Genomic DNA, 144179 nt, shown 5'->3' with positions numbered 1-144179 from the left:
CATAATCGAAAATACGAACTTTTTTTTTCTGCCTCTTCAAAGGAAATTCTATCTCTATATCTAGATCGGTTGGTAATGTTGTATCATCGTTAATATACTTATTGAAAGCTGCATCACACCTAGATGAATTTAAGAAGTCAATAATTTTGTTGAGTGATTTCACAGATTCATTAATTGTTGTTGTGGACGATTGTAGTAGCTTACTGGCAATATGATGAAAGAATATCATCCCATATTAAAATTGAGCAAATAAATTAAAAAGTAGATATATTGTTTAATAAAGCATTTGCTGCAACTTTCGTTTTTACGTCTCTGGAGTCATCCTCTAGCAGCATATTTAAACTTTTTATGACGTCTTTTAATTGTAATTTTAGAGGTCTTATGGCTTTTACTCTGCTCTCCCATCTAGTTTCGCACACTGGTTGTAATGTTAGTTTAGTAATATTTGTTTTTAAAATATTCCATGTATAAGGAGACGCAGAAAAAAACGTATACAATTCGTGTACGATATTAAAAAAGCCAACAATTTCAAAAGTTTGCTTAGCTGCATCATTTACCACTAAATTTAACGAGTGGGATGCACAAGGTGTATACATAGCCTTTGGGTTTACATTCTTAAGTCTACATTGCAGACCACTCTTTTTCCCCTTCATGTTGGAACCGTTATCATAATCCTTGGCCACGTATGTTTTGTACATCTAAATCATAAGTACTTAATAATTCATTGGTAAAGAAATTAAACAATCCTTCTCCAGTTGCATCCAATACTGGATAGAACCCAAGAAATAGTTCTTTAATTTCAATAGGCGATGTACTCATATCCACTATTCTGGCTACAAAAGAAATTTGTTCAACATGCGTTACATCTGGCGTACAATCTAAAATAACAGAAAAATATTTCGATTTTTTTATTAACTCTTGAATTTTTGTCTTTATCGAATTAGCCAGTTCCGTAATAATTTCATTTTGGAGGAATTGGAGGAATAATTTCATTCCTAGGTAATGAGGCATGTAACTGTACTTCTTACTTTTTTGAATATTATTGATATGATTTGAAATAATTGGATCAAATTTCGCCAGCATTTCTGTACCTTTTAGAAAATTTCCGTTATTTAGTTCATATAATACATCAGAATCACCTCTAAAAGCTAAACATTGTCCTGCTAAATACTGTACAATTGCAACAATTCTGGTGATACTATCACGCCATCTTCTTTTCTCCGACTCAAAATATCGTTGTTGTTCACAGTTTATAGTACAATTCTTACTAAGTCTTTTTTTCAATTCATTCCACATTTGATAATTGAACATATGATCAATACTTGATTCATGTCGGGATAATTGTGTAGCCAAATTCCTGTTAATTTCATTGATTTAATGGAAAATAATTTGCAACAATAACAAAATGTGCTGTTTGCCTTGAGTGAGTACACCAACCATTTTCTTTCAATCTTTTCACCATTTGGTAATATTCGAAAGTATTGTGACGGTGAGAACGATCTTCCATCGCTGTTTGTGTTTGTAGGAAATTTTATGTTTTGTTGAATCGATGGAGGTCCTTTTTCAACGAGAATTTCCAATAATCGGTTATTGATTATTGCTGGCCAAGTAGAGGGGTCGTGTAGATTTATCGTTGATGAGGTCGAAGATACATTATCAATTTCTATTTCAGTATTTTTTTTTCATACGCGGAACTTGCAGGAATAGTGGTAATACTGGTAATGTCATCAGTTAGGATAGTAATGTTACTAATATTATCAGATGTTGCTTCGTCGATAGAAAAATTCCTCGCTGAAGTCGAAACTGGATTATTATCTTCATCTAACTTAACAAACTTAAGCATAGAATTTCGTAATTTTTCTTCTTGCTTATCTTTTTCCGCTTTACGCTTTCTATACAAAGCACCAGATTAACGCTTTGTCTTCCTTTCTGACATCTTCGATCTTTATGCTTATGTTAAGAAATAATATCCACCTTAGTTAACTTAGTGTCTAAGTAAATAGGAATTTTATTTACCTTCGAAACGGCAGGTTTTTCACAATAAACTAAGTTAATAAACCAAATATTAATACATTGAACATTTGGGAAACAATGGTGGGTTTGGGATGCCAACTTAATCACAGCCGTAACCGATTTAGAGGTTAGCGCTGACCGGTTGGGAAACATTTTTAACGATTTTAAATTTTACTTAAAAGAGGTAAGTGTTGCCAACAAAAAAATCAGAACCAATTTTTTTTATTTATGGTTGGTAGCACGGTGTAGTTTTACTTTCGGCGACTAGATACCGCTGAAGGCATTCGAAGTTTGAGTAATTTCCGTCGCATCGTATGATGGCGCAAACTGAATATTTCAATATGGTTTTTTTTTAATATTTCGTCTGTGCATATGACGGCCGGCCGCCCTGTATGTTCGGCCGCCTTCGTGCATCCACGCTTCGCACGCTCAGTAGAACCGAGCATGTGTACAAACAACCTATGCTCCGATCACCTAGGTATCATTCTGAACTTGGAATATGGCGTTTCTACAAGTACTTCAATTGAAAGTGAATTAAAAAATGGCAATTTATGCAATGTCAGAGAAGTTAACAGGACAGTCGCTGAATTTATAAATTGATAATGAAGGCACAATTTCCAGTTTCTGCGATTGTTTATCCAATGCCATAAATACAGAAAGCCCAATATACTCGGGCGCATAGAATCTAGAGAAATTGTCACTATACCGCTTAAAATTCTAATCATAGGCAGAAATGATCTTTTTAGAACACCAACGGAATCTGTGCCGGAAAGGAAACGATGATTATCTTCGTATACCTCAACAAAATTGACGTCTTCCTGTGTGAAGCTTCACATATATCATATTTACCAGCCTATGAATCCTGAAATATCTGGATAAAAATTACTTTCTTGGAGAGGATTTTAGCGCAAAATATGTACGTCGAGTGGGGTCCTAGATTAAACAACATAGAGTCACGAACTGAAAGCTGCAATTACAAAACCTAACTATACACTATATTCGACCGGAAAGTTAACGAATCACATGTTGGCTAACGAATCCGCAAAAAAATCCCGATTTGCATGACCTCTTTCTTTTCTTTTCTTCGTGTGATAAAAATATGACCTGATTTTTCCGCTGTATTAGTTAACATAACTACGAACTGGGAAAGTTTCAAGGACGCTGTCAAGGATTCATTGGAGTTAATTACCCAATAGAAGCCAGTACTTGCGTGATTCTGCAGACAAAACTGCTCTTCACAATAAGTGCCAACAACCTAAGCGGGAAATACAAAAATTACCCTTTACGAATTAACAGTTGACAAAGACTGACTACTTGCTGTGGAATGCGAGATATGAAACAAAAATAACAATCTCACAAATCCCGCTCATTAAAACTGATGATGAGCGAGGATCAGAAATTTGTGAAAAAGCAAAATATCTGCCAATCATCTTGCAGATATCTTCAGATCATATGATGGAGTCAACACCCAGGATGTAATTTCATCAAAGCGAAGTGTAAAAAGAACTTCCTTAAAAAGTCGTCATGTTAACGTACCTATCCAATGCTGAATTAGACTGCTAGATTACTAGAAAGTACCAGAATTCATGTTGCCAAAACCGAGTAAGCCACATAATGATATAAATTCGTACATGCCAATAACATTATATTATACTACATTAAAGGTATTCGAAGAGCTTCTGATAAAGAGATTAAAGCCATTTAAAAAAGACAATTGATTACGGGACTACCAGTTTAGAATTCGCAGCCAATTAAATCGAATTAGAGATGAAATCGCTTGTTGCTACTGTATTAACAGTACAAGAAGCAACTGGTAAGTTACAGAAAACATTATTTGTACCTAAATGATTTAGAATATCTTGAAAATGGAAAAAGTCTCCCATAGATAATTGTTAACTTAATCATAGAAATATCAATAAAAACTGGGTAAATATTATATGTATATTAATTACAAAGAAACATTAATTGTAATGTAAGAATTACAATAAAACATGAAAAAAAGTTAAAAGTTAGAATAAAGTATATCAGTAGATAAAGTATTTGATGGCTACAATAAATAAAACGAACTTCGTCTGATTAATCGCCTTCTAATTAATACAATTAGATAATCACTCTTTTTCTGTTTTTACTTACACTTATTTAATCGTTACAAGTATAGCAACAAAAGCTTATACGCGGTTGTATTGTAAGGAATAATTGCTTAACGACCTGTAGCAATTTGCGTTATTGTCGGCAGCAGCTATGCGTTTAGACTCCACACGTATGACATCGTAATCATTCATCACGATTGATTGAAATACTTTTGCAATAATACATAAGTTAATTTGTTATTAAGCAACGTATATTTTCTCATGGTTTTCAAGTATTGAAACAATTTTAGCTTTTCATAAAAAGTGACTATGTATTAATTAACTTTAGAAATATGTTGTGTTTGAAAATGGTAATGTTTTTCTTGCTTTCACTTAAATAACTTCTCCTCTAAACCATATGCGTTTTACTTTAAATGACGCAATATAAACTTTAATAAAAATTTAACTTAATAATATTTAACTACTATTTTAATTTTTAATTAATTTTTTCCAATTCCAATTCTATATTATTTAATTCAGTTTAAAATCACCTCTTACTTATTGTACGGATTGAATTGTAATTTTAGATCAAACTCCCTTTCTAAATCTCGGAATTATTTTTCTTCATTTTTTTAATCGATCAAATAAGAAATACCTCAATAACAATTGCTTATTAACAGTTACATCATGAATTAAAAGTCTTATCTAATTCTCGTTTTAATCCATTCCGGGAGAATTTTCTTGTCAAACTTAAATAGATTCACAATGATTTGGAAAAAATTAAATTATCACGTTCCAATGACTTTAATGCAATGTTAGATAAAATACTTTATTTTATGATAATGTTAAGTAATACGAAGATTTGATAATAAAAGTATCTAAAAGTCTTGATAACCAATTAAACAATCATTATCTTCATCTCGTGCGGAGCACCCATGTGCGGAGATGTGTATCGAAGACACTCATTGTACTCTGAACGTTACTTCACACTGCGACTGAACTGGACTGAACTAGATGGGAGAGTCTTTGCCTTCGAGGAAGGGGCTGATCCCACTGAAATAGTTCTTTATGCTGGAGATCCCTATTGGAAAGTAGAATTTTTTTATTCATCTACAGAGGTGTGCAAAACATGCTTATTGAAGGATTGCGTTGCGTGTGCGATAAATTCCACATTACAGTGATAACGATCTAGACAATATCTTAAAAAGAAAATGTGAGAAACAATGCTGCCGACTAAACCGATTTATTGAGACATCTATTGATCTATATCGAGTTGTGATGTCCATTGATTCTAAAGAATTTATTTTCTATTTTATTTATTTAATATTTGAAACTAATATCGACGTTATAGAATTCTGCCATATTTAGAAATGCTTTAATAACAATTTTTCCAGAAATGTAGCAGCAATAGTATTATTAGTAAATAATTTAAGGCTTTTTTATTTAAAACAAACGATCCATCCAGCTTACACACTGGTTTCCTTTAAAGGTTACTTACACTTTAAAATTATGATTTAAGCTATGCGTTGAAAAGTTTTACGATGAAATTACTCTTGCTATAACTGTGGTTAAGTGGGCATTAACATATACTGGCGTAATAGGTCGATGTGTAGTTATTATATCTTTAAATACGACACTGTTTAGGCGACTTATTACATTGTAGTACAAGCTTCAAAGGTATCGAAGACGAAGAGAGAGCGTGTTGTTAGGTAGGTTACGATTATTGAACTGAATCATAAAGCTTGGGAAAAGAAGAGAGTACTGGATAGAATAGGGTAGACTTTGAAAAATGGTTTGGAAGAGTTTATAGTAGAGTTCATAGTACTGGTGATGTTGTCAGTTTCGTTATTTTGTACAGAAAAATGATTTGAACCTGTTTTACCACCATCTTCCATGTTCTGCTAAGCACGCAGCCATCTTCTCTGTTAACGTTATTTCTGTGTCGATGGATCTCTATAGCTTCTCTTGTCAGTCTTTGGTAATATCTGTTGTCCCTAGCCAGCACCTTTGTCTATTCGGTGTCTAGATTGGTCACAACATAGAGTCACGAACTGAAAGCTGCAATTACAAAACCTAACTATACACTATATTCGCCCGGAAAGCTAACGAATCACATATTGGCTAACGAATCCGCAAAAAAATTCCGATTTGCATGACCTCTTTCTTTTCTTTTCTTCGTGTGATAAAAATACTACCTGATTTTTCCACTGTATTAGTTAACATAACTACGAACTGGGAAAGTTTCAAGGATGCTGTCAAGGATTCATTGGAGTTAAATTCATTGAATCATAAAGCTTGGGAAAAGAAGAGAGTACTGGATAGAATAGGGTAGACTTTGAAAAATGGTTTGGAAGAGTTTATAGTAGAGTTCATAGTACTGGTGATGTTGTCAGTTTCGTTATTTTGTACAGAAAAATGATTTGAACCTGTTTTACCACCATCTTCCATGTTCTGCTAAGCACCCAGCCATCTTCTCTGTTAACGTTATTTCTGTGTCGATGGATCTCTATAGCTTCTCTTGTCAGTCTTTGGTAATATCTGTTGTCCCTAGCCAGCACCTTTGTCTATTCGGTGTCCCTCTGCATGGTAATGTCCCGCAACCGCCGACTGCTCGATTTTCTTCCCAACCTTACATCCCTTTCATGCTAACTGATGCGGCACTCGACGTTGCGTCCAGTTTGGCCAACGTAAACCTTCCCACAACTACACGATAGTCGGTAGACTCCCGCACCTTTTAATGGAGTTAGTTTGTCCTTCGATGGCAAGGGTGATATCCCTCGAAGTGTATCCGTTCTTCTGCAGCACGCCTCGTAGAAAGTGTTGCTCCTTCTTCAAGGTATTTTCTTCACATATTCTCGCTGCTTGCTGAAATAAAGTACAGATCACGGATCTCTTCTGTTGGGGATGATGATGTGATAATGCCTGCAGATACCTGTTGGTATGGGTCTTCTTCCGATATACACCAAGTTCCATATCTCCATTTGTCGTCCTGGTGACCAACACATCCAGGAAAGGTAGTTCTTCGGCAGTTTCTGTTTCCATAGTAAATTTAATCATCGCATGTTGCCATATTACAAACGTGTCATCCACATATCGGAGCCATAGTTTTGGCTTCCACTCGCTTTTCTTCAAAGCGTCTTCTTCGAATAATTCCATGTAGAAATTAACTATAACTGGCGATAATGGAGATCCCATGCCTGCCCCTTCGAACTGTTCGTAAAATTGTCCTTTCCAGCTAAAATACGTCGATGATAAACAGTATTCCACTAGATCTGCTACGTATTATGGTAATCCCTTGGGAATGAGCTTCTGGCGGAGACCATCCACAGCAAGATATCCTCAGCATCTAGCTTTATACCTTTTACCGATTCCACAAAATGTGTAGAATCCCTGACATATGATTCCGTGTTCCCTGTAAAAGGAGACAGAATCTTTGCAAGATATTTGACCAACTGGTATGTTGGGGAGTTGATGGCACTCACGATAGGGCGGAGGGGGGCGTCTGGTTTATGAATCTTCGGTGGTCCATAAATTCTTGGTGGTACCGGCGCCTGCACAAACAAACCTTTCTGCTGTTCTGCTGGAATTCTTTTGGATTTTATCAGGTCCTTCATTTTCCTTACGATTTTGTCTATGGAGTCCTTCTTCATGTTGCTGTAGGTGGCTGGGTCCAGTAGGTTCATCATTTTGTCGTCATATTCTTTCTTGTCTATAACAAGAAGGTGGCGTTCCCCTTGTCTACTGGTAACACGACGACTTCTGACTTTTCTTTAATAGATCGGAGTGACTTCTTTTCACCAATCGTCAAGTTGGATTTCGGTGGTTTTGCTGACTTCAGTACTGTTGCAACTTCTTGTCGGATCTCTTCGGCTTTTAGTTCGGGCATCCCTCGAACAGCCGCTTCCACTTCGCAGATGATTTCCTCTTTTGGGACCTTCTTCGGGGCGATTGCGTAGTTCAATCCTTTGGCGAGCACCAAGAGAGATCTGTTGATGATGATTGTTTCTACTGGTAAACTGATACTTTTGCGTGTCACGGGTCTTCTTGAATTCACGATCAGCCTTCTCCATTGTTAGTCTGTCCACTTTATCCCAGTCTTCTCCGGACATACAATTGGAAAGTGAGAGGTGGAGTCATAGTAACCTCTCACTTATTTTCTGTAGATCACTTAGAAGGTGTTGTGGATTCTTTCTCGTGGTAGTGCTTGTTGTGTCCTAATCAAGATTCACCTTCAAGAGGTTGGTGTTACATTCTTCTCTCTGCATCTTCTTTTCTTCTTAAAAGACGCATGGCAAAACCGGAAAGTTTCTAGTGTTAGTTCTAGTTTTAGTTCTAATTTTAGTTCAATTCACACCGGTCGTGAAAGCCTTCGTACTTATAGGAACGTGATTATTGAAAAAAAGAAAATGTTCAAAATTGTTTGATAGAAATGTCAAATAGTCTGTTAAAGGATATAGTAGAAGCTAACCAAGGAAAGATGAAAGAGCGTCAGAGGATACGTTTGGATATTCAATACCAAACGTTTTAATACAGCACCATGGTGGGACAAGAACATATTAAGAGGAGTCAGTCTTGAGCTATGGTAGTGAGGCTTCAGGCGGTCGAGATGGACTATTTGAGAAGAAACGCCAGGGTGTCAAGAATATAACGAATAACTAATGACGAAATTTGAAATCGCATGAAAACAACGTCAACAGTGATAGACAGAATCAAAGTAAAAAGTTTACGATGGGTTGGACACCTGATGAGGATGCCAGGGAGGAAGAAACGTGGAAAACCAAGAAGATCCTGGAATAAAGACATAGATGGTCGATACGTAGGATAGAGAGATTTAGCGAAAATTATTGAATAGACAACACTTAGTTGTAATTTGATATGTAACATTTATTGATGTGTACTATGTAGCTCAATATGAATCATATGAATCATACATATCATATATACATGTGAAATCCTATCTACTTGGGGCTAACTTCGCATAGATGTTTGTGGTTGGAACTTAATATTTATAATAATCCATAACTGTTCCCAAATTGTCATAAAACTTGTTGCTTGCGCTACACGAAGTGATAGATTAGAGTTTCTTTTAATAAAAGATCGAAACTATTCTTGCTAGTCATCAAATTTCTGTCCCATGTTGGAGATCGTAGCAAGTTATACTTAAGTACTAAACTTTTAATACTATTTTCGACTAAACGCATTTATTTATGGACTTAATATTATAGCGATTTATCAATACTCATTTTAGTCTCAAATCGATTACATTTTTTTTTAAAATGGAGATATAGTCGTAATAAAATAAATAAGTCTACCCGTGAAATTGAAAATTTCAAATAGTAAATTTCATATAAATTATAACTTTTCCATCACCAATTATTTGGATGAACATCGTACAAAATGACCGTAGCTAATTTCTCCGTTGATGATTACTTGACTATAAAATTTACCGTTATTATTTTACACTTAGGAATAGTCTACACTTTCTTGCGAACATTGAAGTATAGAACTTGTTTAATAGAGTGAAAATAAATTGCATAATTAGATTAACCAGTAAATTTCGCGTTTCTTACTTCTTTTAGTTAAAATTATACATCGAATCAAAATGCATTAAGGACATTGTATGCGTTTCTTGTGCCAAGCTGGATTGTTGGAATTGAAAAAAATGCGTTAGTTGTCGGAACTAAAAAACGAAATTTATTGCGTAACTTTACAAATTGTGTAAGAATGACAAGAAAACTGTAGAATTACGGTAACGGATTTTTTTTGAAATTTGGAAATGTTCCAATAGAAAATACATTGCCTTGAGAGAAAGTTTGAAAGGATCTTGTTTTATTGATTTTAAATTACCAATAAAAATAACAATAAAAAGCCTAAGTCATCAAGATTTTTCACGTTATTCCAATAAAACGCATGTCATTGCATGTTATATCAATTATTATAGCGGATATCAAATAAAAAACTTGTAGAAAAAACTTAACACACGTCAGGATATTTCACAACCCCGCCTTTTATTATTGTATACTTTAATCGAAGGTCATATAAAGTTTATGAAGTTAACAAATACAGTTAGAGATTTTTCTTTGTAATTTAAAGATTTAATTTTGTTGGTTTACATCCGTACCCGCAATCAATATCGAAAATTCTCAACGTGAATAATAAAATCCTTGAAAGTACCTATTACATTTTCTCCGAACAAACTGATCAACCTTGCTAGTGACCGTACATTTTACTAAATACCTACGTCTATAGGTATCTATCGATCTATTTTATTACACTAGCAAACGTTACGTTCAGGCGAAATTCATATTGGGCAAGAAATACTCGCGTATCAATTGCATTATGTCAGCACGAATTGCTTAAGTAAAATTCCTTATACAGCCCAATTCGTCCAGATGATAATTAAATCGACAATTCTATTGTGTTCCAGGTCGATGTAACAATTTTAAATTTAATCATTATTCATTTTCAACGTAATACATAGAGGTCAAAAAATTGCTGAAGAATATAATCTTGTTTTTGTTTTAAATTGCTTTTTATTTTTCTGATGTGACCTGAAATATTTTTCGCCGTTTCCTTTCTAATTAATTACTCTTTTAAAACTCCACAGTAAATAACCAACCTGCTTGGTTTCAGATTAAAGTCAATTATTAAGGAAGTTATTGAAGAAATTATTGATGCAATTACAGGGAAGATATTTATGGGATTTATGGAAGTAATTTATGAGTACCTTTTTCCTTAGTGATTTATGTTTCCGCTTTCTTTCATTCTCCATTTTAATTTCCTATTGAACATATTTATTTAGTTATAAATTCTTAAGAGAAAGTTAAAATTTAATGAAAATAATGTATATTACAAAAATTAATTTATCTCATAAATGACACTTAATAAGCTTTTATGTAGTGCAAAATGTAAATTTCAGGTCTTCAATTTAACGCTACGTTTTATTGTATTTTAATCCAAAATGATGATGAGGTCCCAACTGAAATTAGTAATTGTGTTTTGGTGGACCTTAATACCACTGAAATCATATCTAAAGATATCCCTGAAGATCATACATCCTAGAATCTTTAGGAAGATTGTATAAGATCTTAGTAAAACCCCACTTGGTTTCAGAAACGCAATGGAAACTAGACTCACTCAAAAATGAATGGATCTATCAACCAATATATGTGTATCTACTGGGTGTACTAAATGTGTGCTTATCTACTTAGTCCATACAGACGACATAGGATTACTGGGAACGATACTAATAAAATATTTAACTATTATCGACAATCAAACGGAAGACGAGTAATAGAAAATGCCTCTGGAATTCTTAGTGCTAGATGGAGAGTGTTGTACATATTGATTATAAAGTAGTTTGTATTGGCAATCTTTTTCTATGAACAATTTTAACTATTCCGTTGCTTAAAACGATAATTTTAATTATAAAACTGTTTCTAATTTGCAAATTAAACTTGACATAAAACTAAATCAAGCTCTTGATGAAATCGACAAGAACCTTTCAAAGCTGACGAGTGATCTACAAGCGGTGCCTTAAGATTTTTCTTTTAAGCTAGTTTAACACCCACACGACTCAACAATTGAATTGCAAATGAGATTTTCTGCTGCCATTGTTATGTTGGTTAGAAGCAATGTAGTAAAGTTGAGTTTAAATTGAAAAGAAATCCAACTTATAAAGCAAATATTAAGCAAAATCTATCATAATTAATGTAGTAAATTAAATATTTATTGGGGATAAGATTAATTTAAAAAGAAATGAATAAAAAAATATGAAAGAGAATCTTTCCGAAAGATTATGTTTGAGTGATTGAGAAAAGTTTAAGCTCAGCTTGAAATTTAGAATTTTATTCATTGTGAATTGTGATGTCGGGTCACCGTTTGATTCTTTTCTACGTGCACTGTAAATTTTGATCTTTGACCGATTGTGTCTCCAGGTCGTTTATTGAAAGATCACGATTTACCAAAGCGAGTGGGATTATTGTTAATGCAATCACAATATAAATTGACTGCATCTAACTTATGAAGTATGTTATGAAATTTTATTTTCACCGACTCGATTAATATTCTACGTATTAAGTAATCAGTTTTACTACTGTTTTCTTGAAATCGAAACTAACTTTTCACATTTATACACCAATTCTATTTGTATTTGTTAATCTAAGTAAATCAATTTAGGTTTTTATACAATTATCTTGGTTTAGTTGTCATCGAATTTCAAAACGATTTATTAATATAAACCGCGATTTACACCTCAAGCGTGAAATAATTAATTATTATATTTTTATATTTCTTTTGTTTATAAAAGAAATAGTTCTCATAGCTGATATGTGATATTGCAATTTAACATGGTGCGTAATGTTTATTGATAGATAAACCGTGGAAGATTCAGTTTCAACATACTAAAGATGTCTTCACACTGTTTCAAGGTTCTTCTTACACATTTTTTTAGTTCTAATTTAATCACTTCATAATTTTTAATAAAAACGTATTACTCACAATAAATTTACTCATCAAAAACTGTTATTATTAGTTAATAATTCTTATAGTTTGAATGACCGATGAAAGTTTAAAATAATTAAGCAATTAAGAACAATAAAAAGAAACGCTAAATTGTAATTTTCTCCATTGCGTAGAATAATTTGCTGTTTTTGAATTTCATTTCTTCAAGATTCTTAGTTCGTCGCAATCCAATTATCTAATTAAGTCAATTAACGCGTATTTCGAAAGCAAAAGCGTGTGAGAAACTTGTGTTCGAAATATGTTCGAAACTTCTAGTACAAAAAAACCTTTCTTCCGTTCTAAAAAATATTAACCTACATTTTTTAATGAACACAAATTCAATTTTATTGGTGATTAATGGTGAGAGTTTATTGCAATGTATAAGACAAAAAAAGGGTTTACTTTTTTTTGAATTTTTTATTATCACTTGGAAAGGAGAAGAATTTCGTAAGAGTTAAAGTTAGAGAAAGGGACTAATCCGTGCCATTTGTAAGAAAGGCGGAAAGTATACATTGTAAGAAATGTAGAAATAAATAGGGATAACATCAAAGGAAATAAAATAACATAAGTAACAAAATGTAAAAACGAGAATGTAAAGCGATTTCTGGCGTGTAAAGATTTACAACTTGTTCTATTCACAGTAGCGATGTCATGATTTAGTATCATATGAGTTCTATTTATAGATATTTCCGCTATTAATGTTGTCCAAAATAAATTATTGCGCATATTTAGTAGTCAAAAACCGTTAGAAAATAGTGAATAGTGAACAATAAGGATTATGTATATTTTATGGTCAACGTGGTGAAACTATGCAAATTATTTAAAATATAAAAAAGTTCTAACATAAAAATAACAGATTATAAACAATTACATTAACATATAACATATAAAATTACCATATAAACATTAAGCGGTGACTTATGAAGGTTGATTTGCATCACATTAACTTAACCGAATATGATACGTTCTAATTCTCATTCTGGTTCCTTCTAACATCGTTGTTTAGTTAATAATAATGGAACAAAGAGTAGTAAGAAAAAGAGTAGTAATGATAGAGTAAAATAAAATACATTTTCGAGTAGTTGAAAATCATGAAAATCATATTAATGGCAAATACAAAGATAATCAAGTTGCTTACCCAATGGTGAAACACACAAATATCTGACTTAATTTTTGATGTAAATCTAGATAAGTTTCTCGGGAAGCATGGTCTCAAGTTTTTAGTCATGAACTTGGTTGAAATGGAACAGATATTACTAATGAGAATTTCTCCGTCGAGTTTAGCTGCGCATTCATCAATACTCAGTGTAGTGATAGAAGAAACAGTGCAGAAATGCTAGTCAATTACAAATATCCTAAAGTTACTGGGAAGTAAGCAGAGGTAATAATGTTGATAGTGGCAACATCCAATCACGTATTTTTATTGCAGATGATTCCAAAACGTATTATAGTGCTTACAGTCTCTGAGAGGAATGTATCAAGGCTTTTTTCTAGTAGTGTTCCAAACATGTTGGATGAGTGACACATTGGCAGATGGGGAATTGGCCAGATATTAACATTAACCTTTACGAATTGGTCCATAGAACGTCTTACAACATGGGGGTGAGCATTATCCTGCAGGAAAAGTGAGTCTTCCAACAGCTGAGGAAATAGAAAAGTATGGGATTCTACCACTTCGTCTACATAGGCTGGGGTTCATATTGCGGAGGAATACCAAAACGGGATATATTCCTATAGGTTATAATACCATAAGTTATATCATAATCCCTACGGTTGCTCATTGATATTCCCAAGTCTTCGGCTGATAATCAAAATTGAATACTAACATAACACAATCCTATGCTAACCTTAGGTTCAGCGCAGTCACAATCTATACCACTCCAAACGTTGCTGCCGACGTTGATCTATAAATGCTAACACAAAATGTGATTGGAAGCAGAAATTTTTGATTCTGCAGTAAACTATCCGAAACCTTCGTCACCTATTCATTAATTACCAGGGGAATTGCAACTGATACTGAACTGAGGGGAGTTAAACAGTATACCCATCTGCATATATGTGGTCTACAACCTACTATCACAGAAGACGTACTGGTTAGATACGTAAAAAATAAAAAAATGAAAATGCAAAATGTGAAAAGCTTTGCTCTAGAAGACCTGATCTGCCTTAATTTTTGCAAAAAGTTTATTGAGAAGCTGGATCTAAGCATCTTATCAATAGAGAAACATATTGAAATATCTGCCATCGAATCACAAAAAAAATCATTATTATTGGTATATATCGCTCTCCAAGCGGCGATTCTAGAGTATTCTTCGAAAGATTTCAGGATTTACTACGCAATATAGAAGAAGGAACGCTAATTAAGAATGTATTCATTCTGGGTGAACTACGAAAGAAAAAGAGTAGTAATGATAGAGTAAAATAAAATACATTTTCGAGTAGTTGAAAATCATGAAAATCATATTAATGGCAAATACAAAGATAATCAAGTTGCTTACCCAATGGTGGAACACACAAATATCTGACTTAATTTTTGATGTAAATCCAGATAAGTTTCTCGGGAAGCATGATCTCAAGTTGGTAGTCATGAACTTGGTTGAAATGGAACAGATATTGCTAATGGGAATGTCTCCGTGGAGTTTAGCTACGTATTCATCAATACTCAGTGTAGTGATAGAAGAAACAGTGCAGAAATGTTAGTCAATTATAAATATCCTAAAGTTACTGTGAAGTAAGCAGAGGTAATAATGTTGATAGTGGCAACATCTAATCACGTATTTTTATTGCAGATGATTCCAAAACGTATTATAGTGCTTACAGTCTCTGAGAGGAATGTATCAAGGTTTTTTCCTAGTAGTGTTGAAAACATGTTCGATGAGTGACAGATTGGCAGATGGGGAGTTGGCCAGATATTAACATTAACCTTTACGAATTGGTCCATAAAACGTCTTACAACATGGGGGTGAGTATTATTCTGTAGGAAAGGTGGGTCTTCCAACAGCTGAGAAAATAGAAAACTATGGAATTCTACCACCTCGTCTACATAGGCTGAGGTTCATATTGCGGATTAATACCTAAACGGGATATATTCCTATAGGTTATAATACCATAAGTTATATCATAATCCCTACGGTTGCTCATTGATATTCCCAAGTCTTCGGCTGATAATCAAAATTGAATACTAACGTAACACAATCCTATGCTAACCTTAGGTTCTAGCGCAGCCGCAACCTACATAACTCCAAACGTTGCTGCCGCTGTTGTTCCATAAATGCTAACACAAAATGTGCTTGGAAGCAGACATTTTTGATTCTGCAGTAAACTATCCGAAACCTTCGTCACCTATTCATTAATTACCAGGGGAATTGCAACTGATACTGAACTGAGAGGAGTTAAACAGTATACCCATCTGCATATATGTGGTTTACAACCTACTATCACAGAAGACGTACTGGTTAGATACGTAAAAAGTAAAAAAAAATGAAAATGCAAAATGTGAAAAGCTTTGCTCTAGAAGACCTAATCTACCTTAATTTTTGCAAAAAGTTTATTGAGAAGCTGGATCTAAGCGTCTTATCAATAGAGAAACATATTGAGATATCTGCCATTGAATCACAAAAAAAATCATTATTATTGGTATATATCGCTCTCCAAGCGGCGATTCTACGCAATATAGAAGAAGAAACGCTAATTAAGAAGGTATTCATTCTGGGTGAACTACGAAATGATTTTATTACAAGATTTATTACAAAGTCACAAGTTACATTGTGTCTTTCATGAGACATCAAGAGAAACTGCAACAACTAAGTCATGTATAGACAACATCATTACCAATTGGAACGAAGGACAATACGACAGAGAAACGTTGAATCTTCACGTGTCCGATCATTATGCCCAATTATTAAAATTGCGTAACAAGAACAATAAAGCTGAAACGAAAAAAGAAGTTACTAAAAGACGGGACGTAAGTGATTCAAACCATTTTGCTGCGGATATGTCACAGTATTTCTTTTCTGAAAAAAGTAGCTCAGTGCTTCTTTTCTAATTGGATATGACGACTGAACAGATGGTGTAAATATCTGGAAGAAGATATGACACGGTTGAGGATTTGATCTTAGCAAAGAAAAATGTTGTGCTATTTGAACGCATGCTTAAGGAGAAGAAGTAACAAGATTATTACCGAGTTCTTGAGCTACAAAAACGATCTCATTTATATTTCCATAGTTGAAAAACACTGAAACCACAGACGAAGTAATCACTAAAAAAAGCATAACAACCAGTTATAAACACTAAAATAGTTTTTAAGAAGTTATTTTTTGTTGATCTGTGTAATTCATGTTTAAAATTGAATTTATAATAGAACAATTTGTGTAGAAATTCCAACAAGTATAAAATTTTAAAATTATTTTATTAAAATAAATAGATTAGAAAATTAAACATCGTTATACTTTCGAATATTATTCATCCCCGATTAATGTTAAATCAGTGTGACTTACAAAAAAGCCAGATGTTTGAATTTATTATTACTCGGTATAAATAATTAAATAAAAAAACCAAGTTATTGCCGAAATTTAAAATCGCCGTGAATAATTGGAAATTCATTGACCAGAACATCGGCCTATATTTTGCTTATAAAGAAAGCTTTTTAAAATCGATTTTCAAGAAATTAATACTCCAATTTGATTAATTTGACTTTAATTATTATTGCTAATAAATTTATTAAAATATATTTGAACTTATTAGATATTTTTTTTAGTCTAAAACACTGACCTAGTAATAACTTTAGTTCACTTTTAATTTACATTTTTTTTGCACTTGCTCCTTCAGTCAAAATCATCAGACCGAGATACGTTTCGCTTTTTTCCAACTAGAGAAAGTCTTAAAAGGAACCGTTTTTGGGCCCTCCTTACATAATTATTGTTGGCGCTCGCCGAGTCACGGTTCTTTTTATTCGTTTATGCAGATTTACTCACCGAACCTTAACTTGTAATAAAACCAGGCGTAAATTATTAATATGTCTTTATTAAATACAGGAAATCCATAAAATTAATTCTTAATGTGATCAAAACATAATTAAATCTCCATTTAAAAGATGATCTAATATAGCGTGATAGTAGGTGGACATTTGGAAAGTTTTCTTAAGATCTGGTTCATTTCTAACAGCTTTTTTTGTTCTTATTTTGTTGAGGCCACCGTAAAAGCCGATCGACCGTGACGCGAGATGACAAAATGAACCGAAAGCAAAACGGGCAAGGTGTGTTACATGGTCCAGAATGCGTCTACTAACTACATATATAAGAACTTAAATATATTAAAATCCTTTCAGTATATTTACATTTTTTATTTTTGAAGTGTTTGAAGCGGAACTTGTTTAAAAAAAATAAAACCAACATAAATACGTGTATAGTAAATTCCGTAATACGGTTTTCCTTCTGGATTTTCGGTTGTGTCACGTTAGTTCCGCATACCTGGAAACACTGTAACCGTAAAATGTGAATCATTTAACTTTTTCTTTAATCTCTTCATGTATTAACAAGTTTTTTTATTTAATTATTCTTATTTCATAAAATATTAGTCATCGTACTTGACCGTGAAGAATAACTGTACCTTTTAAGTTTCATAAATCCTGTTAATTTTTTTATTATTATTTCTTGTCATTTTCATTGGGTGCAAAATGGTTATCAAGAGAAAGTTTAAGTCTTACTGCAATCATTTTGTTACTTATGGCGTCTGACGTTACTACATGACAGCATCTTTTAAAGATGTTAAAAAGCAATAACCAACAATTGGCTTATGTAATTTATTTTGCGATATAAATCATATTACAATAAAACGAAAGCGTGAACTTTTATATGGTAAATAAAATGATACAAATTTACATGAATGTAAGAAATTAATAAATGTTAAAAAATTAATAAATAGAAAAACAAAAGTCTTTTTGAGTCATTCATTTTTGCGACATATATGAAATACAACACCACTCACCTGGACAATCAAGCAAAGTGTGCAATCGTTTTAGAATAACAGATCAACTGTTTCCAAGAATACTATCTACAAAAAGGGACATCCAACTAACACTAATCAGAATTAAGTCATAAAACAAAACAAAAGTTGGGCGTCGATGCAGATTACTGCTCACCGAGACATAAAAAAAGTAAAAAATGAATATCCACAACGTAGATTTTGGCTCCTAGAAAATCTCCAACTTATTAGTCTTCTCTATCTGCAGGAAAGTATCTTCTCGATAATAACATGCGAGCCAGACCTACATTTATTAACAACACTACTGACTGGGAAAGTTTCCAGATTGATCACCAGAATAAAATCAACCTAACTATTAGTCTTAGAATGAGTGAACAACTAGAAAAAGAGAGTAAATATTTCACCTGTCCTACTCAATCAGCGGCGTACAATAACATTAAAGAGATAACACACTAGCCAAAGGTGTGAATCATCCTGTTGAGACCAAAGAACTTGTAAAAGAAAGATCAAGAGACAAAACCCATCAGATAAAACTATACTTAACAACCAGACCCAGAAATTCGTATGTAGAAGAACTGCATGTATATGAACTGTTTGAAAGACCTGTAACTTTTGTTCCTCTTATTAGAAACAACATTGAGCCAAACGAAAAGTACAAAAAGTAATGCTGTTTGCTGAACATTTGCATGAGATCTTTATTCCCCACCCAGCGCAAAATAATCAAGAAATGACTAATATTGTAAACCAAAGAACAGAAAATATCACACCAGTTACTCCTACAGAGTTAACAGATAAGATAAAAAGTAACCTTAATTCAATGAGAGCCCCAGGAGAAATCGAATTTTCATCAAAGGAGAGATCTTAAAGCACTTGTCTAGAAAGGTCTAGTCATGCTGACCTACCTATTCAACACAGCTCCTAGATTAAAACATATACCGGCATGCTGGAAAGTTGCGGATGTTATCATTTCGCCGAAGCCAGGAAAACAACTTAACGTAGTTAAATCTTCCTTTAATTTTCCTTTTTTTAAGATTTTTATTAATTCTCCCTCTCCAACTTATTCTCGTTCTCTTCCTTCTTGTTCCTTTTAGCGTCCATTGCCATATTTTGGAACGAAAATTGTTTGACATTCTTTGGTTATGTCCATACCATTTCAGCTGGGTCACTCTTCTTTCATCTATAATGGTGTGTGTTACTCTCATAATGTCGCAGATTCTGTCTTTGATGATGCTCTTCATTTTCGATTTACCTGTCATTCTTCGCTAGTAATTTATATCTGTTGCCTTCACGATTTTTTCCGTTATTTCTTTAAATGATCATACTTCGCTAGTGTTTGTTATTATACTATTTTCTTTGCTTTCGCGTTATAGGTTCATCGCGTATTCATCATAGCTATTAATCTTCTGTCTTGTATGTTTGTATCCTTTATGGTGCACTCTAGTGTTCTGTCGCTGGTTATTTGTACTTCCATGTATTCGAACTTCCTGATATATTTTATGCACATCCCATCGTTTAGGTTAACATCCTTCTGCTGTTCTCCTACACATATACACATTGTTTTTTTTTCAGATCATCCAGGTCTTCTTTGGCGACCATTGCATCGTTGTTTATAGAATATATTCCTAGTATACTCACATGTCTTTGGATTTTTCTACGCCACAGTAGAAATATTTGTGGAGATTTTTTGAGCCCTCACCTTTGTTCCTCATTTACGTCCATGTATACTTTTTGTTGAATTAGTTCTGAGAATACCTTATTCAGTTTTGTTGGGAGTCATCAATGTATAGACTCTAGTCAATGTCAATTAATAAATGTTTTATAGTTCGTGGTGCATTTTCTTTTCGTGCAAAAAATCTGACTTTATTACATGACACAATCTTTTAAAGATATTAAAACAGCAACCAACAATTAATATATGGATAAGAGAAAAGTGTGAACTTTTATGTGATAAATAAAACGATACAACATTATAAGAATGTAATAAATTAATTAAATATTAAAAAATTCAATAAATAGCTTCAATAGATGCATTGAATGTTAATTCTGTGTTTTATCGGTTATTATAGAATTTTTCTTTGAATTTATTAGAATTATCATACGAATGTTATTCAAAAATTGTTTTCTAATATTCATAACAAAATGAAATGGGCATAAATAACCTCATTTATCGACTTTTTATCTTTATGTCAACTTTAATAATTTAATGTTTGGATTTGCGTAAAAACATTTCTTAGATCCTTTAAAAAAAAATATGTTTATATTGCGGCATTATAGAAGAATACCGTTGTTAAAAAATGTTGAAACAGTCGAAAAATTATTCTACTTATTTATCGTAATTTTTCTTGTTACGACATATCATTCCAATTTTCCAGAAAATACTTGTTACGCAGAAGCATGTTATTGAAAGATTTTTAAAATTTTTACATTACATGAAACTGAGTAATTCTAAATATAAATTCAAAAACGTTTTAAAGTTTAAAAAAATTGTTGTAATTTTTCGTTTGTAACTTTAAAAGTAAAATAAGTAACAAATGGAAACAATGCCTTTGTGAATATACCGAAAATACCTCCTAAAAGGAAAAACATATACATTTTTTAAAGGTTTGGTGAATTTACCTGTGTAAAGTTTTCTGTAAAAATTTAGCAACATTAACAATAACAATGTTTTTATACACAAACGAAAAAGCTCTACAACGATTATGTCAACCATAATCGTTGTCGACCCCACATAATCATTGTTTAAAATTGCATAATGTCGCCCGAGTTACTAAAATACATTCTAAACGTGAACTCATCCAAGGTAAAACACAATGGTACATTGAAAGTTTACGTCTGTATATTCTAATTTCTACACCTCATTCTTTACTCTGATTCTATTCGTAATAAATAACATTCCACTTTCTATTTTAATTTATTGCTTATTCAGTTTTTTCTATTTACGATTCTAATCGATTGTAAATTACGTTAATTAATTGATCATTGTTATTTCTTAAGAAATTTTAATCTGTTCCTTTTAACATTTTTTCTAAAACAGTTTTGAAATATTTTTCTTCAAGTACGCCTTGAAATGTTGTTGATGTACGTTTAGAGCTTATTCTGCGGTAAGTGAACGGTTTGAGTATGTTGTTATTCAACAAGTTTGTTTAGCTCGCGAGGGTAAACTATAACGGTGTATGGAAAATGCTTAAAAATTAAAAACCGTGGCGGACCTTGAACAATTGTCTTGCGTATACAATTCCTGCGTGTTCGAAACGACTGTTTCAAGGCTGTCCCGTAATAACTCCCAAGAAGTTTACTTCAAGCAATAAAGATCAATATCTATTTCGTATTGAGTTATTAATTAATTGTCCAAATCCGGTATAAGTTATACAAACCATTACGTATTCGAAATTCTTAACGATAATTTTTAAGCGATACCACATAAATAAACGATTTTGTCTTTTTGTAAATACATTTCGCACAACCCTTTCAGAGAAATTTATGACTATGAATGAGTTTTTTACTGCCATAAAACTTAAATGAATTATTATAACGTTACATTGCAATAACCACACGGACTGTTTTGAATAATTTCGTGTAAAATACACCTACTCCTTTCCTTTTTAATTTGCAAAAGTAATCGATGTTTCACGTGGAACATTGATGTAATAAAATATGAATTAATTACAAAAATTTGTTACTTAATATAATTTACAAGGAGTAGAATAATGTGAGCACAAATCGAGTGTAAACTAAACCTGCAATTAAAATTTAAAACATTACGTATACGTGTGTAGAATAAGTTGCTTTTAATTGAATTAATAAGTGTTTATATTATAAAAAGAGAAAGAAATATTTGTTCTTACCTTATTAATGTATTATACGTTACAGCAAAAACTTAAACATTTAAACACTTTAGCCTGTTAATAAATTCATACTGCAAACTAAACTAAATTGGCTTTATCCCTTTTAACACATTGAGCGCCGCTTTGTCATTGACTTACAGGGCCAAATTGGATTTTGCTCAGATAATAAGTAGCATAAGAAATCATAAGTATACATTGCATTGACTAATAAAAAACAATTTATTAACTACACATTGATGCGAAGTTATAAATACCTAGGTTTGCACCAAATTAATCCAGACTAACATATAAACTAGCATAAAAGTTCTACGAAAAAATCTTAACCTATAAAAAGCTAATAAAAGAAGTTGCGACATTTGGTTTCCATAATAGTGTGCTTTTAACAGCATCACAATCTCAGTAGCTACCTTGGCTTGAAACAGCCGTGCAATATTTATGAAGACATATTCAAAACAGCGAAGAGCAACGTTATAATCACCTTAAGGTAAATGTGGATTACCCATTTGGAACTAACACCATGTCTTCAATAATGTTCCCAAATTAATAATAAAAATCATGTATGAATATGACACTAAGAATCAATATTCGTCTTGACAAAGTCTATGTTCTATCCAATGCTAATCATATAGTATTAGGTCAAAACAACCTGTCTTTCCATTTGGGGTATATAATGCAGTATTCCCATTTTGCAACAAAAGCTACATCATAGCACACGTGAAAATATATAATAATATAGATATAGGTATCATTGTATAGTAAGGTTGATAATTGACACTGTCCCTGGAGTTCTCTAAATTATCTGCCTCTTCCCAGTCAGTCATTACTTGATCAATTTCATTTTTCAATTCTGTCAGTCAACAGTTTTTCCGTGATCCCATTTTCTAACAAATGTCATCTATCAATTTATAAAAAGAAGAATATGAACATGGAGCTTCCCTACCAAACATGTATCACTACTTTGAAAAGTTTACCCAATACAAATTACGCGTAAATTTTAGGATGATTACATCAAAAGTTGTGTAAGTAAAGAGCTACAACGATGTGCACAGAGATAGGTCAATCTAAGAATAATTAGGTATTTTGACATGGAGCCCATTTAAGCAAAAGTATCAAGAACATATCGACCAAAGAAAACCTATCATCATAAAAAACTACGAGATATTAGTATGCTAGGGTCAAGCAAATCTGTAATTTAGGTTACATGATTTGTAAAATTTATATCAATAATGGATTTGTTTATATGACAAAAACTAAGTATGTTTTCACACATTTACTTTCCCGATTTGATTAAAAGTTTATTTGAATCTACTAAAATCTTGCAGACGAATTTTTAAGAGAATAATAAATGTTTCTATCTAACTGTGCCTGGCCAGATGGGTGGATGGAGTAGCCTTTCAGATGTGACTCATGATGTAGCATCGCAAAATGGATAGATTAAAAAGACCTATACTATGAAAAGGATAGACGAATAATGAAACAAAATAGCATACAATATCATAAAATGTTAGACCAGGAAATTATTATTATAATTCAAAAAAAAACAATATTGATATGTGTGACATATCTTTCACCTGTAAGGAACAGTACAAGAAACTTGTACACAACAATCTGCCTGCGAAACTATAGGAAAACGTAAAATTAACATAAATGCAATAAACCATACCAAATCGTGGTTGTGTATAGAAGTAAGAGTAGTCGAGGCATAAAAAGGAAAAACTATCTAACTTATAAGAGTAAAGCCAGTAGTCCAGGATCAGTACGGAGCACAGAAGAAAATATGAAAAAATACTGAGAAACAAGAAAAAGCCCGTAAACGAATATGTACAAACAAAAGAGATCCCGCCAAAACAGGAATTTTATTTCCACCAGTAATATACGAGATTTTAGAATATGGAAGAAAAGAACTCAAAGATTTCATCACAAATATCATAAGATAGACACAGAATCTTCGTAATACCTATTTTCAAAAAGGGATAAAAAGCCTGTCCAGAAAACCATAGAGGAACAAGTACGAAGTACAACAATGAAATAATCTACAAGCGTTCTGAAAGAGAAATTAGAAGCGCATATTGACAATAGAAAAGAGCACCAAGGATTTAGAAAAAAATAGGTCAACAATAGACGTCCTATTTATTATCAAACAATTAAAAGGCGGATTACACAAGTGGGCAGCTTAAGTCTATTTCTGTTTAACCTAATAATGGACAAAATCATGGAGGAGGTGTCATCGTTGAATTTGGATTACAAAATAAGCAAAGATAAAGTTAGTATGATATACTATATAGATGATTCAGCAATCATGGCAGGTCTTTAAATTTGATCAAATAAGCCAACAACTGAATATGACTATATCCGTCGATGAAACAAAAGTCATGACAACCGCCACAGATCCAATGAGATACAAAGTTGTAATAGAAGAGCCCATTGCGCAAATCAGTCAGTTAAAACATCTTGGACTAAACAAAAACATTTTGTAGCAAAAAAATTAACTTTAAATTTTTAGGAGTTGTGTGTTGGGCATGTCTCTTGGTTACAATTAGCATACCATTATTATGTACTTTTGTTTCTTGCTCAACCACACATATGGCAATGCCCAATGTCGAATTTTTTCCAAACCTTTCTTTTGGCAGTTCATCATTTATTTTAGTAAACTCTTTTCAGAAACTTTCTTAAGAAATGAGGTGGGCTGTATGGCTTTTCAAGACGTTAGATCATAAATACCTATATCAATGGAAAGTTAATCTCCTCAATATACCGGCGTAAGTTTAGCCGAAATGTTTGTTGATTTATAGCAATAACCTTTTATGGCAGAAATATTGACCAGGTCAAACAACACCATGAGTGGAAAACGGCAAAAATTTCTGACAACAACATATTGAGTGTATAACTGGTCACCTAAATCCGATCGAAATTTAGTTTGTGATAATTTCTAGGCTACCACGACCATATTATTTTTGAGTACATATAAAGATAATTAAGATACATTTTTTATCATAGAACCCAAATATTGAACTGTTTGTTGTCCCATTTCTGAGAGTTCCTACTTTAGTAAGTATTTTTTGTAAAAAGTCCACGGAATAGCCATCTGCCTCATAATGTCACCCACTGCTCATTTATTATAAGACATTCTAATGGCATAAAATATTTTTGAACATTTTTTATTATTGTTTCAAAAATATCTCTCATAGCTGCTAACTTATTGTGTTCTCTTCGTTGCTTTTTGGTATCAATATCATCAAAACGCATACACCTCACAAAAAAAAAACGGAAACGCAATCGTATCTAGAAGTGCCACTATTAGGTAACTTCATCTTGCTTAAACTCTGATTGCTCTGATAGCGAATAATTGAAATCCGCGTTTTCAATAGCTATAACTTCATCTTCACAATCCTCGATCAGGTCGAAGTTCTTCCTGGTCCTCTAAATTGTACCACTCTATCAAAACTCTTTCATAATGCCGGTTTCCGTATTTTACTTTTTTCTTGCGGCCGTTATAAACGGAAAGTATGGTGTACTGGAGCGTTAAGAGAGATCATATAATATGCACGAAGATATAAACAGAACTAAGAGTTGCTAAAATAAAAACGTTGTGAATTATCATGGGTGAGGCTAGAAGATGCTAGGAAAAGAAATATAGGCGATGTGGTATACTAGATATGTTAAGACTGGGAAGACAAAGAAGAGGATGGTTTGATCATGTGAAGAAGATGAATGAAAGCAAATTACAAGACACAAGTCTAAACCAAGTGGAAGCACAAATTTTTCTCATATACATTTCGCATATTTGAGATGTTTGAACGAAAGGCTATTTGAAATTGTAACCACAGCATAAATTTAAAAAACTTTAAGAAATAAAAATGTAACGATTGTTGATCGAATAACTTTCGTTTATAAACCACGAGTTTCTACTACGTGTTATAAACCACGTGGGCGGCACGATTTATAGATCATTAACGCATTGAGTTTAGATCATAACGTAATTTACGACACGCCATGGCGGTTTAGTTATGTTTTAGTTTAGGCTTGCTGTTTGGTGAAGGGGTGTTTTAGAAATCAATAGGCTCGAGAACGTCAAGGACAACCCCTGCTCTTTTTTATACATAACATTACTCAACTAATAAACGTAACAAATTTCAATTAAAACATAAATCAATCCAAAGGTTTCATTTTACACAAATATTTTCTAATTGTACATATAAAGACAACAAGATCATGATTTTAAATTTTAAGTTTTAATATTTTCTAAGTGGATTTAAATCCATTAATATACATTAAGATACGTATTTTTCCTTTTATTATTTTTTTGCTTAATTGTTCATTAAGTAAATGTACAACGGTGTTAATTAACTCGCATGTGAGCGTTTAGAAACGAAGGAAACTCCACCTACATAGGGGGGCAGTGCTATTAAAACGTATTTAGATTGGAGTATTCGCTTCGACCTGATCACTTTCATATCGGAAACAAAGCGTAGCGGTCGCTGTATCAAGGTTCCTCATTAAAATTCGAACCGTTTCATTTAAATATTGTTCAGAAATCTCCCGTCGACTGTGGCATACAGGATAAAACCGTATATGTGTGTAATTTTAATTACTATTAATTGACTAATTGTGCATTTATAATAATAACGATAATAAAACCTTATAGTTTAAAGCCATGTTTAGATTAATCGATGGAATTTTGTGCTTAATTAATTTGAATATATTGTTAAGCAAATGTCAGAGTTGTTTAAAAAGAAATTTTTTTAATTTATTTTTTGAGTTATGGGATTATTAACAAGTAAACTATTTCAGAAATCGAAATAGTAATAATATCTAAACCGTGGTTTAATGAAGTTTTTGAAAGTAAGGACAAATAATGTAGGTTTATTAACTCTTAATTTTACAAGTTTTGTTCGTAAAGTGTCGATTATTTACAAAACCATTTCATTTTCCAATAAATCAAAATCAAACAAAGCATATGGGTACTACAATAATTACTTCATTAGAAATAGGATATAGAAGAAGCAATTATCATACATTGTATTAAAGCGATTTTGTTAATAACACTAATAACAATAAAAAACAAAGATAAATATTGACGTTTCATAATCGAAATTTTCGTAACTTGATTAATTTAGTTGATTTGATTTGATGACAAACCTAAATTCCGATTAATTATATCGAGTAAATAGATTCTTTGGCGTTGAATATTTTATAACCGTAATTATATAAAATGGGAACATTTACTTTGGTTAATGTTAAGAATGATTCAATAACCTGGAATGATAAATAGTTAATCGTTTCAATTGGATTTGATTGTTGTCAATAAAACATTTATCTGAGTCATATTATTGTTTACAAGAATTTTATTTGCGTCTTTAGCAATACACTTTTTAGATTTATATCAACTTAATAAATAAATTAAGGAAAAAATGTAATAATAAATTGAATTGTTGATGTTATAAACTAGTAGTGGTCCAATTCTTAAAAAGTAATAGTTTCAAATATCTGTTACAACTGATTTCTGTTCCTAGTGATATAGCATAAAAATCCAAAATGTTATCAATAAAAAATATTCCTCATGCATCAATAAGTCATAATCCAGAATTATTTCATACTTATCTATCACTAGTTTGCAATGATATAGCAGAAACCCCCAAAATATTAAAATTGGACGATTTTCTTAATAAAATCAACTATAACGTAAGTACTAACTGATGGGGAAAGACGTTATGAATAAAAATAATCCTAATGCATCAAGAAATCATAATTCAGAATTATTTCATACTTATCTATCACCAGTTTCTAGTGATATAGCAGAAATCCCCGAAATGTTAAAATTGGACGATTTTTCTTAATAAAATCAACTATAACGTAAGTACTAAAACTGATGGAGAAAGACGTTAGAAATACAAAATATTCTTAATGCATCAATAAATTATAATCCAGAATTATTTCACACTTATCTATCACCAATTTCTAGTGATATAGCATGAATCACAAAATATTGACATTGGACGATTTTCCTTAATGAAATCAACCATAACGTAAGTACTAAAACTGACGGAAAAAGACGTTATGAATAAAAAATATTCCTAATGCATCAATAAATCATAATCCAGAATTATTTTATACTTATCTATCACCAATTTCTAGTGATATAGCAGAAATCCCCGAAATGTTAAAATTGGACGATTTTTCTTAATAAAATCAACTATAACGTAAGTACTAAAACTGATGGAGAAAGACGTTAAGAATAAAAAATATTCCTAATGCATCAATAAATCATAATATAGAATTATTTCATATTTGTCTATCACCAGTTTCTAGTGATATAGCATAAATCACAAAATGTTTATATTGGTCGATTTTCCTTAATAAAATCAACTGTAACGTAAGTACTAAAACTGACGGAAAAAGACGTTATGATTAAAAAATATTCCTAATGAATCAATAAATCATAATCCAGAATTATTTTATACTTATCTATCACCAGTTTCTAGTGATATAGCAGAAATCCCCGAAATGTTAAAATTGGACGATTTTTCTTAATAAAATCAACTATAACGTAAGTACTAAAACTAATGGAGAAAGACGTTATGAATAAAAATTATTCCTAATGCATCAATAAATCATAATCCAAAATTATTTTATACTTATCTATCACCAGTTTCTAGTGATATAGCAGAAATCCCCGAAATGTTAAAATTGGACGATTTTTCTTAATAAAATCAACTATAACGTAAGTACTAAAACTGATGGAGAAAGACGTTATGAATAAAAAATATTCCTAATGCATCAAGAAATCATAATCCAGAATTATTTCATACTTGTCTATCACCAGTTTCTAGTGATATAGCATAAATCACAAAATGTTAATATTGGACGATTTTTCTTAATAAAATCAACTGTAAGTACTAAAACTGATGGGGAAAGATGTTATGAATAGAAAATATTCTTAATGCATCAATAAATTACAATCCAGAATTATTTTATGCTTATCTATCACCAGTAATATAGCACAAATCACAAAATGTTAATATTCAACGATTTTGCTTAATGATATCAGCGATAACGTATGTACTAAAACTGCTAGATAAAGACCTTGTGAATATACAATATTCCTAATGCAACGATAAATCATAATCCAGAATTATTTTATACTTATCTATCACCAGTTTCTAGTGATATAGCATAAATCACAAAATGTCAAAATTGGACGATTTTTCGTAATAGAATCAATTATAAAGTAAGTACTAAAACTGATGGAGAAAGACATTATGAATAAAAAATATTCTTAATGCACCAATAAACCATAATCCAGAATTATTTTATACTTATCTATCACCAGTTTCTAGTGATATAGCATAAATCACAAAATGTTAATATTGGACGATTTTCCTTAATGAAATCAACCATAACGTAAGTACTAAAAGTGATGGAGAAACAAGTTATGAATAAAAGATATTCCTAATGCATCAATGAATCATAATCCAGCACTATTTTATATTTATCTATTACCGGTTTCTAACGATAAACCATAAATCCCTATAATGACAAAATTGGACGATTTTTCTTAATAAAGTCAACTATAACGTAAATACTAAAACTGATGGAAAAAAACGTTACGAATAAAATATATTCCTAATGCATCAATAAATCTTAATCCAGTATTATTACATATTTATCTAGTACTAGCTTCTAATGATACAGCATAAATCCCAAATATATCGGTTAATACCTCTAGTTTAAGGCGTTTTCAATTTATGGAAAATATAATAAAATTAATCAATAACTCCAACGATTTTATTGTGTTTATGCTCCACCTCCTTATTAATATTTATAAAATCAATTTTCTTTAAACGTTTAAAATGCCACTTAAAGTAAACGCGGGTAACTTCCTTACTAGGAAAAAGCCTTAGGAAATCGTGAATATTCGCCATATAATCGATAATAACAATAATTATTTTAAAGTTATCCACACTACTTGTGTTTTATCGAATCTTAAATGTAATAATAATTTTATTGTAAAGGACGGAGAATGGATTTTCGATACTAAACGTGAAAGGTGTACTTTACCGTTCCGCTTGTTGTTTTTTATACCACATTTTTTATTATTACCTTAAGACTTAAAGAACTATATCTGAAGACATAAAAAATGCATTAAGCGAAACATTTACATAGCGATGGTTTTATAAAACGTTTTATGCTAATTCGAATCTATTAAAATCTATTTCTTTTATTTTCGTAATATTATCCTGCGAGAAGTTGTTGACAACTAATCGGATTAAAAAATCGAGATTAACGATTAATTGTTAACCAGGGGAACCTCATTCCGGATATTTTCTCATTATTGTTACCGACATCTACTACTTTGGCATCGCAGGAAAGAATAGTACATTTTCAACATCTTTTATAACCTTGGTTTAAAGCGCAATCAGTAATATATCTCACGTTATTTTTTTTTATTATGAAAGTTTTAAAAATCCAGTATTAACCTTCATTCGATAAAATCTAAATTAAAAGGAACACTAAAATTTATCAAATTAATTTGAAGAATAGATTTAGTGGATTTTCGTATGGTTTGTAAAAGTAAAAGAGAATTTATTACATGAAAGAGCATTTCCGCAAATTGTTTTCGCGAAAAGACGTTTTCAACTCGAATACAATTAAAACATCCTATCGTCAATTAATCTTCCAACATCGTCTCTTTGGACCATGACCAACACAATGCAACTCTTCTTCCAGGTTTGTTCTGATTTACGTCCACTTCCTGTTGAAATGTAAAAAAAGAGGAAATGAAAAAATGTTAAATTTGTCGTCACGCCTTCTTTTCCTGAAATGTGCGGAGATAGTTCGAAGAGTTACAAAGGGGCGTTTCTTAAAATGATTTCCTTCTTTGACTTTACAAAACCTCTAATAGGAAATACATCTGAGTCTTTGGACTGAGGAATTTTTATCACAACAATCCCATCGCTAATCGAGTTAGTCGTGCATATAAATAGCATCGTGTAGTAAGACTACGAAATAAATTTTACCTTTTACGTAACCAACTGCCCGACAAACTTCGATTCGCCGTCTAAAAGCGATTGGCAAAAAGGAAATGTTAGTACTCGTAACAATATATTTTTATTATTTGATAATTAACCAAAACACAATGAAAACATTTTATTCCCCGGATCTTGTTACGTGAACACCTCTAAACGAAAATTTGTAAAATTATTTAACTCATTTATAGAGTTTAAATTATATTGATGATGTGTTAAAAACGTTTCCATTTTATTTTCGATATCAATTCCTTTGATGAAATTAATATTCGATAAATTGTAGATTGAAATGTAGATATGTTGCGTAATCTGAAATGAAGAGAGCAAATTATTGTTAGTGATGATCGTGAGGAGAATGGATTACTACAAAAATGCTTGCACGAATTAGAATGTGTCGTATGCTTTATGTTGGATGAAGTAGAACAAAACTGTGTTTTATGATGAAGTAGAACAAAAGAATTGCTGTGCTGCTTTAGTTACTTGTACACATTTTTGAAATTTGCGTTTCGTGAAGAAACAATATGTTGCTGTTCAGCCCATCCATTTAGCCTGAATAACGTGATGCAATCAAGCTCATTAATTCGAATGATTTTGTATTTTTAAATGTGAAAAAGACAAAGTTCCACATCATCTTTAATTAAGCTGAAACTTGATTATGAAACAACAAATTGAACGTTTAGTTATGTGACACTAACCACATATTAGGGATTTTAAGTACGCCAAAATGGTTCTGTAATTGGAGTAGGTTTTGACGTCATCAATGCTTGTGTATGTTGATTATTGAGTTTGATTTTAACCACTTTTTATTTTTGTTTTCAAGCTTAATTCGGAATTCCGGTCTACCATGGCGCATCTTACAACTAAGCTACCTGGCTTAAAATGCACTAGATAGTGCGATGGTTTTCATCATTATTCTTGCGCGAAGACAATTTCTAAGACGAATACCTCCCCGTATTACGAAAGTCTTCCTGCTATAAGTACACTAATCAAAACAATCCAGGTAACTATAGCATGGACATCCAGAAACAGACTTAATTATTTTGCTACTTTGCCAAAATATTTCTACTCGTGCCTAAACTCTAATCCATCTAATATATTGCTGGTGTAGGAATTAAATGAAAATTCGCCTTAGTCTTACTTATGCGAACAGCTAGAATTAACACTATCATACTCAACCACACTCTCCTTTTCCCTTTCCTTCGTCTGCGTTTATAACAAATCTTTCGATATCAAACTACGATAAGCTATTGAAAACTACAGCCTATTATATGGATAAAAAAAGTGATTTTGAGAAAATGTTTGGTTTAAATGATGAATTAAACGACGAAAAAAAATTAAATAAGTGTTGAAAATATACGTTTGGCGATTTCCTGTATTAAAGCTTACTACAGATAGATTATTGCTTGCCCAGTTAGCGAGTTTGATATTGATTCGGTTCATCCATTTTCTTCTCGCACTACCTCTGATGATGTTATGGGAATGATGCTGGAGGCAGAAAGAGAAGTATTTCTGTAAAGTTTAAATCACAGAGTTTATGGAATCAATTCCTTATCGCATCTAAGATGTATCCGGCAAACTACAAAATTGCTACAGTTCAAGAAATACACCGTCAAGATTTTGCAAGATTAGCTTTTTTTGCAAGAACAGTGTTAAGGCGCATGAATGAAGATCTTGAAATGGTTGTGGTGACGTCCGATGAAATTCAGTTTTAACGATTCCGTTATTTTATAAACACCTTATTACTTGTCCCGTGTGATTTTTATCTGTATGGTTATCTCATGGGAAGAGTGTATGTTGATAGACCACACGTAGACTGAACAACACCTAAGCTTGGTTTCTTAAACAAAAACCAATGTGTATGTTCTATACAGGGTGATTCACATAACAACCGACACAGAGCAGGGACATGTAGAGGACAATAAATTAAGATGATTTAACGCAACTCATCTCTATACTAAGTTGTAGCCCTGAGGAGTTATAGGCCTTCAAAGTTGGGTCTTAAATTTTTAAAACATTGAATATCTTCGTAATACATTAAGCTAGAAAAACCAAATTTGGTATACGTTATGAGTATACCGAAGGTATTAATTGGTAGCAAGTTGAGACCAATTGAGGCATTTCAAAGGGTTGATTAAGGGTGATGGTCCCTTCAATTTTGACAGATTTTATTAACCTTTCGGGGTATTTAATGCATTATTACCTCATTTCATGTGGAATTTAATTCTAAAACTTTTTTTACTCTAATTATTTTTTAAAAAACATTGTCGTTTTCATAAAAAACTCAAATAACTAAAGACACGTATTTCGTTAATGCTACCTAAAATCATCGAAAATTCAGTAGTCGTCTGTGAAATTGTACGTCAAACTTGACAAATAGGTTATAAAACCTTGTTGTCAAATAACTTTATAACTTGTTTGTCAAGTTTGACGTACAATTTCATAGCCGACTACTGAATTTTCGCTTATTTTAAGTAACATTACGAAATAAGTGTCTTTAGTTGTTTAAGTTTTTTATGAAAACGACAAAGTTTTTTAAAAAATAATAAGAGTAAGAAAAGTTTTAGAATTAAATTTCACATGAAATGAAGTAGTAATGTATTAAATCCGCCGAAAGGTTAAAAAAATCTGTCAAAATTTAGGGTACCATCACCCTTAATCAACCCTTTGAAATGCCTCAATTGAGTTCAATTTGCTATCAATTAATACCCTTGGGACACTCATAACGTATACCAAATTTAGTTTTTCTAGCTTAATTTATTACGAAGATATTAAACTTTTTTAAAATTTAAGAGCCAACTTTGAAGGCTTATAACTCCTCAGGAGTACAACTTAGTATAGAGGTGAGTTACTTTAAATCATCTTAATTTATTGTCTTCTACATGTCCCTGCTCTGTGTCGGTTCTTATGTGAATCACCCTGTATAAGCGATAGATTTTCCACAGCAACTGCTTACTCATGTTTCTTGTTTTTGTTCAGATACCGCGGACCTATGGTTAAGTGTTTCTGCTTGAACGTATACCATGTAACTTATTCCTATGTTCACTCTGCTAGGTACACGATCGTTCTCTAAACATGCCTGTATTGTTGTTGAACGACTTCAACGTTCCTAACTTTATGAGACTACATCATATGGGAGGGACATCATTGCGGTTAGTGTCGTTCACCCTCGCACCACTAATTTACCAATTCTTCATAATTTATGATTGTATATTCTGATTGTAACATAATTTTGTATGGTCAAAGGGAGTTCATTCAGAACACTCCTAGAACAATCGGTTAGACACCACCCCGCTGTAGAATACTCCTTTACTTTTAACAAGTTCAGCAATGGTATCATCTAGCCATGAATTTCTTATATTTAAAAAAAAATATATGATTTGTACTTCACTAGTAAAGCCATGAAAGAAAGATATAAAACAGCAGAAACTGTGAACAAGATTGGGTAATCAGTTAATCTGTTTTATGCGCCCAGCGTAAGCGTTAAGCATAAAATGTTTTTCATAGTCAATCACAATCTTGGTTTCTGAAGGTGTTTCTCGTGGTTACAGTCAGGTTAACCATAAGTTGGGTTTTGGCAAAGATGATTCACTCAGTTATTTGAATGGTCGTTGTGAGGCGGAGTTGGTGACAACTTTATCAGTTTTAGTTTTAGCAGTTTTAAAAGACCACTTATCACGTGAACTTTTATTTGGTGATTCATACTATGAGTAGAACAAGAATTGTCTTTTTACTAAATGCCCTAAGATTTTATGCAACATATTTGTATATTCTTATAAGCCGTTGAAAACAAATATGTTGTTAATGCTTGGAAAATCATCCAAAATCATTGAGACTCCTTTGGCCATCTTTTTGTAGAGCTACTGTCTGGGCCAGTTTGGGGAACTAATAGAAACATTACCTCGGATAATTATTGGACACCAAGTTTCCTCCGAGTAATAAATTGCTTGACATATTAAAAAAAATCAAGGCACAAATACCTCCATAACTACAATATGAAGTCTAGATAGTGTTGAACAGCTATAAAACAGGAGCCACAAATAATACGGCTGTATAAATCTACGAAAGATGGTAAAGGTTGGTGCTGCAATGAAAAGACAAGACGATGGTAGCTTTATATCTTTTGTAATATGCTGAGTATTGCCACAATCGAATCCTACGTTTTCTATAATCACAATTTTAGGTATCTAACGTACGGGGAAAAAGCTCATCAAGACCCATTGATATGGAACAAAAAAGAAAATGTTTATGTTACAGTATCTGTCCATTTGGTAAAATATAATGACAATGACGTTCAACCTGTCCATGAGCACATTACGTAGAACATCGGATAAATATATGCTACAAATACATTTAATGTGGAAAAAAAAATTTTGCTATACTATTTGCCTTTTTTTTATACAGTTGCATGTTATACGTATTGCTCTTTGTAGATTTTTCACATTTGTGTATATTCCCACCATAAACAACAATCTTTCAAATACGTAAAGTTTACATATAATTGGCATTACATTAGTGTTTTAAAACGTTGATGTTTTAAAGTTAATATTTCTGAATATTTTTATACTGTATTACAATGTAGGGATATTAGTCGTAGGTCGTTTAATAAATTTTCATGAGTGTGTATTAATTTCTTTTATTACGTCAATCTTTTATCCATCTGAGCAGTTATCTCTTCTTCGACAGCTAATACAATGATCACACCCATAGCTTTATCATCACATAACATGTTGTCTAAAAAATTCTAAATGTCAGCTAAATATCGATGTGCTATATTGAACAATAATATTGCATCGTCAAGGAGAACCAGTAATAATGTTGTACTATTACTACAATATTATTGACTGTATAGAGGCTGCATTAGGTCAGATTATACATGCAAACAAGTGAAAGGTTTCAAAGATACTTATTTCAGATAATAAACATACACATATAAGTTAAAGATGGCTTACAAGACAACATTAACATAAATTTTGCTGATAATTTATTTGTACATGCAAGAGTATGTTGTTACGGCATATGTTCCAACAGATTTAATTAGTATATCTTTAGGAAATCAACTATAACACTAACATTAACACTTTTATTTTTCTAATTATCGTAAAAGTTTACAATTGCAGCAACGCGGCCGCAAGTGACCTTGACTAACATCCCGCTCTCGGCCATCATACGTCACGGCCTTGGAATACAAATACATATTACGTATTTAGGCAATAAAGATATATTTGTGGTGGTTATGAGAGAATGTAAACGAGGCCGCTTACATTCGAGAGCATTAAACGTAAAGTTGATCAAGGTATACACTTCATTTAGGTAATCTGTGGTAAAACTAATAAAACAATTATTACATTCTTTTTTATATAATATTAGATGAAAAGGTTGCAAATATCGCATTTCTACCACAATCTCTCTCTCTCTCTCGCTAGCTATTTTTTAAATACAAATAACTATTTTATGTTAAAGCCGAGAAGCTGCATTCGAGGTTATTAGATATAGAATTAGAAGATAAAATATAATCAAGGTACATTTTTTATTTTGTATTATTACAATGTTCATACTGTATATATGTTTTTCTGTGGATGGTATACCATAAAAGAAGAAACAGCGTATAACCCTTTGTGAGACTCGGGCTTGTGCGTTAAGAGGTTAAACTAGCTCTCTCTGTAGTAACAATAAAATTGTTGAATGCGACATTTAAATGCTGCTAGATTTAAATTTTCAGTTGTTCGACAAATTTTTATTCGAGTATTTTTTTTAATTTCAGTTTTATTGTGTGCTAAAAAACGTAAAGTTTTAATATAAAATTTTTTTTCATATGAAACTCGATTATTTTCTAAATAATTTCAATAGCATGTTGTTTTAAATACATTCTCCACGTGAACTTCAGACGATACCGCTTATTTCAAAATCGCATACTTTAAATATACACGTTGTTATATTATTCTGTTATTTGTTATGAGTTAACGATAATAAATAAGTATTTTATAAAAATATGTTAAGTAAACAATTTTTTTTTGTCCGCATTTTAACGATAAATATTTCTTATAATTCTGATAATAATTATATAATCTCTTCTAAATCCTTCCTTGCACACTTATTAGGTTTTATATTCCTTTCTAAGACAATTAACAGACAACCTTTTAATTTTATGGATGTGGTTTAGCATTTTACTAATTACTCAATTATTCAAACCAAATAAGTTCGATCGATGAAATTTAAAAAAAAATCTAATTGCCAAGATCAACAGTCCCATTTACGATTACGAACGTTTTATTAACTAAAACTGATTCGTTTGGCGAAAGGTGGGCGAAGAACCAATTAAAATAACCTCCTATTTCTTGTTTCTGCTTCGCTTTTCCGCGTCCTTCAAACAAGGAGAAATTAAAATTTTTTTAATTAAAACTAACTCGCAATCTAAATGTCGACGAAACCACTTCATTTGGTAAATGACCAAGTATTTAACAAATTTTCACTTTTACAACTTCCTGTATAAAACGAAGAATTAAGGTTTCAAAATCCAATTTTTCTTCAGGAAATTTGTAAAAGTGACAGAAATTTATTACATCAGAAAGTGTAATATAATACTATACTATTGTAGAAACTGTAGCGTTCTTCGACTAAAATTTGCAAAAAGCTGACGTGGGCGACCACAGGTATTGTGTTTGTTACCCAAGTTCTTGTAGAAAGGAGTTTCTTTGTGTGTATGTGTGTTAGACACTTGCTTTTACTCGATCGATTTTTTTTTCTTTTGAAGTGTTCTAAATGTTGTATTATATAAGAAGTTTTAGAACAATTTGGGTTTCTAAACTATCAACTTTCTTTCCTTTAATTTAAAGGCATTATTAATTTAATTTGCTTTGAAATGGCACTAAGAGTATCGTAAGTTTTATCATAAATTCCTTATTAAGAATAAACTTTCCCAACCTTAGATATACTTGCAATGTTAATATCTTATTTAGTATTGAGTTTATCCAGTTAATAAAAATTTCAAAACATGTTTTGAACCGAATTCCGTAGTTCAACAAAAATCGTGTTATTAAATCGTAAAGTTTTACATTTTAAGTAAAGTTACTGAATTTATTATAATCACGTGAAACCGAAAATTAATCACCGCGTTCCAGTTACGACACTTATACGAGTTGCGTATTATTACATTTGTTCGAAGTATGATTTTTTATGAATTTCAATTAGCGACTGTACGGTCACGGTTTATCGTTTCCAAATAGTTAAATACACAAATTCGAAATCAACCGGAAAGTAGCCTATTTTATTTTTATTTTATTAAGTTAACACACGTGATCTATCCGTTACTATTAAAAAGATTATTGAGCAGAATTTTTGTATCACCTTATATTATATCATTGAATCAGGTGATTGTAACCAGGAAAGCATTATTGCGATATCTGTTATCGAAAGGAACCCCACATAAACATATTTTTTTAAATTTAGTCTCCGCGAAATAGGTTAAAACACTTTCATAGTGGATTGTTGGTGTAATTAAGAGATAATTGCTGTAGATAACGTTCCTTTCTTTTCCGTTTTATTAAACATTTTTGTATGAAAAATTCTTAATCAGTTTAGGATTTTAATCTTGATTATATAGCTTGTGTATGTTAATTAATCTAAAGGTTTTCTTAAATCCGGTACAAAAGTTATCCCGTACAACACATTTCACCGTAATACATACATCTACAATCTACAATGAACTAGTGATTGTACATTCAATTATGTAATATTATATAATATAATATATAGATTATAATGTACAGTGTTCATAAATATTAGTCACTATAAGTTTAGCTTTCTGTATCTTAGCTTGGAATCAATGCAATACACAAAACAATGAAAGCTGATTAAGATTTATGCCTTTTAAGATAAAACGGTTTCTATCTTGGGGGCTGATGCATTTATGAATTTTTTGTTGAGGGACTTTTGTGCAAAATACTTAGAGGATTTCAAATATAAACTTAGAACCAAAATTAACCCAACTTTGTGGAAGTTACAAGCCAAGACGTAAGAATAAACTCAATTTTAATGTGTAAAATGATCAATTTTTATTAAAACCCTTCTAAATTTCATTCTACAGCTTCCTCGCTCGCAAACTTTTCACAATAATATTCCAAGAGAAGATTCATAAATATCATACGTAAGATTCAAGATACCGAAAACTTTCTCAACCTTACCCTTCCTTTGCCTATACATAAATTGCAAGCCATAAATTAAGCTAATATTAAGGTCATTAATACCTGAATAAGCAATAGATTTGTACGTGCTTTTATGCATTTTACAGCCACTTGTTGATGTCATCCTCTCTCCGCATCTGTAACAGTATATATCACTAGAAACTGATGATAGATAAACATGAAATATCTGGATTCTGATTTCTTGGTGCATTAGGAATATTTTTTATTCATAACGTCTTTCTGTATCAGTTTTAGATCTTACGTTATAGTTAATTTTATTAAGAAAAATCGTCCAATTTTAACATTTTGTGATTTATGCTATATCACTAGAAACTGGTGATAGATAAATATGAAATAAGCCTGGATTATTATTTCTAGATGCATTACGAATATTCTATATTCATAACGTCTTTCTTCATCAACTGAGGTTGTTGATAGAAAAATCGTCCAATTTTGACATTTTGTAATTTATGCCATATCACTAAAAACCGGTGATAGGAAAATATGATATAATTATGGATTATGATTTCTTCATGCATTAGGAAAATTTTTATCCATAACGTCTTTCTCCGTCAGTTTTAGTACTTACGTTATAATTGATTTTATTACGAAAAATCGTCAAATTTCGACATTTGGTGATTTATGCTAGATCGCTAGAAACCGGTGATAGATAAATAAAAAATAATTATGGATTATGATTTCTTGATGCATTAGGAACATTTTTTATCCATAATATCTTTCTCCATCAGTTTTAGTACTTCCGTCATAGTTGATTTTATTAAGAAAAATCGTTCAATCTTGATATTTTATGAATTATGGTACATCACTAGAAACCGGTGATAGATAAATAAGAAATAATTATGGTCTATGATTTATTGATGCATTAGGAACATTTTTTATCCATACATCTTTCTACATCAGTTTTAGTACTTGCATTATAGATTATTTTATTAAGAAAAATCGTTCAATTTTGATATTTTGTGATTTATGCTACATCACTAGAAACCGGTGATAGATAAATAAGAAATAATAATGGATTATGAATTGTTGATGCATTAGAAACATTTTTTATCCATAACATCTTTCTTCATCAGTTAGAAACTACAACTTAGGTTGTAGTTGATTTTATTAAGAAAAATCGTCCAATTTTGACATTTTCTGATTTATGCTATATCACTAGAAACTGGTGATAGATAAATATGAAACAAGTCTAGATTATGATTTATTGACAGTTTTAGGACCATAAATAGGTCATACTTTTACTGCAAGAAAATTTGATGTTGCGAAACAAATCAAAAAAGTGTTTTCTAGATATTAGATTATATTGATTTTAAACATTAATTTTTAATACTTAGGATGCACGTATATAGCAGATACTTTCCATATTTTTTAACGGTTTTATTCCATTATTAGTAAAAGTTTGTAATGTAGCCAAATGGTTTTAAAGAAGCGTTGGTTTCTTGAGCGATCAGCTTCGAAAACAACAAACGAATGCAGGAAATCCAGAAGGAAGAGTACTTAATATCAAAATAAGGTGAACATTTTGTGGAATTGGCACTTATGATAAGCAATATAGTATTTGAAAACGTCAATGCTCCGGAGATAATTATTTCAAACCAAATTAACCCTAAAAGGCGCATTTAAAATTCTGCAACCTCTGGGGTGACTAACAAAAGGTTAATGTAGCGTAAAAGTTGTAAGTGTTAGTAAAATAATTTCAAGCTGCACAAATGAAAAGCAGAAAGTTGAATTATAGTTATGGAACTGGACAACCAATGGAAGAAACTATTTAATTTTTTGGTGGAGCTTACAAAAAAATTTTATAACATTGAAAAAAAATTTGTTTTAGCAGCTGCCATTATTCTGGATCGTAGGTTTTTAAAAATTATCATTTTATATACGCAATGGTAAACAAGAACTGATTTGATCTTTGGACTAATCACAAAACGGTAACGCATGCAAAGATGAAGATAGATAAAGAGAAAAGATATATAAATATCTCCACAGTTGTAAATGGCTTGCTAAAAATATGCTTATAGTATTGGAAAATATTAGAACAGTTTAACCCAACCTATATAAACTATGCTAAAACTCACATTAGTTCCAAATGAAAGACATTTCTCATAGGCTGGAGTCAATGCATCTAAAGTTTGAAACAGACTCATTTCCTAACTACTTTCCAAATAGCTATTTTTAAATTCTCCACCTACATTTAAATTTTAATTCTTGTTCAGAAAATAAGTATACACAAAATAGTTTTCTATCTATTTGTAAATGTTAGCAAAGAAGCTTTTTTGTGTTTTATTGTGATATTTATAAATATATTATATAGCACATATTAATGTTTTGTTTAACGCCTTATGTAGCAACTAATTAAAACCACTAACTTTACACGTGTATTTTACTATGTCTGCGGTGGATGGAATTAATAGTCTAGATCAAAAGCACTCCACTTTTCTATGTAATAGAAATTGCGGTGTAGTTTTATGGTACTCTAGCTGTGATAGTATTTTTATCAAATGAAAATGGGACTACCATTCAGTTCAGTAGTTTTGTAGTTCTGAACTGTTCTGTGCATACGTATTCTATACAATATGTATGCGCCAAAATACAAATTCTTGAACCAAAACTGGCCTAATGATTAATTCGATACAGATCACATGTACCGTTTTAAGTATGGTATAGTTTTAATCACATAGATATTTTTCACATAACACATTGAGTACATCGATGTATACTTACGATGTATCATGTGATTCGTTCAGAATTTCGTATTTTGTCCGGCAAAAGTAGTCTTTCAACTCCGTTTGAATTGAATGATGTCCAACGATTAAGCCGAAATGCATTTTATAAGTTTAATTTGCGTTCGACCTATCCCATAAATACTTAATACTAAATTTCGGGTGGAGTGATAATACGAAACTAGCTAACTTTAGCTGCTTTAAAATAACGAATACATAAATTCATATTATTAAATTTTTATATTAACATATTTCGTCTGATTTCCCAGAAAATCGTCATTTAACTCAAGAATTTCATCAGACCGACAGTACTTGTAATACACACATATAAAAATATAGGTGTGTTTAAAAAGAAATTAACAGTATTTCTAGTTAGTGCCATAGGAAGTTAAATAATAACATTTCAATCCAACTTCTAAATTGAATTGCAACAATTTGAAAGTATAACTAAACGCAGACAGAGTACAAGTTGATTGCACAATTTTTTTCGCTGTGAAAATTCTTAAAGTTTCTCAAACAAAGCCAAATTTGGCATTGTAACAGCATTTCCTATCAATCAAATGCCTGCCTGGTAATAATAATCATAGTAACACACCATAACATATTAAGCACGGAACTCGAACACTTGTACCACTTTTTTGTTAGTTTTTTTTTCGTTCTCCAAGTGCATTGTTGCGGTCATTTTACAATCACCTATGTAAGTACCCGGCACCGCCTTGACATGATTTCTTGTCGTTTACTTTTTACAAAATATCCTGTTCGGGTATGTGTCGCCGATAAATGCTTTTACCGTTTTAATATTTTAATTGGAATTTAATTAATTAGTTATATAAAACATATAGTTTAATTTTTATTCATAATTATAAAATAAATACCCACTTTTAACCAAATTTACAACATACCTTTATATTTCTTAACTCTTAATATTAATACACTTTTTGTTTACTTTATGATTTATTAGTAACGCGTAATGTTTAAAAGTAAAAGCGTGTAAGTCATATATCATGTTGTGTCTGATTTTAGAGAAAGAACTGTGGGGTAACGAAATGAAATTTAATGACTGCGAAGAAATATATTTTTAGTCTTATCGTGTAATTACGTCATTCAAACCGTATTAAAAACGTTTTTAAAATAATAAACAATGCATAGTTCTTTATTTTTGTTACATAAAAAGATTCATAACCGTAGATAAATTACCCTAAAATTATATGTCCACGACCGACGTGAAAGTCAAATAAATCGTTCTTGATGCACTTCAATCGAATCTCATGAAACCATCTCATTTTATAGAGTTAAAAGTAAAAGCATTAAAAAATTATAAATATGTAGCAGTTTTATACACGCACCTATAAATAGATAGAATAGCAAAACATTTTTGTGAAATTTAATAGAAACTTACGTATATCGATTATAACTTATGCATTACCAGCGTATTAATTAACTAAATAGGATTGTTTAAAATAATGAATATTTCATAATATTTCTTTATAATTAATTAATAATTAACGTATTTTATTTTTAAAAAAATATATCAAGAACCTTGATTTTCTCACTGATAATCAAAATGAATAGTTGATTAGAACTTTTCAATATAAAATTTTTAAATCGTTTCTGATTGAATGAATTTTTCTTATAATCTAAACAAACATTTTATATTATTTTTTGACGGTTCAATTTAAAAACAATATTCACCTTGGACAACTTAAATACCTCAACTTCAAGCTAAACGTAAAGAAAAAAAAGATAATTACTATATTATATAACATGGTCGTAACATTGGCTTTGCATTGCTTTATAAAATATTTTGTAAATTGTAAATTGTCGAGTGCGGACAGAAATTGCACGCCGCATCAATCACTCTTAATCTCTGCGAAGTTTCTTTTTTACCTTGCCCGTTTTGTTTCATTTCTTGTTAGTCTCAAGTTTCAAAAGAGAGAGCCGCATTAAAACCAAAAAAACGATAAATAAACGAGAAGGAAAAATGAAAGGAAGGAAAACAGAAAGAAAGGAAAAGGTTAAAAAAGGTCAGATGAAAACAGATGTAATTAATTTGCGTAATGGAGATGGTACCTACTTATTATTTTCTTTTGAACGGATTTTTATCGATGTCGTGTCGAAGATCGATTTTCGTGTAATGGATTGTTCGTATTGACGGACATTAATCTTTACGATGGATTCCATTATGAATCATTAAGAATCAATTTAAATCACGCACTAAAAATATATGTGTGGAGAAAGTAAACCGAGAATTTCACACGATTTTTAATAAGATATAAGAAAATAAAATATTTTTTCTATGAAATTTTTTTTAAATTTCGAAATTATGGTTAAATAATCTATAAAATGGAATGTTGACGTAATATATTAGTCAACAAAAAGCTTTAGTATTTAATTAAAAATGTGGTTCACAAAAATTTCTACGGTCACTGTAAATTAATTCGGCGAGAGTTTTAAATATAAAAATTTCAAAAACTTTTCAAGCGAAACAGATTAAAAGAAATATTCGATTCGACACGACAGTTTATGGTCTCGCTATTTTTGGCGATATCTCCGTTTAAATAGATTACACCGTTTACAATCCAAAAAAACGATTGGTTTAGATAAGAAAGTCTAGAACCAATAAAAGTGGACGTTATTGGTTGCGCTACGTGAATGTTCAATTGTGCAGAACGTTTTGGGTCTATAAGCCGTTCGATACTTTTCATAAAACAACTTAGTTCGTAGATCTTAACCGATTTTACTTTCACTGTTTAAGAAATTATAAAAAAAATTAACTTTTTTGTACCTACTTAGAAAACTTTTTTTTTTAATTTTTCCAATAACGAAAATTACACGTTCCCAACATAGAACTTTCAGCTTCAATTGCATTTGTAATTCATCCGATTTTTTACTCATTTTATACAAGTTCATAATTATAAACCACAAGAAGCTTTCTTCGCGTCAAATCCGACTTCTCATTTATTCTTGTCCGTGAATTGAGGAAACATTTAAAATCAATGGTACGTTATTATTGGTGATAACTAACAAGATGATGGCACGCGGTTTGTTTTTGTGAAATAGAAAGTTTTACAATAAAAATATTCAGAATCTGGATTTCTTAGATAATTAGTAATTATTGAATATGCTTCGTGAGAATCGTTTAATAACTCTAATAATAAGTGTGTTTTAATTTATATTATAATGTTCTTGATAAGTAAGAGATAATGAAAATAATAATGGTTTGATTTTAACCACAAATTGAAATCGATCTAAATTATTTATAATTACATATTTTTAAATTTTCAAGTGGTTTTATTAAATTTAAACTATGTGATTGCCAATGTAATTGGCATAGAAGATGTTATCTATGTGGCGACACCACAGCAAACCATAGTTTAAAAATATGTAACTATGTAATATTATTGATAATATTTGCTTTTGAAAATACTAAAAAAAGCTTTTTACAATAAAAAATATAAAAAACCTTCCATAATCTACTACACTCGCTTATTGTTAGAAATGATTTTAAAAAGAATTTTAATTAACATGGACTAGACTAGTAAGACTATTATTACGAGGTAATAAACTTTGAAAAATAATTAACTTCTTTTTGTGAGAGCTTGTTGTTAAAAATTACTGGTTCATTTACTTTTATTAAATTTTTAATTATATGGTTTTACTACACACTAACACAAATATATGCAACTTTTTTTATAACATGTAAAGTTGATATACAACGATTTTTATTTCAAATCACAATCTGTGAAATATCTGTCTGATCTTTCTATCATAAGTACGAGAATCATTAATACTCTTTGGGTAGTAAGTTGGGTAGAGTTTAGACCCCTTGAAAATCTGGGATTTGAACTTCTTTTTCTTTGATGCTTTTCGATTAATCGAAGACCAAGCTTTTTGAGAAAAAGGATTCTTCTTCGTCTTCTACACGAAGATTGCAATAAACAAGAACATCTGAATAAAAACATTAAAAAAATTTGCCCTTTTTTGATAACAAAAGACCAAAATTCTACTTTCTAAATAAAATCCTATTAAACCGAGAAAGGCATCATGTAAAAAACTAAGAAACTTTTTGGAAAACCTACCATAACTTCTGATAATAACTATTCTATTTGGAAATTATATAAATCCATTAACATATTACAAAATATCCGACCAAAATGCAAAATGGTCAATAGGCAAGAAACGATGAAGACAAGGTCCTCATGTTTGCAAATCATTTAACTACAATCCTTCAACTTCATACAAGACAAATCTCCGGAGGTGAAGAGAAACACATCATGGATATCATTGAGATTCCTCATCAAATGTGGTTGCCGTTAAGTGATTTTAAAAGAAACCTTAGTTGTGTGATCTCAAGTCTGAAATCTAGGATAGCTTCTGGATTCGACCTAAAATATTTATCTGAAAGTAAAACTACGATCATTACATACATTTTTAACGCTATGGTTCGTCTTGAAGATTTCCCAATTTAAAGGCACTGCGGTAAAAATGTTATCAAAACCCGATAAAGACCCTAGCGACATGTCATAGTATTTTTCAATGAATACTGATCGTACTTCAGCCATATCTTAAACGTATAATATCAAACTACCAATTTATCTTCAGAAAATCACATGGCACAATTGAATAGTTTCAAGGAATTATGAGAGACCTTTGATGCAAAGTGTTATTGTACTACACCGTTTTTGGATATCGCAGTGGTTTTTGATGGGGTCTGATACGATGCTTATTGTTGGATGCAGATTTAAAAATCCTATTCAACAGTGTAGGTAAGTAAAAAGTGAGTTGGAGCATTCCTACCTAAATGAGAGGTTCTTCTTTATAGAGATCTGGAGTTACACAGGGTATGCCGCAGATACTCATTCGCCACACACATAGGCATATTGCTTCTTTGCGTCTCCAAAAGCACTTACACGAAATAAGCAAATGAACAAAACGTTGGCGAATTAAAGTAAACTGCATAACATCTTCACAAGTCACCTTTACATTATATAGGGGTACCAATTAAAACAAATAAAATATTTGGGATCCATTTTGAAAAGGGAAACTTATGGTTATGAAATGGCATGATAAAAAAGTCTACTTAAGTGTGTCTACTATTGACCATTAATAATAATAATAATAAACCCAAAGTAGTCGTTGATTATAATGACACTATGGGAAGAGTTGATCGTTTAAATTAGATCATCAACTTCACAACTTCAGCAGCAAAGAAACGATGAAATAAATGTTGTTTCATTTGTTAGATATCTCCGATTTCAATTCATTTATACTTTATAATATAAAAGGTAACGCATCAAAAGTAACAACTTTTCTGATTAATTTGAATTTGAAACATCGATTTTTATTTTTGTTAACATAAATTGAAGACCCAACGTCATAGTCGAGAGACTGATAAATGTTGTAAACAGAGGATAGAAAATAACACAAATATTTTAGCATAAAGATTGCTAAAATCACTAAAGATCTCCTTCTTCAGCCCTCTCATCCGCATCTCTCCTTCAATACCTTCTCCAACTCCTCAGTAGTCATTCACACCTTCTTCCTCCTTGTAGTGTCCAATGCAGTTGTTCTTCCCTTGCTAGTCGGTCAACACCAAAGCCCGTCTTGTACATGTCCGTATCATGTAAGATGGTCAATTCTTATGTGGTGTACAATGCCATGTTTTACTTTCATTATATCCCTTATAGCTTCGTTTCTAATTGTATCCGATCTAGATTTTCCAACAACTTTTCTGAAGTAATCCATTTCTGTAGCTTTTAGTATTCTTTTTGTTTTATTCTTTTTAGATTTATTTCGCCTATTAACGTCAAGTATTGCTTCCTTCGATTTTTAAGCCCAGATATTTGTATGAGCTGTAATGTTTGATGTTTTATTTGTCCGAGAAAAGGAGATTTTGTTGTTTTAATCCAATATACATGTACTGGTTTTCTGTAAAAATATTGCAATAACACAAAGTAAAAAGAAAAATAACCTTATTGGACCAATTTAGAAGATTTTTAGAGATATTTTTACTCAATGTTTTTTTTTCCTGTGTTATTAAAGATTCAATCAACAATAAAAGAAAATACCTCGTCAACATCAACTCCTCCGCATTTGCTAAGACTGCTGTAAAAAGGTATCACTTCAGGTAGTTTCTTCTCCAATTCATTAAAGACAAACCTTTCATTTCTTGGACAATATGAGTCCAAATTATAACCTTTTGGGAATCCAAATATGGTAAAATAAATTCCTGGATTTTTACATTTAGAAAAGTCAATTCATGGCAACTATAATACTATACATAGAAAGAAATAACGGTCATTACAATGCAGGAACTATAGAAAATTCTTGGAAAAATCGACCACTGCAAAGGGAATTAAATCAACGTTGTCCTTGTTTTTTAATGATTCTCAGAAATAACTATTCCTTCTTCAGGGTAAACTATTCAGTTTAAAAAACAAAGTTAAGACTTAAAATTACAAAAAAGACATTTATTCACAAATTGCTGTTCATCACATAGTGTTTGTTTGAATCATTTTACTGTTGATCAAAAGAATTATACCTCTTAGTCCCATTTTGGCTATTATGGTGATGAACCATCTCTTGGGTGAGTGTGTATCATCTGTGCTATTCCTTCTGACCAGGTTGTCGATATTCTTGATCTTTTCAATGGTTTGATTTTCAATTGCAATTTACTGTGGAGATCGAGATTAACTCAAATGTACCTTTTTTGGACACCAAAGTTATTGCGAATAATGAGCAACGTTGTTTTCATTCCCTTGCAGTGGTCGATGTTCCCAAGAAGTTTCTACATTTCCTATAATACTATAATTCTTGACTCTGATAATATCATGTATTTGATTTGCACCATTTATATTGAAACCTTCAGACTCTATGTAGCTCTCAAAATAGCAGAGAATGCGTTGATATGATAAATGTTTCAAGAGCTTGTTATGATAACACCGATTGATCACAAAGCAATTCAAGAAGTAAAAACATGTGCTATGAAGAAGGTAATCCAAAACCATACTTTGTGCGTCAACATCGAAAACTTGCATGGTAAGGGGAAGAACATTTAGAGTATTTTTTCCACATGAGCATTACACGAAATTCACCACACAATCGATAATGTTTTGTTTAACACAACTATCACTATTGGCATTAAGAGGATCTTCATAATTGATTAGATTTGAAGGCTCGCTTAACTCCAACAGAATTTTGATTGTGGAATACATAAGAGAAGCAATATACTTTGCTATGTCTGTGGGAATAGGTTTCGTTATTGCTTGGAATCACCAAACAATAGCAGAAATGATGATAATTTCAAGTCTATTACAAAGACCGTTGTAGGTTGCAAACTTGTAATAATGAAAATGGTAATAATTTGCAAGTTTGTTAAATAAATAGATGTTTTGTTATCATTTCTCTCGACTGAGGAAATCCTTATTTCTTTGTAATTAGTGTTGTTTTCAAACATTTGAAGTTATTAAATAACAATCAATTTTAAAAAGAAATCAATTTTCTCGTGATTTCTTGAAGCTCAATATCATAACCAATTTGTATTTACAGTGATTTTCTAATCGCCTTAATCTATCGATAAAATTTCCACGATTTATCAAACATCCAAGTCTGGTGTGTTGCCTTAAGTGACTTGTACATAGTAAAATTATACGCTTTACGAGGATATTTGCATGTGTAACACGTGCAATTGTAATAAACGTTTCCTCCTTTACGGTTTCATTTCTACCAATGTGTGTAATGCACCGTGCAACTTTCACTGTGTGCTGGGACATTGACATTGACCGAGTGGATCTTGAGTGCATGGGAGCAACATTTAAGCTTATTAAAATTTCGAAAGAAAAAAAAACGAAACTTGGCTACCACGTTGAACCAATAAGTTAGGATTTTATGTGAAGGTTGATGTTAAGATGAGATAAAGAAAGAAAAGTTATTAAAGCGAGTTGGTTTTTGGGAACAACCAAACTTTTTTACAAGAAAAGAAAGTTATTTTTTTTTAATATTAAAAACCTCATTTTAGCAATAAATCAAAAAATTATCGTTATATTTGTTGAGTTTACATTTAAAATTTTAACATGTTATTGTCATGTGGCCTGCGTACACTTTTATACTTCATAAGAAACCGTTAACACGCTTTTAAATCGACCACGTTTAGCACATTGCGTTTTTTTATGGATCAACGACTTGCGAGATCGAATCAATTTGGCTCCACTTTGGTCCTTTTTTTGGGGCAATTTTATTGGATGATTGATTTTAATTGTTATTGCGTACAGCTGTTTGCAAAAATTATTGTGGCGAAATATTTTTATATCACTTTAAATGTGTAAATGAAAATTTATAAAGCTATTTTAAATAATGTTATATAGAATATAAATAATTAGATTCATCCATAAAGACTTCGATACATGAATACATTTTATACATATTTTATTTAGTTCTTCTTCACATCTTACGAAATTTTGATGACTTCATCTTCCCATATTTTCTAAAATCACCCACGTTCTTGTTTAATGCTTTTAAAGAGGGAAGAGTTAATCACATTGTAGGTGGTAGTTATTATAGTCAATATCACCAAATTAATTCTATTCGTAAAAAAATCTAATATATACTTTCGATAAGAAAGTACGTAATGAATGGTCAAAAAAAAAAATAATGATGTAAAAGATTAACTTTTAATTGACATGTGTGTTATTTTTTTTTTTTAATTTCGAAAGTTAATGAGACAATTTTAAAACGTGTCGACTTGTTTTCCAACAATTTACGTCAAATAACTTTTTGTTCACCATATTTTACTCATTATTCTTTAAACATTGATTTTCTTGCACTATTTTTTTGAAACTAATTAAAATCAATTTAAATTTTTAAAATATTTGTTATTTCTTGCACTTGCAATAAAGAGAAAATAGAAATGGAAAGGAAGTGTTTTGATAACCCATCGTAATTTTATTTTACGACCGTGATTCTTATTTGATTCGAAACCGATAATTGGTCATATAAGTGCGCAAATCATCGCGAACACCTGTTGTTTGGCGTTAAAATGAGGTACAAACAAATAGCTTAGGTACGTATGAAAGTGAAGTTGAACGTTTCTTGATTGTGCATTAGATTTTCCGGACGTAAAAGAGATGCCAATGATACTCCGAGGTCGGATACAACATACAAAACAGCGACGTGTGAAATCTTCGTTGCATTTTAAATAAGGTAAACTGAAAGCAAGTGAAGTAGGTACTTCGCGGGCACTTCAATGAAACGGGCAAAAGAAAGAATACAACGACGGATCGTGCGAGCTGCGTAATCGAATGGTGAAATCGACCACTATCCGTAACGCATATTTACGCATAGATTGGGCGAGCGAGAAAAAAATTGTAGGGAAATGATTTTACTTTCTATGGGGTATTCAAAGTGTAGACATTTTTAATTGGGATTCATCATACACAGGTGTTCCACTAGCTTGTTTGTTCACGCAATGTTTGATGAAACTTTTATGAGATTTTGCTAATGTTACTTTTTGAAGGTAATAAGTCGAAATAGAAAACACTATATTTTTATATGCCATCTGACGTTTTGTTAATTCAATTTCATATTTGTATTGAAGTTGTGGTATATAAGTCTATAAGAGCAAGATAACTACTTATACTTTATTTTCTACTTTGTTAAAAGAAGTTTAAAACAATAAATTTTATTGATATTTCTGAAAAAGAGAAGATTTCATACCTTCAGTTCGAAAGAAATAGTAATTCCGGAGACAAAAAATCAAATTTTTAATCTATTTATGTCTCGATACGTTTTGAATCAAAAAATGATTTATGCAGTTTGCAAAAGAAAGGTTCAAAGTTTGTGAAAGTCATCATCGTAAGGGTTGGCTCTTACATCTTCTTTGATTGAAAACATGAGTGCCAATTAAATTAGGGGGAAGTTCTTACTCCACTGTGTGATATTGTACTGGCTGTGTCTTATAATGTCTTGCTTGGTCATGAGCAATGGTATTATAAATGTAATGTTTTTGTAATTTTATAAGAATCACTCAAATCACTCTTTAGATCAGAGATGCACAGTATTCGACCGCGGCCCGCCGGTCGAATACTGGTGGCCCGCCGACAGCAAAAATAATATTCTCGTACATTCGAAAAATAATAAATATTAAAGTACTTTGTTTCTTTTGATATTGTGAGCGACGTCCATAAACCTTATGAAAATCATACAAATACCGCGCCAAGGATGGGTAATTTAAGTAGGTACTGTAATTGTTTTTAGGTGCTGTGTTAATCCTAGCCAGGATTAGAACACAACATGGACAAGCCAGGACCTAGTAAAAAACGTAAGGTTAAAGATGAAAATCGGCAGTTTCAAGAAATTTGGACTGAGAAATACTTTTTCGTATGGTCGCATAACAACGCCGTTTGTTTAATTTGCAAGAATTCTGTTGCGATTGCAAAGGAATATAATGTAAAAAGGCACTATGAAACGCAGCATCCTACTTTTACCAAGTTTACAGGCGAATTAAGAAAGCAAAATATGTTGTCTTTAAAACGGGAGCTTATTGGTCAGCAAGCTATGTTTATAAAACCCATTCAAGATTCAGAAACAGCTACAGAAGTTAGTTATGAAATTTCTCGAATGGTAGCAAAACGAAGTCGCCCCGCAAAAGAATGCATAGAAATTGCCGCTAAGAAAATGTGTCCAGAAGCAGCAAAAAAGTTTGAGAAAATTCAACTGAATCGTATGACTATCCAAAGACGAATTATGTCTTTGTCAGGTAATATTGCGGAACAATTAACTGAAAAACTAAGATCATTGAATTTTTTTCATTAGCACTTACGAATCCACTGATATTAGTTCCACAGCTCAACTTCTCATATTCATACGAGGTGTTACTCAAGATTTTGAAGTCTTAGAAGAGTTATTAGGAATGTGTTCATTGAAAGGTCAAAGCAAAGGAGTTGATATACTCAATGTACTTTTGGATGAGTGTTCAAAAACTGATTTGGACTTATCAAAATTATCGGGAGTTGCGACTGACGGTGCTCCTTCGATGATTGGTGTCAATTCCGGGCTAGTTACTTTGCTGAAAAAGCATCTGCAAGAAAAAAACATAAACGCTGAAGATCTCATGCAGTTTCACTGCATTATACAATAAGAAGCCCTCTGTTCTAAAAAAATTGAATTTCAAAATGTCATGAAAGTGGTAGTTTCGACTGTAAATTTCATAACATCACGAGGACTCAATCACAGGCAATTCAAACAATTCCTTGATGACATCGAAAGCGAATATGGAGATTTACTGTATTATACAGAAGTAAGGTGGCTAAGTCGTGGATTGACACTGGAACGATTTCTAAATTTAATAGAAGAAATTGGAATATTTCTGGCGGAAAAGCAAAAGGATGTCCCGGAACTTAACAATTCTGATTGGTTGTGTGATTTGGCTTTTTTAGTTGACATTACAAATCATTTGAATGTCTTGAACACACGGCTTCAAGGCAAAAATCAACTGATATCAGATAGAGCTAGATATTTTGATTCAATCTTTTCAAGACAGATTTTCGGAGTTTAAAAAAGTGAAACCTCTGTTGGACATATTCAGCAATCCTTTCACGATTCCAGTTGAAAATGCGCCAGAGTCAATGCAGTTAGAAATTATCGACATTCAAAACGACCAAGATTTACGCAACAAATTCAACGAAGGAGACTTGCAGAACTTTTACCGCTGCAATGATAAAAATATGTACAAAGAGTTGCGCATAAACGTTCTGAAATGTGCCAGCTTATTTGGTTCTACCTATATATTTGAACAAACTTTTTCAATACTAAATAACAATAAAACAAAAAATCAAAACCGCCTTGCAAATGATAGTTTGGAAGCAGTTTTACGTGTTGCTACAAGTAAATTTGAGCCAAATATAAAAAAGATTGTAAGTACTATGCAGTGCCACGCTTCAAATTAATAAATTCTTTTTCAATTTTAATACATTATTATCAATTCTTTATTGTCTTTAATTACCTATACTTCTGGCGGCCCGCCATCAGTTCATGATTTGCCCGAGTGGCCCCTAGTCTTAATAAGTCAGTAGAATAGTAATATATATAAGTAAGAATGGATTTTTTGTGGAAATGGTTTATATGTTTGTGTTTGTATGTTTACTGATATCTTTATTCATATGAAGCTAGTGGAAATGAGCTGCAGTAATTATTGTAAAGAATAATTTCCGGGATGCAACATATTATGGAATTTCTGAAAATTCGTGCGCTTGAGTTTTGTGGAATATGATTTTGAATTGTATCCATACATATCCATATGGCAGCCATATCTGCTCCTTTACCAGCCAATGAGGTAGGATTCAGTGCTTGAAGACTTTTAGAAGGAGTTTATGGATTCACAACTAATTTTGGTTTGCACAAGGGAAGATAAAGAAGTGGTTCTTAAATGTCCACAAAAGGCGCTATGATAATTTGTACCAGTCTCCAAAACTGCTCTCTTTAAAAAATTATGTTGCAAATATTATTCAATTCAATTAATTAGAAGAGGATATAGTTTTTTGTCTACTAATCTGAATCCATAACTCATAATTTTATAGAAATATGAATAACTAATACATTTATTGATCCTTACAAGGGAAGTGTCACAACTGTGTCTCACCGATTTCGATGCAATTTGGTACAGTCATAGAATGGGCCAAAATAAGGTTCGCACATTTTTTTATACGTGCGGTAAAAGCCCCTGGGGCGAGTTATAGGGGTTGAAAGTTTGGAGAAAAAGTACGTTTTCACTTATATTTTGAAAACGAAAAGTGCTATCAAAATTTGGTAAATTGTAACTGATATTCATTTTAAAAGAGCTTTCTTTTGATGTGTCACACATATAGCAGAGGGTTAAAAAGGGCGAACTACCCCTATTTTTTTGGAATTATTTAAAAACCACAATATCGATTTTGGCGGCATTAAGTATACTTCTAGTGCGTTCAAAAATATTAGTTAAGGGTTTTTTCCCATTCGCCCTAGATCAACCCCAGCGAAGTTACGGGGGTTAACATGTAAGCACTTTTCGTAAGAATGATGTGATAAAATTGTCAGGTATTTTGAAAATACTTTAAACAAAACCGTAAATTAGTCGCACAATAAAATGTTTAGTGTAAAATAAGGCATAATACACCATATAGGGGTTGTTGGGGTTATCCACCCCCTTAAAAATTAATTCTATCCCGGGCGTTATTTGTCGATTACGGCGAAATTTGGTACTGTGTTTGTTTTATATTTGAAGTAAAAATTTTTGAAAATGGTTATAAGGGTTACAAATTAGGGGTAGTTTTTTGTTTATACCTCGAAGATGAAAACTGCCATCGTAACTGTGGTATTGTTTTTTAAAAATCTATCTATCGATGTTCCACGAGGTAAACTACCCTCATTTTCTTTAAATAATAAATATAAAACTACTAGATAAATAAGATATTTTATTTATTTATGAGTTAAAAAGCAACTGACAAAAAAAATAGTTCAATATACCAAAGAAGTTTATTCTACATTACTAATTGACGTTTTTTATGTATTATATTAATTTTCAATATTAAATTTATTTTTATTCTACGTAGTGTTGGCAAAAATGAAAGTCGTGGAAAAAATGTTTTAAACATAAGGATTTTTTACACCATGCACATGTTATGACCGCTATATCCCCACAGATATCACACGTTGGCTTCTCACTCGAAAAGCAAACTTCCACGGGATTTTCAAAATGGTCTGGTCTCTCCTCTATATAGCCACTTGCAAACCATGCGTATTTAAAAACATTTATAAACCGAGGGGAAGCCAACTGGTTATGCGTCAACGATTGCAATTTTAATATGTTATCCCTCTGATGTAAATTGACATCATACTGGTAAAGAATAATCTGATCAGAGAATCTTCTAATAAAATTTTTCCATATTCTGAAACCAAATACATCTAGGGGCTGTATTTGACCTGTTGTCCCTGCAGGTATAGATAAATGTTTAAAATTAGTACCTGATGGAGTTATTTCACTAATAACTTCAGGACAATGGCCACTCCAAGAATCTAATAATAATAATGATTTAGAACCAGTATTTGGAAAATATACATTTTGGAGCCAATTTTTCATGTGTTCTGAAGTTAACTTTCCAGATTTTGATGCCAAAACGTATATATTGTCTGCTTTAAACATTGTATTTGCTACCCTCGGTCCAAAGCTGCCAGAGGGTTCTTTTAAAACAATAAAAAGTGGAGAAAGAAGTTTCCCATCAGCAGATATTACGGGTTGAATTGTGTAACTGTGCGTTGTAGATGACACCGACTGGACCACACTTTCTACGGTTTTAACTCCTAAATCGCTTAATGTTCTTCCCGAATGGAATTCCAAGTTAAAACCGCTCTGATCCGAATTGTAGGTGTTTTCAGGTCCATATATTTGGATTTGTAGCTTTGCCTCTTTAACGAAATCTTTTGCTAAAGTTTTTACTCGATCAACATTTCCAATTTGTTTTTGGGATAGAAATTTTGTTATTTTTCGGCTTACTAACCGATTTGCTTTCTTAAAACGTTGCACCCAGCTATGAGATGCTTTGAACAGTTGAGGAGATAAATTCTTTTCATTTCTAGCTTGTATAGCCCATCTGCGTATATCAATATCATGTAGTGGCAATTTATTATCTACGGCGGCTCTCGCTTGATTAATTACAAATTCGGTAATTTCTGCTAATTTTTCTTTGTATGTCCCTCTTTCTTCAATATATTTAGACCATCTGTGCAATTGGGTCTTTGACGTTACTTTTCGGTATTTGTTTTTTACGGTTTCTAGTTTCAAATAACCTTTCTTTCCACTTGTCCAGTAATTTACCGCCTCTAATTTGTACTCGTAGTCGATGTCATCCTTCAATGGACAATGAGCATCAGTATCTTCTACAAACCTGTCAGTTGTATCCTGGTCTTCAATAATTTGCTGACCGTCATTGATGCCATTGGATGAATCGAAAATTAATACAGTTTCGTCTTCAATTTGCATATTGTAGTCTTCCATACTTTCCATTAAAATACGCTGTATATTTTCTTTTAAACTAACTTCTGCTTCATTTACAGGAGTCTGGGGAATATTCATAACAGTAAAAACTGTCATTAGCAAATTTAAAACGTTTATTGGGTTTATTGTAACCATTGCTTCTGTCAGTTGCTCTGAAACTAAAATCTACCCACTGGGCACACGTTCTTTTATACTAGAAAAAACTATTTTGAGAAATGACCTTTAGCAAGCGGCACTAAAAAAACAAATATTGTGCCAAAATTTTTTTGGTAGGTGTATTTTTGGCAACATTATGTAGAATAAAAATAAACTAATAAACTATATAAAACAAACACAGTACCAAATTTCGCCGTAATCAACAAGTAATGCCCGGGATAGAATTAATTTTTAAGGGGGTGGTTAACCCCAACCACCCCTAAATGGTGTATTATGCCTTATTTTACATTAAACATTTTATTGTGCGACTAATTTACGGTTTTGTTAAAGTATTTTCAAAATACCTGACAATTTTATCACATCATTCTTACGAAAAGTGGTTACATGTTAACCCCCGTAACTTCGCTGGGGATGATCTAGAGCGAATGGGAAAAAACCCTTAACTAATATTTTTGAACGTGCTGGAAGTATACTTAATGCCGCCAAAATCGATAGGGTGGTTTTTAAATAATTCCAAAAAAATAGGGGTAGTTCGCCCTTCTTAACCCTCTGGTATATGTGTGATACATCAAAAGAAAGCTCTTTTAAAATGAATATCAGTTACAATTTACCAAATTTTGATAGCACTTTTCATTTTTAAAATATAAGTGAAAACGTACTTTTTCTCCAAACTTTCAACCCCTATAACTCGCCCCAGGGGCTTTTACCGCACGTATAAAAAAATGTACGAACCTTATTTTGGCCCATTCTATGACTGTACCAAATTGCATCGAAATCGGTGAGACACAGTTGTGACACTTCCCTTGTTAGTTTTAAAAATAATATAAACGTGAGTATATCGTCCTCGATAAAAACTATAAATTCTCATTAAAATCAAATAACCTACAAAATTACATAAGCTACATATCGTTATAAAATGTAATATGCGTTAGACCGATTTCGTTTCCTGAATTCTGGACATTCGACTAACTCGTGCACAACCTATAATTTAATATTTATGTACCTCTTTATTATTGTCGTATTATTATACATGATTACAAAAGAGATTATTACGTAACTATTGTTACGAATTTCCAGAAGTTTTTATCGGAACCAAAATTTTATTTTAGAAATCTTCGAAATCCCACAAACAGTTTAACATTTTTATTTCAATTTTGGTCAAGGCGATTTAAAACTAGGATAACTTCGCTAATGAGAAATTACTTAAGTGCTTTTGTAACATTTTTCATTGTGGTTAGTGATGTTTCATCAATTTTCATTTACAAAATGTAATTATTATGAGAAAAGAATGCATTTTTATTCTCTCTACGAACTTGTTAATGTTAAAGAAATATATATGTAAAACAAACCGTTCAACAGTATTTTACAACCTATTCTTTACAAAGGCCTCTAAACCATTTAGTAATTAATTCCTTTATATCGGGTCATGCAAAACATACAAGAACATGCTCGCTATTGTATAAGAAGTAAACAAATACTAATAACTCTATGGCAATGGTCCCAGCACAGTACAAATTTCATAATCGCGCTATACCATACTAGTGAAAGTACAGCAACCGACCAGTTTAAAATTGGCACTGCACAACTATATCACTTATTATTTTGTTTAAATTGTACGGCACACGTTAATTATGACAGAATTTGCATAGTGGAGCACCGAGAGTAAATGTCATATAAGTAATATAGCGCCGAAGGGGCCGTTCAAAGACGTTTATAAATTAAAACTAGAATTTAAATAGAAGTAAAAAATTACTAAAATGTATTAATGACTTTGAAATGTTGGATGATGCAACAATTTTCTCATTTGATATAAATTTTAATTTAATTTTTTATAAACATCTGTAATCATTATTTAAGAGTAGAAAATTTTAGTTGTTATTTGAAGAAAAGAAACGAAAAAATGGTTCTTATATAATACCGTAAAATTATTTCCGCTATCATATAATATATATTCGCAAAAATATTTCAATAAAAACATTAATAAACAAACACAAATAAGATACAAAATTGGGTATGTTTTTAGGTACCTTTTTAATATTTTTTTAATGAGAATTAATCAGAAACGCATTCACATCTAATGAACCATATCGCAACGAATATGGATTGAATAAATTATTTGTTAGGAAATCGTGAAGCGGCTCCGGTATATAACTTATATCTGATTAGTATAATTGAAACGGATGAATAAATATTTTATTTCCTGCCGTTTAAATGTTGCATACCACCTTGTAATCGTATTCATAACTTCAACAACTTTTTATAGGACTAGAATGGATTAATAAATAATGTATTTTACACTCTATAAAAGTATCAGAGATTTTTGTAAAAATCGATCGATTCTGAAACATCCAAAATTACACACCTTTCTAAGACACAACTCTGACAACTCAATTGGTTAAACTCGATGGATGGTGGTCATGAACTGTAATTTACCGCGAGGTTTGGAAAACCACAATCTTTGTAATGACCGGGTTTAACAGAACACCCATGACAATGATCTGTTGCTGTATTTTGATTTATGTTCAAGACTATTACCACGTGCTGATTAGTTTCTTTGGTGTAACCCTTATTATTGGCCATTAACTTATGAAAATGATATAAAGTAACCCAAACCCTTCTTTACATATCCGTTGTTTAATTTAAATTAAGCTTGAGTTAATAATAAAATCCTTTTTTTCTAATCAACATAATCTAGGCATAAATTTTACAATGCTTCTAACATTTTTTTCACTTCCATACTTTAATGATATAGTAAATGGAACGGTAAAGTACAAGGTTATTGCATGAGTACATAATTCCCGGCTTTAAAATAACAAATCAACCACTTACAATTTATATTATTAACATAATCAGACTTTCGAAGAATTTGCTTCTTTCAACATTATTTTTTTACGGAATAAATTATTTTTTGTTAGTTACGAAAAAAAATTGTCGGTATCAAGAGGACAATTAATTACATTTTGGTTATAGCAATTAACCTCGCAGGAGAGAAATTCAAACTTTCTACTACCCGAAATATAAATTGCAAAGGCTACGACTAGAAGAAAAAAATAAAAAATTAACAAATTTCGGGTCCGTGTTGATGCAATGCTCCGGTTTCATTCGTTTGGATTGTTGCAGAATAATGGGCTAAAAATCAACGTCCGTGACCATTTAAATTTTCCGGCAATATAAAAGAGCGGGTGGTTTAAATATTTCGCCCGAAGGTTGAGCTTACAAAAGAATAATTGAAGTCTAAACATCATCCGGGATTTTACGAAATTTTAAATTGATATTAATATCTCGATTAATGAAATAACCGCTTCTTGAAAATGTTTTTAAATAATTATTTTTAAGTTGTTTTTGTTTTAAAACATGAACTTTGTTGATACATATTTGTTTATGAGAAAAATATTTGATTTAAGTTAAACCTATTTTTGTTTAACGAAGCTATGTTATCTATTTGTTCAAAAGGAAAATATTCCGAGTTATATTTCGCAAGAGCTTTCCTAAAAACATGATATTTTTTTTTAATGTTATATAGTGCTCATAAATATTAAAAGTTGTCATGTAGGTCAAAAATAAGTCGGAAATATTTCCTCATGTACAAACACGTTCGTAGAAAAATTAATATAAGTAAAAAATTCTGAAAAGTTCAAAGTGACATTTTACAACAAAGCCACATATTTTAAAATATTCTATTCGTTTGCAGCAAATATTTATGTATTTATTTTCTGTTTATATTACATTAAAGATTCTGAAACGTTTTGAAAATCCAATTTGAGAAATTTGTCTCCATAATATTTTTCGATTAAACCTAACAGTTTTAACATCTTTTTGTATTCGCACACAAGAAGTTGAACTTAATCTTGTTGGCGTTAATAAATATCTTTGCAACGTTTTTCAACACAGTAAAATATAAATTGTTGTTTAGAAGTTTGTTTATCAGTTATTTGAGCTCAGTAGATGGTGAATTTTGGTAATTCTCTTTTAATTGCAGCAACAATATTTCTTGTTTTTGCAATAGGGCTAAATTAAATTCACGGCACTCTCGTAATGAAATCATCATCTTTCTTATCCTGCAAGTAGCTCCAGTTTGATAACAACGAATTCTTCAAGCACAACCTTTTTATTATTCTTGATTAATTTGTAATATACTTCAGAAATTTTTATTTGATACTTTCCTTTTTATAATATTCCATTTGGCATATCCTATAATACTTGCAATAAGGTTCATAATAATGAATCGTACAAAAAGTTGTAGGACATACAAACAAAAACAACAAGTTTACAAGTTTTTTTAGAAGTTTTGTAATGTTCCTGTAAAGCACATTTCTTCCCAAATTCTGCCTTCACTCAAAATTATTCTGTTATCCACGTAGCTTTCATATACAGTCGAACTTGTATAAGTGGGAAACCTTTATAACCAGGATAAAAACGCCAGTTCGAGTACTTTTAAAGCAATTTTAGGGACTCTCAACTTTTTCCTCAAAGGGAAGATTGGGTTCTTCTGCTAATAATAGTACTATACTTAGGTATATATATTCTAGCAACAATCTAACATGCCTCGTTTAGTTTAACATACAGGGTCTTGTTTATTGATATGTTCAATACATCAACTTCGTAGATAGTTTTCCTTTAGTTTAACTTCACTCATCAATTCATCATACCTGCATGCAATTTCTGAGTAAATGACATGAAATATCTAAACAGATACACTGCGTTCTTGTCTATAGTATACTTTTCAAATGAAATTCGTCCGAATACTCCTGTTATCTCCTCTTGTTATATTCCACATGCTTTAATATTTTAATAGGCAAAAACGTATACTGCCATCGGCGAGTTAAGAAGAGCATCAAAGGTCTAAGAGAGTCTGGAATACTAGAAATCACCTACTTCGGGTCCAGATCTTTCTTTACTTGTGGAGATCGAATTTGAATACACATCCTGTTTTAAAATTGGCCCGATGCTATATTTTCAATCTTCATTTTAGGGATTAATTGTGCTTTCATGTTCAGAAAAAGAAAAAGGAACAAAAAGGAAATAAATCGCAGAATATATCCATGGAATGTCCGATGCTTTTTTAAAAAATCAAAAGAAAATGGTTTTTCCCAAATGAATTAAAACTCGCCAAAATAATTCTCCTGTATAAGAAAAGAAGCTAATATAATAATAATAATAATAATAATTTATTGAGCCAAATTAGAAAAAACAAAATACAATAATAAGGAAAAGTACAATAATATTAAAAGTAAATTGTAGCTCAAAGGGTGCAAGGGCAGAAAAGGCAAATCAATGCCACTGATTTTACTTGCACCTAATGAGAACAGCAGCAGAAAATAAAATAAAAGTTAAATCAAATCAAAACCGAGCAGTATCAATGAAAATGAGATAATAAAAATAAAAACAAAAATAAAAACAAGTAGTTAGGATTATTAAATTACCAAAAGAATCATATCAATTATCACAAAAACCGATCAAACACCCTCTCGCGCAAAACAATCAGATCTAAACAGATCTAAACAACTGAACCGAGCGGGCACACCTCGCAGAGCTGGGAATCGCATTCCAAAAACGAGCTACTTGATAGGAAAACGAGCACTGAAATTTTGACGATCTATGCAGCGGAACTGTAATACAAAATCCATGCCTAAGATTCAAATTGTGTACATCAGTTCTGAAGGTAATTTTGCGAGAAAGATAAGGAGGCTTACCAGAATAAATAATCCCATGAATAAAAGACAAGTAATGAAAAACAAATCTCTGTCGCATATTCAGCCAACCACAATTCTGAAGAGCTTGTGAGACGTGATCACCTCTCCCCAATTTATAAATAAAGCGAAGACACGAATTCTGCACGACCTGAATTCTTCGCAAACTCTCAAAAGATAGACATGGACCAAATACAACGTTACAATAATTAAAGTGAGACAAAACTAGAGCATCACAGCGAAGGCGTTTGAGCTTTATCGACAAAAACATTTTACTAAAATAGAGGCTTCTAAGGGACCCATACGCGCGCCTACATGTCAACCTAATGTGATCACCAAAAGTAAGCCTATCATCAATGACAACACCCAAACTCTTGACCGAGTCCACCACTCTTAATTGCTCCCCTAGCATACTAATGTTAATGTCATTTTTATTAACAGATAAGTTACCCTTTTTAGTAAATAAGATGCATTGGGTCTTGTCAGGATTGATCACAAGAGCATGCCTTTGTATCTCCACACATAAGTGACCCAATTCCTCAGTAATTCTGTCACATGCATGAGGCAACTCACCAGGTATGAGGTCGAAATTAAGCTGTGTATCAGGGTTAACTTTGAAAATAAATTGCTGGTAAATATACTAAATAAAAGTGGACCCAAAATAGAACCTTGCGGTACACCTGCTACAATTGTAGAAGGATCAGAACAAACGGATTTAACCTTAACCGATTGCATCCTGTTAGAAAGATAGCTCCGAAACAAGGAAACAGCACAATCAGAAACACCAATAAACCTCAGAATAGCCAACAAAAGGTTATGATTCAAAATATCAAATGCCTTGCTGAAATCAAGAAGCACAAGTACAGTAGATCTTCCCCCATCCAGAGCTCTAAAAACGTCATCTGTCAGATCAAGAAGTGCCGTGGCACAGCTATACTGTCGCCTAAAGCCAGATTGTTTCTGAGGTAAAATATTATTAGAATTTAAAAAGGATTGTAGTTGTTTCGCCATAATCCTCGCCAACACTTTGGAAAGAACCGGGAGGATGGTAATGGGCCTCAGATCTTTAAACTCCTTAACTGGATTGGCTTTAGGAACAGGAGTCACCAAACCAAACTTCCACGCACTCGGGTAAACTGACTCTTTCAAGCAGAAATTAATTATATGGCAAAGAACACTCAAAACACGAGGACAGCACAACCTAACCATATCCAGGGAAATTCCATCAGAACCAACACTAGTGGGCTTATATGAAAGTAACATTCGCTCAACAAATTCCACAGAGACGTCACTGAAAGTAAAAGTAGTACCTTCAGGATTTAATCTATAACTATCATAAAAATGTAATAAATCAGCGTCAGGTTCAACAACAACATCACCAATAGCTTCAGAAAAAAACAAATTAATATTGTCCGGATCGGCCAGGTGAGGAGGTAAATCTGTAATATTAGACTTAACAACATTATATTTTCTCAATGTCCTCCACATAGAACGAGATCTCCCAACCACACAGTTCTGTTCAAGAAAAGCCTTTTTTTCACGACGAATAGCACCGGTGACAAAGTTACGCAGCTGTTTGTAGTATTGAAAATGTACAGGATTTCCTGTTCTCTTGTAACGCCTCAAGGCAGCCTCTCTAAGTCCTATCATCTCCCTGATGTTGCTAGTAAACCACGGCAAAGAGTTCTTCTTAACAATTCCAGTAATGAGTGGTGCATGAACATCAAATAAAGAGATTAAAACCTCATTAAAATAGTCGACCTTTTCATCAATAGAGGGGAGAACATATAAAGCCTCCCAATTCATAATATCTAAGTCTCTATTAAAATTGTCCATGATAATATTACGCAAATTGCGAAAAGTAACAAACCTGGATCCCGCCCTAATTCTTTGAATTGTCAATTCACAAAAAATCAACAGATGGTCAGAGAAACCAAGATCAAGCGTATTACAATCAGAAACCATCAGGCCACTAGATACAAAGATCAGGTCAATAAGAGAGACGGAGGAGCTAGATATCCTAGAAGGCACGTCAACAACCTCACGCAAGGCAAACACCTCAACGGTACTCTTAAGAGATATAGTAGATGGACTCTCAACCAAAAAGTTAACATTAAAATCTCCAACAACAACTATCTCATCAACTGAGGGATATACAATAGAAAGTGACCTTTCAAGTCCTTCAAGAAATAGCTTCAGATCACAATTTGGAGGTCTATAACAAACACCAAAAGCTATATGCATCCCTCCTAAGACCAACTCAACCCAAATTTACCCCGTTTGTAATATCGATATTCCATATAGCTAAGGTATTTGAACGTATGTGTTTCGACCTAGTTCGAATGGGAAAACTTTTTCACGAAACATCAACATGGTTACTGAAGAGAAAGATTAATACTGCAATGCATAACGCTATTCAGAAAATATTAAGAGCAATCGACCAGAAGAAGTCTGTGGAACTGACTAGTATCAACAAGGCTTTCGAAAATGTTTATCATCAACTACTTCTGGATAAAGGAAAACTAAACAATCATATCCCGGAGAATGTCCGAAATCTTCTAGCTTAAAAAAAATAAAACCAGTTATAAAAAGTTATCTGAATCGAAAAACTTTATATATTCACTACATGAATTCTTGAAAGAAGATATCATAATTTATTTTTAAAGTTAATTACTATGTTGATATTGAATTCTTTATATATCTACATAGTAAATAAAAAATATAACGATAGTAACGGTAGTAGAAGATTTTTTTCTTTAATCCCGTTAACACCTCGAATAATAAATTTATTTCCAGGATAGGATTGAAGATTATTGAAAGGATAGGACTATTCAGGGCTTGAATTTCTACAAACAAGTCACTTAAAAATAAGAACATTTCTAAAAATAAGATTATTTTGTTGTTAAATAAATCCTTTATTAGTTTATTGATTCTTGTTCGAATAATGTTGATCATATCCTTATTACCCGGAACTTTTTTATAAGTATTTTGGTCCTTAAGCATGTCCTCTGCTTTGGTTAGGTATTCAACCATATCTAGGATCACAGTAATGCAGCCTTGTTATTGTCAGCCTTTGTTATTAATAAGTTTGGATTTCCTTTAAAAAAAACTTGAAGATTGTTTTTTTATGTTAATTAAGCTTTCAACCACGAAGGGAACGAATCTAATGTGAGATAATTCGTGAGAATGTGCCTTTGCCTTATATCTTTTTTTTTATTATTGATTCCATAAGAATATTTTTAGTACAAAAATCTCTATTATCAGTGGGGATAAGAAAGCTTTAGGTGCGAGTATTAGATCATTAAGACAAATCTAAATGTTGATCTTAACCTTTTTGAAAATTTTTGGAACAGTCAATAACCATTGAAAGTTATTAAATGCATTCAAAACCCACTCATGCTTTATTTATGCAAATAAATTTCGGCTAACCTATTGTGATACCAAGTTTGGTGTGCAGATTAATTCTCGGCACGTGTTGCAGGTACACCTTTTCGGTGTTCAATTAATATGAATGACTTGTTTACATAAATAAATACATACATTTTTATTTAAATTTGGGGTACAGGTGGAACAAATCGATCACATAACAATTTTACAAGTCAAATTCAAACATTAATTTTAATGTAATTATGTCTAGCAAGATGGAAGGGTAAACCGCGATGTGTAAAAATGGTACAGGTATATACAAGAGGTTGATTATTGAGTGCAGTGTGCATAAGTAGAAATTATGTGAGAGAAAACAACTTTCAGAAGAAATCATATAAGCGAAAGGAGAAATTAAATTTTTACGCTAAAGAAGGGGTGAAACTAAACTTTAATTTTTTTAATATTTAAAATTAATTCAAGAAAATGTAACGTAACATAAAATAAACAGAATAAAATGATTTAGGAAGTTGAACCAGGAAATATATTCGAAAAGATACCAAGAACACCAATTAAAATAAGATGTGTGTAATCAAGTCGTTTTCATTATAAAATTTGTCTCCATAAAATCAGTTTCCTACTATTAATCTTACACAACAACTTTTTAACGTGATTAATTTGAATTTGTAATGAGATCTTATTTACTTATTTCAACTTAAATCTGTATAACTGCAGGATTAACTTCCCATTAATGATTTCTTCTCTCAAAAGCCTTTCACGGTTCTCAAAGCTTATTACGAAAGAAATCATAAGCTTTTTATTTTCAGCTAATACTAAAACCATAACTATCATTCTAATTTACACATAATACCATAACAATATGAACAGATGTATTAACCACACCTTAGTAAAAAGGGCACAAATAACTTATGTGAACGAAATAAAATGCGTCCTTACAAGGACCACGATCTGTGAATAAATCAGCAAATCGTTTTATCTTCGAGTGAAAATCGGTTCGCTGCAAATCGAAACCTGAAATAATCGAACAATGACCGCGCTTCGACAAATTTGCTGTTAAATTCCGTTCTAAACGGGCGCGTCCTGTTCACTTTACGAACAATCTCGTTTCTTGTCCAATTTGGTTACCTAAATGGGACGTTCTTATCGAAAAGATCGAATTTCTTTAGAGAATTATTCTCATCTTGGAAGTTTTATTATTTAAATAATCACATTTGAATCACATCCTATAGAATTACCATATAAAACGCGGATTAGACTTTAATGGATAAAATAATTATCTAACTTGGGATTTTTGCAATGTGATTAACTGCAAACGGGTATGGCGATGAAGTCTTAGTTCTGTATAACAATATCGCATTAAACGCCCACATATAAACGTAACTTATTAATATTGATAAGGTTTTAGTTCTTGTTGACGGAACTTTGTTGTTGTTTATATTGATTTAACAACTGGTAACGGATTTAACACCTTCTAGAAATGATTATCATATTATCACAATTGAAAAAGATTTAAGCAAATTTAATGTTATTGTAAAGTGTGTTATTGTTAGACGAATGAATAAAGTTTACTTGGCCTTTATTGAAGACCATTTTAAATTGTAATAAAATATTTTTATAGAATAATGATATTAATAAGTAAACAAGCAGCCAAAAAGGAAACTAACACCAAGAAATCAACAATGAAATGATTAAAAAGTCATCAATGTGGCAGGTGTAGTTTGTAGTGGATAATTGAAAGATGATCTTCAGAAGGAAAAGTTTATAAAAAACTCAAAATTTCCAAATACTTACAACTCAATCTTGAAAAATGAAGGTTTTTATATCTGAAGATTGCAAACTTACAAAATTCATCATTGAGATTGAAGAAAATATGAAACAAAATAAGAATTTCAATCAAGAGATCTTATTCAAATCAGAAAACTTTATGAATGGTTATTAATAAATTTAGAATGGACTATCTAAAGCTGTATGGATGTGAGTAAAATCGTTAATAATACTCAAAGGTACGGAGTTGTGTTGGATTTAGACAAAAACAGAACATCTAAAAAGATTGATCATTCGCAACATATAGGGGTGTCTATAGGGATGTAAAATAAGGAAATGTTAAATTAAATTTTCAAAATGAGAATCTTAAGACCTTAAAAATAAACAGCCTTCAAACATAGGCAGTTGGACTTCTAAAATTGGGCGTTTTTTTTATCATCCCAGATAATAATTTCCGTTATTTTCAACAAAATTTCTCAATTCCAAGAAACATTAATTCTTTATGATTCTCGTTAATCAAAGCAGTCCTCAAGGTTTTGGCACGAGCAATCGTAATCTTCCTTCTTTACATTTATAAATTCGACGTTTCGTCAATGCAAACTTTTCATGTTGTACATTCGTGCTTTTAACAAAGTCAGTTCTCTTCGTGGCAGTCACCACAGTTATATCTTATATCGGGTTCTTATTCAAAACGTTTGGTACAACGTTACCGTATGGTATTCGATGGTGTAATCATATTTATATAACCTTGCGATTCTGGTATTCAAATCCTTCTGGTTTGCCAATAATATTTTTAGGATATTATCACAATCAGTACGTATCACATATGTCCACACTCAAGCTAAGGCTAGATAAAATACACGATTTCCGTCCACTTTATCATATCGTAATATTTATTTATGAGAAACATATTTAATTTAAATTAAACCTATTTTTGTTCAAAAGGAAAATATACCGAGTTTTCCTAAAAACTTGATAATTTTTTTAATGTTATATAGTGTACATAAATATTAAAAGTTGTCGTCATACAATTTCTCAGGAACTAGATGCGTATAGAATCAACAATTATAGAAAACTCATCGAAAGCTTTGAAGCAAATAACCCGGGCTTGTGGAAGACCACTAGGAAAATAACGCGGACATATGAAGAAATACCTGCCCTATTAGTCAACGAACCACCAGTATTCTCGGACGAAGATAAAGTCAACACCTTTGCGGAATATCTGGAACAATGTTTTCGACCGAATATCAATAACGAGAAAATTCGTCACATTACCACAATCCAACAATATCCCATCTACTAACTTCAGCAACTACCGAGATCGACAGAATCTCAGTAGAAGAACTAAAGGTAGAAATAACAAACCTCGCCATTAAAAAAGCTTCAGGCCTAGCTCAAATACCTAATATAGTAATACAACAGCTTCCGGAGAAACTACTGAGTCACATCACAGGAATTTTTAATCGCTGTCTGGAAATTGGCTACTTTCCGGTAGTATGGAAAAAAGCGCAAATCCTAATGTTCAGAAAGCCAGGCAAAATCAATACGGACCCAGCCAATTATCGCCCAATCAGTCTCCTCTCATGCTTATCTAAGCTATTCGAACGAGTCATCCATCATCGACAACAAGAAGAGTTAAGCCTCCTCGAGATAATCCCAAGCATCCAGTACTGATTCGAGGCTAAAAAGTTTACAGCTGTTGTTTCGCTGGATGTAGCAAGGGCCTTTGATACCGTCTGGATTGAAGGATTAAAATACAAGCTCAATCAAACGGGGTTAAGCAAGTATTTACTTGCCATTCTGTTCTAGTTCCTGGATGAGAGAACTTTCTCCGTCACCATCAATGGATACTCCATTGAGTATTCAGCACTCGAAAAATACTTGCAAATACAAGGTAGTAGTTTGTCCCCTGCTCTGTTCAACATCTTTCTGCATGATATACCGACCGTATAATAATATTGTCTAAGTACGCAATTGTAACACCGTATCTTAGAGATCCAAGGATCATGTTGATTAATATCAAAAAACCAATACTCCTTCTTCCAACCGGTGATTTATCTCGGACATTCTTCACTATTTGGTGTCCATATATTTTCCCTTATTTCTCTGTCACTAAACGTTCTCTCCGTTATTTTTCTTAATGTTTTCATTTGAATCGTTCTAAACATCTCTAAGTTTGACAATACTGGTCAGATGTCTACTGTGTAAGCCATAACTGGTCGGATTACACTTTTGTATATACGATTTTTTCTTTGTTCTTATGGATAGAGGATAATAGAAGTCATCCCGGAATATTTGCTATTCTTGCAGTTTACGATAGTATCTTAATCTTGATTTCTTTAGTAGTTGGTATATTTTCTGATCCGTCCATATTGGCACATAACGTCATGCGTTTTTTACTGTTCTTGTGGCATGACAATCGTAATTTTTGCAACAAATGATTTTAACAGGAAGACATTTAAAAAGCAATTTTGCATGGTTTATAAAAGACAAAACACTTTATACAGAATTGTTACTTGCCAAACACGTAGAAACCCACACCTCAGGAAAATCTGTACTTATACTGTCAACTTACTTTTGATTAAGCTAAGATGGATGGGGCCGAGACGTTACAATTGATACAATAGCACAATACGATATGCCACAAGTCATATCGTCTAAAGAGACACCGCAATTAATACCATATTCACCAAAAACTGATTTACATATACTGCACCGCTTCGGTTGCAAATGAGTATTGCTAACTTTAGAACAGAGAATATAGTATATTGCTGGATTAGTTCAAGGGCGCTTGTGATTGAGGCATTATAATTGGTACCACACCCATAATAAATTGGTAAACACGTAGCGCCTCAATCGCTTATGTTAGACTTAGAGTGTAGAATACACTATTTCGCTTGATTTGGTCAACCAAAAACTAGTGTAAATATCGGCTGCAAACGACCTTGGCTCAATAAGGCGAAATTATAGACTCTCTCAGTCCAAAGCCGTTTTGAACAACGTATTTTATGCCAATTTATGGCTTCTCCTGACTAAGCTACGGTTGCATACGGCCGAGCTGCTGCAATTAATGTTGTATTCACCAAAAACTAGTGAATACATAAGCACATCTCCACCGCAAGTGACCTCGGCTAATCTCAGAACAGAAAATATAGGATTTTATCTGATTATGTCAAAATTAAGTGTCTCAACTGTCAAAGATCTTGGCTAATTAATCGAAATCACTGAAAATTGGTTAATATTTGCTGCATCGCCCAGAAAAACCACTTCATCTGCAATAGTTTTAGCATTATCTTTGATGCTTTGAGATCATTTAAAGTGAAATTTAGTTACATTTCGTTTTGTGACATCCAGATCTCAACAGCAATTTATATTTCAAAACTTTTGGTTCAATATACCTTACATATATGTTACACCATATATGTTTTGGAACCTCTGATCTAAATTTGAATAGCAAGGAATCTCTTCAAGCTTCGTAGTTACATAAGCTCTTTAATACTTTGTTCATGTTCTTGAATCTAATTACTAAGCATACAGATGTAATTCATCAGATACAGGGGCAGTTTTGGCAGTTACATCTTAAACTTCAATGTTGAGAAGGAATACCAGTTAGCTGACTATAGGGGTGTTAAAACCCCAGGAGTTTCATAGAAATATTCTGTGATTTCTTCAGAATTGTTCTAAAAAGCAAGTACGCTATTAAAGTATCCAAGAATATCAAATATTTGTGAAGACATAGATCAAGTACTTATTGCCAAAACATCAAATTTTTACAATTGGTATAAAATTTGATTGGTCTTACAATTAGTAAGAAAAGAACAAGTACAAAGGACGTTAAGACCTAAATGGATCATCAGAAATAAGATGCTATTAGTTAGAGAGAGAAGAAAACAAAGAATATTTTTAAAGAATTGGTTGATTACGAAAAGATAAAAATGGTTGAATCAGAACTCGATAAAATAAAACACATAAAAAACATCAGATACCAAGTTGCAAGCAGTATAAGTACATTTAAAAATGAAGCTTCTTGAAAATTAGTGTTGAAACAATACCAAAAATGAATAAAGTACTAAGAAACCAAAAGAATCCGTTTTCTTAATCAGAATCTCGATCCGGAAACTCAGACGTCCTTGATGTCCCAGTCACCGAACTGCCGGCGACGGCGTCCGTTCTGGGTTTCCACCGCGAGATAGCGCTTGTTCGGTCGGCGACTCCACCACCACCGCAAGCCAGGTAACGGCAAGGTTTTATAAGAACTGCGGTGAACGTTCTCTATGTTGTGCCGTGTTAAAAATAGGCCAGTGCAAAGTAGTGCTAGTGAGCGAACGGACATCGTGCACTGTCAGTAGTGGTTTCGATCTCGGTTCTTCTTCTCCTCTACTTCTTCGTATCTTCTACTCATCGTCTGCAGAACGTTACAACAGTTGTTCAAATCGTAAAACTGTTTAAAAATTTGAGGAAGAACCAAGTAGTCGTAATCATGCAAAGCTCTAAGGGAGCTCTCGTGGCCGTCCTCGTGCTCTTCATCCTCAACCATGTGGATTCAGTGCGCGTTGGAGCTAAAAAGAAAGGTGAGTTATTACTTATTTGCTGCAATAAGAAATGTTTTAAGAAAATTTGAAAAGTTTTCTTGCTGATGTATCTTTGAAAACTTTATTGATGTTAAGAAATCTTCATCGATATAAAAAGGTTTTCTTATTCGCTTGACCAGATGCAAGGTAGTAAGACGAAGAGTGAAAATTACACAACAATACTTAATAACCAATCGTTAATCATCATCCCAATGTAAGAAAATAACATCCGCAACGGAAACATTTTTTTTTGAGATATCTTCTAAGTGTGAAGATAGAAGATAGTTAAAGTGAAATAAAATTAAGCCACCGCCTACGTTTTAAACCAGTTATGCCTAATTTGATTAGAATACATCCAAAATAATAAGTTGCTCTCGTTTTTACATAATGTGATTTTTTGAAAGTCGCAAATTCCGCCTTTCACCAGACTCCAGCTACTAAGGTCTCCCTATGGGTGTGAAGTGTCCAATAAAAATGCCCAAAAAAAAATCTCATACCTATTTATAAAATCAATTAAGCAAAACTATTCTAATAACTTAGACTTACATCAGTATTAGTTGTGCTTAATTAAGAATAATTTATTACTCAAGCTAATAATACCGTTTTAAATTATTGTACTTCGTTGTAACAAAAATTTATAATTTATAAAAAAACTAATACATATAAATTTACTACAAATTGTCGTTAAAGTATATAATTAGGGAGTATTTAAGAATGTTTAGAAATACAAAATTTCCCCTTATTTTAGTAGAGGTTTCTAGATCAGCTACTTGTTTTACAAGGCTGGTAATTATTAGTTTGCAAACACAAAAGATTATAGCTATGGATAATATATTCTGCAACCAGTCATGTGTGGAGAAAATCGAACAGTTTAAGTATCAAAACACTAATACAAGATGATAAAGTAAAATTAGTGTTTAACCAATAAAATTTCTTTATGTTTCAACCTTGCGATTAAACTTGAAATTGAAAATGTACTTTTAAAAACATGTGACTGAATAGAAAACATTTTTTAGAGATAAGAAAAGTTAAACAATTTCGCTTTAACATTTCTTAATAATTACCTCACAAAGGTTTAGAGTTAAAAGCTTTATTTATGGTTACCTTACACCAATTATTGGTGCAATGAATAAAAAATTCTTCTAGGGTGGTCCAATTGATCACTTTGAAAATGACTGTTATGGCAGAATCAATGTTCATCAACTGAAACTGGAATGTATTTACTTTGTAATTGATGTTTATCGTACTGAAGAAAATTAATAGCGTGCGTTACATTACCGTTTACTTACCATTTAAAACGAACAAGAGCATGAATGTCACGAATTGACGTAACAATATTTCAGAAAATCCTTTCTCTCTTCAATTGAATGTACCCGTTGTGGTTGTTACAAATATGGCTCTTTCGAATAGGTTGTGGAGATTAGTCATTTTAATTGGCAGCTGAAAGCATTTTATTTTGTTATCTTTGATATCGTTTTTATTAAAATCTCTTCTAGTAGTAATTTAGAATCTCTATATCACATTCTGAGGAAAAAAATCCAGATTGTTGATCTCAAATGTAAAAAGGTGATAGATAATTTAAACATTTATACACAAGTTTCAAAGGATGAGAAGCAACACCAAATGACATCCCACAATGTTTCAATATTAATGAGCAATACACGAAATTGAATAATAATCAATGGTACGTCAAAAACATTGCGAGATGAATGTGGCAAATCTGAAGAATAACACATAAATGAAATTACATCTAATCAACGAGATTTTCGCAATACATTGCAAATAATAATTCGCAATATATAGGAAACAGCATAATATTACATTTCTATATAAATGAATTAAAATATAAAAGACTCTTAATATTGCTTTTCCTACAAGATACAACATAGACATTGCGTGTAATCGAGATGTTTCTGGACCCATAACAAATTGTTAGAATTTATATCACATATATGTCCATCATGTCAAATAGTGATTTAACTTCATCAATTGTGAAGAGATTAATTAATAAATTAGGGAGGCTGTATCAATTGGTGATCTTACACACTCTATCTTTCAACAAGATATGTGATACAAAACATTGACAAAGTTCGTAAGTGTTGTTAAGAATTCAGGAACATCACTTCGGTGTTTTGCACAGTTTTGTGTCTTTATGCTCAAAAGACTCAAAGGTCAATTGAGCTGTTTTGCTCCCAGCTGACTGAAGACTGCTGATTTCATAAAGCGAAGAGAGTTCGTTGAATGGATTTTGGAACATCAACAATTCAACTATTAAATGAATCCTTTTCTGGTTGATTACAAGTATTATGTTCTGCACGATTACAATATCCAAGAAAGTAAAAACTAAGTGGTGCATTTACTAAAAATGTAATATTTGCGACTGCAGTTCAATAATATGCATAATGAGCTCACTAACTAAGCTTAACAATATCCTAACAACCTCCTTAACATACCTTTTTAACAATAACCACAGATATACACGATGTGTGGAAACGAAATAAAGAGTAACATTAAGAAACCATCCAGACCATGACTTAATACCAAACGTAATATGAAAGCGTATTCCGATAATATCATCGATTACATTAAAGCATCATTAGCAGTTGTTTACAAATACTTACACGTAAAAGCAGAAATCTGTTAGAAAGCCCAATAAATACACATCACAAATACTAAATTATATACAAGTAAGTTGCTTCTGGGAACTACTTAAACTTTAATCTTACTTATTTTCTATGCTAATTCGTGTGCGAGAAGACCGAATCATGTACATTTGACATATTAATATAAAGTCAGTATAAAATGATTGCTTATGATATTTCGTCTACATTTTAAGTATAATTTAATCATAATAATGTATCACAATAATGCGAGAGCATGTATGATATGTTGAAAACAGTTTTTCTTTTTTAATTTAAGTGTTTGCTAATTGGATATGTTAAATAAAGGTGTAGGCGTGAACGATGCGGCTTTGTGCATTGCTTGGAATGCCAAGAATAGAAACGATGTTTTATTCAAACCAATACAGTGCCACCTGGTGTAAATACAGCAAAGCTTTGTTCAACGTATTAATTAACTTAAACGTTAGATTTAACCATAAGAATGAATTTTAGTAAAAATGAAATTAACGTTAATGTATTAACAAACTTTTTCTCATTGAAAATGTGTTTTAAACGAGCTTTCAGTGCCTTTGATTGATGCTGTTAAAAATTGATTAATGTTTTTGACCACATTTCATAAAGTACATATCATTCTGTACGAATGTAATACAGTTAGAATTTGGAGGAGTAGTATACATCATTACGACATAATGGTTTAGTATACTGTTAATCTGTCATAAAACAAATTTATTAATGAAAACAGTTATAAACTACTACGTCTTGAGAAGCTTACATCACAAATTTATTTCATAATAAAATGGTAACTTTTTAATTAAATGGGTGACACTTAGATAAATGACTAACTCTACCATTCAAAGAAAGAATAACGATTATTCTTCTGATACCAACAAAGCAACAACAGATACTAGAACCTTCGATAGCAGATTAAAAACCCTTTCATGATATACCATTTAGTACAATCCCAATGCAGTCATAACCACATCAACACAATCACATCGTATATTTTTACATAGGTTCAAAAAAAATTCCCTCCAATTAGTTTTTCACAAATATTTTCCAAATGTTCTCAACACATTAATATGGATTCAATGTTTAAATTTATACACTACTATACCCGATTAGCTTCACAAAATCAATGCCTGAGTCATAATTTAGACGCTGCTACCATGAAGTATTATGTATTAAAATCTTTTTTAAAAAGTGATGTTTTAAAAACTCAAAATAGACTTTTGTTGCCATTTTAAAAGCTTTTTCTAGGAGATGTAGTACAAATGTAGTCAATTTGTTATAAAACTTAAGAGTTTCTTAAGAATTCTGGAATTTGTGGTGCAAAATTTCAAAAAAGTTCGTCCAATTAGTTTTTGATAAATTAAAAAAAAATCCTTTCGAACTATTAATTTTTCAGCTGCAGTATCTTTTTGATTGTTTCTGACATGGGCGCTTACTTCTCGAATACCAGTCTTCAGTTTTCTCATGCATACTTGTTGCTATTTCTGACAAATTTTGTGCTAAGCCCTAAACGCACGTCTAAATATACCTAAATATACTTGGCAATGGAACATAATCGTGCTCAAATGATAATAATTCGTACCTGAAACACCTTGAGTGCTGCATTCTTTTTCGTTTATTTAAAAATTTTAACCTCAAGGTTTAGGATTAACAATTCCTGCATATGTTTTGAAGTAATCTTCAATATAATTGAGGCCTTATTTTTCAAATGAACATTAACACATTGCTTCGATTGATGAAACTTTCATATTACCAGCTGATCTTGCATGATTTACACTACATTCTTCTTTTCTAAATAATCTTCTTATCACCCTTCAAATTGTGTGTCTTCCAAGTTTTACATAACAATATCAGCTTTTCATAAATACATCTAAAACGTCTCCAGAATATAGATAATCGATTAATTTCGCTTTTTTTTGCTCTCATTCTATATCACGATGTCGAATCCACCTCAGGTAAGCTCATTTGAACCATACTATTTCAGTTGTATCTCTTCTATCCCATCTACTAGAGCAAACTTAGATCCTTTCTGAAGTTTTTGTTTGGTATTTTGCTTCCCTTCAGAGAGATGCAGTACATATATAGTCAATTTGTTATAAAACTTAAGAGCAACAAGATTTAGAGAGCATAAAAGTTTGGCTACAATTTGTGGTGCTAAATTTCAAAAAAGGTCGGCACATTAGTTTTTGATAAATTGAAAGAAAATCTTTTTGAAATTTTAATTTTTCAGCTGCAGTATCCTTTTGATTATTTCAGACATGGATGCTTACTTCTCGAATGCCAGTCTTAAGTTTTCTGATGCACACTTTTTTCTATGTAATAAAAACTATGTTTATACTTTGAAAAATTTTTTTAAATTAATTAGTTCAGACTCTCATTATTAATTTGCGCTAAGCCCTAAACGCACGTCTTTACTAAACTAAATAGAATGTTAAAATATACTTGGCAATGGAATATATGCTCGAATGATAATAATGTATTCATACCTGAAACACCTTGAGTGCTGCATTCTTTTTTGTTTATTTAAAAATTTTGAACTCAAGGTTTAGGATTAACAATTCCTGCATATGTTTTGAAGTAATCTTCAAGATAATTGAGGACCCTCAGGCCTTATTTTTCAAATGAACATTGAAACATTGCTTTCTCATTGCTAAATAATCTTCCTACCACTCTTCAAGTTCTACAAAATCAAGCTGTGTTTTACATAACAATGTCAGCTTTTCATAAATATATCATTAACTTCGCTTTTTTTGCTCTCATTCTACCTCGCGAATCACAGAACCACCTCGGGTATGTTTTAGTAAATTTAATCATTCTTTACACTTCTGCGACACTTTCTTCTTCCGTTTGGTTTCATATTGAACAATTTCTTTGGTATTCTTTCTTCATTAATTTCAACCAGGTGGCCATACTATTTCAGTTGTTTCTTTTCTATCCCATCTCTTAGGTCCTAGAGCAAACTTAGATGCTTTTTAAAACTCTTCTTTCGCACTTTGCTTCTTATGGCTTTTCCTGTACTTCGTCCTTGCTGCTCCTAGTTAGATTTGTGTGTGTCTAACATTAACCAAGATTCCGACCCATAGGTGAGTGTGGGTGTATGAATGGATCTGTCTAGCTTTTGCTATTCTGCTGCATATTTCTTGATCTATCTGGCATTCTTTACTAATCATGGTTTCTACATATTCGTATTTTTCTATTAACTCTAGTCATTATCCATCTATTTTTATCTACGTTTTCTTTTCCTTCTTTCTTTGTGATCTGTAGCAACTTGCTTTTGCTTATTATCATTCCATTCTCTTGTAAACAGGCTTTCCACATTTAGATGTTCTTTATAAGACATCTACTTTGAATTAGTACAATATCGTCAGCGTATACTAGCAGATTGGGTTTAACTTGTGATATCACAATCTCGTCAGTATTGTTTGATTTTTAACTCGTTTTATTTTTGTATCCATGTACTCTACGAAAAGTAAGTGGTTTAACTTCCTCTTCCATTCGAGACTCATCCGATTTCCTTCCATTCAGTCTAAATGTTCCTGTTACGTTTGTTATACTTTAGATCACCCTTCATAGTTTTAAACTTATTTATGCTCTTGATTAGGAAAGATTCTTAGATAAAGAATCAATAAACAAGTAGAGAAATTTTTTGGAAAGTGCACGATAAAAATTTAAAACAAAAAATTTAAATTATAATTCTCAGTTTTCATATTTCTACTATTTCATAAGAAAGCTTATTTCATAGAAAACGAAAGTTATTATTTGATACGCCTCGACATTTCCACCTAATAATACCATATTAAATTATGAACGATTTATTTAATTCTTAGAATCCGGATACAGGAAATAAATTTAACAACAGGTAAATATTCGTACTCTTATTTCTTTATATATTCAAGTTGGAAACGAGAAAGTTATCTTACCTTTTTTAAGCAAAAGATACGAAGGTGTAAATTTCACCGTTAACTTGTATGGAGGAAGTCAATAGTAGTCTGGAAATAGAGACATTGGCAAGTGTCTTTTAATTGCATTCCACGAAAGACTTTGAAACTCCACGATCTAAAAGACCTGAAGGAATTGATAACCTGTTTTTTTTTTTGAAAATAAAATTTCTTTTGGTGTGGACATATTTAATTGTGTGTCGTTTAGGCGGACATAGGTTTAAAATAAATAGAGAGAGAGAAAAAACTTAATGTTTTCGGCCAAATGGTGTAACATATTGTGTAAATTATTTTCTAGAAAGTAAATGGGTTTAATAGCCTAAAATGTGTTGGTTTTAAAGTTGATTAAGTTAAAACCATATGGCGAATATCTCTTTTAGGAAGTTAATTTGTTAATATTTATATATAAAAAAATTTGTATAAACAAAAATTAACCCATAGAAAGTTTATTACATAAGTTAAATTGTTTTTAATAACAATATGCTTTTATATCAGAGAGAAATGGTAAATAGACGGCGAAAAATATTAAACAATAAACTCTAAACACTTGTGGCATTGTTTTAAGAAACATGTGTAAATCAAGATTTTCGTAATCGTAACAACAGTTTTGTTGCTGTAACTTTCTGTGTCGGTCCCGGGCACAAAAAATGTATATCACCACTTCCTATAATTAAGTATTACAAAGTTAGTGTTTGTTATTGCTAAATAAATTTTTGCATTTCTGTCTATGGGAATGTTATAAAAATTATAGTTACGTGAATAACGAACCGTGAAAAAATTTTATTTATCCAATTTATCTAGGATACAGTTGAACTTCAATGATTTTATTAAAACAAAATTAATTCGTTACATAATTTTTTAACATGTTGTGACATTAACTAATTAAGTTGTGAATTTTCGTTAATTGCGAAATTTATTAATTTAAAATTAAATTTTGAAACTAGAAACAATAAAAACAACGTAATAGGAAAAGAAATTCATGTCCAATTGATTGACTAGCGTAAATTCTGAACGATATCAGTGCGTGAAATTTCAAAATCTACCGGGAGAACGAACGTTTTCGTCGTCGCAACAATTTTTCGATTACGTAACGGAAATTTCTAATTTGCACGTAATTAAACAAATTTGACGTTTTATGTTTTTTTACTCGTTGTTTTGGTGCTTTAAAAGTTGCGCAAAATTGTCTCTTTTGCGAAAAAAAAACCCTTGCTTTCACTTATTTTATAACAAAAATTATTCATTGTCTAAAACTAAACATACACGATTTTCTTTAATTCATATCAAGATTGATGTAGAATTTACATTCAAACACTTCAAAAAACGAACCACTATTATTTACACCCACGGTGTTTGCTCCATTTTCTAAAAGAGTTCACATCAATTATTCGCATTGTTGCTTTCGAATTTACCGTAGAATAAAAATAAATAAACAAAAGCCAATTTATTGAAGTGGGACAAAATGATTTGAAAATTTTTTATTGGAAGAGACGACGACGTCTTTTTACGGTATTTACGATTGTGATACGCACAAATGATACTAAAACATCGTCGTCATCCTATATCCTTTCAGTAATCCTTCGTGAAGAAGAAGGTTTTCTCGCATTATGCTCGTCACACTCTACATATTTTCATAACGTTAAATTCCCGAAGAAAACCTGCTTTAAAAGCGGAAACTGACGAAACGACAACGAATAGTAAGTACGAATGACGAATTTGTTACGGCGAAGAATTTTGTCACACCTTGAACAACCTTCGGTTGGAAGCTATTTCTTTTTTTGTTTTTACTAAAACTCGTAAAATTGTAATTTAAAGGTAATGAAGCAAAAAAAAAGTTGAAATAACTCCGAACATTTTTAGTGTACTCGAAAGAATGCAAAAAAGTGTAAGATATACTACGTTACCAACTGTTGCTGGTTCTTGTGCTGTAAGAACGTACTTTGCTCCAATTTAAACTTTCTAAAGTATCCTTGGTTTGAAGTATTGGCGTTCATATTTTCTAATCTATATAATCTTAATAAATAGGATAATGATGAATAGTGCAAGTCATTCGAGTGCTCGACGTATTTAGACATTGGGGAGGTTAATTGCATAAAGGCATACCATAAAAATACGACCAACTCTTTGATAGACAGTGACAAATTTAGTTAAGTAACATTTTAAGTCGACATATATGTAACTCTAAATTCATAAAGACCCACTTTTTCTTCCAACCGTTACGGTGATTGATATTCGTAAACAAAAAAAAAATGATAATAAAACACTACGTTTATTATTAGTATTAACTTATCAAAAACATTGTCAAAACACTTTCTCTAACGCGCTTTCTTTGTAGAACTGTTAATGTCTTCTGCGTCCCAATTTCTTCAGGTTTTCTGTTTCTAATTGGACGACAAGAACTTTTCTCCGGTCAATCAATCAAAAAAAAGCCATTCGAGAAATCGTTGTTTTAATTTTTATTGATTGAATTTCTTGTAAGATTTCAATAAATCAAAGAAAAAATTTGTCGGCAAAAAACATTTTTTAATCGTTACGTAATCGTATCTTGCAATCAACCGAAATTTAATCTACCGCTAAAAATGGAGCACATAAGGATATTATATTATTCTGAACGGTTTCATATAACACTTTCTATAAATTAACGGTATATGTTTCAAAATTGTACAAGATATAAAGGTTCATTAAAACTAAAACAAAATAGTTTGAGTTTCTTCATATATTTTTGTGGCAAATTTCTTAACAACTCTTTCTTCCTCTGTTAGTACATCAGATCTAATTGGTATGCCACAAGCAACTCATTTAGGATGTATGTGAACCCAAACTCGGCTTTAATTTTTAAGTAGCTTTATAATATTGTATTTATGAAGAGCGAACTTTAAATATGGATATTCTTTCATCTAAAGTTTCGTCTACTATCTTCACATTAATTATATTATCCATGTTATCGTTAAAAAGGGATATAAATTTGCTTGTTTTTTGTAATTGATGTAATTTAACCATAGATTTTGATGTTCTTTTCAAAAATCAAAAATGTTTTGAATAGTTATAGAAAACTTAAATAAAAATAATCAAAATAACAACCGGAAAAAACATAAAATCTATAAACAGAAAATTAACAGTAAGTAATGGTATTTTTATAGAAGCAAAAGCTGACATTGTCGTTTTGAGATAAAAATGTATATTTAGAAAGATAATGTAGATTTCTGCAGCGTAACTTCTTCTCTCTCTATAACGTTGGGTCTCTTGTTCCTGAGAAGGTCTAGCTTTAAAATATGTCCTAAGTAGCTGACTAGCAGACATAAAATGAAGAGACCATTTTATTTGTGGTCTGGTTCTGGGAGGGTTATTAGCACACAATAACCAGAAGTGATACAGTGGCAGTATCCCGCCAAATCTGACGCCATATTATAGCGAGTTACCAAGGTTTGTTGCTATTGCTGGTAAAGATTTGGCTCTTAAGACGGCTAAACCGAAATGATTCTAGTTCTACTATATAATCTAATATACGTACTTTAATACGTATATTTAACCTTTCAAATACTTCAATAAAAATATACAACAATCTAGCCCTTAATAACAATTAAAACTAGAATTAACACAGAGACCTAGAACTAGAATCATTTGGGTTTAGCCACACGTCTGTAAAGACGGCTAAACCCGAATGATTCTAATTCTAGGTCTACCACTGCATAATAATTAAAACAAGAACTAAGATTAGATCTAGAACTAGAAACATTCTTTCTGAAGACGCACGGCTAAACCCGAAACATTCTAGTTCTAGGTCTAGTGTTAGTTCTAGTTTTACTCTAGCACTGTTACTATGTAAAATTAACACTATACCTAGAACTAGAATCATTTGGGTTTAGCCGCATGTCTCTAAAGACGGCTAAACCCGAATGATTCTAGTTCTAAGTATAGTGTTAGTTCTAGTTTTACACTATAAAAGTAACACAATATCTAGAACTAGAATCGCACGTCTCTAAAGACGGATACGTTAACAACAACAGCGTTCATAGGGAGTTGGATAACCTTATACAGTATGTTTACTCAACGAACCTTGATTCTGTGCTTTTGGTAACTCGTGGTAAGATGGCGGATTTTAAAGCGAGGTCACAAAACGAAGTGCCGCCAACATCAAACGAATCGATGTCAGTATCATTTCTGGTTATTCTGTGGTTATTAGTAAGCCACAATTTTCGTGATTATGCTAAAATCTCTTACGTTGTCTTCTCCATCCCACAATCTCCTGAACCCATATTAGTTTCATTAGTCTTGGATGTCGGAGTTCTTAATTCTGTCCCATCTGGTCTTTCCAGATCTTCTCCTTAGCGTCTTCATTTCTGCTACTCTCAACATGGTCTTAGTTTTGATTGTGTCTTTGAGTATTTCAAAGCCGTAAATTATTATTGAGCGGATGCAAGTCTTGCAGGTTTGGATACGCATGAATTTGTTTAACTAAACAGTAACTTGTGGGAAGCCTTAAAAGTGTGGACACTTTGTTGATCTGACTTCTCTGATATTTGCTTGAGCTTGCATCTTGTTGGCTTCCTTGCTACCACTATGCATTTCGTTTTTAAAGTAGAGACAGACGTGTGTTTGCAGATCATCCTCGGAATTAGGGATTAACGTAGCGTTGAGTGTAGCATATTATGCAGATTTTATTTTGGCCCTTTACATTTAGAATTAAAATTATCACTTCCACGATTATTTTGTTCATTAATAAATTAAACAAAAATGAGATGAGATCGCTTTGTCAGATGCCACTTGGTGTGGAAATGTCTTTAATTTTTGTATTATGCGTATGATGCATCTTTTTGAGTCAGCAGGAACGTCTCTCAATCGCACTCTCCTAAAAGCTTTGAGCAAATCCACAAAGTTCGACAAAAATTTAATTTCTCACGCGACTATATTCAGCTTGTGGATGTGCTTTTGTAGCATAAGTAGCTTTTCTTTTTTAATTCTGCCAGATTCCTAACTTTTTCACAAAACCAGGGTTTGGTGTTTTTGGTTGGGTTGACGTTAACTTTCCTATTACCGATGGCTTCCTCTATAGATTCCTATTTTAATGCTCTTCCAGGTTGCCTCTACGATCGATTCCTTCTTAGGATTCGGATATCAGTGATTCCAGGTGATATCTTCCAATAAATTTGAGTGGTTTTTGAATAATTTGAATCGTTCTAATAAGATTTTGCATAGGGCAAGATTCTTGAGGTGTTGATAGATATATATTGTTTCTTCAAGTGATTTTGAGATGTCAAGCGCATAATTGAGATTGTGTGGTGATCCTTCGCAATGTTGGTCTATATATCTCACTGGTGATCTGCCTCTTGACCTTTTTCCATCAACCTTTCTTGTATTTTGAGTTTTTTCATGTCGTTTTTCTTCGGTAACATCTTATTTGAAAACTTCAATCCTCCTTCGTCATGCAACATTTATGACCCAGGATTCTGAGTAATATGTTGTAATAGGAAACAGCAAACTTGCTGCATTCCAATCAATGTGTATAATTCTATATGTTGATGTCCTCTTTCCTTTTTTCTTTGTTTCGGAAATTAAACATCTATTAATGTTATGGTTTCTCATTTCGATCATAACTTCTTAATCTCTTCCGTTCTAAAACGTTATATTCCAAGAAGCAGTGACAATATTTGATTGAGTTTTCCATAGACTCTTTATAAAACTCTATAAGATATTGATTATTTTTATGCGTAAATAAAAGTAATTTTATAATTTAAGATTTCTCTATAAATCTAATGTCTTTTTCAACAACTTCAAATACAGTTTAATTTTTATTGCATCATTTTATTGCCATCACTTCAATTTCTCCATCTTCACAAGTTGATGAGTCACAAGATAATTCACCACGCATACGTATTTGAAAGTTTTCTTTATAATAGGAAACCATACTCGCATAATACCGCATTGTCTGAAATTTCTATTATTTTCACATTTGTTTACATTATCGACAATTAAAACTCGAACTTCCCGATTCAATCCATTCTCCGTATTCTTCAGAGTTAAGTTAGCAAACAAAACATTTGCTTTCTGCTTCATATCCATTAACAAAGCCGAAACCACACATCGGTACTAACAGTATTGAATTTGGAGTGGAAGATGTTATCAAAAAGAAATCTTGACAACTTATCTAGCGATATTTTAAAAGCAAAAAATACTTCCTGAAACCATATTTTCAAAACCATAGCTAAAAATTACTTTATTCTAATGTTAACATTTTCAGTGATAAATCTATGCTGAATGAATCTTTGTTTAGAGCGTTAAACGTTTGCTAAAAAGTTCATTCAAAAATGTTATGGAGAATTAATAAAACCAAGTTATGCTATTTAATTTTATTGTAGCATAAAATTTTGCAAATCATCGTATAAAAGAATAATACTGCAGAAATAATGGACCATTTGTGTTCAATGCGAAAGTAACTCAAGTTGAGATAACAAAATAAATAAATTTTAAAAGTCACAAACAGCATTGAGAATTATACATTCATGTATTAGTTTACTTTTTAAAACGCCCCCCATTACAATAATTTCCAACCAACCTTTCATGAATACAATCTCACAAGGTCGATTACGTTTTCGTTTTTAAATTAATGTATCGATTACGTTTGATAACTCAAACGTAAACGTTATTTTAATCGGAAATATATTGAATATAACAATACCTGTCAAGTTATTTAATAAAGTAAGGATCATTGCGAAATTAAATCACCAATAAGAAAAGCGAAGGTTTGAATTACGAAATGCAATCGCTCGTAAGAAAAAAAAGGAGAGAAGTGAGAAGTTATTTTTTTTTCTGTTGAGTGTGACACGTGAAAAGGAAAATCATAAAGCACAAGGTCGAGGTGATAGGTTAAATCTGAAAGTAGAACTAACCACCTGTTCAATATGATCGTGTTGAAATCGTAACAGAAATAGATCCGGTTATAAAGACATAATTGTATTTATAAAATAACATCACTCAATAATTCACACTTTTTATTCTTGATCTTGTTGTAAATGTTACGATATCAATTACTTATGTCATCACCACCCACTTATTCGAAATTAAACGTCCACATTATCGTTTACATTTACATAATTTACATTTCCGCCTAACTATCATATTTTACTATTCATCAAGAGTTATTTTATTAATTTAACGTCAATTTAAAATTTATTTTCTCATCGTTAAAACATATTTTCTAAATCGGAAAAAAATGACTGAAAAGAAATTCTAGGTCATGACTTCATCGTTTCGAATAATTTTTTATTGGGTCAAAGTTTTCGTTCTAGTACCGTTTTTTCTGGTTTGTTCTTTGGGACCTTTCATTTCGGGCCGGCCGATAAAAAAAAAAGAAAGAAGTAGTTCGAGAATTTGTTCGCTTCAAACGTGACCGACTTTGTAAGCTTCGGGCTATTTATTAGTTAACCCGGTGAAGGTAACGCATGGACATGGGTTTATTTGCAATAATGCCGCTGATCATATCAATGTGTATTATAAGAAAGTGAAGGTGTTACATAATTTATATAGTAACTACTAGATTTTAGTTTAAAAAAAAAAACAAATTTGAATTCATTAATTCATATGTGTAGTTATTTGGACACCTATGCGAAATTAGCCCGCAATTAGATAGGATTTTTAGGCATTTTGATTATAATAAGAGAACCACTGATCCGATTTTGATAAACAATGTTTGCTGGATTCTTAGCCAATACGAAAGTGGAAATGCCCGATTCGAAATCTCTTTTGAATTCCGCTAAAACGCCAAAATATTGCGAAGGTACACGAAAATAACACAAAAACGACCTTCTTTAAGTAATCATAACTCGTAAACGATGTACTCGATTATCAAGAGCTATACGTCATTCGATTCGGCATAGCTTCTTCTATTTAAATCACAAAAAGAATCCACCCTCGCAATAACACCGTGTTCGGCTCGTTTATGCACGTATGGACGCCCGAAAGATTAGCCCCCAATAACAAAAAATTAATTTGTATTAAATCGATTATAACTAGAGAACGGTTTGACAAGTTTTAATGTTTTATATCTCAATCAAAGTTTGCCCTTGGCTAAATATAGTTGTTGAAATTCCCGATTCGACATATTTAAGGATTTTGATTAAAACACAAAAACTGACTAATCAAACACATCAATTATCTCCTTAATTAATTGATCAATTTTAGTCATCAACGTCTCGATCGAAAGTATGATCCACAATGAATGCGAAGGCGGAAATGCCCGATCTCAAAATTTACTAATTACCTACGTACGGTTATTTAAATGCCTCCACGTATCTACCGACTGGAAGTCTAGCCTCCAATAAAAAAAAATGATTTTGATTAAATTCGCTATAACTGAAGAACGGTTTGGCCGATTTTAGTGTTATATATCTTAAATGAAAGCTTGTTTTTGGCTAAATGTATTATAAACGTTAAATTAACAAGGCATAAACACGCATAACATTAAAGTACATGAAACTGTAAGTGCATTTTTCTCGAAACATCCTTTTTACATGTGGTTAACACGATTCCTAAAAAACTACTCATTCGATTGACTTGAAATTTGAACTGCACTTTCAAATAGCATCTATCGTATGACCTACAGAGAAACTGATATGATATATACATATGTTTTTTTTGCAATAAACTTATCGATTTCAAGAACAAAATCGATTATCTTAATTTTGCCAATAATGTTTTTTTTTGCCTAGTTCTAGTTCAAACGATAATCACAAGTATATAGAAAAGAAGATCATTTGATTTTTGAGTTTCAGATCATTTCAAGGATAGATATTGTGTCAAACAGCAACTTAGACAATACACCAACTTGGTTGAGGGACAATGTAAAGATTATTTTCTATAAACAATTCTTTTTAAATAAGTAAATATATCATGAAAACATATGCAAAAGATTAAATTGAAATACCACATAATTTGGCCAAAAATTCCCACAAAAATCATTTTATTTGATACAAAAAAAGAGACTCCCCCCTTAAAAAGCTTGAATTAGATTATACTTGTATTATTTGTAGTGGTTTACACTCAATTTCAAATTATTTCATGTTTTGATAACGTTAATAATTAAAGCTTTATAATTTTTCAAGCGCAATTTATTGAATTCAATCACAAATCCAATGAGTAGCATTCAAACGGTTTTTATCTGGCAACATTGCACCGTTCAAATCGCGAATTATCCCGATATGTTTTGGTAAATTAATAAAATTGAAAACGACTCACCGAATGGATGTTGTTTCCCTTGGATTTACTTCGAAGCTCAGCTGGAAAGAAAAGATAAATTAATTTATTGTGACAAAAAAAATGAATTAATACGATACCTTTTAACATCCATAAAATAGCAATCCGATGATCACAACTATATCACATCACTAATTCACCTAACACTTGGCATAAATATAGCACGTATTTATCACTTAATTCAAGTAATAAGTTTTATTTTTCTAAACTACTTTATCACCCTTAAATGCCCGCACATCAACTAAAATGTGTTGTTAGCGAATCAAGTTCCAAACACCCCCTCCTTAATTTATTGTGTGAAGAAGGAATACTGGAGGTGAATAAACAAAAAATGTAAAGACGACGGGGCGAAGCGGTTTTAAATCGTTTTTTGGTTTAAAACGCAACCTTTCAATAAAAAAATTACTCGTTTTCTGGAAACATTTCAAATAAAACTTACGTCATTTTACTAAAATAAAACGCACTTTCGACTGAGACTCAAAATACTATATATGTAAAATCCTATCTAATTGGGGGTTAACTTCGCAAAGGTTATTTGGACATATAATCTTTGATTCATATTTTATGATTGATTAATAGGCGAATTATGTACAGTGAAACTTGTGTGGGGTATTGATTGGTTTTCTTCTAACATCATATTAAGAACACCTTAAGAATATTTCAAGTATGAATTAGAGTTATTAGGGCATCCTAAGTAGTCCTTAAAGATTGAGAATAGCTCAAAGAATGACTTTGAATACCATGCCAAAACACCTGGATACATCATAGTTTAAATTTACACTCTGAACATAAAACAAAATAAGCGAATTTTTCATTAAAGCATAAAAAACAACTTGACGCATGTTAAGATGTCTTTAGAAGGGACAAGACACGTTCATTACCAACATTTTTATGTTTCCATGAAATTCCTTAAATTATTGCCAAAAATGATTGCACGACTCCTTGATATCTCAACCTATTCTTCGTGGTCTTACAAAATATTATTAATCTGATATCTTTCAAGATCGTTCCTGTTATCTTCCAGTAACGTCCTACCTCATATTGTATACGTACTCTATATTTTTCAACACTCTTCCAAACATCTGACAAAATCGTATCTGCCTTTCTCAACAACATCCTTGTTATGTCTAAACGAGGTCCTTGATATCGCTTAACTTAATCTCTAATATCTCTCCATAATCGTCCGGAATAAGCTATCTATGGTCCATGGCATCAAAATCTCATGTATTTTAAGATACCTTCTTACATCTTTTATTATTATCTTGGCTTTCCTCAGCACTTTCCCCATCATCTGTCCACACCATCGATGATATGTATTAACATCATGCGTAATATCTCTTATATCATTCTTCATATCCTCAAACATCATCACTGGCATTTCTGAATATCGTTTCTGCCATTCTATTCTGCTTCAATATCATACCTGCAATCTCTCAACATAATCATTACTATATCTTAATACTACCTCACTTAACCTCTTTTAGATCTTCTATTAATATACATGTGCATGATTTTTTACTCACCCTTTTCTTTTAAATATGACCTTGGTCAATTAGTTCCAGTAGTGTCCTCAATGCAAACATTATATTTACTTTTATAGAACACAAGCGCTAAAAGGAGTCAAAAGTTTTTTGGGTAAATACCGCATACTGCATAATTCAGTATAAAATATTGAATTAACCTTAACATTCTTATATCTAAGCTAACACTTAGATCTTTACAGGCTGACATTTTCCTATGCTACAATTAACACTTAAACCAATTCACTAATAATTGCATTCTGTCAGTAAAATAAACGGAGCTTATTTATAGCTCTGTTTATTAAATTACTGGTACAATCGTTTACCATTTATTGATCAAGCATTAATTGCATATATGAATGTAATGAGCCGGAAATATCTAACGTTTTTGCACCACAATCAAAATCAATAACACAACATAAATAATTACGTCTTAAGTTGATTTTTCAATTAATCAAGTCGAATTATTTATTATTTTATTTATTGTTCAGAAATAAGTCATGGTTTATCCTATTAATAATAAGTATATCTAAAGTTTTATAGATCCAAAAACTGTGTTGCTAGGTTTACACGAGTGTTGTTGTACTAAAAGGTGTTCAATTTTGCTTTACGAATTTTTGTAAATGCAACTATGTGTATGATTATTACATAAAGCTGAATTATTTTTTGATGAGAAATTATATTGCAATCAATAGGTACAATGTACCAGCATTTGGAACACATTGTTTTGACTGTTGAATTACAGCTTTAGAATGCGCAACGTTTGTGAAATTATCCATACCTGGATCGTATGGCTAATTAGATTAGAAAAAGAACCGTACATGCAATATAGCTAATTTGGTAACAACTCCATCCCGTTTAGTAATCTTTAAAAACATTGTAATAACTGCACAGCAGGATTTTAGTTCCATTTAGCACAGAAAACCTGAGTTTTCCAACTCTATTCATTCTTACCGCACGAGGCACATCGCTGCTGAAAATAACAGTTACTTAAAATACTTTTTTTTTTCTAGTATTGGGTGGCTTAACAATAATTTTTTGCCTGATGCTGGCATAATCTTTCTGGTAGTTTAGTTCAGAAGTCACTTTAGCACTGTTTTATCACGAGTTTAATAGAATATCTGCAGATCAAGGCATCTAATACCCTAACAATTTTGAACCTGTAAATTCTCGAACTTTAAGATAAACTATTAGAGACAACGGTGTGAAGACATTGGTGAAGATCTTTGTGTCATCTCATTCTTCCATTGTCAGTTTCTTTACAATCTTCCTCTTCTATATCTAGATCTTTTTTGCCTGTGGTTCCCCAAATCTCGGAGCAGTCTTTCTTCTTTTTTCCAGTCTCTATCAAGTTTCTTTTATTTATTAGCAGCCTTTTCTTGTCTTCTTCTGTCCTAAACACTTCAACTGTGTTTCCTTGCTTTCCAAACATTTTCTCTCTTTCCCATGTTACGTCAAGATAATTCTTTTATTATCAGTCTCTTCCCTGTCTCTGTTCTAACTTTTTTCCCATATTCCCACTCTCTTTCAGTCTTCTTATTGCCCTTCTAATCTTTGTTCCATCTCTATCTTCTACTACCAACCTCCTTACAACTTAGCTCTTCTGTATTTAGTACCTTTACAGCTTTACACCTATACTTGAAACAAGAAGGTACAAAAAATAATAGAAGGGATATAATAGATCATAATCTTCATGTACTCAAAGCAATTTTGAATGCTATTGTATTAAAATCAATGTTATCTCGTAAATGCTTAGTTTAGCATGTTCTTAAATTATTTAAACTTTGTTTTAAAACATCCTGTTTATGCACTATTTAAGAAATAGAAAATAAATAATTTTGCTCTAATTCTTACTGCATTGTCTAATATTTTGTTATTATATATTGTATTCATTAACCAAGCATAGCAAATGCTTATTATTTATTAAGAATGTCAGATTTGCTTCATAACGATTTTCTTTGCAAAATGATTAAAAAGTTTAGTTCTGTTTCTAATTTTAATGTTTAATCTTAATGAAACCTCAGAAATACCAAAAATTCCTTAATTTCAATTAAATTTTTTTTAAGTTTAGCATTTAAATGGTTCCGAAAGTAACTTTATGGTAAACCTCAATTAAGATAATTTAGAAACGTTTACTATTTAGTGAAAAGTTATTTGATAAAAGGTTACAGTTCATTTTAGTTACATTTAGTAAAAGAAAATTAACAGCATAATTTTTTCCCAACATAAAAAAATTAATTTAGCAAGTTTACGTAAATTAATTTTATCTTTAAGATATTGCGGCAGGATTATTAAGAAATAATGAGTAATGGCCTTTTTTCTTTCAAAAAAAATTACTTCATAATTAGATTTCTAATTCCACCTAACAATAACTAAATAAATCCTTACCAATAAATTTCCACTACAATTTATTGTAAAGTAACTTTAATCGTAAATATACACAACTAAGTAAATTTACAATTAAAATTAGGTAGTGCTTGGTAGTCACATGTAGCCACAACTATATTAATTGATAGAAAAATATTGGAATTCTAGACCGAGAAAGTAAGAGGTTGGTTTAAATTAATTAACTATAGAGATAGGAGTTAAAGCCAACGTATTACGGTGATAAAATGCATAACGTGCTATCGCCCGGATAATTTTTTATTATAACTGATTTATGTAGGACACTAGACCAACGCAATTACCTTGAAATTATTAATAAATATTTCTGTCTCAGCACGATCCACAGTATAATAAAGTAACTATAATAATGACGCGATCGTAAAGTATCTAATTGACTACGTTTCTTTTTATAGTAGTATGTTTTATTCTTCAAATTCCATAATAATTAGTGTATTTAATTCGGTCTAAATTTAAATCGTAGGAAAATTTGTGGTTTTAAATACAATTTGAATTTGTAAATAATAAACTTTTCACTTTCACGTTTAGTTTCAGTTCTGCGTAATTAAAAATCATAATTATTATAAGTATAAAACATGAAAATTCAAATTTTTAGAAAGCAAAATAACTTTCGTGTTTCGTTTCACCATACCTTACCTTACCCATTGGCGTTATAGCTCCTGTAGAAATCTCCCTGCAGAGTACTCCCTGTCTCTTTTATTAATTGTAGAATATCTTGGTTTTTTGGAATACTCTAAAAAGTTACAGCCGCTATGCAAAGCATGAAGCAGAAAATTATTATATTAGAAAATATTACTTAGCACATATGTATAATCAAATTTGTGAGAAAGCAAAACAAATAAAATTAATAAGAAAACTGATAAGATATGTCAACTTATTTGGATCCAAGATACAAAATGAACTTTTTTGATGCTGATTTAACTCACGAAGCAACTCTAAAAAGAGGATACTTTCATTAATAATTGGTGATATTTCCACAAGGATCCTTCAAGAAATTAATTTTATAGCGAATTTTGAAAATTATCGATGAAAATTGCAACATCGAAAATTTGATCAAAACTTCAAATATTGTTTTTTCAAAAACTAAAAGTTATTTTTCAAAACGTATTGGTTCATTGAAAAGACGACACTCTTATTAACACTTTGGGAAAATTTCAAACTTATATTCCAAGAAGTGGATTTTATACGAATTTTTAAAACATAATTGGCGAAAATTGTAAAATTCGAAAAAATTGTCGATTATTTCAAAAATTTATTTCTCAAGAACTGAAAGTGATTTTTCAAAACGGCTTTCTGCATTAAGAAGAGGATACTTTAATTAATAATCGAAAGTGATAACAGCGACAGTTCTGTTAGTAATAACAGAACAAGTTACAATGAGGTTGCTAACGACAAACCTGATATAAATAAAGTTGTATTCAATAAAAAAAGTCCTATTGGGGTTGAAGTTGCCTATTATCTGCAGTGTCCAACACCTAAAAGAGATACTAATTCCTATGAATGGTGGAGTACTAAGTAATAAGTTTTTAATATCCGACCAAAGCCTAATATTTGGTAACTATCCGGTATCCGGCCGGATTTTAAAGAATGGCTGGATAGGCCGGCATTTTTAACAGTAACTAGTTACTTTTTTTATAACGACTTAATACATAATGCTGTTTTGGCAACGAATGAAATACCGAAACCCCATACACGTATAAACACTGCCTCTGCTCTTTCAGAAATTTTCAAAGCTTGAGAAATTCAGGATAAAATAATTCCTATTGTTAGTGACAACGGTGCTAATATAAAAAATACAACAATTGACCAACATACTTTAAATCTATGTCACAGATGCTATACACTCAGCTGAACCATTACTGCTATTTTAAACACAACATAGTGGCATGTGAAAAGTTAAAAAGCTGCTATAAAATCACTATCAGCTGCTATTACATCGTTACCACAAGCTCCAGAATTTATTACAGCAACAGAATGAGATGTGTTGACTTAGTCTCCATCTTGAAACCATTTTAAAAGATGACTATTTATCAGGTGAGAAATACAGGGTGATTTATAACATATGTAGCAGATTAAAAGGGTAGGTACTAGAGGTAAAACTGAAGAGATTTTCTTAATAATGTTTTGTTAAAAACTTAATGGTTACATAGATATCGCGTTATTTTTTTAAATAATTTAATGTACATTTTTGAGAACCGCTGATATACAGTAAAGAACAATTGAAATACTTGTCAACGCCATCCTCATTTTTGAAGGAGCTGTAAAACTGCACAATTTATTATTTCAGTAGTTTTGTTATTTTAGATAATACGTAATTTGTTAAAAGAAATGATAGATGTTAATTTATGAAACATCTAATAATAATGTTTTAAATGCAAAATTACAAAATCTCTAAAACAATTATTTGGCTACTCTAAAATTGCAGCCGCAAAGGATAATCAACGGGAATCAATCCTTCCAACTTTTGCAAACGGTAGGGGTATAAACCATTACTTTTCAATGTACGCCAAACAAAGATCTGCAAAACTTCGAGTTGGTGAGAATTTTGACGAGTACTAATACTTGCATCTGCATCAACAATTTCTAGAACTTCTTCTTCTACATTCACTCCATATCTGTCTGGTCTACCGCCACCCAGACCTTTCTTAGGTTGTCTCTCTTTCCCGCTAGACTAACCGAAGAAAAGTGTTTTCTGAAGGCATCTGTCGATTTGGAAATCGTTTCAAATACAGATCTCTTGTATGTGCAGCGTTTTCTCCAGCAGCTCCATAAACAATAAGCACATCTACGTATTCCTCGTTACTGTAAAGTGCCATTGTACTTTTTGATTTGTAATAGTTCTAATTTTGACGTTAAATGACATTGTTTATGAACTGTTAAATGACATGTCCGCTGCTAAGTAACCAAGTCAACTGGATTGGCAGCAATAAAAACATTTTTGAGTTCGTTTTAACAAATTTTCAAATAGCCGTAATTACTATATTACAAAGATTTTATTATTTTTGTTAATTATGCATTGTTTAAGTAACCCCGAAATATTCGCAGTTTGAATTTAAACGTAATGTAATACCGTATATTGTAAGAAATGCTTGGCCATTAATTCAACTTTAACGTTCAATATCTTTGTGATTATTAAGTTGTGGTCAAAACATTATTAAGAAAATATCTTTAATTTGGCCCCTAGTAGCTACCCTTTTAGTCTGCTCCGTATGTTATAAATCACCCTGTATACAACCATGTAGTTAATTATTCCTCTTATAAGATGTCTACAGCAATCGCTGAAAACCTCTCTCCCAAAACAACCAATGTAGAACTTTTAAAACTTGCTTTACAAGTTAATTCTATTTCAACTCTATAGTGTTGCTCTTTTCATTCTGTTCCTTACTGCTAGATGATCAACTGTCAGACGGCTGTTCATATGACAAGTGATTCTTATAACTTAGAAGCTTTTATCAGAAATCATCAAATAAACAATAATGTTTATTATATAAATAGTTTTTATCCGATAATGCCTATCACTAGTACTTTGTATATTGTGTTTTAATGCTTCACCATACTATTAGTGATATTTATTTATATTTATATATCTATATTTAAAATTTTTGGGGGTTTTTAGATTAACGGTAACATTAACACAAATTCCTCATTGTGTTAAAATATCAACCCGGAAGTTAATTAGAAATTACTAGTGCAGAACGTAAACAAAAATATTCATTACCTGTAAACAGTTTTTTTTTGGTAATTTTTTTTGCTTTAACACATTTTATTTATTCTTTTTTTGTAGTCAATTTAACGGTACTTTTTAATCAATTCATTTTATAATCGGGTTAATGTTTTTTTGTTCATCGTGAACGATAACTTTTAATTCTAAACAATGCCGATTACGAATTCAAATCGTGTCTCTTCTTCGTTTGCAATGAGAATGAAAGATTTATAATATGTAAAAGAAGACGTTTAACGAGACGACCAACGTTCTTCTCTAAACGATCGTTTTAACCTTGATTCTTCTCGTACACACAGTTAATGCCACGGAATTTATGCCTGTACGTTCGCGTCTCAGTTCTTGGTAAGGAAATAACAGTGACCTACTGACTACTAAAGATATTTCACAATGAACTTTATCTTCGATATAAACTATTTCAAGTCGATTCTCACATAATATCAATACAATTAGAACATTTTTTTTGATTAAAATTCTATTATTCCTTTATGAACTTTTCTAATCTGCAGTAAAACTCGTTCAAAACATCATAAATATCAGTTTTATGGGTAATTTGAATAAAGTTTAAGTGTATTTATTTACATTTGATCTTGGCCATTTTTTTACAAAACTATAAATTTTAAAGTAACTTTCATGAAATCATCTGAGTAATCATCATCGAACGAGAAATGTTGAGTTTTCTTGTTTGCATACCGAAGTAAGTAAGTAATAAGTTTGTTGTTACTGGAAAGTTTAGAAATGTTAAAGAAAGCGCTAATAAATAACTAGAGTGGTTGCTTGTTGTGTGGTCATTTGCATTTCGAAAATTTTAGTTCATCGCGATTTATGACTCGAAGAAATTTGATCTGCTTACCATTGGAAACGATCTTCGTGAATATTTTCTTAGAGAAATCATTTTGTAGCTTTTCCATATGGCGTTTAGTTTAATGAATAAAAGAATTTTCGTGATTAGACGGAGATTAAGTAATAAAATAAAATATTGAATGGGTAATAGGTTGATATTGTGTGCTTTCGAGAGTAAAATTAAATTATAAAATAATATAATTGGAATAAATCAAGCGTAACATGGTATAATAGAGACTACAACTTGCCAATTTAAATGGATATAGGTAATAAGTTAATAACAATAACATATAATTTGTATTTCTACATTCATATTAATCAATAAGAATTTTTTTAATTTAATTAAAAATGTGTTAATCCGCCCGATTAACAAGCAAATATATTTTTTTAATGGTAAATTCGTGACTATATCAACTTATATCTAACCTTTTAAGAAAAACACATAAAACTACAAATAAATCTAGATCGACATTTTCAAAAGTAACCTTTAAAACCAACATATCAACACGCAATATTAAATTATCTCTGGAAAATTGCATACAGTCATTTGGAGTTTCCTTTTCACTTTAAATTCAGGATGTCTGTTGTCTGGTTCTCCATTTAACGGTTCGTTTCCACCAATTAGCAGACCACAAAACGTATAAGGATTTATAAGCCGTAAAATCGTTGAAACGACTTTGCTGCTAAAAGAAATAAAAGTGCAAGAAAATGAACTCCACCCGTTCGATTGTTTTCCGCCAACTCTTTCTTTCTTTCTTTCTTTCCGTTTTTTGTTGTTGTTTTTATTTCTTTATTGGCCCCAAACACTTTCTCCACAATTACTGGACATTGTAACACGTATGTATCTGTCAGGGTATCTCACTTACGACTGGATACACTTTTAAGATCAAACTGCTTTACTTACTTTCACATCACGTTCCAGTTTTGGATGGAAACTGCAAGTAAATTTTTTTTAATTTATTTCTTTTTTTTGGGAAAAACGATTTTGGTAGATAGGGATCAATTGTAACGGTTTTCGAATGTCTGGCCATCCCAACGCCTGTAAAAAAAGAAATTTTTAATATCACGTTTTAATGTGATCCTTGTTTCACTTTGATTTCGCCGAACCGAAAAAAAATTTCAGCCAACGTCGTATAATTTTTATATCTCTCATCTCCAAACTGTTCACTATTATTTAAAATTTTTTTTTATAATTTACACACTTTCACATGACGTGGAGGCAATAAAACATGCTCTTCCAAAAGATTTGAGATAAAGTTGTGTTTGATTCTCTACTCTTTCATGGGTACTTTATGTATTAGTCGCATTTATATCTGAATTTCCAATCGAACATAAAACACACTTTACGACATTTAATACAGCACTTTTGTGTCAATTGCTAAAAGATTGTTTGAATTTAGAAATCCGACTAATTCTTCTGAGTTAGGTTAAAAATGTCTTAATTTTGCAACGATGGAGATCAGCTAATTTTACTAACCAAATTTGGCGCATTTAAATTAGCTTGCACATGATGATGATAAATGCAAAGAAATGATATGATTCAAACCACATACAAGAGTAATACTTGATTTTGAACTGGAAGGTTTTCTACATATGATAATGAAGTTTGAGGACTTTGAACATAAAATATTTCTTTATTTCATTACATCGATGGTTGAAGGTCAATAATCTCAGGCTGTTCAAATCCAAGCGGACGAGGTAAACATCGATGTAAACAAGAACAAAAACCATATAACTTTTGCTGAAAAAGTAAAAGTACACGCAAAACCAAAAAATAATACAATTACACAGATACAACTAATATTTTTCAAACAGTTCAACGTAATAAAAATAAAAAGATTATTACTTAGTACTTAGTACTGCTACAAATATATCAACACTAAAAGCTGTAGAGAGGCTTGCTTATCTACATATCAGTCGTTTGGATGTTGATACAACAGAAAAAGAGGTTATTAATTACTTATGCACTAATAATGTAAAAAATGTTAAATGCGAAAAACTGCAAGCAAAAAGACCAGACGAATATACATGTTTTAAGTTGAGCTTTAATTTGAATTTGGATAAAGTCAAATTATCAAATTTATGGCCCTTGGGGACACGCATAAATCGTTTTTTTTCTTTCAAGACTCCTCAGAAGATGAACGTGGGATAGTTAATGATTCTGTTATGTCAGAAAAGGGTTCAAAATTAATAAATAAATTACCAACATTTACAATGACAAAAGACGTACATATACTACAAGTACAACAGCTCACCATCTACCACCAAAACTTAAAATGTATGGGAAATTGTTATAAAGAACTCCAAGAAACACTGAGAAGATTCGAATTCCTCTAGTATGCGATTTTACTAAACATTGGCAAATAGTTCAACAGCTTGGCATTTTCAAGTTTAAAAATCTAAAACTAGTATCATCATCATGTAGAGATTCCCGGCAACATATGGAGTTGTTTTATACGCTAGTGCACAACTCCTTACGTACCCAGTTCCAAAAATTAATAACTTGAGTGAAAACTATGTATTTGAGATTACAGGTTTTAAAACTGAAATTATGAACGTGCCATACTATTTTGTAGCTCTATATAGACCTCCTTTAGGTGATGTAGATGTATTCTTTGGCAGGATATTCTTAGTGCTTGAATTTCTTTTTATGTATAAGTGTATATTTTTTATATTAGGTGATGTTAATATAAATATTGTAGCTGATAAAGACAATAAAACCATACATTTTAAACATATGTTAAATGAATTCGGTGTATCATATATGATTACTGTTCCCACAAGAATAACAAATGAGACTAGTAAATGTATAGATAATATTTTAAGCAATGTAGATTCTAATAAGTATACTACAAATGTTTTTAACACCGGTTTTTCAGATCATAAAGCTCAAACAATATGTTTTGACAACAATATTATTGTTGTTAAATGAGATTTTTGTGATGATAACATAAAACGTTTTAATCAATCCCTATCAATTGAGATCTTTCAGACAGTATTGGAAACAAGTGATGTTAATGATCAGTACAAACATTTTGCTAACATTTATCTGAATTGAAACTCAAGGCTGTTACAGCTTTCTAAAATCGACAAAAAATTTAAACCAGATTATCAACGGAAACAGAGAGAATACAAACAAATTATAATACATCTTAAAAACAAGCACATGGAAGAGCAGCTACTAGTAACTACTAATAAATTAAAATATTTCTGGAACATAATTAAAAACTCTATAAACACAAAACTAAAAACCTTTTACGATTTGATCATCCAAACAAAATGGCGGAATCTTTCAACAACTTCTTTGCCTCCGTTGCAAGCAATATTATGTCCAAAATAAATAATAACTCACCAGCTGATCTGGGTAACATACCTAGTCAATCAATGTTTATGGCACCTATAACGGAGAGTGAACATTTTAATATTGTACACAGTTTTAAAGACAAACTAAGCTACGGTTATGATGAAATCCCAATAAAAATAATTAAAGGAAGTATTTGATATATTTTAGCCCCTTTATGCTCTATTGTGAACAACTGCCTTGCACATGGAATATTTCCAAACTCATTCAAACACTCAATTATAACACCCATTTACAAAAAAGGTGACATATTAGAACCTGGTAGCTATAGAGCAATTAGTAGGCTCTCTTGTTTATCCAAGATTATCGAGAAAGTTTTTTTATTTACCTACGCTTTTTGGAGTATATAAAAGGTAATTCTTTACTCAGTGAAAGACAGAATGGGTTCGTACCTGGTCGTGGAACTGATACTGCTCTTTTAAGCTATGAAGGTGCTCCAGTAATATCAACTACGAAGAATAAGAGGTATGGAGTACCACAGGGTAGTATACTGGGGCCTCTAGTTTTCCTCATTTTTATAAGTGACCTGCTATTACACGACTTGAATTGTAATTTAACAAGTTATGCACACGATACTACCATATCAGTGGCCAAATGTGAATCAATGACATATTTTTTGGGGAGGAAGCCGATAGAATTTGTGTACAGAATAGATAATATAAATTTGAAATCAGTTGTCAGAAAGAGGGACCTAGGTATTATTTTTACCAACAATTTATGCTTTGCCGAGCACCTGAAAACCATAACTTCCGCAGCACTTCGACTCTTAGGATTTATTATAAGAAATGCTTACAGTTTTTCAAATGTGGAGACGTTAATAGTTATTTTTGATACAAGATAGCGAAATGATAGCGAATGACTCTTGGAAAAGATTGGTTTTTACGGGCTCGCATATTGTGGACGATTGAAAAATCTATTTTACATTCCCCGCTTTACCACTGAACTCAGAAGAAATTCTCCTTTTATTAAAAAGCCGTTGATCCGTTGATGTAAAAACAGTAAAAAAGAATTTGATGTCTGTGATGAACGTTGCAACCGCCCAGTGCAGTGGCTGATCTTATAGAATCTTATTATAGTTCATAATTCTTCGCGCATTCTGTTCCATTCCTCTGTTCTGTTTTTATATTATTGTTTTATTTTGTTTATTTTTACTTATTTGCTGTTTTATTGTTTGCTCACAAATCGAGTACGGCTTAGTTTAATATTTAGTTCAATTTTGTTTAATTATTATGTAGTAATTCCGAAATCTGTAATTAGGGGAAACCCTGTTTATTTTGGATGAATAAATAAATAAATAAATAAATCAGTCACAGGTTCAACTTTAAATGAAATGATGGTTAAAGCTAATAATACGTTGAATGCTCTAAAAAAGTGGTTTGATAGTAATAATCTAATAATGAACGAAGATAAAAGTGGGATCATAGTCTTTGATAATAAATTGGTTAATAAACCTTCTACAATCTACGATATTGAGGTACGACAGGAGATCAAGATTTTGGGTGTTCATCTTGATAGTTCTATGAAGTTTAAGTGTCACATGAAACAACTCTGTTATAAGCTATCAAAATCTATATTTGGTCTTAGAGCGATTAAAAATACAACTAACAAAAAGATTGCCGAGATTTTTTATTCTAGTAACATCGAATCACATTTAAGATATTTAATAATTACGTGTTCAGTTCGCTAATGTTTTTAAACTTCAGAAAAAAGCGATAAGAGTGTTATGTAATCTTAAATATAATGAATCGTGTAGACAACGATTCCGAGCAGAGAATCTCTTAACTTTACCTGCAATTTACATCCTCGAATGCTCAATATTTGTTTTCAAACATAAAAACTATTTTCAACAATTTATTAAGACAAACCAATATGTTACTAGACATAATCATATCTTCATGCTGCCTAAACATAGGTTAAATTTATATGAAAAAGGTCCCTTGTATTCATGTGTGAAAATTTGGAATAACATCCTTGTAGAAATCAAATTAATAACTAGGTTAAACTTATTTAAGATAAATATTTACTTTGTAATTTAGCACCTTATTCGCTTGATGAATTTATAATAGCCATTGAATTTCGTTTTCTTTTTTGACGCTACTTGAGCAGTAATGAGATGTGTTATTTTTGTCTCTTTACTTTCTCAATAAAGTTTATTATTATTATTATATTACGAGTATTGAGGTTTTTATTTTATTGAATATAACATTTAATTCATTGTGGTACCCTTGTTGAAGTATGAATGAACTTTTAGAATCGGCTCCAACGTGAATTGAGTTCAATACCATAGTAATTATTGATTATCTTTCAGATTTATACTTCCAAAAGTTATTTTTAACCTACACCTTGATTTCATAACAATTTTTTTTATATACATTTACAGCAGTGCTATAAACAAGTTTTATGTTATTAATTTTTTTTTAAACATCAAGTTCAAAGAACCAATTTCATTCAAACTTATTTTATTTCTTTTTTATATAACTCACTTTATATACGTGATTTCTCCTAATATGTACCCATCGACAATGTCAAAAATACATTCTACAATATGATTTGTTATTCGTGTTTCTAAATATGAATATTTTAATGCTTGTTTATGATCCAACGGATACATTTCCTTAAGGTATAGATGTAAAATTATCTTGTTTATTAATAGTTTAAGTGGTAGCTTAGAACTACCTCGTAAAATCGTGGCATCCTCTTATATGTAAAAGAGTTAAAATTTCCATTAGACTTAACATATAACCAGGTGATCATGTTTTCTTGCGTTATATAATTATTATAACTACCTTAGTTTACGACTTTGAAAATATTAAAACTGTTAATGTCAAAAGTATCTATTCGGTTTAATAAAATAAGCAACGTGAAGACGTTGAAAGTGAAATACTAATAAGAAGAAAACAAAGTTTCTCAACCAGTTTAAAAAAATAAACTGAAACAAAATACGTTGTCGTTTAAAATGCACCATTCGCTTTTTGGATGCGATATTCACTTAATTAACTTATCTCAATAAAAAGAAAGCTACCTACATCGTATGTAATATACTTTTTGTTCTGTACAAGTTTTAATGGCATTTTCAATGCGGTAAAGACGGTTTTTATTGAAAATTGTACATATTTATTCATCACTAATTAAAAAAAAAAATGTGTAAAGCGAAGAGGAAAGTTAATTAAGCGATAAATACATTTGAAATTAAAGGAAACACTTTACAGAGTTACTTCTTAATTCTTTTATTGTTGATGTTCATGAATCTTCTATAAAGAAGAAAGCGTTTTAATTATTTATCCAAAAGGCAAATTATCCAAATGACTTTCATTTTGCTAATAAACTAAACCGGCTGTGCTCTTTATTCGTTTTCGATCTTTTTATAGAAAGTCCTCGAGATGCTCCTCCTTTTTTAACCCTCTAATGACCATGGAGAACAGGCGTGAACTTAAGTTTCGTTTATTGCTTGGTTATTTTAAACGATTCAATTAACCGGATTTTATACATGGTTGGAGAATATATACGATCGGTGAAGGGAATGAAATTCCACTTCTATTTTTGATCGTATAAATTAAGTATTTGGGTCTCTGTATGGATTTTTTTATAATAATTGGGTTGATTTTATTTATAATGGATTAAGAAAGTTGTTTGAAAATACTTGAAGTGATGGATACTTAAATATTATCCACACCCATATTATTCTAAATTCTAAACCAAAGAGTCATAACTCAATCTACCAGTTTTGACGAATTTCTCTTCAGTAATTTTAAAAACCTTTTTCAAAAACCTGCTGCTATCCATCTGCGATGAATTATTATAAAATTTCAAATTCTTTTTCTAAAACATTTTAATTGGGAAATATTATAAACTATTTTAGAAATTTCTCTAGTGACACAACTAACATATCCAAACCTATTAATCTTTCTATAAGAAAGTACAAACATTGTTTTTTTGTTTTATGAAGACATTAAAAAAAACTTTCAGTCTTAGTTATTTCAAATGGTAGATATTTCTGAAGCTGATTAAATGACAACTTGTTAGAAGATCACGAGATGCGCCTTGTAACATATTTCAAAAAAGAAAGTCGACCATCTGACTTAAACTAAAAGACTCGCCATCTGCATTATTGCACACAGATAGAGAAGAAAAAAGAAAATGAAAACGGACACAAAAAAGTTTTCTTTTTTTTTCAACGAGTTCGCCGCTAATGATTACTTGTAGATAAAGAAATAAAAACATGATCCAACACTTTCTTTGTCGGTTACGATTCTTGTCTACTGTTAAAAAGTTATGTAAATTTACTTTCTTTGTGCTGGCTTACCACGGCCTTATGAACTTTTTAACCCACATCCGCGATTTATTGTAAATCCAGCTCCGAGTTTTAACATTGACGAAGGTCAATGTGATTTTTTGGTGGCCGACAACTCTGAAACCACGAAGTTCAGTGTCGTTGTTGCGAAGCGTTTATTGACCCTGGAACGTATATGAATTGCCTCAATCCGGATTAACGGTTGTTATGTGACAAGATTTATTTTATTTATGATCTTTATCGAGAAAATTTTTGTGGTTAGTGATATAATATATCAAATTTATATAAATTAACCCCCAATCTCCTAAACCCCTAAAACCTCGATTTCATCTAAATGAAAATCAGAATTTTTCTCTAAAATTATGCTTCTGAGGCAATATTGTTAAGAATAAAATTCGCTACAACTTTTATACTAAAACATTTTTTCTAAAATGTTCTGATTCCCGTGGTTAACCACCTTAACAAAGATCATGTTTGTGTTATTTTCGTGTACCATCGGTGTCATCGATAATATCTTAGCGTTTTAGCGGAATTGGGAAAATATTTCGGACATTTCGACTTTCGTATTGGCTAATGATTACGCTTTCGAATAAGATATTGTTCATCGAAATCGGTTGAGAGGTTCTCTTGTTATAATCAAATTACTATACATTAGTGATAAGCCGGATACCGGATATTCGGCATCCCCTTCGGCCGGATATCCGGTTATCCGGCCATTATGGTTATAATTTCTGGTGCATTTCTGAAGTGATATTATATATTGCCACATTGTTGCGATATTTGAATAAAAATGAAATTAATAAGAAAGCTGATAAGATATGTCAACTTATTTGGATCCAAGATACAAAATGAATTTTTTTGATGCTGATTTAACTAACGAAGCAACTCGAAAAGAGTCTTAATTAATTATAATTGGCGATATTTCCACAAGAACCCTTCAAGAAATAAATTTTATAGCGAATTTTGAAAGATATCGATGAAAATTGCAACATCGAAAATTTTATCAAAACTTTAAATGTTGTTTTCTCAAAAACGAAAAGTTATTTTTCAAAACGGGTTTGTTCATTAGAAAGAGGACACTTTTATTAATATGTTGGGAAATTTTCATACTCATATTCCAAAAACCGGATTTTATACGAATTTTTAAAACTTAATCGGCGAAAATTGCAAAATTCGAAAAAATTGTCGATCATTTCAAAAATTTATTTCTCAAAAACTGAATGTGATTTTTCAAAACGGCCTGTTGCATTAAAAAGAGGATACTTTAATTAATAATTGGTGATATTTTCACAAGGATCCTTCAAGAAATGAATTTATAGCGAATTTCGAAAGTTATCGATGAAAATTGCAACATCGAAAATTTTATCAAAACTTCAAATGTTGTTTTCTCAAAAACGAAAAGTTATTTTTCAAAACGTGTTGGTTGATTGGAAAGAGGACACTCTTATTAACACTTTGGGAATTTTTCATACTCATATTCCAAGAAGTGGATTTTATACGAATTTTTAAAACTTAACCGGCGAAAATTGCAAAATTCGAAAAAATTATCGATCATTTCTAAAATTTATTTCTCAAGAACTGAAAGTGATTTTTCAAAACTGCTTGTTGCATTAAAAAGAGGATACTTTTATTAATAATTGGTGATATTTCCACAAGGATCCTTCAAGAAATGAATTTTATAGCGAATTTTGAAAGTTATTGATGAAAATTGCAACATCGAAAATTTTATCAAAACTTCAAATGTTGTTTTCTCAAAAACTATAAGTTATTTTTCAAAACGTGTTGGTTCATTGGAAAGAGGACACTTTTATTAACACTTTGGGAAATTTTCATACTCATGTTCCATGAAATCTATTTTATACGAATTTTTAAAACATAATCGGTGAAAATTACAAAATTGTCGATCATTTCAAAAATTTTTTTCTGAAGAACTAAAAGTGATTTTACAAAACGGCTTTTTGCATTAAAAAGAGGATATTTTAATTAATAATTGATGATATTTCCACAAGGATCCTTCAGGAAATTAATTTTATAGCGACTTTTGAAACTTATCGATGAAAATTGCAACATCGAAAACTTTATCAAAACTTCAAATATTGTTTTCTCAAAAACGAAAAGTTATTTTTCAAAACGTGTTGGTTCATTGGAAAGAGGGCAGTTTTATTAACACTTTGGGAAATTTTCATACTCATATTCCAAAAAATCGATTTTATACGAATTCTTAAAACTTAATCGGTGAAAATTGCAAAATTCGAAAAAATTATCGATTATTTCAACAATTTATTTCTAAAGAACTAAAAGCGATTCTTCAAAACGGCTTGTTGCATTAAAAAGAGGATACTTTAATTAATAATCGAAAGTGATAACAGCGACAGTTCTGTTAGTAATGAATGTGATGATGAATTACAACCGAAGAGAAGAAAACTAGACGAAACTGCAACAAGAGATCTTTATTTAGTGATAAATAAAGTTGTATTAAATCAAAAAAGTCCTGTTGGTGTTGAACTTGATTATTATCTGCAGTGTCCAACACCTAGAAGAGATACTAATTCCTGTGAATGGTGGAGTACTAAGTAATAAGGCCAGATTTTAAAAAATGGCCGGATAGGCCTGATATCGGATTGTTGCCGGATATCCATTCCACCACTACTATACATATTACATTGTAGCTAATTGCTAACTTCGCACAGATAATTTTTTTCTTTAAAAGGTGTCATAAACAAAAAAGTTAAAGTTGTAAAAACTAAAAGAAATCTTTTAAGATTTTAAAACGACCATAAAATAATTCAATTTTGAGAGTGGCCTAAATAAGAACATTAAAACCGTATTTTATGTGAATTGGCCAAAAGAAAAAAAAAAACATTTTCTCTTTTACGACAGCCATTTCATTTAACTTAATCATCTTGCTAAATTAGTATATAATACTTTAATCACCAACCCAACTATTTCATATTCCAGTTTCTGCATACAAATTATTATACGAATATTATTTCTACGATCAATTTACATTTGCATAAAACCGATGTTAGGTTTAAATTGTACAGTTACATTAATAAAAGTAAGTTTATATTCTCGGTCAACGAATACAACGTCTCAATACAACCGATCGATTATAATTACACCGCATTTTACAAACCGCGATCTTAGAAAACGTACGCTTTTTTTCTCTCTTTTTTTCGAAATAGCACACCTCGAGGTCCGTTATATAACCCGATTTCGCGGTGTATTTTTTAATTGGTACAAAAATTGCGCACGTATTAATCAATAAAAAAGCTGTCATATAATACTTGACCGAGCGTATCTGTAACGGAAGCTTTTAATGTAGTAGGATTAATTAATTTAAAATCTGTTTTATAGGAACAAAAAATGCCTCACTTCCAGTTAATTTGAGATTCAAAGAAATAAAATTTACAAAAATTAACCTATTTATTTGTAGTGAGTGGAAAATCATAAAATGTAACTCTATTTCTATGCATAATGAGTTAGTTACACATTAGCTTTATGGGTAAGCTTCATTTCTTGTTGCTCGTTTTCCACTTACAGCATTGTTGGTTTACGGTCTTCGATTATTTCTGTTTCTGATTAGATCTCTTCTATCATATTCTTCAGATACTTCATTTCAGATGCAGTTATTCTTCATCTAATTTTATCGATATATAAAAAAATTATGGAAAAACGCAATAAACGAAAAGACTTGAATAGCTGGGCAACGAAGGAACGAAACAGCAAAAATCCTCTGAAAACTGAAGCGTACCACCGTCGGTGGAGCTGTACAAAAGATTTGCTTCAAGCTCCAAAAAAGCGGTTTTAACAAGGGCTCTACAAAACTTAACAGACTCACAGAGGCCAAGATAAGTTTTGATACCCTGCAAAACTCCAAAAATTATATCGAAAGGTCGTGACCCTCATCCAGTCTGGCCAAAGTGTATCATATAAGGATATGAAGAAATACCTAAACTGCCCAACAAAGTTTAAAGGCATTCTCTGGAGTTCAACTCAACGAAAAACAGAGTCATCCCGAGTTATACCTAGAATCCCTTGAAAGTAAGGTTCCACCCCTGAAGTGGAATTAATGGCTAATAGTATATCGAAATAAAATGCGCTAGAATGATTATAGAACTGACTCAACACTTGATGAGATATAGGCCAGAAAGGTCTAAATATACAGAGTATTTAGAACATGCTTAGAGAGAATTGAAGCTGCCCACCAAGCTGGTGTCCCAACGTCCTCGTTGCCTCGCTCATATATATCGAAGCAACGATATCTAGTACTGCCCAAAGACGGCAGAACCACTGCCAAACATCACAGTAACCGCCTTACAAAACGTTTTCAAAAATGCCTCATCTGCAACCACGATGCATCCTACTACTTCCAACACTTAGAGTAAGTTTGATGACGGTGCATTTTTGCTCTGTCACTCAGTTCCTTCGTGTCCATTAGAGTATTGTTTAATTAATAGATTTTGGTTGCTTTATTTGTCCTGTATCTGACCTCCTCCGTTATTTTCCCATCTTTGATGACTATGATTCCGTATTCAATTTGATCCTATCATTTTCTATTTGTATCTTGGTCCTTTGTATTTGTTAATTTTTCCAAGAATTTTTCCAGTATATAATTCGTTCTATACATTACTTTGTTATATACAAAATTTTGCTTTTATCAATATTGGTATCCACCCATTTTCTTCTTGGTATCTTTTTTAGATATTTATATCATTTTGGAGTTGACATACGTTACTTATTCTTCTAGATTCGTTTTTACATCTTTTGTCCATGTGTATTATGAAAACCAAAGAGCTAAGACGGTTACCCTGTTTCACTACCTTATCCTTTTTTAATGGTCTTAGTTATCCATATTAATTTGGTATTGTGCTTCTTCAAGCATTTTCCATATATTCTGGTAGTACTTTATCGAATGCGGGTTTAAGTTTTAGGAAAGCTAAAAATTAAGAATTTTTTTGCCAATTTTGTTTTTTATTATATTGTTGATTGCTAAAATGTTATTCTTGGTTTGGAGTTGTTCGTTCTACAATTTGTTTTCGATTTCGCTTCTTAATCCTTTCTCTGCAATTACTGTTCTATAGTTATCACAAATTCTATCTTCTTCTTCCTTATATATCCGATTTGTTCTCTTTTGCAGGCCTAATAAAATGTTACCTTAAGTCATTTTACGATTAATTTTTCTCCTTTCTTCAGTAGTACTATTGTTATGTTGTCCTAATGTCAGTTATAGCAGTTATTACTTAAAATGAGTAATATAACTTTGAATTTCTTACTGTTGGAAGATAGTTTGTAACTCTGTAATAGTTTTGCCAAAACTTTTACCACTTTAGTCGTTGTTTCCAACACTCTTCTTCCCATTGAATCAGTATTTCCCTTCTTGTTTTAATTTTGCTATATTTTTTGTTAATACTTTCTTGGTTTTCTAATTGAAGTGTCTATTAGCCCTAGTCTCTGAATGGTATTAACCTTAGCTTGTCCAAGTTGTCACATTTTTATGTCACATCGTTTACGATTTTATGTTCAATAAGAGCGTTCTTAGTAGTTCGTTATTCATACAAAAATTTATTATTCGCATACTTCTTTGTCATTACCAACATGGTAATGAAGTTGAACATGCGGAGTTGTCGCTCAAACGCTTGTTAATGCAAAGAATAAATCTACACAATACTATTTTTTTTATCAATTTTTATAATCTTTGAATTTAGTTAATGAACATACATTGTTGTAAAGATTAATAAAACAAAAATTAATAAATTGTGTATTTAGGACTACCTTTAATCGGCATTTGACTTTGCAATTTGTTTTAAGTAGTTGCTTTTCCTTTCTTAAGCAACAAAAAGTATATCTATCTGGAGTAGAAACGCTATCTAGTTTTGCCACGCCTTAACTAACGAAAAATTATTTAATAAAAAATTCATCGGCTACGGTCGCATAATCGGGGTTAGTGAAAGTGAAGTAAGCGGGTTGTGCAGCAGTCGCTTTGAGTCGAAGCCGCGTAAAGGTTCAGAGATAAATTAAATTAACAATGAAATGGCCAACGAGCATAAGGTATTTCTCTACTCAATCGAGTAATACACTTAATACAAGGTGAAACATTCGAAAATCACTTTTTTTTGTATCAACAAAGTATATTAGAATGTACTATAATATTTCAAGTAATCCAATATTTCATATTATTTACATTTATCTATATCTAATCAAAAAATAAAACATCATGCTTAGAATAAGTCTAAAGAATAGAGTAGCAAACGACGATTCTGCGAGGGCGAAAATATATAGATAATGTGGAAAATATGGTGCTGGTGTATGTTTAAGACTGGACGTCGCCCCTTTATTTCTTTATGTAGGTAAAATAAAGGCGCGACGTCCTGTCTGGAACACACACCACTCAGATTGGACAGAACCCTCCTGTTTTAATTCACATATGTTATGTAGAAGCAATTTTTTTCATCGAGTGATTGCGCAGATATCGATCTCTAAAGTAAAGGGCCTTGACTTTTAGGACTAAATAATTAAAGTTTTAAAAATTTGATAATTCAATAGAATTTTACATGAATAAAAATTTAGTAAAATCCCGTAATAACATGATACTTTATTTCATATGAGGTATTGTTACAACTGATATGGTTACGCGATTCAGTTCGTTAAAATTGTTGAAATTCCAGAGCGAGGCGATTTATCACTTGAATGACAGGGAAATAATTCATATATTTACACAAATTGAAGTTTAATGGCATGGGCATGCAATAATAAGTCTCTATTTTTTTCTTCTTTTTTTTGCAGGTAAGGAAACGAAATTAACATTACCACTTGGAGAAATAATCTTGGTACGTACATAACTAACCTATACATAAAAGGAAAGTAATCTTGAGCGACCAATTAGTATATTACCTTAAAATAACGTAATCGTATTAAAAAAAATTTAATTTATATAGATTTATTACCTCAATTTTCTAAGTACAAGTAATTATAACTGTTCATTTTTTTGTATAAACGGAATGTTTTTCATGCAGCTGGCAGGAAGAGGTTGTAAAAGCTGTCATTGAAAAGATCACTTAATTTGCATGACAATGATACTAATCGATCGTTTATTTATACACCGTAAAGGATGTTGTATTATTTTTACTACAACCAGAAATTTCCTTGATTAATCATCAAGTGAAAGAAAACCTAAAAGTTACGTAACCTTTTTTATGATGATGATAATAAAACGGAATTCTCATCAATAATTACACTTAGTAAACAATGTAAATAGAAAGTTCATTGTGTGTTCATAATATATAACGAATATCGAGCAACAGCACCGTGAGATTTTTAATAATAAAAATAATAACATTTAATCGATTCTTATATTACGAACAAACTCCATGTGAAACACAAAAATTCCCAGTGTTTGTGCTCAATACTGTAATAATTCAATAATGAGGTAATAATGACAAGTTTATAATTATTATTATAGATTTGAAAATGTCAGGTTATAATAAATAATAATTATGAGGGATTAAGAAAGTTATGATTTATGTGAAAATGTATAATTAACTTCTAATAGAAAATGTGTTAGTGACAAGTTGTTAATCTTTTTTGTTTAAAGGAGGATTATACATAAAACTAGTGTGTCAATAATTATTTCTTTTAGTTTTATCATTGGTTATATTTAGGTCATACTTTCAAAACCGGGCTAATAAGTTTATGTTTATAATCAATCAACCAGAAATAGATCATTTTAATTACAATAAAACCTCGATTTAAAGGATCTCGTTTAGAACGGACTTCGATTATTATTTATTAATAATAAAATTTGCAATAACTATAGTTCCATTAATAACTTGAAAATGTAACAAATTCATACAATTTTGATATTTTCGTATTTTTCTTGATATTGACGCATGTAATTGCAAAAGTGCAAGAAAGCGATATTGTTAAGAATAAAATTTGCAATAACTATTGTTCCAAAACCTTTTTTGTAATATGATCCGTTTCCCGAGTGTTACCATTAGCAATTTGAAAAAGCAACAAATTCATTCAATTTTCATATTTTCGTATTTTTCTTGAAATTGACGCATCTAATAGCAAAAGTGCAAGAGAGCGATATTGTTAAGAATAAAATTTGCAATAACTATTGTTCCAAAACCTTTTTTGTAATATGATCCGTTTCCCGAGTGTTACCATTAACAATTTGAGAAAGCAACAAATTTATCCAATTCAGATATTTTCGTATTTTTTTTGTTATTGACGCATCTAATAGAAAAAGTACAAGAGAGCAATATCTTTAAGAATAGAATTTGCAATAACTATTGTTTCAAAAGTTTTTTTGTAATATGCTTCGTTTCCCGAGTGTTACCATTAGCAATTTGAAAAAGCAACAAATTCATCCAATTTTCATATTTTCGTATTTTTCTTGAAATTGACGCATCTAATAGCAAAAGTGCAAGAGAGCGATATTGTTAAGAATAAAATTTGCAATAACTATTGTTCCAAAACCTTTTTTGTAATATGATCCGTTTCCCGAGTGTTACCATTAACAATTTGAGAAAGCAACAAATTTATCCAATTCAGATATTTTCGTATTTTTTTTGTTATTGACGCATCTAATAGAAAAGGTACAAGAGAGCAATATCTTTAAGAATAGAATTTGCAATAACTATTGTTTCAAAAGTTTTTTTGTAATATGCTTCGTTTCCCGAGTGTTACCATTAGCAATTTGAAAAAGCAACAAATTCATCCAATTTTCATATTTTCGTATTTTTCTTGAAATTGACGCATCTAATAGCAAAAGTGCAAGAGAGCGATATTGTTAAGAATAAAATTTGCAATAACTATTGTTCCAAAACCTTTTTTGTAATATGATCCGTTTCCCGAGTGTTACCATTAACAATTTGAGAAAGCAACAAATTTATCCAATTCAGATATTTTCGTATTTTTTTTGTTATTGACGCATCTAATAGAAAAAGTACAAGAGAGCAATATCTTTAAGAATAGAATTTGCAATAACTATTGTTTCAAAAGTTTTTTTGTAATATGCTTCGTTTCCCGAGTGTTACCATTAGCAATTTGAAAAAGCAACAAATTCATCCAATTTTCATATTTTCGTATATTTCTTGAAATTGACGCGTCTAATAGCAAAACTGCAAGAGAGCAATATCTTTAAGAATAGAATTTGCAATAACTGTTGTTCCATAAGTTTTTTTGTAATATGCTCCGTTTCCCGAATATTACCATTAACAGTTTGAAAAACCAACAAATTCATCCAATTCTCACATTTTCCTATATTTCTTGATATTGACGCATCTGTTAGCAAAAGTGCAAGAGAGCAATATTGTTAAGAATAAAATTTGCAATAACTATTGTTTCAAAAGTTTTTTTGTAATATGATCCACTTCCTGAATGTTACCATTAACAACTTGAAAACGCAACAAGTTCATCCAATTTTCATATTTTCGAATTTTTCTTGATATTGACGCATCTAAAAGCAAAAGTGCAAGAAAGCAATATTAATAAGAATAAAATTTGCAATAATTATTGTTGCAAAAGTTTTTTTGTAATATATTCAGTTTCCCAAGTGTTACCATTAACAATTTGAAAAAGCAACAAATTCATCTAATTTACATATTTTCGTATTTTTCAAGATATTGACGCATCTAATAGCAAAAGTGCAAGAGAGCAATATTGTTAAGAATAAAATTTGCAATAACTATTGTTTCAAAACTTTTTTTGTAATATGCTCCACTTCCCGAATGTCACCATAAACGACTTGAAAACCCAACAAATTCATCCAATTTTCATATTTTCGTATTTTTCTTGATATTGACGCATCTAACAGCAAAAGTGCAAGAGAGCAATATCTTTAAGAATAGAATTTGCAATAACTATTGTTCCATAAGTTTTTTTGTAATATGCTCCGTTTCCCGAATATTACCATTAACAGTTTGAAAAAGCAACAAATTCATTGAATTCTCATATTTTCCTATATTTCTTAATATTGACGCATCTTTTAACAAAAGTGCAAGAGAGCAATATTGTTAAGAATAAAATTTGCAATAACTATTGTTTCAAAAGTTTTTTTGTAATATGATCCACTTCCTGAATGTTACCATTAACAACTTGAAAACGCAACAAGTTCATCCAATTTTCATATTTTCGAATTTTTCTTGATATTGACGCAACTAAAAGCAAAAGTGTAAGAGACCAATATTAATAAGAATAAAATTTGCAAGAATTACCGTTGCAAAAGTTTTTTTGTAATATGTTCAGTTTCCCGAGTGTTACTATCAACAATTTGAAAAAGCAACAAATTCATCTAATTTACATATTTTCGTATTTTTCAAGATATTGACGCATCTAATAGCAAAAGTGCAAAAGAGCAATACTGTTAAGAATATAATTTGCAATAACTATTGTTTCAAAAGTGTTTTTGTAATATGCTCCACTTCCCGAATGTCACCATTAACGACTTGAAAACCCAACAAAATCATCCAATTTTCATATTTTTCTTGATATTGACGCATCTAACAGCAAAAGTGCAAGAGAGCGATATTGTTAAGAATAAAATTTGCAATTACTATTGTTCCAAAAGCTTTTTTGTAATATGGTCCATTTTCCGAGTATTACCATTATTAGTTTGAGAAAACAACAAATTCATCCAATTTAGATATTTTCGTATTTTTCTTATTATTGCCGCATCTAATAGAAAAAGTACAAGAGAGCAATATTGTTAAGAATAAAATTTGCAATATCTATTGTTTCAAAAGTTTATTTGTAGTATGCTCCGTATCCCGAGTGTTGCCATCAACAACTTGAAAAAACAACAAATTCATTCAATTTTCATATTTTTCTTGATATTGACGCATTTAATAGCAAAAGTGCAAGAGAGCAATATCGTTAACAATAAATTTTGTAATAACTATTGTTTCAAAAGTTTTTTTGTAATATGTTCCGTTTCCCGAATGTAACCATTAACACTTTGAAAAAGCAACAAATTCATCCAATTTTCATATTTTCGTATATTTCTTGATATTGACGCATTTAAAAAATGCAAGAGAGCAATATTGTTAAGTTACTCCCTTTCCCGTATTAATCCGTAATATCTAGGATTTTTCAATTTTATTTTTGTAACACTTAAATAACCAATTATAACTATATCAACTTAAGATACAACATACAATTTCAGAATAGATTTAAATTTAAGGAAATTTATTATCCTAAAGTGTTTTAGAAAACGCTTAAACATTAGAAAACGTCTGACATTGATTTCCTTTTAAAGCTCGTTTTATCAACGAGCGTATTTCCGTTCTTACGAGACATTTCAAAAAAGAAACGTCTAATTGAGACAAATACCGTTTTACTTGGTAAAAAAAGAGGAAACGAACACACCTCTAAAAGCGATTACTCATCCACCGGAGATTAATTAATATGGACACGATATCCGTTCAGATACTTAAAGTGATAATTAATTTGAAATTATTTAAATAAATCACTGTGGGACGTTATCTTCTAATTAATTGAGATTTGTTTCGTTTCGTTAATAACAATCGATTTAGATTGGAAATTATTTTAATACACCCACACTGCTTTCTTAATGTTTTCTTAAAAGGTGAAAGATGAAAGTTGTTGTGTTTTATAATTTATTTGAATTCACATTTTCTATATTGGTATTTGTCTGTAGATTTATAAAGCAATAAATTCTCGCGTTCGTAAATTCTATTCGGTCTTGAGTCGAAGAGAAAGTGATTAGTCGACAAGATAACGTTAAATGTAACATGGTTCGTTTACCGATCCGATTGGATAGTGTTAACACAACAACAACAACTACCGAACGATATCATCGACTTCCAATCGGTTATTCGTTTTTGATTTATAACATACAAGCGATGGGTGTTGCCACAGTTCATATATCACAAAACCACTCAGATGATGAAATTTCAATTAAATAGAACTTAGAATTTATGTGGAAAAGAGCTACTGGTTTGCTCCAATTTTACAACAAACGCGATGGTTTTTACGATAAAGCGATTGTATTCAAATGCAAAATCGGTGGGATCTAGTAATGAAATCTATTCATGAGAAGGAAATTTATCCCAATTAGATATGCGGTTAAAGACAATCTTTGTTAAGTATTGATGCTTATCTTTAAATTGAAGAAGTCAAATGTAATTTATATCGTATATAAACGTAAATAAATCGTTTTTATCAAATCAAAAGTAGACGTTAATTAAAAACTATCTAACTTATAATTCTTGTAAATAGTGTTTTCATGATCTATTTGTAATTTACTTCCCTTTGCACTATCGAGGTTGAAATGGCAATGCAGTATATCACGTTAGTACATGTTTTTCTAGTCAGATTTCCTGCGTAAATAAAACGTGGTACACGCCAAGAACTAATCTTGAGGCCGCAATCACTATTTTATATGGGAATCGTTAAGAAATAAAATAAGATATAGATTTTGTCATCGCCTTTTTTATAATAATGGATAAATAACTTATAACAAAACAGTATGTTGCGTTTATGGGTTAAAGATAGCATTTAAAAGTTACAATAACAACAATCCGTTTATAAGGACAAATTAATAAAATGTGACACATATTACACCTTAAGAAATATTCGCTTTGTTTTGTGATGTTGTATAAAGAGACCTTGGTTTATTGCAAAAGTTATAGATGATTGATGATGAAATAAGGTATTCTTATATTATAACTATGTTAAAAATCGTACAAAAAAATATCACGATATTCAAGGCCTTTTAAAAACATAGTTTTAAAATTTATGTTAAAAATATTTTGCCTTGCATACTTCCTAATTTTTTCCTATTATTAAAAAATTACGTTATTTTGCAAATAAAGCTTACTTTGCAGTTTCGTAATTGCGGCGATTTAGTTAGAAATTTTTCTTTATATAATTTGACAAAAATCAAAGATTCTCTTTCAATATTTTAAGGCGATGTTAGAAAGATCATTAAAAATACACGCAGCAATAAACACACGCATGAGTTAATACTTTCGTTCTTGTTTTGCGTTTTAGAGCCTCTCCAATAAATCATCCGTGAATGACCGACTTCGTTAATTGACCTTAAAAACAATTAATTTTGAATTTTAACTATTTTTGCCTATTCTTTAGCACTGAAATATAAGCTATCTAACATTTCGATTCTATTTTCCATGGAATTTGTTCTTTTACATGAATCGTCATGATTTTCACTCTAATATATGTGATTAAATTTGTTCCCCGAAACACCCTGTAGAATTAAGGTCTCAAATTTAACTCAACGAGGCTCGATAAGACATCTACAAGATAAGCTAATTACTATATTAAGCTAGATTAAGAAACAAAAATTTCTTCATAGAAAGATGCAAATCATGAATTTGAAAGTCTAAACTTTATGAATTTTACGATTCTGACTGCTTAATTCAAAACGAATTTAAGATTAAATTTTGAAGTGTTTAAAAACATTTTCACTATGACTGATTGAATCTATTTCTTGTCTTTCCTTCAAACTACGAGTTTTAAGCCATTCGCTTAATAAATATTGTACAACAGTAAAAGAGCTCAAAAATCGAATAGACGTCTACATTCTTCGTCTACAAACATAGAATTTCGACACTTATATAGTTCAATTTAGTATATTTCTAGAGTGTTTAAGTGCATCAGAAACTTTTTTTTCTCGCGACGTTGTTTTTAAAGGTTATATGTATGTAATTTTCACATTTTCGACACTGGCACAACATCGTCCACGTATCGGAGGACGATTTATGAATTTACACTCGCCAACAATGTTGGGGCCGTGTTCTTGTCGAGATTTCGTGTCATTGCCGGGTCGGGTAGGCGCCGGATGTGAAATCGTAGTATTTATGACATGGAAGCATTGTACCTACATAATTTCTCGTTACAATTTAACACACTTATACGTGATTCATACATAAATGTAAGTATAGAAACGAGACAGAATGACTTCACCTACGCACGAATAAAGAATTAGAATGTACTAGAGGAGTACTACGTATTTTTGGGTACACATATTCGTGGGATGATTTCTTATTTTATTAGCGAAGAAATTTCAAATACTCCTTTGATGAAACTGCGATATAATCAGTTCTAGAAAGTTCTACTGCCTCACCCGCAAGCGACCTCAGCAGAGTGAGGTTAAACATTTTCTTATGGAAAACTGCAGCTTTACAAAGATGTATAAAGAACGATTTCGCTTTAAATCGCTGAAGTCGCTTGCGGACGAGGCGCTAGTGTTGATTAATTAACACGAAATAGTCAGTTCTAAGAAGTTCTACTACCTCGCCCGCAAGCGACTTCGATACAGTGAGGTTAAATGTTTTTTTATAGAAGACTTTGTACCTTTACAAAGATGTATAAAGAACGATTTCGCTTCAAATCGCCGAGGTCGCTTGCGGGCGAGGCGCTAGTTTTGATTAATCAACACGAAATAGTCAGTTCTAGAAAGTTCTACTGCCTCGCCCGCAAGCGACCTCGGCAGAGTGAGGTTAAATGTTTTCTTATAGAAGACTTTGTAGCTTTACAAAGATGTATAGAGAACAATTTCAGTTCAATTCGCCGAGATCGCTTGCGGGCGAAGCGCTAGTGTTGACTAATCAACACGAAATAGTCAGTTCTAGAAAGTTCTACTGTCTCGCCCGCAAGCGACCTCGGCAGAGTGAGGTTAAATGTTTTTTATATAAGACTTTGTATCTTTACAAAGATGTATAAAGAACGATTTCGGTTCAAATCGCCAAGATCGCTTGCGGGCGAGGCGCTAGTTTTGATTAATCAACACGAAATAGTCAGTTCTAGAAAGTTCTACTGCCTCGCCCGCAAGCGACCTCGGCAGAGTGAGGTTAAATGTTTTCTTATAGAAGACTTTGTAGCTTTACAAAGATGTATAGAGAACGATTTCAGTTCAATTCGCCGAGATCGCTTGCGGGCGAAGCGCTAGTGTTGACTAATCAACACGAAATAGTCAGTTCTAGAAAGTTCTACTGTCTCGCCCGCAAGCGACCTCGGCAGAGTGAGGTTAAATGTTTTTTATATAAGACTTTGTATCTTTACAAAGATGTATAAAGAACGATTTCGGTTCAAATCGCCAAGATCGCTTGCGGGCGAGGCGCTAGTTTTGATTAATCAACACGAAATAGTCAGTTCTAGAAACCTCTACTGCCTCGCCCGCAAGCGACCTCGGCAGAGTGAGGTTAAATGTTTTTTATAGAAGATTTTGTATCTTTACAAAGATGTATAAAGAACGATTTCGGTTCAAATCGCCGAGGTCGCTTGCGGGCGAGGCGCTAGTTTTGATCAATCAACACGAAATAGTCAGTACTAAAAAGTTCTACTGCCTCGCCCGCAAGCGACCTCGGCAGAGTCAGGTTATACGTTTTCTTATAGAAGACTTGCAGCTTTACAAATATGTATGAAGAACGGTTTCGCTTCAAATCGCGGAGGTCGCTTGCGGGCGAGGCACTAGTTTTGATTAATCAACACGAAATAGTCAGTACTAAAAAGTTCTACTGCCTCGCCCGCAAGCGGCCTCGGCAGAGTGAGGTTAAATCTTTTCTTATAGAAAACTTTATATCTTTACAAAGATATAAAAGGAACGATATCGCCTTAAATCGCAGAGGTCGCTTGAGGACGAGACGCTAGCTTTGATTACTCAACACGAAATAGTCAGTTCTAGAAAGCTCTACTGCCTCGGCCGCAAGCGACCTCGGCAGAGTGAGGTTAAATGTTTTCTTGTAGAAACCTGTATATCTTTACAAAGATATGAAAGGAACGATTTCGCCGAGGTCGCTTGCGGGCGAGGCTCTAAATTTGATATATCAACACTAAAAAGTCAACTTTGTTTGACCTCGGCGATTTGATGATAAACATTTTCTTATAGAAGACTTTATATCTTTGCCAAGATATGTAAAGTATGATTTCGCCTCAATCAGCCGAGGTTGCATGCAGGCGAGGCGTTAAAATGCTCGAAAACTGACGATTTCAATACGACAATACAAAGTTTTCTATAAGAAAACATTCAACCTCAGCTACGCTATATTTGCTGATTTTAAGAGTATTGATGATCTTTTCAACGTTGCCATTTGACATGCAAATTGTACTCTTCCTCAATACAATTCGCATAGGTATATCACACCAAACATGAATTCCATCAATTTCCATCTATAACACAGTTAGTAATAATTGTTGGTTTTACAAAAATGTTTAAAATTTTGTTGCCTTATATTGATTTTGATCACCATCGATAACCAGAAATCGTGAGTTTTGACCAAGTGACGTCATGCTGTCTTCTGCGTTAGCTAAAATAACACATGTCGTTTCTATTTGTTTACCATCTAAACATACTTGAGTAATTAACAATGTGTTATGAAACTGCTTCTTTCGATCGGCTAAACTCGCAAAAAGTACTTTCTTTGAAACACCTCGACTTCTTTCTTAAAATATTGTGAAGAAGTCTAGTTATGCTGTGTATTGCTGCTGTGTCTATGGTTAATCTTTGAACTTCCTAAACAGAGACTAGTGTAATGGAACAAGCGCAATGACTGGGTGTCATCTCCAACCAAAACCTTGACAGCAGAGAAAGAGTTGTCTTAAAACTTATAGACAACTTTTAGAATAATTCTAGTTAAACATCTAATCTTGGCAATCATATGTTCCAAGCAAATGAATCTGAACGTTAATCATCAAAATCATAATCCTAAAAGTGTGGTAGTTGCAAATCTTGTGATACCTCTCAAAGCTTATTGCCGAAATCTATGTGACGGTACAAAAATAATTCAATTAGAAATATTTTTCACACAATTTGCGTTTTCAGTAAGTAAACGGAGAAACTTTTTCTTGAAAATGACAAATAAAAATTAATTTGAACGCAATGATCGAACAAAATGATGTCATCTAGAAATCAGGTTAACTTATTTCAATGGATTTCTCTTTAATCACGAAATCGCTAATACACCAAATTTGAAAACATTCAGTAATAATATATGATTTCAAAAAATTTGACCTCATTGAATAATACAAACAAACAAATAAAAAACGTATTCTTGAAAGATAGATTGTTTTGTATAATAATTATAAACCGGATTAAAATAAAATGAAACTTCATACTCGAGAGGACTGATTATCGTTTGAAAATCGATGGTGGGTGGGTCTTTAATAATGTGTACATTGAGCAATTAAAGATTGATTACGATCTAAGTCATGATAAATGATTCTTTCACTGTTTACTTCGATCATATGAACGCCCTCACCGAGAGAATAGAGAATGCTGCAGAAATTGCTTCGTTTCACCTTGAAACGGAGCGAATTACCGGAACGTTTTTGTGCTGAAGCATTTACCACCATCGGTGATTTGGACATATTACCACTACTCTGCTTCTAATAGAAACCGGAATATTAACGTTAAAGTTACATAACTGTGGTCTCATATAAACGGATTAAATGGTACTCTGGAAACCGTTTTGTAAATGTAAAATTTACGTGCATAATGAGTTGTTGCAATACGTCGCACGTAATTATCGTAGATAACGCTTAATTGAATGTAATTTAGTATCGTGTAATATGAAAATGTTGATTAGAATATAAGAGAATAAGAGGAAAAGAATTGTTATGCATGGAACTGTAAAATGGTTCAAAAATATTTTTAAATGGCATCTCAAGTATGTACACGAGCAAGGTAGAAAGCACGTAAGTACTAATATAATAATTATAGGTGATTAAAGGTAATTAAAGTAAGCATAAGAGTGTAATTGATAGGGGTAATAAATTACTGTTTCCTTCTTACATTTTACTTTAGCCATAAATTCAACAACATCCTGTAATAATTTTAATGTTAAAACGGAGGATGTATGTGAAAAGAAAGTTTCTTATTCTAATTTTCACGTATCTAATTATGTCAGCAATCAATTTATCCTGTACAAGCACCTGTTTACCGATTGATATGAGGAAGTGCGGTGGAATTAAACCTTCCGCCAGTGAACGTCTTCTTTACCTCACGTCCATTCAACCAACAGGTTCCCCACTCTTTTTAAACACTACGATTACATAACAACTTATACGGTGAACCTCTACACCACTTATTTAGCGTTCCTTTTAACGTTTCTTGCCAGAAGGTCTACTGGTAGTACTGAATCTTAAACTTTGTACAGCAGCATTAGTCTCTTACGTAACAGATCGAAAGCAAAACCCAATCCCAGTTGTCCACTTCGATTTATTTACCGATTCTTATCCATCGTGTGCCCCATATTCAATGCTTTCTATTTAGCAATACGAACATTTGACCGATATATGACTCTTTGAGTCTCAAGTATCAACTATCAACAGCTTCTAGTGTGTCAATGCACCTTGAAATGGAAATATGTATCCGAAGTATGAAGTTTTTTTAATTCTTTTTTGCACTCGTTTAGTTGATTTCGACATTTGCAATCCAACGTAAATGGGGACTGTTAAAAATGTCACCTAATTGTCATTTATAACTCTCCTTTCCGCCCATTAAAATACTTTGTTACCTTGTATTGTTTGCCGAGTTTCTTTGAAGGGCGTTTGAATAAATTTTGCGATCAACTTAAAGGTTAATTGAACAATTAAAACTAAGCTAATAATTTTGGTTTGGTATTTTTATATATGTAGATAAACAGTTGGAATTTCAGAATTTCACAGTAACACGCGGAGGACTGTTAGTCCATAATTAGAAGTTATTAATCCCAGATATTTGCAGAACAAAACACTAGACCTAGAACTAATAGAAACATTCTTATATTAAACATCTACTTCAAATCAATAATGTATCCTATAATAAATGTGTTGCAATCAATATTTTTCAAGGTAACATTAATAACGAATCGTTAAGTAACCTTCTTCGAAATTATATTGAAATTATTGTTTACAGTTTATTAATAAGATTGTTGAGAAAATTTGAACCACAAAATGATCTTGACTTTAGCATTGAAATTATAACCAACACAATCACTTAATATTATGGTAGGAAATAAAAAGGAATGACAAGATGTTAGAAGAGAAGCCATTAATTGAGATTATAAAAAAAGACACCTTGAAGAGATTTGTTCAAGTGTACTTAAGTTGCCTTGGCGTTGTTTGCAAATTAGACTCGGAGAGCTCGTGGACATGGTTATTTGCTTCTTTGCCCACAGAAAGTGAATGTGGCAGGCTGCATAAAGTTTTGTTTTTCTTTTCGTCGCAACAAACCGAGTCCGAGCTGTGTGCTTTCGCTAGGTAGGAGTGACGTTACAATGGGCACCCTGATGAGTAATAGGTGCCCCGTTTAGCTGTGTAATTGGCTCTGGATAATCCAATTTAACTGTCATTGTAATCGTGTAATTTTCTGTTTTATTGTTATTGTTCAACATAAACGAGTTGGGGAAAAAGCTTGGCTTCTTAACCAAAGATTAATATAATAACATTGAAATTTAAAAATAGTAGTTATGTAATGTTATTGCATAGAAACCGCATGCTTTGATAACTTTTGTAATGTCCCTTATAAAATTAATTTAATCGTGAAAGCGATTTTAATTCCGGCATTGAAGAAAGTTATCAAAATGAATTATCTTTTATAGGACATAAAATTTTGAAGTAGTTGGAACCAAATAAACCCAACCCACTCTTATTTTATCGTTTACTTTCTTCTAGATTTTTATAATTGGATTCATTATAACAAGTGTTTGTTAAACGTTCTATATCATTAGACGTGATTATCTCGTGCCACATTTTAATTAATTTATCAAGAACACCCATAACATTTGATATTTCCGGAGAACGTATTCTTAAGTAGTAGAAGTTTTAGCGTAGGATTCAAAAGACAATTAGCAATTAAATAAATGTACTTTCTCCACTTTACGTAGATTACTTATTTCCATTTCATACGCGTCAATTTATAAATAAGAACGAACTTGCTTATAATAAGTGCAAAAAAAGGTTTCAAAGCATAACGTAACTCGTCCCCTTAGAAAGTACATAATGGTACTGCATCTGCAATTTCTTTCCAAGTTTAATTACTTGCAATTAGTCATAGGCTTGTAGGTTTAACATTGGAAAGTGACATTTTCGTCTTAGTTTTATTTACATATTCACTACAGGAGTAAGACAAAATAAACTTTGATACATTAATTATTCTTTGACAACAGTTATTAATTTCGTGAAAGGAGTTGATTGATGTAATTGATGTCAAATAATATGTACATTATTAAAAATTGAGGGATTAAAATTACTTCATAATAAATAAAGAAACAGGAAGAAATATTTAAGAAAGATTCCTCAATTACATTTTTCCTAACGCTATTTCGCATGATCATGTTAAAATTGCATTTAGTCGTAGATGATTATTAACGGTTATTAAACCAACCGATTTTCTCGCCGCCTTTTATAATGGGCTAACCTAGGTAATTATTTATAGACATGGTTGAAACTTCCTATTAATAAATGATTATTGGATATTCCTTTTAAGATAAATATTAAGCGGAATTTCAAATAACCCCTAAATTTTATTGACGAATAATAATATTAATTAACCTTTCAATACTATTTAAAGTAAGAGAGGGGTTCCGTCTAATCGGAAAAGATGGTGCTGGTGTATGTTCCAGACTGGACGTCGCGCCTTTATTTCTTTATGTGCGTTCAATAAAGGCGCGACGTTCTGTCTACAACACACACCAGCAGGATCGGACTGAATAATTTGCTTAAATCGCGACATATCTTTAAAACAGATAACGGAATCCGACAAACGTAACTATTAGACATATTTTGTTAACTTAATAAATTTAAGCTAACTAAACATTGGATTTTATATAAAAAGTACTTTACTAACTTCACCACAGGAGTTATTCTTAAAAAAAATCAGCTTATTCAAGCAGACGATTATGATAAACGGAATACCGACGGTCTTAAATTCGTCTTTGCTTTTGTTACCACATCTGCTATTCTGAAAATTAGTATTAAATAACCTGCCACTGGTAATTATCAATTAAATTTTAATTTTCTCAGCCTCTGCTGTCCAGACCTTATCTAATATACAAGATCATTCAAAAGTATGCAGCAAAACTGAAATGTTCTGTAACAGTAATAAGAAATGTGGTTACAAAGTTAACATTACTACACCTATTTCTTCACCTTTCATGATTGCGATTAGTCAAAATCTCGGTATAACATTTGGAAATAGCCGTATATCTTTTGACGATTCAAATAAACATGGATGGTATAATCAACGTAGAAGTAGCTAAGTCTGCAATGCATTGAGATTTCGATATGAAAAACGATATGTTCGATGAGAGTCGCTTTCCTCTAAAATTCTAGAATTTTTGGTGGAAATAGTTTAAATAGCATTCACGTCCACGTTTTCATAATATGGTAATTAATTACCCAACAAAATAACAGGCAGGAATTAGTTAGGACATATTAGGATTGGTATGGGCTCAATTTTCAAGTTGATATTCCAAGTATAAGCAAAGTTCCCAACATAACATGTTTGATCGATATACTTATCCATTAAATGTGTCAACAATTTCCCTACTTGTTTGAGTTATTATAATATTTATTAACTTATTTTACTTGAACATGTTAACCTAGGTAATTATTTATGGACATGGTTGAAATTTCCTATTAATAAATGATTATTGGAAATTCCTTTTAAGATAAATATTAAGCGGAAATTCAAATAATCCCTACATTTTATTGACGAATAATAATATTAATTAACCTTTCAATACTATTTAAAGTAAGTTCCGTCCAATCGGAAAAGATGGTACTGGTTTGTGTTCCATACTGGACGTCGCGCCTTTATTTCTTTATGTGCGTTCAATAAAGGCGCGACGTTCTGTCTACAACACACACCAGCAGGATTGGACTGAATAATTTGCTTAAATCGCGACATATCTTTAAAACAGATAACGGAATCCAACAAACGTAACTATTAGACATATTTTGTTAACTTAATAAATTTAAGCTAACTAAACATTGGATTTTATATAAAAAGTACTTTGCTAACTTCACCACAGGAGTTATTCTTAAAAAAAAATCAGCTTATTTAAGCAGACGATTATGATAAACGGAATACCGACGGTCCTAAATTCGTCTTTGCTTTTGTTACCACATCTGCTATTCTGAAAATTAGTATTAAATAACCTGCCACTGGTAATTATCAATTATTTTAATTTTCTCAACCTCTGCTGTCCAGACCTTATCTAATATACAAGATCATTCAAAAGTAGGCAGCAAAACTGAAATGTTCTGTAACAGTAATAAGAAATGTGGTCACAAAGTTAACATTACTACACCCATTTCTTCACCTTTCATGATTGCGATTAGTCAAAATCTCGGTATAACATTTGGAAATAACTTATCTTCTGACGATTCAAATAAACATGGATGGTATAATCAACGTAGAAGTAGCTAAGTCTGCAATGCATTGAGATTTCGATATGAAAAACAATATGTTCGATGAGAGTCGCTTTCCTCTAAAATTCTACAATTTTTGGTGGAAATAGTTTAAATAGCATTCACGTCCACGTTTTCATCCTATTGTAATTAATTACCCAACAAAATGACAGACAGGAATTAGTTAGGACATGTTAGGATTGGTATGGGCCCAATTTTCAAGTTGATATTCCAAGTATAAGCGAAGTTCCCAACATAACATGTTTGATCAATATACTTATCCATTAAATGTGTCAACAATTTCCCTACTTGTTTGAGTTATTACAATATTTATTAACTTATTTTACTTGAAAATGTTAACCTAGGTAATTATTTATGGACATGGTTGAAACTTCCTATTAATAAATGATTATTGGAAATTCCTTTTAAGATAAATATTAAGCGGAAATTCAAATAATCCCTAAATTTTATTGACGAATAATAATATTAATTTAACCTTTCAATACAATTTAAAGCAAGTTCCGTCCAATCGGAAAAGATGATTCTGGTTTGTGTTCCAGACTGGACGTCGCGCCTTTATTTCTTTATGTGCGTTCAATAAAGGCGCGACGTTCTGTCTACAACACACACCAGCAGGATTGGACTGAATAATTTGCTTAAATCGCGACATATCTTTGAAACTGATAACGGAATCCGACCAACGTAATTATTAGATATATTTTGTTAACTTAATAAATTTAAGCTAACTAAACATTGGATTTTATATAAAAAGTACTTTGCAAACTTCACCACAGGAGTTATTCTTAAAAAAATCAACGTATTTAAGCAGACGATTATGATAAACAGAATACCGACGGTCCTAAATTCGTCTTTGCTTTTGTTACCACATCTGCTATTCTGAAAATTAGTATTAAATAACCTGCCACTGGTAATTATCAATTAAATTTTAATTTTCTCAACCTCTGCTGTCCAGACCTTATCTAATATACAAGATCATTCAAAAGTAGGCAGCAAAACTGAAATGATCTGTAACAGTAATAAGAAATGTGGTCACAAAGTTAACATTACTACACCCATTTCTTCACCTTTCATGATTGCGATTAGTCAAAATCTCGGTATAACATTTGGAAATAGCTGTATATCTTTTGACGATTCAAATAAATATGGATGGTATAATCAACTTCGAAGTAGCTAAGTCTGCAATGCATTGAGATTTCGATATGAAAAACGATATGTTCGATGAGAGTCGCTTTCCTCTAAAATTCTAGAATTTTTGGTGGAAATAGTTTAAATAGCATTACCCAACAAAATGACAGGCAGGAATTAGTTAGGACATGTTAGGATTGGTATGAGCCCAATTTTCAAGTTGATATTCCAAGTATGAGCAAAGTTCCCAACATAACATGTTTGATCGATATACTTATCCATTAAATGTGTCAAGAATTTCCCTACTTGTTTGAGTTATTACAATATTTATTAACTTATTTTACTTGAAAATGTTAACCTAGGTAATTATTTATGGGCATGGTTGAAATTTCCTATTAATAAACGATTATTGGAAATTCCTTTTTAGATAAATATTAAGCGGAAATTCAAATAACCCCTACATTTTATTGACGAATAATAATATTAATTTAACCTTTCAATACAATTCAAAGTAAGAGAGGGGCTCCGTTCAAATGGAAAAAATGGTGCTGGTGTGTTCCAGACTGGACGTCGCGCCTTTATTTTTTTAAGTGCGTACAATAAAAACGCGACGTTCTGTCTACAACACACACCAGCCGGAACGAACAGAATAATTTGCTTAAATCGCTCTAAAAAATTAGAGACATATCTTTAATCTCTAAAGTGGAAAACATCTCATAAAACAACAATTTGTGTCAACAATTTCCCAAATTATTAAGTTATTTTAATTGAAAATGTTGCGTCTTATTAACCACTAATAATGACTTAATCTTTTTCGAATTTTCAGACTTTTTCTTTATTAAATGAAATCGAAAACCAGAAAAAGGAAGTGTTAGTGGTAACTATGTATTAATAATTGAAACAAAAAAAAATAGTTAACTTTCTTAAAAAAAATCAACAAACCAATAAAACTAGGTTTTCACACGAAAGAGGAAATGCTTACAATTACTGAGTTAACCAATTATAGCAAGTAAAAAAGTAACAATTTCGCTCGCATTTTTTCCAACAGCTTTCCATCTATGCGTAATCCTGGCGATGTAACGCTCGATCTGTCATCCATGTCCATGTTAATAATGAACATTGACTAAAACAATTTGCTCAAGCACGCGTTTTCCTTCTTCTTCTTCATCACGTCTTTTTATTTTTTTTTTTCCTAAAATGTCTTAGTAAGAAGAAAGTTATGTCCTTTCTCGATGTTATAGTTTACGCGGAAACTCCTATGCAAATAAAATGGAAAGGTGCAAACTTCAGCATTCCGACCACGCCAATTGTTATTTCATCTATGGCCAACCGATGTAAGAATTTCTTTGGCATCACTTTCCGCTATTTCAGTAATAGTTGCGGCATTTGCTGTTCTAGTTTCTAGAGTAAACGAAACGGAATAAATGCTTGTGCAAATAAATTAATTAAGAAGTAAGAAATAATTTGTTGTTTGAAATTCTTAAGTTATCTTTACAACCTTCCTTTATGTTTTATGTCATCGTTAATACTAAGATGCAAGCGATATCTTAAACTGTCGAGCACGCGTCACCTTATTTAACGAAATAATCAAGCTTTCTCTTTTATACAAGATAGATTTTTGTAGCAATTTTTATATTATCTATAATAATGATAAAAAAAAGTATGTAATAAGAGAATTATATTAATGATTTCTACAAGGAACCACTTTTTAATTCGATTAAACCGTATCAATTTGATTGCAAAATATCTATCAAACCAACCAATTTTAGGCAATTAAATTTGAGCTAACTCACATCATAAATATTTATTCATCGTTAATTACGCTAACAAACGGAAAGTAAGTCAGATTTCATTCTGGGTCAACCTCTTAATATAAAATACCTCTTGAATCATTTGATTTAAATTAATCCTCGAATAAGTAAGTCAGGAAATCAAATTTATACAGACACTTTCACTTTTCGTTACAAACTTTTTTCATTTTCCATAAACTCAACATTTTGCCAACGAGTTTGTGGAGCAATTTCAATCGATAATAATAAATCACCTGTTCCCGATTGCAACACTATAAACGATAAGACAATTATTATTAAATTAACGTCTAGCGCGTGTGAGCGTGTAATAAAAGGCAGGTGAAGAAAACTGGTCGATTTATCGGTTTAAAAGGTTTAGTAATTTCTATGTATCGAGTGAATATGCAGCGAATTTCAAAATTCTAAATAATGATTAGCCGTTTATACTGCAATTTAGATATAACAGATAACATTGAAAGAAAAAAGGTGTGTTTTAAGGATAAAATCTTACAACTTAACAGTTAGTTAGCAGTTTTATTATTATTCATTTAAATAAAGTTTTTAGTGAGATTCGATTTCCATACTGCGTTTGAGGCAATAGAAAAAGATAAAAATGTATATGGTTAAAGCAATTTGACCGGCGGGCAAATTTCTTCGTCTATAAAATTTAAACTGGGTCAGTTTACAACCAATCATACCAATTGCCGACATCATGTAGCAATTTTGGCGAAGTTATGCCAATATATAAAGTAATTTCCAATAAAAAAAGGAGAAGTAAAACTATTAATTCGTCATTCGAAAGTTTTCGATAATATTTCAACGATGCCATATTCTGTGCCAATTTTTGTCATACCAAAGCAGTCATAACTTATGTAATAATAACTACCAAGACTATAAACTTCTGGTGTATTTAGTTAAAGGAAAAAAAAATAAAATTGTATTGCGGAAACATTCCTCAGTGTGTTCAATTAATATATTGATTAAAGATTTATTGAGTAAGATTATTTTTTTGGATTAAATGTATAATTACAACAATTAATCTTTATTTGTTTAACCTAAAACCCAATTTCTCCAATCCAACATATGGTTTTAATAAATAACATCTCTCGGCATCCTGTTTTCACTCTACACACTACGTCTTAAGAGACGTACAGCTAAATCCGAATGTTCTAGTTCTAGGTCTAGTGTTAGTTCTCGTTTTACTTGTTATTCAGTGCTAGATTGATATATATTTCTATTGAACTAAAACTATACCTAGAACTAGAAACATTCGGGTTTAGCCGTCTTAAAAGCTGTACGGCTAAACCCAAATGTTTCTAGTTCTAGGTCTAGTTTTAGTTCTAATGCTAGTGTTAGTTCTAATCTCACAGCTCTATAACAAAAATTTTTTTTTGTTGCCCTGGATATCTTTGCCCAGATTACGAATATATTCATGAAAGTACTGAATGTGCTCTTGTTTTTTATGATTTTTACATATCTTATATTTTGAACAGTTATCGGCTTGTTAGTAATAAAATTTATTTTCCCAGTCATGATTAGGCTTCTGCGCAACTTTTTCGCGCATACAAACATCACGTGATCTCCACTCTCAGACCCCAATTACTGAATGTCCATTTTAATATATTTGTCTCTTTTTTTAAAAACATGTGTTCGTCACGAAGAATGTGTAAATAGGAATAGTAGTGATTTATGTTGTTATATTTGCGGTGTTTATATAACAAAAAAACAAAAAAGAAATATCACAGACTTTGTCGAGGAGACTTATGTTGAATATTTCGGTTTTAAAATGGACAAACTAAATAAATCATGGATTCCTCATAAAGTTTGTAAGTCCTGTATTGAGTCTTTACGGTTGTGGAAAAAAGGAGAACATTCTGGATTAGGCTTTGGTATTCCTACGATCTGGATTGAGCTTAAAAATTATTTCGATGATTGTTTCTTTTGCCTAGTAGATGCTAAAGGTTTTAATCGAAATCAAACGTAGAGATATCCAGATTTACAGTCTACAAAATGTCCTGTTCTACACAATGAAAATCTCCCTCGGCCTAGTTACGTTTCAAAAGTAATTCGCATGCCCTCAGAAACAATGATGTTGCCAAATTCAGAGAAATCGGGACAGTCTACCAGTGGAAGTGAATGGGAGGGTGAAACATCTACGTCGATGTTATTTTCTCAAAATGAACTCAGTGATTTAATACGTGATCTCAATTTATCGAAACAAGGATCAGAACTGTTAGCCTCAAGATTGAAAGAAAAAAAATTATTGGCTCCAACAGTAACAGTTACAACATACAGAACACGAGCAAGTGAGTTATTACAATTTTTTAGTGAAAATGAAGGACTGGTGTACTACTAGACATGGGTTTAAAAGAATACAAATCTACTGAGTGGCGCCTTTCTATTGACAGTTGTAAAAGAAGTTTAACATGCGTCTTACTGCACAATGGAAATAAATTTGCATCAATTCCAACTGCCCATTCAATAAAACTCAAAGAAGAATATGAAAATGTAAAATTAGTTTTAGATAAAATTAATTACTCGGAGCATCAATGGCCGATCTGTGTGGATTTGAAAATGGTTAATTTTTTACTTGGTCAAGAAAGTGGATACACGAAATACCCTTGGTTCATTTGTATGTGGGACAGTAGAACAAAGCAACTTCATTGGGAACAAGATGTTTGGCCTGTAAGAAATTCTTTAACTGTCGGTAAAGCCAATGTAATAAGGGAGCCGTTGGCGAGCAGAGACAAAATCATACTTCCACCATTACATATTAAGTTATGAATGATAAAGCAATTTGTAAAAGCGTTGGACAAGGAAGGAGATTGTTTTAATTACATTTGTAGAAAATTTCCGAAGCTTAGTATGGTAAGGTTGAAAGATGAAATATTTGATGGTCTTCAAATACGGCAATTGGTGAAAGACACAGATTTTATTAAAGTTATGACTATACCGGAAAGTAAAGCTTGGAAAAGTTTTGTGTTGGTAGTCGAAAATTTCCTAGGTAACCATAAAGCACCAAATTATGAAGAAATTGTACAAAATATCTCTACAATGGAAAGGGACAAAGTTGTTCCCAAGTGTGTGATATGTGGTTGTAAATTATCAAATAGTGCTATGGCTCCGAGCAAGCTCCAACGTCACTTGGTGACTAATCATCCTTCGCTTTCCACAAAAGATAAAAGCTACTTTCAAAAGTCTTTATCTTCAAAATCCAAGCAAGTAAAAGTTTTTGAAAAACAAATCGGTGTGTCTGGAAAGGCTCAAGTAGCTTCTTACGAAATAGCTGAATTGATTGCTGTTAAATTAAAACCTCACAATTTGGCTGAAGAAATTATATTACCAGGTTGTCGCAAAATTGTAAAAATAATGATTGGTGGATCAGCAGATATTGATATTTGTAAAATACCACTTTTGAATGACACAATCCATCGTAGAATTAAAGATATGTCGCAAAATACTGATATTGCTCAATATTGAAAATGAAACAACAGATATTACAGGAAAAGCTCAATTAATTGCATTCGTTAGATTTATTCGCGAAAATGATATAATTAATCAATTTTTATGTTGTCGGGAGTTACCTGATTTTACAACTGGCAAACATATTTTTGATGTAATTAGTTCATATTTAGATAAAATTAAAGTTTTGTGTATTGGCATTTGTACAGATAGTGCTCCAGCTATGACTGGACATCTAAAAGGATTTGTAGGACATGTTAAAGAACTGAATGGGGATATATTAGTTATCCATTGTTTTTTGCATCGAGAAGCATTTGTTACAAAATATTTGCCATCAGAATTGAAAATAGTTCTAGAACAATGTGTTAAAATGATTAATTATATAAAATCAAGACGCCAAGTACGAATCCTTGTTACTGCATATGGAAGTAAGGTGATTGTCCAGAGGAAAACTTTTATCTCGTGTGGTGGAATTAAAAGAAGAAATGAAAATGTTTTTTGAACAAGATAAAAATTATGATTTTGCTCATTTGTTGGAAGATAAAATATAGTGTACTAAACTGGCTTACTTATCAGACATTTTTGTTATTTTTAATAACATAAATTCAAGTATACAAGGACCTAATGAAAATATCTTAAACTCAACCGATAAACAGGTGGGATTCCAAAAACAAATAACTTTATGGAAGAATAAAGCTCAGAAAGGCAATTTAGGAAAATTTGAGTCAGTACCAAAAGACTGCTATAAAAATACCGTATTTTCTCGAATGTAATCCGCACCTTTTTTACAAATTTTATGTGCTCTAAAATCAAATGCGGATTACAATCGGGTGCGGATTAGATTCGCAGTCGTATAGTTGCAATTTGGAAAATAGTAAAATAAAATCACATTATAACAATAACACTTTATTAAGGGTTTTAGAACGATATTTACATTTTTATGTATCATGTATCATTTTCTTCCCATATTACGTCATCTTCGGATTATACAAAACTTCTTAAATGATGTTATAATATTGTTTTCAGGGATCGTTTTCCATGTCGCCTACACTTACTGAACAAGTTCAGAAGCTCCTTTAATTGCTCCCGGTTTTGTTAATTCTCGAGTTTGTTAATATACATATACATACACAGGTTGTAGTATGGATGTTATTCCACCAGGTATTATTATTGTGACAAGAAGTCTAAACCAAGGGCAATCATCTATGATTAATTAATATCCTTATTTAATAATCTTCCTGGTCTACGACTCCATACTTGTCTTAATCATTCCATCATCAGCTTTTCAATTATCCATCCTTTTTGTGGTGCCCTAACTAGGACCTCATTCGGGAAGTCTTTCAGATTTCAGAATGGTTATTTTCTCAATAGTAGTAATGTCAGCAATTTTTCCCTATCACTTGTTACTGCTAGCATCAATGTGATGCGCAATTTTTCGCAACCATTCGTTTATCAAGAAATTTCCCACACACCTCTTCTTTCCAGTGTGTAATTGGGTGGCATATCCAGATATACTACCATTTTGTTGACATTTACAGTTTGAGACAAATTGAAATTTTCTTGAAAATCATTAGGAGCTTTTGGGAAAGTGTAGCCTCAACGATAACACCATTCGGCGCATAAATCCCACAGTCCAACCTTAGCTAGTATTAAAATTTTTTTAGTCCCTCCTTTCGTTTTTCTTGAGAGAACTAGAAAACTGCCTCGTCAATTTCATGAAATCGTCTCTTCTTTGGCCCGGTAAATTTTTTGCACGATGCCTCACAGTCTCCAATAGCTACCTGGTCTTTCCGCAACAGCTGCAACGTTACTCTCGTTATCAGCAAAAATTGTACCAGCTTTTCGATTTCCTTAACGCTAACTTAATAACATCTCTTTAAACTTTGCTGTATAGAAGAACCTTTTAGATTTTTGCTACTTTTTTTTTATAATTACCCTATTATATGTATAATTAAGCACACACCACGTTCGAGCTATTACGAGGGCAGTATATGAACGGAATTCGTGCTAGGCATTACTATTTATTTTTAAAATTATATTTATTTTCCAATTTTTTCTGGCTTGGTAAATTTAAAGTCTAGTCTAATAAAAACTCGTCGTAAGCAAGGTTTCTTTAGGTGCATCAGCGTCAGCCAACGGAAAAAATATATATTTATAGTTAACAACAAGCATCGCCTCGTTTTGGTGTTGTCGAATTGCTCAAAGAAAGATGCGGATTACATTCGCAAACTAAATTTTTTTACCACTATGCATTTTTAAAATCGGGGTGCGGATTAGATTCGAGTGCGGATAAGATTCGAGAAAATACGGTATTAAAATAATTGTTATTGACCATTTGACAACATTAGAAGAGGAGAAAATTATTCATTATTTCCCAAAATTAGATATAAAGAAATTTTCCATTTCTCATAACGCATACTTCTGTATTTGACTTAACTTTGAATGAAGAGGAAAAATTCATTTTGCTTTCCAATAATCGAGATTTTTTTTAAAACATTCAGGGTTGCGTTCACAACGCTTACTCGATTCACCCAGGTTTAACCCTAGTCGTTCATAATGACATCCATTATTATATATGTTGTCCACATGGATGTCATTATGAACGACTAGGGTTAAACCTGGGTGAATCGAGTAAGCGTTGTGAACGCAACCCGTAAGAATCGATTAATTCATTTTGGATTAACATTAGATGCGATTATCCAATGATAGCCAAAAAAGCTTTAAACATATTATTACAATTTTCCACATCTTATTTGAGTGAATTCGGATTTTCAGCATTAACCAACATTAAAAGTAAAAAAAGATCAGATTGTTAAATGTAGAAGACGATATGAGAGTAGCATTGTCATTTTTACGACCAAATATAAATGAAATTATCAAAAAACATCAAGCTCAAATTTCACATTAAAAGTATTCTTATTATTTACTTGTAATTAATCCTTTAAATAGTACATATTATTTTATCTACGACTGCTTGGATAAGTCATCATTACCGCACTCATTTGAGGTGATTTGAGTTACGTAATGAAATTCATTACCGCACTCGTTTCATTACGTAACGCATTTTTAGCCTAATCAGAACAGACTTAATTTATTGAAACGAGTAACAATACAAAAGAAAAAGTGCTATCTACTTACAGAGAAATAATACTATTTATTTTAAACATTAATTGTTATGTTTTTACATTTCAAAACACTTATTCCAGATGAGTAAACATGTTGTTGAAACTGACAATTCAAAATTGTCAATAATCATTTCAAAATATTTTTATAAATGTCAAATAGACTTTTCTAAAGAAATAGATTTTTTAGTAATTTTTAGCAGTCGTAGATAAAATGCTATATATCACACATGGGCTAGAACATAATTACAGTACTCGTGTGATTACACGACTCGGTCTCCACACTCGTACTGTAATTATGTTTCTAGCCCACTTGTAATATAAATAACTATTATTTCGCACATTTAAAGTTATTATCATAAACTATTTTACGCAGTGTGTTAAAGGTAAGTAAATAATGTTTACTATATCTTTTACTAGATCCAGAACTAACATTAGACCTAGAGCTAGAAACATTCGGATTTAGCCGTCTTAAGAGATGTATGGCTAAACCCGAATGTTTCTGGTTCTAGATCTAGTGTTAGTTCTAATGCTAGTGCTAGTTATAGTTTTAGCTATTAATCATCGTTCGATAGTTGTATATTTTTCGTTGAAATAAAACTAGAACTAATTAATAAAGAACGCAAGGATGTGCTTCCTTCCCCGTATAATGAAATAAATCAAGATTTTAATGATTAATGATTTTTTTTATAGCAAATGATCAATCAACGTCGGCATCATGGTGGCACGATTCAGTAGATACTCCAGTCGACAATTCCAATTTCTTTTCCTCCACACATGGTCTTCTACAAACTCATCCAGGTAAAGGTTCGGTGAAGTTCAGGGCTGGATCATCAGGGGGATCATCTAGAAATGCATTGCCTTCGAGTAGCGGATTAAAACACTTGGACTATAGAACGTCGGCTACGGCTGAATTAAAAAGGAATCCATCGCTGTCTTCGCCTGAGGAATGTGCGCGAGCTTGTAGAGAAAATGAACCGCCAAGGATTTGTTATTATCATTTTACGTTGGAGTATTACACTGTGCTCGGAGCGTAAGTTGATTTGAAATTTTTGTTAATTAGTTTTAAAGACCGTTATTGCTACAACAAGACACTCATAAAATTTCGTAAAAATGTAAACGTTATAACGACCCGAAAATCGCATAATTAAAACAACGCCGTCCTTGGCATAAAGTGCACGTTGTAATGGCCATCTTGGCAAACTTCTTGAGAACTAAGTCCTTTATTGTGGTTGACGTAAAAAATACAGTAAACAATAAGCCACCGTTATTGCATTTTTTTTCTCATTCGCAAATATAGCAATAGTATCTTGTGCAATACCTAGAAAATCTCAGATATACACACATATTTACTAAGAGTAGAAAGTAATTTTCCAATATCACGACCAAACCTCAATAATAAACTCGAATAATCACATTCCTTCGTATTATCAACTTTTCCTTAAATAAAAATGTTTACATTCCAAGAAGTTTTATCCTAATAAGCACTTGAGTAATGACTGTTTACATCCATCTTTACAAATTGAATACTAGCGGCAATAGAAAATTACAACCCATTCACAATCTGAATTCAATACCTAGATCCTCATAAAAACCCGAATAAATAGCACCACTCGCCACGCGTTTTGCACGTTTACCAGTTTGATAAACAAGTGGATAAGGTACCTGACATGCGGAATTCCTGCATGAGGTTTGTTTTCAAACAGTAATGGATGTCCGCAGGGCAACCGGTTATATTCCAAATACGGTGACCGTTCGATGTTAATTAGAGAGCAAGAGTGGTTTTAAAGATGGAGCTACTGGTTATGCAATGAGAGAGAACGCGATTCTCTCTTGGGTATAATTTAAGTTGACATTCTTGCCTATATTTGTACAATAATATGTATCAAACGTTTTTAAAAAATCCATTTTTTTCTAGGGCTTGTCAAATTTGTACTCCAAATGCAACCAACACAGTGTGGTCTAATTGTCAGTGCGTATTAGCCGACGGCGTAGAAAGAGGTGTTTTAACAGCAAATCGTATGATCCCCGGACCAAGCATTCAAGTCTGCGAAAATGATAAAGTAGTAGTCGATGTAGAAAATCACATGGAAGGTATGGAAGTTACTATACATTGGCACGGTTTATGGCAACGTGGCACACAATATTATGATGGTGTACCATTTGTAACACAATGTCCAATCCAACAAGGAAACACATTCAGGTACATTATTAATATAGGGTTTTCCAATTAGAAGTTTCATTTTAAATTAACAGAAATATTTTTATTTTTTCTGCCAAATTCGCCCAAGACGAAAGATAGCTCTTATGTTGTCTTTGAGCACTTGAATCGTTATTGAAGCGTTGGCGTCAACCTTATCTTTAAGATAGCCCAAATGAAAATTGTTCAATTTCGAGATATTACACGTCCAGGAAATTTTTGGCGCAATAAAGTAATCGTTTCACGAGCAGTGTGACATGTTGCGCCATCCTGCTGAAAATAAACGTAGTACACATCCATAGCATCAATTTCGGGCAAAAATCAGTTATCATCGTTTGGCAACGTAATTCACTGCAAGAGTTACACTAGCATCATTTTTGAAAAGATAAGGTTGATCTGTTGATGAAGTGCTGCTCAATCACTTATCTTGGGCTTTCGGAGCCAAAATCTGACAATTTTGCTTGTTGCATCTCTCCTACAACCTCTCCACTGACTCATAACCTATTTATAACCTGTTACGCGGCTATAAATCCTTCGCCCTTCAGGATGAAAGCTATGGAGCCATTTTATTAAGTACAATGCCTGAGGAGTATCCATATCATGAGCTGTAGATGGTCAGTAGGAATTCATTACATATCTAACTTACAGAATGATGATGTAACAACTCTAGATCAGAACCCAGTCCTACAGCAATTAGCAATAACGTCAGAATTTGTAGAGTGTTATGTCTTTGTAGTACTATTGGTACAATATATGCCAAATTTGAAGTTTCTCAAGTTTCAGTAAAGCACAAATGTATCTGCACATCTCAATTTTGAGAATAATTTTTGTAGATTTGAATCGCAAACTCGGCTTTGCAGTTGTGTTTATATAAAAATACCCTAAAGATTTCAATTTGTGCTACATGTGCTACAACAGTCATGGTTTGTGCTATTAAGGAGATATCATTTTTGAAGAAAAAAAGTCTTGGAAGATTTTCCCACTGACTTGTGGGAAAATAAGAAATCATATTTTTAATTGTGACCAGTCATGCTTTTCTAATCACTCGCCGGAGAGTTTCAAGTGGTTCAGGAAAAGATGTCTGAAGAATGAGTAGAAGGCTCGCTAGGTATTGGAATCTTCCTATTGATTGGATAGATGGACCTCCAGTGCTTGGATTTCAGCACTGGTTTCAAGACTTTTGTTCCACACACTGCCACCAAGAGATTACGTTGGACCATAAAATCGACTATTCAAATTTCTATCAAACTGTACTTGATTTAGTAAATTACCTGGAAGAAGAAGCTAATTGCATTTAGTTTACTAGATAGGCAAAAATCAGGCACATAATACCAACAAATTACCAATATAATCGTAGAGAGATAGACCTTTTTACCAAAACATCTTAGAAGAAAGGATAGAATCAAAGGAAGAAATACTTATAGAACAATCAGCATTGCCCGTAATCTTGTGGATTAAATTCTTGCATCAGCTAAACTTTATAAGCCTTTAAGGCAAGAACTTTATGCAAAATATAGTGCAAACTAGATGTTGATAAGCCCAATAACTGTGAACATCTTGTAATCGACCAACCTAAATTTTCACACACACTCTCAGCTACAGCGGCGATATTTTCAGCAGACCTGACCGAATTGAAGTCTTCTTATCACAAATTTCTCCGAATCTTTTAAATTTATGGATTAACTTTATTATAGCAGGTCGATGATCAAAAGCATTTTCACCATTTTTATAGTGAATTCCATTTCTCATAACATCACAATTTTTACTTGTCAGTTTTATTTTGTTAGTTCTGAAATGGTGTGAAATTCAAAATGAAACCTCTTATTGGAATATCCTTTATAAGAATTTATTATTAATTATTAAAAAATATTAATTTATATAGATATCAATGGTTTGCTGCTAACGCAGGCACCCATTTCTGGCATGCACACACTGGACTTCAAAAAATTGATGGTCTCTATGGTAGTGTTATCGTCAGACAAGCACCAAGCAAAGATCCAAATAGTAATCTTTACGATTATGATTTAACCACCCATATCATGTTAATCAGTGATTGGATGCACGAAGATGCCGCTGAGAGATTCCCAGGAAGATTGGCAGTAAATACGGGTCAAGATCCCGAGAGTTTATTGATTAACGGAAAAGGTCAATTCAGAGATCCCAACACCGGTTTTATGACTAATACTCCGTTGGAAGTTTACACAATAACTCCAGGCAGAAGATATCGTTTCCGTATGATTAACTCGTTCGCTACAGTTTGCCCGGCACAACTCACTATACAAGGTCATGACTTGACAGTGATATCCACCGATGGTGAACCCGTACATCCTGTCAGGGTCAATACTGTTATATCATTCTCAGGTGAGTAAACTCACGTTCATTCATGAGAATCCAATAAATTATTTTTTTTTAATTTTGTAGGAGAAAGATACGATTTTGTAATCAACGCTGATCAACCAGCTGGAGCGTATTGGATTCAATTGAGAGGTCTTGGAGAGTGTGGTATAAGAAGAGCTCAACAATTAGCTATTTTAAGATACGCTATGGCTCCATATCAACCATCCAGTCAAGCGCCAACTTACGATTTTGGTCTTCCACAGGGTATTGTAAGTATATTTTCTTGTAAATATTTAAAATAATTAATTTGCCCTGTACATAATATAATTGGAAAAAAATGTACATAATAATCACAAGGAATGAAGTATGTAGTTTTGAGAAATGATTGTATATAAAAAAATCGAAGCAAATTTCAATTAAGGGGGTGAAGGATTAAGTAGCTCATACAAAGAATATTTAAAAGATCTTGTACATATTATACATATTACAATATTATTTAGTAGTTAAAAAAAGTAATGTTAAAAAAAATTTTGGTCCATTTCTGATGATGTAATAAACCAATTTTTTTGGGTAAGTCTCGAAAATATTAAAAGGGCACCAAACCACTAAGTTTTCCGTAGTTATAGTTTTGCATGATTTGTAAATATGCGTAAATATCCGGTTAGGTCTTAAATCCCTTGGACGCAAGATGTAACGAACAACGGACTGATGCTATTTGCGTTAACCAATTGAAGAGCGCTAGAAGCATCGACCAAGGAATACTTCAAGAAAGGCCGGACATTAAGATCTTCTTGCCGTTCAGATTCCATCTTTACACACCGCAAGATTTATTCGCACCTAATACTTATAACAGACATTTAGGTATGTTGAATTAATTAAAAAATCTTTTTTTACTAAAAAAAATTTTTTATAGTCGCTCCCAATGGTGATCATGTAATCAGTTTAATCGACGAAATTTCGTATTTATCTCCACCAGCTCCTTTAGTTTCGCAATATGATGATATAAATCCAGAACAATTCTGTAACGGTGATAATCGACCAGCAAATTGTGGTCAAAATTGCATGTGTACCCACAAAGTGGATATTCCTCTTAATGCCGTTGTTGAAGTGGTTCTTGTTGATGAAGGTAAAAATGTTCCCAAAACTTTATCTCAACGATTTTAATTAATTTTTAATTCCAGTTCAACAACCGAATCTTAGCCATCCGTTCCATCTTCACGGATACGCTTTCAACGTAATAGGTATCGGTAGATCACCAGATAGAAATGTGAAGAAAATCAATTTGAAGCATGCTCTTGATTTGGATAGACAAGGTCTTCTTCACAGACAATATAATTTGCCTCCATTCAAAGACACCGTCGCTATACCAAACAATGGTTACGTAGTACTTAGATTTAGGGCCGATAATCCTGGATTTTGGTTATTCCACTGTCACTTCCTTTTCCACATAGCTATAGGTATGAATTTGGTACTCCAAGTTGGTACCAACGCGGATTTGCCACCTGTACCGCCGGGCTTCCCAAGGTGTGGTGATCATTTGCCAGAGATATCTCTAGACGCAACGAAAGTGTAAGCTACACTTAAAAAAAACCTTAAAGGAAAAAATCACTTCTTCCTCTTCCAAAAGAAAAAATAAGTCAAAATTTATAATTACGTTTTTAGATATGAAATTCGAGTCACTTGATGTGATCTTGCCATTTCGGATTTTCGGATCGTTCTCCCGTCAATCAATTTTTTTCTTTTTTGTTTGTTTTTATTCCTAATTTATATTATTTATATTTAAAAAACACAACAAGGAGGAATCCGCCATAAGTTTTTTAGTAAGGTAAGTATAAGCTCTGTCCCACGACTTACTTCTTTTTCTTTAATTCTTATATTCCTTCTTTGTGCATAAATAGTTCCAAGGTACAAAAAATACGTGATGATGTCAGAAAGAAAAAATCATTTTTATGAAATAATTCAGAACCATATATCTTACAGCAAATTAATAAATTTTCCAAGCCTCTTTCTTCAATCAATAACAAAAATTATCTTGAATTTCTATTATTTTCATTAATTTCTTTTTGTTGTTCTTGCATAACTTAATTCTAAATCTGTGATACTGGTTCTGAACTATTTAAAACTAACTTTCGTAGTTTTATTTCTTTCTGAACACATCTTGTATAAAATGTATTCTTCCTTCCTTCCTAGATAGTTGAGAGTTGGTGCTATAAATAGTTTATCACCCCCTTTTTTTTAATAATTTACTATAAATACACAATGTCAAATAATTGTTTATTATATTGTAAATAACGTACCACAGAAATTTAGACCAAATTGTACATTGTATATAAAAAAGGAAAAGTATCGCGTTGTAGGTGAGTGTAAATGATGATGAAATACATACTAACGAATATCTTTTCACTTTTAACGCTTAGCGCGTGTAGTAAAATAAATCATTTCACTCCGTGTTAATTAATAAATCAGTATTGTAAACCTATCTCCTCCTTTTCTTTAGACTGCATACGTCTGACACGCATAAATGTGAGAGTTCAGATTTGAATGTTTGCTTAAAAAAAAATAGTACGAAAAATATCAATTTTATGGTCACGTATGGTGGAGTTAAAAAAGGGAAGAATGTGTCCTTAAACAATAAAACAATATTAATTAATATTGTAATCTTTACCATATGGCCTAACTGAGAGTTACCATTGTATAAAATATTAAAAAGTCCTTAATTTGTAATTATTTTTACTGAGACGTTTGTATTATCATCCTTACTAACACTAAAAAAAAAATAAACCCAATTATAGGTCTTAAGATGTCCTAGTCTCAAGTCTTCTGTAACAGGACACAAACCTT

At 31.6% G+C, this 144179-nt stretch overlaps 2 protein-coding genes across 2 annotated transcripts; both read left to right on the top strand.

Moving 5' to 3' along the window:
* Nucleotides 1–52645: 52645 nt before the first annotated feature.
* Nucleotides 52646–53492, top strand: LOC111413495 (general transcription factor II-I repeat domain-containing protein 2-like). The gene is made up of 2 exons (XM_023044494.2): nucleotides 52646–53052; nucleotides 53168–53492. Exons 1-2 carry the CDS (start codon nucleotides 52646–52648, stop codon nucleotides 53490–53492), a joined length of 732 nt encoding a protein of 243 aa, XP_022900262.2.
* A 19173-nt stretch (nucleotides 53493–72665) lies between these two features.
* Nucleotides 72666–143358, top strand: LOC111413490 (laccase). The gene is made up of 8 exons (XM_023044490.2): nucleotides 72666–72948; nucleotides 137495–137834; nucleotides 138720–139004; nucleotides 140884–141362; nucleotides 141423–141607; nucleotides 142004–142199; nucleotides 142252–142464; nucleotides 142520–143358. The coding sequence occupies exons 1-8, from the start codon at nucleotides 72858–72860 to the stop codon at nucleotides 142909–142911; spliced, it is 2181 nt and encodes a 726-aa protein (XP_022900258.2). The 5' UTR covers nucleotides 72666–72857; the 3' UTR covers nucleotides 142912–143358.
* The last annotated feature ends 821 nt before the right edge of the window (nucleotides 143359–144179 follow it).

Source organism: Onthophagus taurus, chromosome 2 (genome assembly GCF_036711975.1).
Source record: "Onthophagus taurus isolate NC chromosome 2, IU_Otau_3.0, whole genome shotgun sequence".
Taxonomy (NCBI): Eukaryota; Metazoa; Arthropoda; class Insecta; order Coleoptera; family Scarabaeidae; genus Onthophagus; species Onthophagus taurus.
The sequence above is the reverse complement of the archived record's forward strand: the minus strand, read 5'-3'. Positions and strand labels throughout refer to the sequence as shown.

Coding starts and splice junctions, on each gene's coding strand:
- LOC111413495 (XM_023044494.2), top strand. CDS start 52,646: ATGGACAAGCCAGGACCTAGTAAAAAACGTAAGGTTAAAGATGAAAAT. Junction 53,053..53,167: donor TGTCCAGAAGCAGCAAAAAA/GTTTGAGAAAAT, acceptor TTTTTTCATTAG/CACTTACGAATCCACTGATA.
- LOC111413490 (XM_023044490.2), top strand. CDS start 72,858: ATGCAAAGCTCTAAGGGAGCTCTCGTGGCCGTCCTCGTGCTCTTCATC. Junction 72,949..137,494: donor CGTTGGAGCTAAAAAGAAAG/GTGAGTTATTAC, acceptor TTTTTTTTATAG/CAAATGATCAATCAACGTCG. Junction 139,005..140,883: donor CAACAAGGAAACACATTCAG/GTACATTATTAA, acceptor TAATTTATATAG/ATATCAATGGTTTGCTGCTA.